At 42.3% G+C, this 121896-nt stretch overlaps 3 protein-coding genes, 2 non-coding genes and 1 pseudogene across 6 annotated transcripts; 3 read left to right on the forward strand and 3 right to left on the reverse strand.

The window, feature by feature from the left end:
- Window positions 1–18981: 18981 nt before the first annotated feature.
- SMC1A (structural maintenance of chromosomes 1A) lies at window positions 18982–85189 on the reverse strand. Its single transcript, XM_075539415.1, has 25 exons — window positions 84985–85189; window positions 68552–68740; window positions 68358–68470; window positions 60909–61112; window positions 60593–60831; window positions 59147–59405; window positions 58915–59055; window positions 58742–58824; window positions 58368–58575; window positions 52644–52829; window positions 52374–52553; window positions 52150–52296; window positions 51916–52053; window positions 50584–50700; window positions 50380–50486; window positions 43764–43905; window positions 35919–36064; window positions 35675–35828; window positions 34601–34711; window positions 26211–26367; window positions 25374–25528; window positions 25109–25260; window positions 22284–22353; window positions 21899–22009; window positions 18982–21476 (listed from the first exon to the last, which is right to left on the reverse strand). The coding sequence occupies exons 1-25, from the start codon at window positions 85091–85093 to the stop codon at window positions 21393–21395; spliced, it is 3702 nt and encodes a 1233-aa protein (XP_075395530.1). The 5' UTR covers window positions 85094–85189; the 3' UTR covers window positions 18982–21392.
- Window positions 54738–55355, forward strand: LOC142434679 (AP-3 complex subunit sigma-1-like; annotated as a pseudogene).
- LOC142435311 (small nucleolar RNA SNORA70) lies at window positions 59787–59920 on the forward strand. The gene has a single exon (XR_012781389.1). It is a non-coding gene; the product is annotated as a small nucleolar RNA SNORA70 (small nucleolar RNA).
- LOC142435469 (small nucleolar RNA SNORA48) lies at window positions 80585–80728 on the reverse strand. Its single transcript, XR_012781519.1, has one exon. It is a non-coding gene; the product is annotated as a small nucleolar RNA SNORA48 (small nucleolar RNA).
- A 207-nt stretch (window positions 85190–85396) lies between the features above and the next one.
- RIBC1 (RIB43A domain with coiled-coils 1) lies at window positions 85397–100782 on the forward strand. Of its 2 annotated transcripts, XM_075539597.1 has the most exons (8): window positions 85397–85599; window positions 85798–85910; window positions 94184–94301; window positions 96538–96619; window positions 96931–97272; window positions 99509–99627; window positions 100024–100418; window positions 100538–100782. In XM_075539597.1, the coding sequence occupies exons 3-8, from the start codon at window positions 94185–94187 to the stop codon at window positions 100617–100619; spliced, it is 1137 nt and encodes a 378-aa protein (XP_075395712.1). In that variant the 5' UTR covers window positions 85397–85599; window positions 85798–85910; window position 94184; the 3' UTR covers window positions 100620–100782. The 2 variants fall into 2 exon arrangements, with proteins under 2 accessions (XP_075395712.1, XP_075395713.1); XM_075539598.1 differs by lacking the exon at window positions 96931–97272 and having other exon boundaries at window positions 85398–85599.
- A 149-nt stretch (window positions 100783–100931) lies between these two features.
- On the reverse strand, window positions 100932–103430 carry HSD17B10 (hydroxysteroid 17-beta dehydrogenase 10). The gene is made up of 6 exons (XM_075539599.1): window positions 103284–103430; window positions 102724–102888; window positions 101925–102089; window positions 101679–101807; window positions 101486–101594; window positions 100932–101258 (listed from the first exon to the last, which is right to left on the reverse strand). Exons 1-6 carry the CDS (start codon window positions 103308–103310, stop codon window positions 101068–101070), a joined length of 786 nt encoding a protein of 261 aa, XP_075395714.1. The 5' UTR covers window positions 103311–103430; the 3' UTR covers window positions 100932–101067.
- Window positions 103431–121896: the final 18466 nt, after the last annotated feature.

Below are 121896 nucleotides of genomic sequence, written 5' to 3' on the forward strand. Positions count from 1 at the left end.
CTGAAGATAAATCACCTGTGTACATCAAAAGAATTCTCCAAGAGAGGAATAAGAGAGCCCACAGACTGGGAAAACATCTTTAGCAATGACACATCAGACAAAGATATTATTACTAAAATCTACAATACTTTTCAACCTTACAATAAAAAAAGAACTCACTGCCAACTAAGGAGGTGGCAGAAATCAAAATGGCCAATAAACATATTTAGAAAATGTTCCCAATCTTTACTCATACGAGAAATACAAATTAAAACAACTCTGAGATAACACCTAATACCCTCAAAGACAGCCCAATTCAAAAAATCAGAAAGCAACAAGTGTTGGAGGGGCTGTGGGGAGACAGGAACTCTCATCCACTGCTGGTGGACCTGTAGGGGTGTTCAGCCATTATGGCAATCAATTTGGTTATATCTAAAATAGATGGAGATTGAGCTACCATACAATCCAGCAATCCCTGTACTGGGCATATACCCAGAAGAGGCAAGAAACAAACCACGGCCAGACATCTGTGTTCCAATGTTCATCCCTGCACAGTTCACAATTAAAAGTTCAACAGACAAATGGATCAAAAAACTGTGGTACATACATACAATGGGCTACTACGCATCCCTAAAATGCAGCAATGAATGCATGAAACACATTGCCACATGGGAAGAACTGGGTGAAATCATGCTAAGTGAAGTAAGTCAAGCACAAAAAGACAAGTTCAACATGAGTCCACTGAGTTAAGCTTAAAAAAATGGGGCATAAGGGAAAAGTTACGATATATATACCTTCCTGGAGTGAGGTCCAGGTACTATGGCAGGGGCCAAAGTCAATCCAGGCATACATATGGCAGCCAAATAGATAAGAGGGGGAAAGAAAGAGGAAAAAGCTACATGGGTAGGGGGTGATCAGGGCACTAATCCACCCAAGGGAGGGTGTTGTTTATATCTCCACAGGAGAGGGAGAGAGAGACCAGGCTTCAACTGGATGTGGCAAAACGTGAATACAACATACTGGCATGTACCAGGGAACCAATAGAGAGGTCTGTAGGGTTGGCCCCAATGCCAATTATGTGGACATCCCTCCTCCCCCCGCCCCCCCGAAGAATTCACTTTAGAGGACAGCACTGGGGCTACAGCTTGGGGAGAGAAGCACGTTGGATTAGGGCACATGGGAGAAACGCAAAGGGATGGAGAAGAAGGAGGGGGCATCCTGGGCCACCAAGCCCTAGGACCGTGTTCCTGTTCGGAGCATACAATGAACAGGAAGGACTGTAAGGCTGGTCCCACCAGATGCTTCTTTCCCCCGCCCCCCCCCCACCGCCCCCACACACACCACTATAATTATCCCAATTTTACTTTGCAAGTCTGGCTAGAACAGCGGATGTACACTGGTACAGATAGGAACTAGAAACACAGGGAATCTGAGTCAGATGATCCCTTCAGGACCAGTGGTATGAGTGGCGATACTGGGAGAGTACAGGGAGGGTGGGTTTGAAAGGGGGAACCAATTACAAGAATCTGCATGTGACCTCCTCCCTGGGGGATGGACAACAGAAAAGTGGGTGAAGGGAGACATCGGACAGGACAAGATATGACAAAATAATAATTTATAAATTATCATAGGGTTCATGAGGGAGTGGGGAGTGAGGAGGGAGGGGGGAAATGAGGAGCTGATGCCAGGGGCTTAAGTGGAGAGCAAATGTTTTGAGAATGATGAAGGCAATGAATGTTCAAATGTGCTTTACATAATTGATGTATGTATGGATTGTAATAAGAGTTGTATGAGCCCCTAATGAAATGATTTTTAAAAGGAGTGAGCACTAGACCAAATTAGAGAAGAAAACAGGAAGTTTCTAGAAAGTGATGAGAATGAGAATACAACATACTAAAACCTATGGGACACAGCAGAGGATGTTTGGTAGCAATAAATGCACATATGAAGAAGGAGCAAAGATTTATGGTCAGTACTCCATCACAAAACTTTCAGCAGTTGGAACAGAGTCAACAGAATAATCCTTCTCATAGCAAAAGTAAAGAAATGAAAACCAGGGCAGAGATAAACGAACGGGAAAACAAGAAAACAATGCAAAAAATTAGCATAATATAAAGCTGGTTCTTCAAAAAGATAAACAAAATCGACAAGCTGTTGGCTAATCTAACCAAAGAAATTAAAGAGTAAACATCAATATCCAGGAGGAGAATGAGACAGGGGAAATTACAACAGATTCTAATAAAATTAAAAGATTACTTGCACAGTACTACAAAGGTCCATACTCCAATTAATTCAACAACTTGCACAAATATTTGGAAGAACAATATATAGACATTAAGAACCTGAACAAACCCATAGCAAAAGAAAAAACAGACAAGGTTAACAAGGAACTACCAACCAAAAAAGTCCTGGCCCAGGTGATTTCACAGAAGAATTCTACAAAGCATTCAGGAAAGAGCTGACACCAATTCTACACAAGCTCTTCCAGAGCATAGAGAAGGACGGTAAGCTACCAAGATCATTTTATGAAGCTAGTATAACACTGATACCAAAACCAGGCAAAAATCCCACAAGAATAGAGAACTACAAGCTAATATCTCTAATGAACATCAGTGAAAACCCCTTAATGAAATTTTGGATAATAGAATACAAAAGTATGTAAAATGAATAATTCATCGTGACCAAGTGAGATTCATATGCAGGATGAACAGATGGTTCAACATCCAAAAATTCATCAAGATTAACCACGACATTGAAAAGAAAAAGGACACGAACCACATGATAGTATCAATAGGTGCACAAAAAGCATTTGACAACATTCAACACCCATTCCTAATTAAGATACTCAAGAAGAAGGCCTTTAAAAAAATCATTTTATTGAGGGCTCACACAATTCTTATCACAATTCATACATACATCCATTGTATGTCAATTATATTTGTACATTTGTTGCCCTCATCATTCTCAAAACATTTGCTTTCTACTTAAGGCCTTGGTATCAGCTCCTCATTTTCCCCTCCCTCCCTGCTCCTCCCTTTCCCCATGAACCCTTGATAATTTATAAATTATTATTAGTTTGTCATATTTTACACTGTCCTATATCTCCCTTCACCCACTTCCATGTTCCGTCCCCCAGGGAGGAGGTTATATGTACATCCTTATAATTGGTTTCCCCCTTCTACCCCACCTTCCCTCCACCCTCCCAGTATTGTCACTCTCAGAAACACTGGATTCCCTGTGTTTCTGGTTCCTATATGTACCAGTGTACATCCTCTGCTCTAGCCATATTTGTAAGGTAGAATTGGGATCATGATAGTGGGGTGTGGGAGGAAGCATTGAGGAAATAGAGGAAAGTTTTATGTTTCACCAGTGCTACACTGCACCCTGACTGGCTCATCTCCTCCCCATGACCCAAGAAGATAGTCTTGGAAGGAAATTACCTCAATATAATTCATTCTCTATATGAAAAACCAACAGCCAGAATTACTTTCAATGGAGAAAAGACAAAAACATTCCCACTGAAAAAGGGGACCAGACAAGGATGCCCTTTGTGCCCACTTTTAATCAACATCATCCCGGAGGATCTAGTTAATAGTGTAAGGCAAAAGAAGGACATTAAAGGTATTATCTGGGAAAAGAAGAAGTGAAACTATCATTATTTTCAGGTGATATGATTCTTTTATTGAGAACCCCAAAGGCTCCACAATAGGAGTGCTGGAAGGGATAGAGAAATATTGTAGAGTTGCAAGATACAAGATTGACAAAGAGAAGTCAAATGGATAGCTATGTACATCAGATGTGATCACAGAAAAAGAAATCAAGAAGGTAATACCCTTCATCATAGCCAAGCATAAATTGAGATATCTAGGGATATACCTAGCCAAAATACCAAAAGATCTGTATGAGGAAAACTATAGAACATTATTACAAGAAACCAAAAGGGACCTTCACAAATGGGAAAATATCCCATGCTCATGGATCAGTAGACTCAATATTATAAGGATGTCAATCCTACCTAAGGCACTATATAGGGTCAAAGCAATCCAATGCAAATACCAGCATCATTTTTTAAACAAAGAAAAACTGACTACCAACTTCATATGGAAAGGGAATAAACCCAGACTTGGCAAAGAACTCCCCAAGAAGAAGAATAAAGTTGGGAGGCTTGCATTCTCTGACTTTAAAACATTATACAGCCACAGTTGTCAAATCAGCATCGTTGTCAAAACCAATGGATAAAACAGAAAATCCAATTGATCTTTGATAAAAATTAAAATGAGAAGCAGATGCCCTTTTTTAAAAATGGTGCTGGGAAAACTGAATATCAACCTGCAGAAGAATGAACCAAGACCCTAACCTCACCCCATACACAAGGACAAATTCAAGATGGATCACAGACCTCAAGGTAAAACCCAAAACCATCAATGAAAAAAAGTAGGGCAAAGATAAGAACCTTAGCACAGGGAATATATGGGCAATCAGCAGTAATGAAGGATACACAGCCAGAGGAAGAGAAAATAGATGTGTGGGGTATACTAAAGATAAAAGACTTCTGTGCATCAAAAGATTTCATCAAGAAAGTAATCAGAGAACCCACAGACTGGGAAAAGATATTTATTAGTGACATATCAGAAACGTCTTATTTCTAAAATATACAGAACATGTGACCTTACATTACGGAAAAAATGAATAGCCCACTGAGGAGGTGAGCAAAAGACTTGAATAGAAGATTCACATAGGAGGAAACCCAAATGGCCACAATAAACATATGAAAAAATGTTCTCCATCATTAGTCATCTGGGAAATGCAAATCAAAACAACCATTCAATACCACCTAACACCCACAAGGAATACCCACATTAAAAAAAAAACAGAAACCAACAAATGTTGGAGAGGGTGTGGTGAAACAGGTCCTCTCATTCACTATTGGTAGTCATGTAGATACATACAGCCACTGTGGAAAGCGATTTGGTGACATCTAAAACAGGTGAAAATCAAGTTACCTCACAACCCAGCAATTCCACTACAGGGCATATACCCAGAAGAAATAAGGAACAGGCCACGACTAAATATCTGTGCGCCAATGTTCATTTCTGCGCAGTTCACGATCACAAAGAATTGGAAACAGCCTAAATTTCTATCAATAGGTAGATGGATTTAAAAACCCTGGTATATATACACAATGAAGTACTACCCATCTATGACAGTTACATAATCTTCTGTCAACTTGAGCGAAGGGGCAGAGTCTATCAATCAGGTAGACTGATTGTGGACATGGCCTTCTCCTGAGGATTCAGAGTGTTTTCCACTCTTCCTCCCTGAAGGTGGGACACACTATCTCTGCTTGATATTCCTGTAGACAAGCCACATTGAGCCATGCTAATGGTAGCCAGAGCCCTGGAGCTGGAGGAGTCATGTGGAGAGCCGCACCACTGATGAGATGCTTCCACAAGAATTTCCACCTATTGTCCTGTGATCTTCCTGCATTCAGCATCATTTCATGTATTGTGGAAGTCTGACAAGGAATTTATAGACTGGTATCGGTATAGGCTAATATCAGACTTATGGACTTGATCTGGACTGGGCTGAGATATTTTCTTAATACACAATTAATCTCTGATATAATGTTCTCTCTTACACATATGTGTATGCCAATGAATTTGTTTCTCTAGTCTACCCAGACTGACACAGCATTCATAAAAAACAGTGATGAAACACTGTGTAAAGAGTTGGAGGATATTATGCTGAATGAAGTTTAGTCAAGCACAAAAGAACGAGTACAACATGAGTCCACTGAGGTAAGTTCAAACAACAGAACGGGCCAGGAGAAGGAAGAGGAAAAAAAGATGCAGATAGCACCTGTGTAAAAAAGACATCTTCCACCCCACTCCACCCCCTCATATGCCTTTACAGCCCACAGGGGATGAGGGGATAAAAAGAAGGCCATGGGAGAGCTGGACACTAATCCACTCAAGGGAAGGGTATTGTTTATGTCTCCATAGGAAAGGGAGAGAGAATAGACCTCATTCAGGTGCGCCAAGCCTTGAGGGCAACATTCCTCCTCAGAAGAGCGTGTTCACAGGGCTGGCCTCAGCTCAGGAAGTGACATCCCCTGTGGGAAACAGAACCAGGAGGAGAGTGTATGAGGACAAACTCAATATTCATGTTAGAGTCTGGGAGGCTGTGTTAGACAGGGTTCTCTAGAGAGATAAAACCAGATTGCTGATAATTATATATATATATATATATATATATATATATATATATATATATATATATATATATATATATATATATATATATATATAAAGATAGAAATATAACACCAAAAAATGAACAGTTAAATTATAAACAGATAGATATATAAGAAATGAACAGTTAAATTATAAAGCAGTACAAATGGCTCAGTGCGACTCACTCCCGTGAGAGTTGGGAGATACTGACAGTCCTTCAAGTCTTGAGGGCCGTCAGGTAGTCCTCTGTAGAGAGAGCGAGGATATCCCAGTAGAGGCAGCAAACAGCAAGGCAGGTCACCAAATGTCAGCCAGGTTACCAACTGTCAGTCCACAGCTCAAGAGATGTAAATTTCAATCGTGTGGTCTTAAAGGGACCTCAACTTACAGCAACACAGGCTAGGTGTCCCACCGGTAGTGTAGCCTGTAAATTGAAGCACAGAACAAGCAAGGCAGCCTCACACTGGTCCTATGACCAAACGGCGAGAGACAAGAAAGGTGAGGCTCACCGAGCCATTTATCTCTCCCCCCCTTCAATTAATCCCCCTTGTGTTTATCAGCCAGGCTGGCACAATAAACTATCTCAGAGACCGAGGCTCCCATGGAGAGAACCTCCATGTTCATGGGTTGGAGATGTGTACCGCTCACATTCTCCTAAATAAAAGTGATTCCCCACCATGTCCCCCCACAATATTGCCAAATCTAAGGTGCTGTTTGCAAACACATGATCAATGACTATACACTAGGAGGTCAACTGTTTGAAAGTTATTTGCCTGAAGATTACCAGCCATCTAAGGCAAATTGACCCTATAGTCCAGAGGTTCTCAACCTGTGGGTCGTGACTCCTTTGGGAGTCAAACAACCCTTTCACAGGAGTCACTGATTCATAACAGTAGCAAAATTACAGTTATGAAGTAGCAAGGAAAATAATTTTATGGTTGAGGGGTTACCACAACATGAGGAACTGTATTAACGGGTCGTGGCATTAGGAAGGTTGAGAACCACTGCTATAGTCTGTCCCATCCTAAGTAGGGCCCACTCCCTTCTGATAAGAATAATGGATTGTTCTTCTGAGGGAGAGCTCAAAGACTCCTAAGGTCAAGGCAACTCAGGGACAACACAGGTTAGTCTGCCATCTTGACTCTAGGGCCTGCCATGTTGTTATGTGTATACCTTCCTGTCACATGTATGCCCCTAGTGCAGTGGTTCTCAACCTTCCTAATGCTGGGATCCTAATGTTGTGGTGATTCCCAACCATAAAATAATTTTCCTTGCTACTTCATAACTGTAATTTTGCTACTGTTATGAATCGTCATGTAAATATGCAGGATGTATTTTCACTATTACAAATTGAACATATTTAAAGCATAGTGATTAATCACAAAAATATGTAATGATGTATTGTGAAATATTTATTTCTAATTGCAAGTCAATGAAATTTTGTCTTGAAGCATGGTGTAGCATGGGTAACAGTCTTAATATAACAACAGTAAACTACATTGTTACATCTTGTGACCGTATGTGTAAAGGCCAGTTTCTTTCTCACCAAATCAGAAATTCTCGGGGCAGTCTTTGCAAGAGCACAACGAGTTCATCATACACAAGTCTACTTTTATATTTAGGCTTGATAATCAACAAGCTGGAAAACCCTGTTTCACCAAAATATGTTGCTGGAAATGGAAGAAGGTGCAACACAGTCTCAGACAGAACAGGATATGACTGCAAACACTTGATCCAGAATTTTGTAACTGGCATTGTAGAGAAATCAGTTCTCGCTGCATTGCTGTTAATAAGTTCAATGAACTCCTCTTGTGCTGTCTCAGGAACATCTTCAACTGTGACTGTGAATGGGATTCTGGCAAGTGCAAATGGGGTGTCAGGTAGGTTTGGAATGTACGATGAAATTTCATCTGCAAGCAGGTGCAAGTGTTCTTTCACAGAAATTATCATGGTAATCCTTTTGTCTGGTTCAATGTCATGTTCCTCAAAGAAAGCAGATAATGTGGGCAACAGGTAAATTTTATTTTCATCCAATTTTTTTTTTTTGCCAAAGCTGAAGTTTCATTTAGAATGATCGGATCTGTTATGACAAATCGAGGCATGTTGCATTTGGTCCTTGCAGTGATAAATTTAACTCATTCAAGATGGCAAAGATGGCAACCAAGTAAGCTATTTTCTGCAGTTCACTTTTATCGTTGAAAAGTGCTTTAAACTGCGGCCTTGCTTTCTGATTAAAAACGTCTTGAGTTCATCACGAAGCTCAAAAACACGTTTTAAAACTTTTCCTCTCGACAACCATCTCACTTCAGTGTGAAATAGCAGGACATTTTTTGGCGGATCCAACTCATTGCACAATTACAAAAACAGTCTACTGTTTAAATTTCTTGCCTTTACAAAATTGACAGAACTTATGATGCTTTTCATTACTCCTTGTAACTCTTGTGGTAGCGCCTTCATTGCTAAAATTTGCCGATGAATCATACAGTGAGTTCCGATACTTTTAGTGACATTCAGTACCAAACGTTGAAATCCAGATTGACATCCTAGCATAGCTGGACCACCATCTGTGCAAACAAATACCACAACACTTTTCCCAAGAGACCCTTAGGCTCTTTCAGAAATGAACCAACTGTGTCAAATACATCACATGCAGTAGTTGTCATTTCAAGAGGTTTGCAAAAAAGAAACTCGTCTTTAAAGTCGCCATTATTAATATACCTCACGTAAACCAGTACCTGTGAACAGTTTGCAACGTCTGTGGATTCATCAAGCTGGATGCTAAATATTGGAAGTGGACCAGATTTAATTTCCTGGATTACCTGATCAAGAACATCAGCAGATGTGTCATCTATTCTTCTGCAGACAGTGTTGTTAGATAAGGAAATTGCACTCAATTTCGTAACAAATTTGTCTCCGATCATAACTAGAACGATGTCTTTGGTCATTGGCAACAGTAAATCCTCAGCAGTGGTGTGAGGTTTCATAGCTCTGGCGATTCTGAGTGCCATCAAATGAGGGCTCAATGGCTGCTATGTTTTGTTTGTGGTACTTGCCACCAGTGTCAAGTATGGCTTTCTTGAGTCCATCAGCTTTGCTTCTCAAATAGGTGGTATCCTTGCCGGCAAAGCTAGGATGCTTGCTATCAAAATGCATTTTAGTTTGTTCAGTTTCCTAGAGTCAGCTGATAAAACTTCACAACAAATAACACATTGCGGCTTCTCAATTCTTGCTATGATTATTGAGGCAAAACCATACTGTAAAAAATTCTTACCATATTTTCTTTTATTAATGTTCTTCTCTACATGATCCATTGTCATGGGATGGTTTGCTAATGGAAATAATATATAGCAATAGCTTTAATAATACAAAATGTGATGCGTGGCATAGTTCTGTCAATACAGTTTATCAAATTTCCTATGATTTACCATTGTTTTTTTCTTTACATACCTGTTACGATCACAAGGGGGCAGTATTCACATCAACCACAGCTGAATATAAAAAGACCAATCAGCATCCAGATTAAGTTCCCATGGTACAAATATTTTTTTGCAGTAGTTGATATTACAGTACATGATTTTACATTTACCCATTAATTATAATTCATGAAGTGTCGTTTTACCTCCAATACTGCTTTCAACATAGCAGCTACTTTCTACACAGTAGCTGCTCTCTACACGTGTGACTGGTCCACATAAGTACATTATGGTGCCAGCCCTGTCACCTACACCTGTATTTGGATGGGGTGTATGTGATGGGGTTGGCATGATGATGTCATCACGCCAGGTGCCCGTATATGGGAGTATCTGTATGTGGGTGGGCCCGCCTGGAGACAGCTAGAGGTGCAGTGTCTTGGTTCCTAAGACAGTCAGAAATATGTGTTTTCCAATGGCCTTAGGGTACCCCTGTGAAAGGGGCATTCAACCCTCAAAGGAGTTGCAACTCAGATTGAAAACCGCTGCCCTAGTGCCTCCCATTCCTATTGTGTGTACACCCCTAGCTCGTCCCCCTCATGTTACATGTATGCCTATTGTACAACCCCCTCCTGTTAGTTATGGGGTTACTTATAATTAGGGGGGCTTGCACGCCCCTAGAGTGTATATAAACTTTGATTGGAAATATGTTCTCTCTGCGTGGACCTAGCGCCTGGAGTCATGTTGGTCCTAGAGGTGAGCACTTGTATGCCTTATCTTGTCTGATGTGTCTTTAATTTTACCCCTCAGTTACACAACTTCCCCTTGGACCTGTTCGATTGTGGGGGCTGGTACCCCACAGTCCCTTCCCTAGATGACAGCACTACAGAGGACAGCACTGAAGATACGGTTTGGGGAGAGCAGCTGGCCTGACCTGCCCACATGGAAGCAAACCAAGAGGGGAGTGCAACAGACCAGCAATGGGAGCAAAACCATGAAGTCCCGAAGGAATCTCAATTGTAGACTTCTGACTCAGGACTGGGGGTGGCAGCACTTGTCACCTCATCTGAACTGGTTGAGGGATATTCACAAAAGGGCCACACTGAAAGTCTAAAGGTGCAATGGTGTGGGGGCTCGAACACTAGACCACTCATCCTTGACTGCCGGAAGAGCAATGTGGTCTTGAAAGCATGCCCCTCGGACACAAATCCTGAGGACTAAAAGTTTATAAGGGTTGTTAGGTAACCGGGTCCTGGGATATGGATCCCTAAAAGAAAAGAGGATTGGGCCTATGGATTATAACAGGACCTGCTGGCTAAGAGGGATCATCTACTCTGGATCAGGACAGTTAGACTTGGAACTACTTGTATGGTCTATCTCCATCCCACCCCCACCCCCGTTAGTCTATCTATATGATAGGCAGGGCAAGCAATCCCAAGGAGACAGCAACGGACTGATGGTTTGTGAGTGGGGTGAGGGGTAGGGAGCATGGAAGAGGAGGAGGAGTGGCAGAAGAGGGGAGTGAGCCAATAATGATAGGGACAGTGGAATAGCAAAGAATCTAGAATTGATGGTAAGGAGGGTGTAGCATTCCTGGCCGTGTTTGATCAGTTAAAATGTATACGAGAATTGCTGAGAGGTGAACGATGGATAAACATGACAGTGGGGCAGGAAGAAAGAAAAAAGAAAAAGAGGCAAGAACAAGAAGGTAAAATTCTATATATAGGTATAAATATAGATATGTAAATATATAAAGATACATATATACATGTAAATATAATAAGAAAGCAGATGGGACTTTGGGCCTCTACTTAAACCCAAGAACAGTTTGTTCTAATAATGTACCAATGTATGATATGATACTTACCTTCCTGATATGATTACTGAAAACAAAATGGGTGAAGAAATCTGATGGTGCCCGGCTATTAAAAATATAGAAAAGCAAGCGGTCATCTAGCAGGGAAGCAACAAAGTCCACATGGAAGAAGCACACCAGCCTGTGTGATCATGAGGTGTTGATGGGTATAGGATGCAGGAACTCAAAATTAAACAATCAAATTGACATGAAAGTGCATAGACAAAGTAGACAACCAAAACCCATCTGTAATTGGACAGTCCCTCACAGAAGGGCTATTCAGAAGGGATGATAATACCCAGGGTGAAGTACAGCATTGATGAAACGCACAACTAACTTATAGTTAGTTAATATTGCCTCCCCTTATTATGCTCATAGTTTTGTCTCATTAATCTTGTGAGATCTGTGTATGTTCATTTGCATATTTAAGGTCATTCGATGCATGAAACCCAACTAGATAAATCCTTCATAAATAGAAATGGGAGTAATGATTCCCTGAGGGTATGGGAAGAGAGGGGGGAAAGGGAAAACCAATAGCAATGATCACTGCTATCGAAGGGAATGAATAACAGAATTGTAGGTAAAGGGATATATTGGATGGTGTAAGATAAGACCAAAAAATAAATTTAAAAATATAACATTTTTTTGTGATTGACTAATTTCACTCAGAATAATGTTTTCAAGTTTAATTGATGTTGTGAAATGGCTCTGCCTATTCAGAAACAGATTATAAAAGTGCATTCTTTTAATACCTTTGGTTGGATACAAACCACCAATCTCTCAGTTAGTACCATCAATGAATCAAAACGACACACTGCAGTTAAATAGAGGAGGAAACATATTTCTAGTCACATTATGGTTAAAAAGACCATGTAGAACTTATATAATTATTAACCAGATGCAGATTTTGTGTTGAGTTTGGCCAATTACTGACAGAAAAATTCATTTGTTTTCCCTCTTTGAAAAATATAACATTTTAATGAACAAAATAAAAGGGTTTGGTGTTGGGGGAAAGATAGGGGAGGAGGAGATAAAGGGAGCTGATAACAAAGAATTCAAGAAGAAAATGTTTTGCAAATGATGGTGGTAGCAATTGTACAGTTATGCTTGATCTAACTGAATTATGGATTCCTCTAATATCTGTAAGAGCTCTCAATAAAATTTATATATATAAAAGAAAATTCTCAACTGAAAAGGAAATATTAAAGACAACAATTTTTATGTCATTTTATTGGGGGCTCTTACACTCTAGTAACAATCCATACATCAATTGTATCAAGCACATTTGTACATATATTGCCATCATCATTTTCAAAACATCTACTTTTGAGTCCTTGATATCAGTTCTTTTTTTTCCTCCCTCCCTTTCTCATGAACCATTGATAAATTATTTTCATATCTTATACCGTCCACTATCTCCCTTCATCCTTGTTGTTCATTCTCCTGGAGGGGTAGGGGTGGTTTTATGTTGATCATTGCAATCAGTCCATAACAAACTTAAAATGGGTCAAAAGGGAGATCAACTGATAAGGTGTCACATTTTAACTTAACTGGCTCTGCAACTTTCCATTGCAAACTGTATGACAGAAAAGTTACTCATATCCCTGGCCCACTGTCAAAGGAGATTCACCAGAGGCATAATCCATGTAGGGGCACTGCAAATTCTGGACTTCCACTGTCATCCAGTCTTCTGCAAACCGGTGGAGCTCTAATAGTATTACTTCCTGTAGATTTGCATTTTATTTACAATCCAAATGACACAGGCTGGTGTGCTTCTTCCAAGTGCTTCTTAGTTGACGTTGACGTCTCACTTAATGGCTTCTTGGTTTAAGACAAGCCTTTAAGACCCCAGGCACTATTCTTTTTGACAGCTGAGAACCATCTGCTTTCTTTATCATACTTTGCTGAAGCAATGATCTCTTCATGAAAGTGAGCATCAAGCAGGGCCATGTCATAAGAACTAATTGTTCTTAGACTACAGTCACAAGTGTTAGTCCAAAATTGATGCACAGATCTATGGTTTATGTGTCTCTGATTCCCTTTAGAGACCTCATTATCGCTTTATGATAGACAACAGAAATAAATGTTATTAATTGTTGAACAGAAAACAGATTTGCTCTGTAAACTTTAAGCCACAATAAAAATGTTCAGCATTCAAAAGGACCACCCACTTTACTAAGATTTTAAAAAGTAGAAGAACACCCAATTTGTAGAAGACTACAGAGGACAGTGGGAGCCCCAAACTCATCTAGTCAGTGGTAACAACTGATAACAAGGGTTGACAGGGGATGCAGGGGTAAGGAGCACTAGACCTGTGATCGCACAACTCATTTTAAAGGCAATTTAACCATAGCAGACGGAAAGTTCTAAAATTGAGATGGTAGTGAATATACAATTCTCCTTGATATGAATGATTGAACTACTGAACTGTATATGTACATTGTGCCAATAAAACTGTAATTCAAAAAAAGTTAAGGCCCAGATTTGTCCCAGTGACAAATCTAGTGTACTGTTTGGGAAACACACTGTCCACAAAATAAATCTGAACTTATTAACCATGGGCTGAAGATCCTCTGCAAATCTGGCTCCTGACTACTTCTCCAGCTTCATTTCCCTCCCCCCAACAAACTTTATGCTTCTAAATTATTTTGCTGTTTCTTAATTTTGTGCATACTGTTTCCACTATTGGAAATTCTTTCCACTTCCTCCCCGCTTAGGCATGTCCTACCAGTCCATCAAGACTCAGTTCAGATGTCACCCTTTAGATTAAAAAATGCATTTCCTGAATCTATTAGATGACCTGCCTTTTCTGTGCTTTTGTCATAGCTTGGACCACATCATGTGCATAACCACAGTATGCTTCACCACTATACTAGTGAGCTCTTCAAAGGTAGAATAAGAGTGAACAACCCAAAAAACCCACTGCCATTGAGTAACTTTAGACTCACACTGACCCTTTATGACAAGGCTCCTTAGGGTTTTTAAAACTGCAAATTTTACAGGAGCAGCCAGCCTCATTTTTCTCCTGCGGTGCAGCTGGTAGATTTGAAATGCCAACCTTGTGGGTGTTGGGGGTTCAAGTAAATGAAGACGTACAATGTACCAAGTCAGATTATGTGAAGTCTTATTATATCAGGCTCGGAGTGCAAGGGGGGCTGTCAAAAAGAACAATCTGCCATGCTGCAGTCCTGATGTTCCTTTGACCAAGATTTCTATATCATTCTGGAGGCAAGCAGGGTACAGAAAGCAGAAGTTACAAACTTAGATATCCACCCCCAAAAAAGAATGCATTTCAGAAGACAGCACTGAAGCTACAGCATGGGGAGAGAGGCACATCTGATCAGAGCACACAGGAGGAACAAAGAGGGAAGAAGAGAGAATGGAACACATCCTGCCCAGCAAGTCTCTAGGATGATATTCCTGCTCAGAGCAGACACTGCACAGAGAGAACCATAGGGCCGGCCCCTCCATGAGACACATCACTCACTGAACCATAGTGCTAAATGGGACAACACTGGAGACTTAGTGCAGGTATCGTGCCTGATCTGACCCCACCACATTGGGGCAAAACACTCAGGGCATGCAACAGAGCAGCAAAACAATGAAGTCCTCAGGGAATACCAAAAATAGACTTTGAGGACAGCGTGGCACCCCTTCAGACTTGATTGGAAAACACTCCTAAAGGTTAAAAAAAATAGACCTGGAACTAGTTATAGGCTTTTCCTTTTTTGTTATTAGCTTTCTTTTTGTTGTTATTTTGCCGGAGGGCTGGGGGGTTGTTGGTTTTGTCTTCGTTGTTTTGTTTGGCTTTGCCTTGTTTTTGCGCTTGTTAATGTCTCTGCATGTCTATCTAGATAAGACAGGCAGGATAAACAATTTGGAGAAGAAAACAACAGGACTGACAGTTGGGGACACGGGAGAAGGGGAGGTGGGAGAAAGGGGGGGTGTCAACCAACTCAGGGACAAGGGAGCAAGTGAACTAAAATCGATGGAGAGAAGGGCATAGGATGTCTAGTGAGAGAAGGGCATATGATGCCTAGTGGGGCTTTATCAAGGGCAATGCAACAGTGAGGAATTACTGAAACCCAAATGAAGGTTGAACATGATAGTGGAACAAGAGGAAAGTAAAAGGAAATAAAGAAAAAAAACTAGGAGGCAAAGGGCAGTTATAGAGGTCTAAATACAGGCATGTACATATGCAAACATTTTTATATATAACAATAGGGAAATATATCTATATACTTATATGTTAGGTATTAAGGTACCAGATGGACATGGATTGACTCAAGTACCCCCTCAACACAAGAAAACTTTGTTCTAATAATGCGGCATTCTATGATGCTCACCTTCCCAACACGATCACTCGAGACAAAATGGGTGCATAAGCAAATGTAGTGAAGAAAACTGACAGTGTCTGGCTATCAAAAGATATAGCATCTGGGGTTTTAAAGGCTTGAAGATAAACAAGGGGCCATCTATCTGAGAAGCAACAAAGCCCATATGGAAGAAGCACACCAGCCTGTGTGATCATGCATCTAAGACCCAAAACAAAATCATACCAATGTGAAGGGTTAGGGGGTGCACAGAGTGGAAACCCAAAGCCCATCTATAGGCAATTAGACATACCTTACAGAAGGGTCACAAGGAAGAGATGAGCCAGTCCGGGTGCAGTATAGCACCAATGAAACATACAACTTTCCTCTAGTTCTTTAATGCTTCCTCTCACCCACTATCATGACCTCCATTCTACCTTACAATTCCAACTAGATCAGAATACGTACACGGGTACAGATAAGAGCTCGCAACAGGGAATCTAGGACCGATAAACCCCTCAGGGCCAACAATGAGAATGGAGATACCAGGAGGGGAAGGGAAGGGAGAAATGGGGAATCAATCACAGGATCTACATATAACCCCCTCCCTGGGGGTCAGACAACAGAAGTGTGAAGAATAATAATTTGAGAGTGGCGATGCCTGGAGGGTGGAGAGAATGTGGGGTAGAAAGGGGGAAGTGATTACAAGAATCTCCGTATAGCCTCCTCCCTGGGGGAGGGACAGCAGAGAAGAGGGCGGGGGGAGACATCAGACAGTGTAACATATGACAAAATAATAATTTTTGAGTTATGAAGGGTTCATGAGGTAGGGGGGAGGGGGTAGGGAGGAGGAAAATGAGGGCTCAAGTGGAAGGCAAATGTTTTGAGAATGATGATGGCAACAAATGTACATATGCACTTTACACAATGAATGTACGTATGGATAGTGATAAGAACTGTACAAGCCCCCAATAAAATGATTAAAAAAGAATAACAATTTATAAATTCAAGAGTTCATGAGAGGCAAAAATGAGGAGCTGATATCAAGGGCTCAAGTAGAAAAAAACGCTTTGGAAATGATAATCGCAAATATGTACAAATGTGCTTGATACAATAGATGAATATATGGACTGTGATAAGAGCTGTAAAAGCCCATGATAAAAGTGTTTAATTAAAAAAAAGAAACAGGAAAAAAAACATTAAGCAAGCGATATTGATAGAAGTAGAAATAAAGTATTTAGGTAAATTTTGCTGGCGCTTTAAGACTCCTCCCTGGGATCTTGTTTCAGCTAAGCGCCCCGTTAAGGGTAAAATAAACACACCTGCCCTGGGAAGACTGAGTTACTGGTCTTCTCTGATACAGAGAGAAATTTAAACAAGAACTGCTAAGGACAGTTACTGGCCGGCATTCCATCTTGATAATACACAGGTGGCAGGTTTGCCAGAGAGATTTTTGTGGACGAAAGGAGGGGGAGGGCTTCCTGGGAGTGAAGGAATTTTGTGATAGTTTTAACTTAACCTTAGGTCAACTAAAAAAATAGTGTGACTTGTGCTTGTGTACTTCAGTGGGTAGCACACCAATGTGTAACCTACTACATCACCAGAGCTGCTTGCCAGAGTGAAGTGCCCTGATGGTAATCTTTTGGAGTACTCTTCAATTCCCTAGACCAAGGCTTCTGATTACCCAAAAGTCAATCTAGTGTCCTCCAACAATCCCAAGGCCTTGCCTAAAAATAGGAGGCAGTGTGGAACACTGGAAAAGTGCTGGGCAAACACTGAGGAGATCTGAGTTTAAGTGTAGACTTTGTCACTAAACCGCAAGTCATCTCACATACCCTCACCACCACCACCCCTGGGCCGCCTTTAGGATTAGTCTCTAAGCAACTTTACAGCAATGTGTTCCTGTAAAGGCATAATGGTTAATTCTTCTGACGCTGTGATTAAAATGTACTGCCACTTACTACCATCAAGTCAACTCCAACTTACAAGGAGCCTAAGGACAGTGACAAACTGTTGGTGCAGGTTTCCAACACTGTAAATCCTTCCAGGAGTCGCCAGTCATCTTGCTACCACGGAAGCACTCTTCTGGCAGTAAGCGCCCCGACATATAGCCCATTATGCCACCAAGGCTCCTATAAGGGGGCTTAGCTGTCCAGATTACTACCTACATTTCCTGAACCAGGTTCCCAAGGAATAGAACCAGAGAAACGAATTTCTTACAAACCTCACATCTACTGAATGTCCAAGTGTGGCTTGGGACTGCTGCCTTTTCATTTTAAGTTTTTTTGAACGACTTTCGAGCCCTGGTGGCATAATGCGCTGCTAACCGCAAGGCCAGCAGTTGAAAACCACCAGCTTCTCCAAGGGAGAAAGATGGGATTTTCTACTCCTGTGACGTTACAGTCTTGGAAACTCAGAGTTAGATAATTCTGCCCTGTTCGCAGGGTTGTTGTGAGTTGGCATCGACTTCATGGCAGTGAGTTTTTGTTTCTTTGGGGGCGGGGGAGAGTAATAAGTTTTTGATGGTACTTTATTTTTTAAATCCTGTGTATTTGTTTTGAAAAAGAAGAAAAACACTCAAAAGGAATTCTGATGTACAACCACAGTTGATAACCATCTATATGCAGTGGAAAAATCACTAGAATGAATTGGGGGGACTTGGGTTCCTATCGAAACCATTGTCTGCTAGCTGGATCACTCGTGCGGATTCATTTCGCCTTTCTAGGCTTGTTCCCATCTGTAAAGTGGAAGCAGGGCATTGGAATTACGCTGCTGGTGAATACTGAAAAGCATAAGACAGACTTCTCCGTAGAAGCAGCGACGGCCAGATTTTTGTCTCTTATACTTTGGACATGCTATCAGGAGAGAAAAGGACATCATGCAGCAAAACAGAGGAGGGCCCTCAACAAGATGGACGGACACAGTGACTGCAGCAATGGGTTCACACAGAAGAACAACTGTGAGGCTGGCGCAGGACTAGGCAGTGTTGTGTTCTGCGCACAGAGTCTTTATGAGTAGGGACGGACTTTTGATGGCAGCTAACAACAACAAAGTGGGGAAGAATAACAACTGCTACCGCTTAAAGATCCAAGCGGTAGCTAAATTACTTTAAGCCTACTTCATTTAATTCTCTCTGCACTCCTGAATGGTAGGCACGTATTACTGTCTCTTCTGGATGAACACAAGACAAATTTAGTTTGTTTTAACAGCTACAGTTTTAATACATATTAGCAAAATCTACATAATTAACACATTAGATCCATAATTTCATGGACATCACTATTTAGGAAGAAATTAACGTAGATAACAATTCCAGACAAAAGATCTCAGAAGAAAAAAACCAGCAAACATCAAAGGAGATCATCTGGAAGTATCCATTAAAAAGCAAAATACAAAACTTCTACAACTCTGCAATTGTGCTCATAGCATCAACCCTAGGTAAACTTTCACACTTTACCACATCTATAAAGATACTCAAGGCAACATAACAGTAAAAACTAAAAGCACTGTTAATGTTCATCACAAAAGAAATAGGTTAGTGAAATGTGGTTCAGTCATACAAGCAATTACAAAGAAGGCAGTTCAACAAGCACAGCTTTCAAAAACATTAAGTCAAAAAAGCAATTTGCAGAACAATTCCATCTATCATTTCATCAAGCACACACAATGTTTTCAATAAATTCACATATGTCCAGGCAGACCTCAGAGATATTACAGACTCAATTCCAGAACACTGCAATAAAGTGAATACCACCATGAGTCATACGACTTAGTTTCCCAGTGCATATAAAAGTCTATTACATGGACAATTATGAAAAAGTTTGCAATAAGAGAATTCCAAGATGGGACACAGACAGATGGAGTGAGCACATGCTACTGGAAAAATGGTGCTAGTACGGTTGCTCAAAGCAGGGTTGCCACAAACCTTCAATTTGTAAAAAACAAACAAAAACAGTAATAGCCACAAAAGCACAATAAAGCAAGGCGTGCCTATATGTAAATTTATTAAAACAAAGGCTAGATGGATGTATAACAATAATAGTTAAGCACGAAGAGGGGGAAGGGATTAGGAGTGGCTGTCAGATCTAATTTCTTAAAAGGAGAATGGAATCAAGCATTAATATGGAATTAAAAGTGTTCATGCATTAGAATTAACTTATAAAGCATACAAATATAGACGGGAATAAGTCAAAGTCTGACAGTGTATGCAAAATGACTAAAGGCTGAACTCACTAATCCTCACAAAAAGATTAGTTCTCAAAAGGAACCTTACTAACATGTTAGAATGGGACAGGGTACAGCTTCTCTCCCCGCTACCTCCTCACAACCCATATTGGGGCTGAGATATTCAATTACCATGCACGGCTAAAGCTATGGTGGGCCTCTTTAGGTCCTTCACTTACTAGGTAAATCCCATTCAGGTATGGGACGTCCGTTCCCCGGCAACCAGGTCATTCCCAAACTCCCAGATTTGGCAGTTCCACCCGTCTCTAACAGCCTAGATCAGAAGCCCTGACAATTCAGGGAGGAAAAGGTTTGTATTCTGAGGGGTCAGCACTTAATGGGCTCCAGGAAGGGATAAGGCTTCCAAGAACTGGATATACATCATTAAACCCTAGGAGGTAGGTAATATTGTTGGTACACTTAGCTGACAAACGACAAACAAAAGTCAAATGCCTTGTTCAGTTAAACTAGGAAATGATTTAAAAATGGATGATCTGTCTTGTGTCCTACTCATCAAATCTACTTCCACTGAGTCCATTCAAACTCAACCTATAGGACAACATCGAACAGCTTAAGGTTTCCGAGATGTAGATCGTTGTGGAAGTAGCCAGCCTCATCTTTCTAAGAGCTGGTGGGTTGGTTTGCAGGCACTGGGTTGTTTAGACCACTGGGCTCTTTGCTCAGCACCAAGTACCTGATAAAATGTCACCAATGTGTCAGGATTCTATTCAAATATGAGCTTCTCTAGGCAGCCGGAAGGTAATCTTCCACTTCTGAAACAGTGCCTTTGCCTAGGACACTCAGCTAGCCAGAGTCATCCATGAGCCTGTTATCACCTCTTAACGAGAAAGCTAGAGACGGCATCTGGTCCAGCTCTGTATTACGAAAAGATAGCTGGACAAATCTGGGTGCTCACCATAGGTCTGACAAATGAGTGAATGAATATATGAATATATGAATGAGGGCAGTTTGGGGTGACTGCCTAAGAATCTTGTACGGTTCTGTGTAACTCTGCATAGCTCTGAGGTACTGTCATCCGAAATGCTCTTAGAATCAAATTCAGCCTAGGCTTCTTATAAAACAGGTCTCCAATATCTTATTATTTTTCAAACACACACATACAGTGTGCAAAGGGACCGTGATTATTATGGCTGCTAGGAGTGGGGGATGGTAAGCAAGGGTGCAGACAAATGGTCAGCACCTCCTTTCCTATAGCTCAGGAACTCTTGGTCCAGGCCTAACATCACCTCTGTTCCCCTCATCAGGCTTGATATAGCCTAAAATTCCCATGACTATGCCAAGCAGGGGAAGGCAGGAAGCCAAAGACAGAAATTGGGAGAGGTGCAGCTGAGGGATCCACACAGAGCAAGAGGGCAGACTATTGCTCATTGGGATTGGGGTTGGCATCTGGGTACTTGGTGAGGTCAAAGGTCAGGACTTTGCTGATCACACAGTCCCCTTGCTGTAGAAGAAAGGAGAAAAAGAAAAAAAAAGAGAGAATTAAGAGGGGTCTAGCACTTTAGGATTGGGGACTTCAAACCCACCCACCCCACTGCATGCATGCCCAAAGCCCAGTAAATGAGTCTTCCTGGATTAGAGAGGATGTGCTTGCTCCTACATGCCCTCTTTGCCTGCCTACCTTCAAACTCACCTTTTCTCTCCTGTCTGGCTGCCTGTCCTATCTACCCTTTCTACATGCAACTGTCCTACCCAGGTGGGCTAGCTAAGCCTCCGGGGCTGAGTTCCAACAAGCCCAGATGGTGGGTCAGGATCTGACTCCTTATGCTCCCCACTTCCCTTACCCCTCCACTTTAGCCTTCCTTTCCTGCCCTCGGGAGTCAGATGGGAGTGGGACTGGCTCCTAAGCTAAGCCTACTTACATACCTCAGGATAGACTCCAATGAGGCTCTCAGCCTTGGTGTAAAACTCCTCCTTGAGAGAGATGACAATGGCTTGGAAGTTGCAAGTCGACTGTTCCTTGATATAATTTGCCACCTGTGGGAGAGGCCACCAAGTAATTTAGCAGGGAAGCCCTAACCTTCCCTAGTCTTCCAGTCAGAACCAGTAGGCAGAAGAGGTGGGGTAAAGGTTGGAAGGTAGGTAAAGAGAGGTTGAGACAAGGTCACAATATGGATGACCCTGGGCCTACCATCCCAGGCACAGAGGGCATGTAGCAAAAGTGATTAGGGTGCACTCAGGAGTTTGCTCCCTGAACCCCAGCCCCAACCTAGCGGCCTCCCTCCTTGGCTCCCACTTTTCTTACACCTACCTTGCCAATGTTGGTGTTATCCAGGGCAGCATCGATTTCATCCAGAACGAAGAAGGGAGCTGGTTTGTAGCTAGGAGGGAACCAGTAAGTGAGCGGACATGAAATCCATGGCAAAGAGGGATGGAACAGCCCCATGTCTCATGAATAAGGCCAGTACCCCCCCTCTATTTCTTCAAAGATTAAAAAATGCAAGTTCCAATGTTGCCCAAGTCCCTAAAGGCCAATGAATCAACTGAGTCCTCCTGGAAACCCAGCTCTGTGCTCAAGGATCCTGTAGAAGAACCGGTCCTCTCAGAGAGCTTCTAGGCAGGTTAGGGAATAGAAACTTTCCTAGGTTCTGGCCAGAATGACTAAGCTGCTTAGATAATCGTCCAGTCTTTCCCACTCCCCCACGCTGTCAGATTTCCCTGCCTTGATGTCTACTGGAACTCTCTGGACAATTTCTATTCTACCTTTATATTTCTTGCTCTTGAAAACATTTCTTGGCCCATACACATCCTACCCCACACTGGATTGTCTCTCTGCTATACATCCACAGCACCATGCCTCACCTTAATAATAATTAGCACATTATCACACACCTTCCTGATGCCAAAACCCTTTCATACAGTCTCTTATGTTGTAGTGACCACCCCCAACCATAAAATTATTTTCGTTGATACTTCATCACTGTCATTTTGCTACTGTTATGAATCAGGTGGCCCCTGTGAGAGGATAGTTTGACCCCCAAAGGGGTTGCAACCCACAGGTTGAGAACTGCTGCCCTAGACAGTGAACTTCTCTAAGACAGAGGCCATGCCCAACTCATCTGCCCCCAACCCCTCCACAAAAACGACTGGGGCACAGCAGTCCTCAAGAAATTTTTGCTGCTTGAGAATTATACTCTTTTAAGAACCATATACATGGAATCAAACTGACAACATAGCTCTAGATATTATAAAGGAACCTTAGGGGGCAGCGAGTTTTTGTTAATGTAGAAAGTACAACTCAGAAGAGGAGAGCAAGAATGAGTGCACAGCTCAAAGAATGTAATCACAGTACTGAATTGTACATGTAGAAATGACTGAATGGTTCTGGCATTTGAACTCAGTCCTGTGGCTCCAACTCCAGCCACGTGCTGAACAGGTCAGTAAGTTGGTCAGTAACACTATGGAGGTACGCACTGCGTGGACTAACCAACCATCCGAGATCAACAGGGTAGCATTTGTCTGGGGATAAAATTCAGAAGGCAGGAAGGGTTATGAAGGAAAGGAATGAAACAGGGTAAGTGGAATCAGTGAAGTCACAGTGTGGGGATTGCAATCTACGACATAAAATAGGACCTATATGAATTCTTTAATGGAAAACTGATTTGTTCTATAAACCTTCACCCAATTCACAATAAAAAAAACCAGAAATGGTTGAATGGGTACATGCTTTCTGTGTATATTCTCAACAACAAAATTTAAATGTTTTAAATAAGACCCTATAGGAAAAATAGAAAAGTATTTCCTGAATGATGATGCATAATCAAGCACTAAATTGTGTGAGTCAGTCTTGAGTACTATGGGCATTCAGGAGGTAGCCAGGGGATGCCACAACAATCAAAGAGGGCTTTCTAAAGAGGGGAGGAGTAAGATAATGAGAAGGGTTAGAAAGCGACAGTCCTCAGGACCAATAATGAAAGTAGTGATGCCAGGAGGGTAGGGAGAGAAGTGTGGGGGTAGGAAGGGAATCACAATGATGAACATATTCACCACCACCCCTCACAGGGGGATGAATAACAGAAAAGTGGGTGAAGGGAGACAGCAGATGACGTAAGATACATCATAAGATACATTTATAATTTATCAAGGGTTCATGAGGGAGGGAGAAAAAAGAAACTGGCACCAAGGGCTCAAGTAGAAAGAAAATATTTTGAAAATGATGATGCAATATACGTACAAAAGTGCTTCACATAATGGATGGATGGTGATAAGAGGTATAAGAGCCCCCAATAAAATGATTTTTAAGAGAGAGAGAGGGGAAGATGGAATAGAAACAAGAAACATAGGAAGGAAATGTGATAGGTGGTGTTACGCTTAAGGAATTATAATAAATTAAACAAAAATAAACTAAAGGTGGTCTGATGCTGCATTCTTCCTCTGTAAGACCAAAGGTGTCATGTATTGGTGGGTGAGTAGAGGAAGAAAACTAGACTTGGCGTTAAATCCTGGAGCTTCTATTTATTTGCCTATGTGAACTGGAGTAAGTCATTTATACATTCTAGGCCAGCAGTTCTCAACCTGTGGGTCGCGACCCCTTTGGGGCCCCAATTCATAACAGCAGCAAAATTAGTTATGAAGTAGCAGTGAACATAGTTTTATGGTTGGGGGGGGGTCACCACAACACGAGGAACTGTATTAAAGGGTCGCGACATTAGGAAAGTTGAGAACCGCTGCTCTAGGCCTTTAATTGCCCACCTAGAAAGCATAGAAAATTCCTGCTTCATAAGATCATTAACTGATCACTAGGAAAATATGATCATTTTCTAGTGATTTTCACTAGGAAGATCACTAATAAAACTCAAGTAAACGTCCAAAAGTGATACTCAAGTTAGATTTGCCTTATTAGGTAGCACCATGTGAGTAAGCAAAAAACCTGGAGGCTGAAGATATGCAGGATCTAGTAAGGACATGCTACATGGATACGCTGCATGGGAGGGACAAGTCTGGGAAAACCAAACTGAGATACACTGGTTCGACTAGAACAGTTCCACCTCCAAAGACCTCGCCCTGTCATTGTGCTCCTGAACTGTATTGGTCTAGTTCCATCTCTGGACCAACGGCTCTGTGGAACAGCCTCACCTGTGGATGGCGAACAGCAGAGCCAGAGCCGCTACTGTTTTCTCTCCCCCCGACAGGTTGTCCATGGGCCGGAAGCGTTTGCCAGGAGCTACGCAGTTATAGTTGATGCCATCCAAGTAGGGTTCCTCGGGGTTCTCGGGGCCCAGGAATGCCTAAGAGGAAGGCAGATGACTCAGGATCTGGATCTAGGTCTGGATACGCATGGGAACAGGAAGTACAGAGGAAAGGACCAATAGCAGGAATTGATTAAAGGGTTCCAACCTACCTGGGCACTGCTGTTGCGGGACAGGGCCTTATAAATCTCATCAATGTTGGTCGCCACAGATTCAAAACAAGCATTGAAACGGTCAAAGCGTTCCTTCTTGATCTGTTCAAATGCCTGCTTGGCCTTCTTAGCTCGCTTTCGGGCTGCCTCAAACTCTGCCACAAGTAAAAGACAGCAGATGCCTTCAGTGCCCTGGCTCTGACAGGGCTGGGAACAGCCTGGCAATGATCAGTGACCATTTACAGACGAGGTACTTTTCACTGAGAGACAGAAATGCCTCCAGACTCTGCAACCAATGGGACGGGACCCCACAGAGCAGTGCTTCTCAACCTCCCTAATGCCGTGACCCTTTCACACAGTTCCTCATGTGGTGGCGACCCCCAACCAGAACACTATTTTCCTTGCTACTTCAGAACTGTCATTTTGCTACTTTCATGACTCTGGCGACCACTGTGAAAGGGTCGCTCGACTCCCAAGTGGGTCGTGACTCACAGGTTGAGGACTGCCGCACCAGAGGAAGAAACCTGCTTGAAGCAACATAAACATGGATTCCTCTCTGGGCTCTACCAACAACCAGCTCTGCCACCTTGGACACACTTCATTTTCCCTCACTGAACTCTGTAAAACAGGTGTGATGATGACCCTACTGTTCAACGCTCTCTAAAGTTTTTAAAGAAAGCATATAAAAATAGGAGCTGCTGTAATGGACAAGGGGGCTTCAAGAGCTCATGGAAAAATGACATAAAAAGATAATGGAATTTTTCTACGAACTTTAAAAAAGATACCTATCAGGAGAGACTCCTACCTTCATTTCAAGGCCCAAAGGGAGAATCTTACCATCTGAGGTCTCCTGGAATTTGTCACGGACACTTTCCAGCTTTTCCATGGCCTTCATGTTGGGGGCAGCAATACGCTGGAGTACGCTCTGCTGCTCATTTAGTTTCTGCTGTAGTGTGTTCATCTCCTGCTTGATCTCTTCCTCAGCCTGGGCATCCTATAAGGCCCAGTCCCAGCACAATCAAGAAGGGTCAGATTCGGCCCTGGACACATGCTCCCATGCAGAAAGTAGGTTCTTCCTCTCCAGTTCAGCTCCTCCCCCACCAGCTCCTGCCTACAGGAACCATTTCCAATATCCTTGGAAATTACATGCTAGTGGTGCCCTTGCTCTAAGCCCTGCCAACATCTGTCTCTCAGGAGGTAGTGCCCCTTCCTGGCTCACGGTCCACGCCATGAGCCGGCATCACCCCAAGGTGTGACCTAGAGGCTCTCACCCAAGCTGCTCTTCACTCCACTTAAGCATTACACTGACAAAGACAACTTACATTTTCAGTTCAGAACACTGCCGATGAACAAATTCTTTGTGAGTTTGGTTTGAGATTTATGAATATTTTATATGCATGTCTGACTGTGCCTTTTGTTATAAATAAATATTTATTGCATGCCTACTAAGGGCTCTTTATATGTTATAATACGAGAGCTCCTGAGTCTAACAGAGGAGTGCTTATAAAGAGTCAGAATTAATGCTAAAATTTTTAAAAGCAGAAAAAGTTGGGTCAGCACACAAGAAAGAGACCGAACTAGGCTCCGGTGCCACAGAAAGCTTCCAGAAACATGTCTGTGCTAAAGCCCACAGGAGAGAAGAAACCGGGTTCATGCAGAAGGAAATATTGCAGTCAAATATTAGAGGGTTTTGTTTCATTCAAGGAATTTAGAAAGCCAATCAGGAAGATGCAGCTTTCTACTCCCATAAAAAGTTACAGTCTCAGAAACTCACAGCAATTCCACCCTATCCTATAGGGTCATTATGAGTCAGCATCCACACAATGGCAGTGACTTTTTGTTTTTTATTTTAAATCGTTTTATTAGGAGCTGATATAACTCTTATCCGATCCATACATACATCAATTGTATAAAGCACATTTGTACATTCATTGCCCTCATCACTGAAAACATTTGCTCTTCCACCTAAGGCCCTGGCAACAGCTCATTTTTTGCCCTCCCTCCCTGCTCCCCCTTCCCTCATGAACCCTTGATTATTTTGTCATATCTTGCCCTGTCCGACATCTCCCCTCACCCACTCTTCTGTTGTCCGTCCCCCAGGAAGGAGGTCACATGTAGATCCTTGTAATCAGTTCCCCCTTTCCAACCCACCGTCCCAGTATTGCCACTCACACCACTGGTCCTGAGGAGATCACCTGCCCTGGATTCCCTGTTTCCAGTTCAATCTGTACCAGTGTACATTCTCTGGTCTAGCCAGATTTGTAAGGTAGAATTTGGATCATGATAGTGGGAGAGGAGGAAGCATTTAGGAACTAGAGGAAAGTTGTATGTTTCATCGTTGCTACATCGCACCCTGACTGGCTCGTCTCTTCCCCGAGACCACTCTGTAAGGGGATATCCGGTGACCTACAAATGGGCGTTGGGTCTCCACTCTGCACCCCCCCCCATTTACTATGATATGATTTTTTGTACTAATGATGCCTGATAACTGATCCCTTCGACACCTCGTGATCACACAGGCTGGTGTGCTTCTTCCATGTGGACTTTGTTGCTTCTGAGCTAAATGGCTGCTTGTTTGTTTACCTTCAAGCCTTTAAGGCCCTAGACGCTATATCTTTTGATAGCTGGGCACCATCAGCTTTCTTCAGCACATTTACTTATTCACCCGCTTTGTCTTCAGCGGTTGTGTCAGGAAGGTGGGCTTTTTGGTTTAATGGCTAATGATCTGAAGCATTTCTTCAGGTGTTGTTGACTACCTGAATGTCTTCTTAGGTGGTCTATTAATGTGTTCTGCATATTTTTAAAATTAGATTGTTTATGTTGTTGAGATTCATATATATATATTTTAGGTGAGATATATAAGGTACAAAAAAGTATGCTACCTTTTATCTAAGAAACGAGTGGCTGTGAGCCCCCATTAAATGACTTAAAAAATGAGTGGCAAGAATATATTTTTAGAACCACATGAAAATGTTACGATTATAAAATAAAATGTGACCATATTTTGAAAAGTTAGTGGCCAACAGAATATTCGCAAAATTTCAAAGAATTACGCTAAAAAATGCTTACTAATCACAAATGTTAAAATGTTGATTTAGATGCCAAAGATCTGGCAAAGAATACTTTAACAAATGGATCAAATTAAGCATCGATACTAATAGGACTCCTGGTCTGCTGCAATATGAAGTAAAGACATTAGCAATGAAGTAATAAAATGTTCTTAGCCCCAACTATTTAACTTCAATCTATCAGGTATCTAGTCTATACCAAACTTTCCATTTAAAGAAAAATTAAAACACCCCTGTAAAAAACTCCAACATACCCACAATTATGACCTTCTACAAGGAAACTCAAATGGATTCATCAGATGATCAATGTCATGGGGAAAAAAGTGAATGGGATTATTCTATATAGAAAGAAATTAAACCAAATAGTAAAAGCAATACTTGAATCTTGATTGAATTACAGTCTTAAAACATTATAAAAAACACTTTAGGAGCAAATAGGAAATTTATATATGCCTAGTTATTTGGTATTGTTATTAATTTTCTTGGATGCAATACTGAATTATGGTTATATAAAATCCCTTGGTCCTAGCATGTTTTAGTGTCTGGGGTCTTAAAGGCTTGAAGGTAAACAAGCAGCCATCTAGCTGAAAAGCAACAAAGTCCACATGGAAGAAGCACATCAGCTTGTGCGATCACGGAGGTGCCGAAGGGATCAGGTATCAGGCATCATCAGAACAGAAAATCATATCATTGCGAATGACGGGGAGTACAGAGTGGAGACCCAAAGCCCATCTGTAGGCACCTAGACATCCCCTTAACAGAAGGGTCACGGGAAGGAGACTAGCCAGTCAGGGTGCAGTACAGCACCGATGAAACATATGACTTTCCTCTAGTTCTTTAATGCTTCCTCCTCACACTATCATGAGCCCAATTCTACGATACAAATCTGGCTAGACCAGAGGATGTACATTGGTAGAGATCAGAGCTGGAAACACAGGGAATCCAGGACAGATAAATCCCACAGGACCAATAATGAGAGTAGCAATACCAGGAAGGAAAGGGGAAAGTGGGGGAGAAAGGGGGAACCGATCACAATGATCTACATAGAACCCCCTCCCTGGGGGATGGACAACAGAAAAAAGCAGGTGATGAGAGACATCGGTCAGTGTAAGACATGACAAAATAATAATTTATAAATTATCAATGGTTCATGAGGGAGGGAGGGTGAGGGAAGGAGGAAGGGATGGGGAAAAATGAGGAGCTGATACCAATGGCTCAAGTAGAAAGAAATGTTTTAAGAATGATGATGGCCACACAATGGATGGATGGATGGATTGTGATAAGACTTAATGAGCCCCCAATAAAATAAGTTTTAAAAACTTCATGAAACGCTAATAGAGAACTTTATAAAAGATGGATCAGGCTAACAACATACACATACATAGTAAACATTGTTTTTGGTTTTCCTAACTTTCTATTGTGTAAATTCTTAAAAATACATAAAAGTACATAGAAGAAAAATCTGAGCTCCCCATTGCTGTTGAGTTGATTCCAATTCATAGTAACCCTATAGGATAGAGTAGAACAATCCCATGGGGCTTCCAAAAGCAAACTACCACATCTTTCTCCCACATAATGGATGGTAAGTTCAAACCGTTGACCTCTAAGTGAACAGCCAAGTACTGACCCACTGGACTATCAGGGCTAATATGTACCCATTAGCCAGCTTCAATGATCAATTAAAGGCTAATGCTATGCCATCTAAACTTTCCAACCCCCCCCCCCACTGAATTACACTTAAAGCAAATCCCAGACATTATCACTTCATTTGTAAATATTTCATATTTCTTTCTCAAAGAGGTTTTCACATCATTGGTTAATATTGCTTATAGTTATTGTGTTAGATGGTCTGCTGCTGTAGGGCACTACCCTGTATACTGCAGAACACTTAGCAACATCCATGGTCTCTATCCACTAGGTGCCACTATTAAAACCCACCCCAATAGTGACAACCAAAATGGTCTCCAAGAAAACCCTACCAAACGCACTGCAATTGGGTCAATGACAACTCATAGTGGCCTTATAGAAAAGGGTAGAACTGTCCTGGTGGGTTTCCGAGACTAACTTTACAGCAACAGAAAGCCCCGTGGAGTAGCTATTGGTTTCAAACTGCTAACCTAAGGCCACTAGGGCTCCATAAGAAATTTGCCCTTTCACCCTGAGAATCAAAGGACCAAACCAAAAAACTCACTACCAACAAGCTGATTCTAACTCACAGTGACCTCAAAGGACAGAGTAGAACTGCCTCTTTGGGTTTCTTCAACTTGAAATCGGGGATGAGGCAACTTTGTTTTTCTTCCAAGGGCCACTTGGGTATTTACAACATCATCTGCAGGCCACACAAAATTATCAACTTAATATTTAGCCTGCTATATATGGTCTTAAGCATTTAAAATGCTTCTCTTCGGTGAAGTGTATGATGTTAGCTGGTATTGATGATTTTGAGGACCTTATATACCTCACAGGCCTGACATTCCCCACCCCTGCTTCAAATCTTTATTTGATTCCCACGGAACCACTGGTAGATTTGAACGCTCACCCTGTAGTTAGTCACTCGTTGCATGCTGCACTATTCCAATCAGAGCTGACAACAGTTCCTTTGTATGGAAAACTATGGGGTTAGTGTTCAAACTGTCCTGGTTGCTTTAAGAAAAAAAAATTGTTTTAAGTTTTTTTACTATCAGGATCCATTCAAGTGCCTACATTGAAACTAAGTTTTACTTAGTTTATAGGTTCCATCTCTTTTTTATTTCCTCATAATGGATTCAAATGAGGCCTACGCATTACAATTAGCTAATTTGTCTCTCAGTTTATAACAGTGTTTCCCAAAGAGAGGACATCACCCCCTGTGGGCTACTGGAACAATCCAAACACAAAACGCACTGCCATTGAGTTGATCCATAGTGATTCTATAGGGCAAAGTAGAACTGCTCCTGGGGATTTCTGAGACTCTAACTCTTTATGGGAGAGGCCTCATTTTACTCCCATGCAGCAGGTGGTGCTGGTTTTGAGCTGCTGACCATGTCGTTAGCAGCCAATGCATAATACACTACACTGGGCTCCTCTGGAACAATGAGGGTGGTGGTGTTGACAGCTCCTCTGGGACTATGGGGTGGTGGGGGTGGTGTGTGCACACTGCATTCAAACCCATATCCTGAATTACAGATTACAGTATTAAAGTTTTTAATTACCAAGAGTTGCTGAGTAATTTTTTTTTCTGAAAAGGTGGTGGTAGGTCAAATATGTTTGGAAACCTATGGCTTGAAACAATCCCTCCTCCTCCTTTATTTTTTCCTGCCCATTTATTTATAAAAAGAAATCGGGTATTTTATTCTTTAGTTTCCCACAGTTGAATTTGACTAACAGTAACCCTGCGTCTTTATTTAACAAACTCTTCTGGCACAAGTGTTTCTCATAGCCAGTGGATCTAGACCAAGGGTTGGCAAACTGCAGCTCGCCAGCCATTTTTAGCTCTTTTGATATGTATATGTGTCTCTGAAGTTCATGTATAAAATTTTGAAAGAACATTATTCAGGTAATGGTGATTTAATTTATAAAAAATATACTGATGAAAAAATATGTATATATATTGATGACTCTCAAGTAACTTTTAAATTGTTGTGAGGGAAAGAACTGGCCCTTCCATCTCAAAAGTCTGTCAACCCCTGATCTCCATACTTGATCACATTCATGTTTGAATTTTTGTCACGAACATTTTATAAGTACTATTGAACACTGAATGATTTGACCAGTGCAAAGGAATACAACTGCGCATCATTTGTCCAGGGATGTAACGCAAAAGGAAAGTCACAAGCACAAAGCACCACCCATGACACATTCTTAGAAAAAATAATGAACCTAAATCCAAGCAAACCCTAAACTAACAACTTACAGAAAATACAGGGGACCCAAGAACATGCTAAAAACCAAAGATGTGATCAGAAAACTGTACATGTCAAATGTCAGAATTTCTTAAATAAATGAAAACAAACAATAAAGAGGGTGAGGGGCATGTCACAGACTAGTAGAGATATATCAACCCGTTGTAACACATGAGCCTAAACTGACGCCCAATTTAAACATAGAAAGCTTTTAAGTATTTATGGGACTCTCATGGAAACCTAAGCACTTGCTGATTACCGGACATTGTGGAGTTTTATTACATTTTTTGAGATGTGATATTGTGGCAGTGCTGTTTTGTTTTCAAGTCCTTATAATCTAGTTCATAGGCACCCAAACTAATTTGGCCCTCTTTTCAGGAAAAAAACCACCACCACCAAAAAAAGCTCAGTACCTACGCCTTGTCAATGTGCTCTAACCCACAGCCCAGGATAAACTGTAGGTGTTTGCTGTTGCAGACCGCCCCCCCCCCGCCCCCGCCACACACACACCAGATAGGTAGTAGTGCCATCCACTTTAGGAGCCACTGTTCTAGATGCTGAGGTAATTATAAACAATATCTGGAGTGACTCTATAAGGGTCCACTAGGGATAAACGAGTCTTAGAAGCAAATCACCATCTGTCGCTAACTATGAGATTTAAGTGACGGGTAGCTGGGCTCGGGTTCCTATCATCCTCTCTACCATTTGAAACATCCATAATGAAAATGCTTACAAATATTACATCCCCCTGACTATAATGGTGAAGTATGAATCATAAAGCACTGGAGTTTAGAAAGTTCCTACAGTATAAAAGGAACCCTGGGATAGGGCAGAGGTTGTACACTGGTACATATGAGGGCTGGAGGCACAGGGAATCCAGGGTGGATGATACCTTCAGGACCAAGGGTGTGAGGGGCGATGCTGGGAGAGTGTAGGGTGAGTGGGTTGGAAAGGGGGAACTGATTACAGGGATCCACATGTGACCTCCTCCCTGGGAGAGGGACAGCAGAGAAGGTGGGGAAGGGAGACTCCGGATAGAGCAAGATAAGACAAAATAACAATGTATAAATAACAAAGGGCACATGAGGGAGGGGGGAGCGGGGAGGGAGGGGAAAAAAAAGAGGACCTGATGCAAAGGGCTTAAGTGGAGAGCAAATGCTTTGAGAATGATTGGGGCAGGGAATGTATGGCTGTGCTTTATACAATTGATGTATGTATATGTATGGATTGTGATAAGAGTTGTATGAGTCCCTAATAAAATGTAAAAAAAGAAAAGGAAAAAAAAAAGAAAATGATTAGGGCAAAGAATGTACAGATGTGGTTTATACAATTGATGTATGTATATGTATGGACTGTGATAAGAGTTGTATGAACCCCTAATAAAACGTTTATAACAAACAAAAAAAAAAAGGAACCCTGGTGGCGTAGTAGTTACGCATCGGGCTGCTAACCACAAGTTCAGCAGTTTGAAACCAACAGCAACTCCTCAGGAGAGAGACGGGCCTTTCTACTGCAGTAAAGAGCCTTAGAAACTCACAGGAGCCGTTCTACCCTACTCTATTGGGGCACTATGAGTCGGAATCAACTCTATGGCAGTGAAGAGCTTTTTTTCCTGCAGTATACCCCTACGTGAAGGATGAAAGTGGCCCCAAACAAAAAACTGGTGGAAACAGAAGAAAAAGCAGCTTTCAGTAGAGTTCAAGTCACCATGCCCTGACAAGTAAGTGAATTTGTGATGTGAGAGGAATTAAGGATGGTGGTCAGATTTCTGGCTCAAGCTTGAGGGTTGTACTGAGAGGTGGATTTGGGGAAGCTGATTAAGGCTGCAGGTATCTATGGAGGTACCGCGCATAACACAGATGGTAGCTTAAGCCAAGAGACTGAGAGAAAGATCAGGATGAGAGAATTCCAAAAACGAGAGTTTCTAGGACAGAGCCCTGCGAAAAGTTTGAAGTCTCATTTTTTCAATTTATAGACCCGCGTTCTCTCCCTATGTATGCATCCAGACTAAGACAAGTACATACTTAGAGAGAGAAAAGGGCCAGAGACAGAAGCAAATGGTAGTGAAGGTGGAAGATGTGCCTATGTCTTTATGTATAAAATGGAGAGCACCCTAGGTCAAAAGTCAACCCTCCCTTACCAGCTCTCCCCATTTTACATTCTTGGTCTCTGTAGGGTCCAGAGGGGCTGACCCTCTATAACTACGGCTTGGACCATAACTATCCAACCCCCACTCCTCTCACCCCCCCCACTCCCCACCCCCATGACTGATCCTTACCTTCAGATCCTCACACAGATCGCCATAGTCAATCTCGATGAGGGCCTCTCGTGCGTAGATACTGGAAGTTCTCTGGGAACCACTCACTGAATCCTCCCCCTGGGAGCTACCCTGCAATGGTGAGAGGGAGATTCTAATGGAGCAGACTGCCATGAGAGTGACCCTCTGTGGGAGGGAGCCTGAGATTTCCGTTGTAGCCTTCTACACCTCTGAGAAAGCACCTGGTAAGAAAACAGTACGGCAAATGGAACAACAGCTTTAAAGATTCAAAACCGGGTTCTGGCGGTAACAGTATGATCAGGGAAGCCACACTCTCTGATCCCAAGTGTCTTCGCCTGTTTGGTAGGGTTATAGTTAAGATTAGACTAATGATGTCACGTACTATTGTGATGTCTGGCACATTTCTGGTGTTTAAAATGTTTTATTGAATTGAAATGAAATGTTATTTGGGAGGAAGGGAAGGAGGAAGACCAGGGATACTAAGATATATGACCAGGTCTACGATGAATATATATAATCCTCCCCTCAGTTATCATTCCCTGGGCCCTCACTACCAATGTTCACTTCCAATGGAGTCCATGTCTCAACTCCCCTATTAGCGTTCCACTCTTTCAGAAAGCTAAGCTTTCTTTACTCTGCACTTCTGATGGCCCCTACCCCACCCTCTTGGCCAACTTCCCTCCCTGCGACTATCATCTCTCTGGTCCCCAAAGCTTCCTGGTTTCCTTTGCTCTTACTCTTGGCTAATGTCTCTCAGTTCTCAATCTGACACCTATTACTATTATCTATCACCCAGTAGAGTTAGCACAGTTCAAGTCTCTAAAATTAATGGATGACTTCATCCTCTGGCTTACATCCTTTACCACCTGCTGGCATACCCTACCCCCAATTCAAGTTCCCTCTTACACCAGACCTATTCCTTTTCATATCATCTGCCTCCTACCACCTCACCTTCATTGCCCTGCATCTGTCCTATATCCCTTCACCAACTCCTGCCTATAACCATTCTATCACTTACCATCCCTGGTTAATATTTTTTTGCAGCCCACGCCCACCATCAGCAAAAATTCTTACCTCTTCCTGACTAATATCATCCATGGTCCCCTTAGACAGTGGCAACTTGATATCCTGCATCTTGCAGGCCTGTAGCAGGTTGTGGCGGTCACTGCGCTTCTGTTCAAGCTTGGTCTCAATGGCTGTCACCTCCTTCTGTAAGTGAGTCATTTCCCTAAGAAGGTTCAGGGAGCTAAGTAAGACCCAAGTCCGGCAACTTGCCTGTTCTACTTACTTCGCATGCTCTGAATCTGAACTCACTCACTTGTTGGCTCCGCCCAGTTTCTTACGAATCTCCTCCATCTCATGATTTTTATCATTCACCTCTGATTTCTTGGCCAGGTGCTGGTTCTTCAGGTCTTGTAGCTGGGCCATAGTCTCATCTATGATCTTCATGTGTCTTTGCTCCTCCTGGTCCCAGCAAGGAAACAGAACAGAGGTGAAACATGTGGTATGAGTTGGGGGTGCCAGCCCCCCACTACTAATCCTGGATTCAGTAAGCACAGTTGTACGGGTGAGATATATAAATATTATATTAAAGTCATCGAGAGCATGAAAGATAGAAGAGATATTGCAATAATGGGGTCACACACTTCATGGTAGTATTGCTCACCTCAGCCCCACTTGGTGGTCCACGTGGAGAGAGGGGGAAGGGAAGGAGGACAAGGGGAAAGGGAAACAGGGAGGAGAGGGAACCTAGGAGAGAGGGGGGTAGAGACCAGCCAGAGAGGCCTCTATTGCTAACCCAGGCTTATATAGCTTTGGGGGACGTGCAGGCCCACTAATTACAGGTAAAGAAATACATCGCAGGAAGGGGTTGCACTATAGGTTATAGAGCAATGAGAGGGGGAGGTCTATTCTAGGGACATACACGCAATAGGAAGAGGAGGGATTGGGGTATACATGTGACAAGATGGGCGGATCCTATATTTAGGATGGCAGCTTAACTTTGACCTGGTTCTCTGGATCTCCATAGGAACCATTATCAGTAGGGTGGTAAACCCTACCTACAGGGACCAAATCAATGACTGCAGGCGTCCATTGTCCTTAACAGCAGGGAGTGGGGCCCACTGCAGGGAGGATGCCTGTGAGCATCTGACCTCTCCCCACAGAATTTCCCAATTTACCTTAGGATCTTCTCTCCTGATACTACCCTTTATAACTAGCAGTTTGTTGGGGCCACTCTTCAATGAACTCTGCTTCCACAACCTCCCTATTACCGGTCAAGATGCGTATCTTTTCCAAACTATTCGGTTGCCTCCCCTACACCTATTCCATTTATACAAGATACCCACTGTTCCAAGTATATAAAATATATAAAGTGTGTGTGGGAGGTGGGGGAGGGAATCACTCTAAATCCCACCAATGACCAATGGACATTTTAGCACAGTTCTTCCCCACGTTATTTATAGACCATTTTACATAACTGAAGCTAGATTGTAACAAAATCTAAATTCTGACAATGTTATTTTTGAACATATTTCCACATACTGCCTATCATAAGCCATATTAACATTTATGTTCTTAAGCAAGCACACATAAACAATACTGTATATCCGCCATGAGAACATATCAGAGCGCACCAGCTGTGTGATCCAAAGATGACAATAAGAAAATCCAAGTATGACGAAAGGAAAAGTATCAGAGTAAAAATTGTCAACACCCAATTAGCAGCAGGCTATGAAGGACAGAGGTCAAAATCTATCTGCAGACTAGGGAGTCAGATTAAGCCTCTGGCAGAGGCCCTCTAGCCACAGGCAAGGCAAGGCTTTACTATTGGACTGAGATTGTTATAAACTTGATTATGATGAATTGAACTGACCTTCCTCTTGACCCAACCTAAATCTGCTCTAAGCTCAAGTATTTCTCACTTGTTCCACAAAAGAAATAGCTTACCTGACATTTTAAATATTGATGGTGGTCTTTTCTTTCTTATTCATTATTTGTATTTTTATCTTTATATTATCATTTTTTCTTCTTGCCGTTTTGTTTGTTGTTGTTTCTGTTAGGTTTCCCAGTTTGTGAAACACAGAAAGAGTAGATGCAAAGAGACAATAACTGATGCATCAGGGATGTGGACACAGGGTGGAAGTTGGGGAGGGTGAGAGGACTTGGGGAGCAAACAATATATACAAGGGGGGGAGCAGTAGAACTGATTGTGATAATGTATATCAACTCATTTAAAAAGTGATTTAACCATAGAAGTATATGATATGTGAATACTGTATCAAGAAAAGTACTTTTAAAAAAACACCCAAAGTTTGACCAATGGCTCCCATGGGTGAAGGCTAAAGAGCTGTTGTTTAGGGAACATTGAGTTTATGTCATTGATGGTGGAATCATTTGGAGAAGGATATCAATAATGGTTGTACAACCCGAAGAGTTGGCAGTGAATCATACATGTAGAAGTTGTGGAATTGGAGAATGTTTTACTGTGTATGTTTTTGCCACAATTAGTAAGAAAAATAATTACATGAATAACAATGATACAAGGAAGAAAATGTTCTAGAATTGAATGTAGTGATAATTTTATAACTCTTCATGATATAATTAAATTATTGAATTGTACGACATGTGGATGAAGTGGTAAGGAAACTGTTTTAAAGAAAGATACAAACAAACCTAGGTTTACTTCTGCAAAGAGATTAAGAGACTACAAGTGAGTGGTCAATGATCTTTCAAAAGAAGGCGTTTTGTTCTCGTTTTAATCCTAAGAAGTCACATAAATGGGATGGATGGATGTGCAAGTTACTCTAAAATAGTTCATTGAAAGTGTCAACATACCTAGAGAATGAAAATGCAAATATGGCTAAATGATGATTGCTGAACCTTTATGACAGATATATATGGGAGTTCTTTGAAAAGTCTAACAAAGATCTTATTCTGTATCATCTAGATCAGGGGGGTCAGACTCAATTTAAACATGGGTCATTTGGTGCAACAGGCAAGGTTCACGCAGGCCACATCACATTTACAAATTTTGTTAAATTTATATTTTGAAGTGAGGTTTCAGGAATATGGATAGGATAATTAAAACACAAATACAATTGTCTTTATTTAAATATTTATTGTATTTAATGTATTTATAAAACTAAAATTATTCTTCTTTACCCGAAACTTGCCAGCGCTTTCCTCCTGCTAGTTTTTACTTACCTCTTATGTTGTGAACGGAAAATATAACAAAGTAACTAATTAAAAAAAACAAAATGTTTGACAGTTGACAAACGTGATAGCTTCCCTCTAAAAATGTTAACTAGTGCTGTCACTAGGTGTTGATTCATAACAGCACAAACCAGAGTGCTCTTTTTGCTACTGGGATCTGTTTAAACACGTGACACTGAGCGTGGCAGACATATCGCTTCCAAGCGTCGCTGGAACTGAGTCAGCGCGTTTATACACGTCCACAGGCCCCCAGGAAAGGCACTGGGCCGCGCGTATAATCGTCTTCAGTAGTTAAAGGGTTAACGAGGGAATTGTGCGTACGGTATTGCCTCGATCTCCCCTAGCACTGCTTTCTTCATAACAATTTTTTCTATTTTCATTTTATTTCAAAGCATTGCAGGCCACAAAAAAGTATCTCGGGGGCCACATGCAGCCCGCAGGCCACCAGTTTGACACCCCTAATCTAGATGTTCAACTAGTCCTACCTTAGGATTTTACTACCCAACATCTACTCAGTACGGGAGATTTGTGATAACAAAGTACAACTTTACTAGCCAAAGGGTAGTAAAACAAATAAGAAAACCAAACAGATAAGCAAACAAACATTAAATAGGAACACATAAAAATCAAGTGGTACATTCAAACTAAGTGATGACGAATCCATTTCAGGCGATGCTGTAAGAATCAAAAGCTTCCGATCATAATGATCGACAAACAACCACACCCTCCCGCCTCCAGGGGGAAGAACAAAGGAAACCATGGGGAAAGGGGTGTAAAATATGAAAACAATAATTTATCACCAAGGGGTCACCAAGGTGGAGGGGGGGGAGAGGAGCTGATACCAAAGGCTCCACAGAAAGTAACTATCTGGAAAAGAATGATGGCAACACATGTACAGATATGCCTGATACAATTGACATATGGATTATAATAAGCATTGTAAGAGCCCTCAATAAAATTATATAAGAAAGAACCAAAGGTTTCACATTAATTTAGAGAGAAAAAGTGTGGGAGAACTGAATCATCAAATAACAAACAGTCAGGGAGGCAATAGAGAGGTCTGAGGGGCTGGCCCCAATTCCAACTATGTGGACAGCCCCCAACTCCCCGCAGAATTCACTTCAGAGGACAGCACTGAAGTTCCAGCTCAGGGAGAGGGACATGTCTGATCAGAGCACACAGGAGCAAATGAAGGGGGAGCAAGGGAGTGTAACATCCTGGCCCAGCAATCACTAAATATGATATTCCTGCTCAGAGCAGCCAAAGCACAATGAGGATCAGAGGGCCAGCCCCACTACAAGACACGATGTCCATCACGGACCCATAGTGCTACAGGGACAACACGGAAGACACGGTATGGGAACTGTACCCACTCTGACCCTACCACACTGAGGTGAAGCACTAAGGGTATGCAATAGAACAGCAAGGGGAACAGAGCAACGAAGTCCCCAGGGGATGCCAAAAATAAACTTTGAGGCCTGGGCATGGCACCCCATCAGACTCACTGGAAAACATTCCTAAAGGTCAACAAACAGACCTTGAACTATTTACAGGCTCTTTTTTTGTCATTGGTTGGTTTGTTGTTGTTTTCTTTTGTTGCTATGTTTTGCTCTGTCTTGGTTTTTGTGCATGTTATTATCTCTACAGGTCTATCTAGATAAGACAGGCAGGATAAACAATCTGGAGGAGAAAACAACCAAAACCATGACAGTTCCAGGGGACATGGGAGAGGGGGAAGCGGGGGAAAGGAAGTGGGTGTTAACAAACACAGGGACAAGGAAACAACAAGTGATCCAAAATTGACAGTAAGGAGGGCATAAGAGGCCTGGTAGGGCTTGATCAAGGGTAATGTAACCGAGAGGAATTACTGAAACCCAAATGAAGGCTGAAAATGATAGTGAGACAACAGGAAAGTAAATGGAAATAGAGGAAAGAACTAGGAGGCAAAAAGCATTTATAGAGGTCTAAATACAGGCATGTACATGTGTGTGTGTGTGTGTGTGTGTGTGTGTGTATGATGGGGAAATAGATCTATGTGCATATATCTAAAGGTTTAGCATTAAGGTAGCAGATGGACATTGGGCCTTTGCTCAAGTACTCCCTCAATGCAAGAACACTTTGTTCTATTAAACAGGCATTCCATGAGGCTCATCTTCCTGACAGGATAGCTGAAGACAAAGCGGTGCATAAGCAAGTGTGGTACAGAAAGCTGATGGTGCCCGGCTATCAAAAGATATAGCATCTGGGGTCTTAAAGGCTTGACAATAAACCAGTGGCCATCTAACTGAGAAACAACAAAGCCAACATGGAAGAAGCACACCAACCTGTGAGATCATGAGGCATCAAAGACCAAAAAAAAAAAATCATAGCATTGTGAATGAGTGCAGAGTGAGGACCCAGGGTCCATCTGTGGGCAATTGGACATCCCTTTGCAGAAGGGTCGCAGGGAGGAGACGAGCCAGAGGGTATAATGTAGCAATGATGAAACATACAACTTTCCTCTAGTTCTTTAATGCTTCCTTCCCCACTATCATGATCCCAATTCTACCTTACAAATCCAGCTAGACCATACCAGAGTATGCAATCCCCTCCCTGGGAGACGGACAACAGAAAAGTGGGTGAAGAGAGACATCATCGGTCAGTGTAAGAAATGAAAAAATAATAATAATTTATAAATTATCAAGGGTGAGCGGAGGAAGGAAGTAAGACCGGGGGGGGGGTGGGGGGGGAATAAGGAGCTGATACTAAGGGCTCAAGTAGAAAGAAAATGTTTTGAGAATGAGGATGGTAACTAATGTACAAATGTGCTTGACCCGATGGATGGATGGATTGTGGTAAGAGTTGTACGAGCCCCCGATAAAATGAATTAAAAAAATAAAAGTCATGTTTAAAAACATAGAATGAGAACCGAGGTAACTTGGCAAAACAACAACAACAATTCCCCAAGCATTTCCTCTGTCAGTTTCCACAAACACACTGATATTTGGCTGATATGTAGAGGTGGTATGAGTTATGTGTGAATTCTGTTCTTAGGTTCATCTTGAAAGTCTTATGTTGTAAACATCATCTGAAGTACATACAAAAGCACCTTTTCCCCTAAAAGGATTTATTTATCCTAAGTCCTGGTGATATAAAATGGCAATATGCTCTGATACTGTTTTTTTATTTAAAAAGAACCATTTCTCTACTTTCCTATTCCAACAATGTACTTTTTAGAAATTTTTGAATAAAAATGGAAATGAGGCATTAACAAAAATAAATAACACAGCGCTATAGGTTCACTACACTAAAAGTAATGGATATGTAACAGTAAATAGCATAGACACTGTGGAGAGTGATGTGGTTTCAGCAAAACAATATCATCTCTTAAAGTGATTTAACAGTGTAGGGCAATTTGAATTTTGTTAGTTTTGCAAATATCGAATTAGGAAGCTCTTGCCCTTCTGGTTGTGTATAGTATATATATTTGTATATGTTTAAGTAACATTAAATTGTTTTTGAGCCAACACCGAGAATCTTAGGGAAAACTTTTTCTTTAAAAGGGGGCAGTATATAAAGTTGTAAGATCACGAAATTACACAAATACGCATATGAATTTATCAAAATTTACTAAATCCTTAATTCCAAAAGGGTATTGGTATTTTTCCACTTTAGAACGAAATAATGCTTGCAATAAGCATCAATTTCTGTGCACAAAGCTTTCCATTATTCTGGATTATTTCATAAGGTATAATGGAAGTAGAAGGTATAAATGTATTCTGAATACAGTATTATCTTGGTTGTCGAGCTTGATTCATCCAAATTCATGTTTAAACACTGAAATGTTCAAGAACTGAACATACTTTTCCCATGAAAAATAATGGAAAACCAAATAATTGGTTCTGATGCCCCCAAATTATACTTATAAATTAATTTTTCCAGGGCTTTTAATCACTATGGAGGCGTTTAGCTTTCTCACGCATCACTGCCTCAGATACCTTATCACCACCAAGTTATTTCTGTTTTATCCAAATTAACTATAAGTTTTCTTTTTTTTAACGGTAAGTTTTCATCCTGTCCTATAGTCTGGAATCTTTGTTTCTTAGTTAACAATTCACACCTTTTGCTACATTAGCTGCTCAATCGTCTTTTTTTCCCCCTTAAAATGTTGACAATGTCAACTTAGCCATGTTGTATTCAGCTACCAAATCACAAAAGTAACCTGATTCAAATTTATCAGTGACTTCTTTCTTTAACTATCCTCTAAGCTTTACTGCTGGTATCACTAACTTTCTTTGGAGCCATGGTTGCAATATATATTTTTAAATGATAGTATATTATGCAAATCAAGTACCAAAAATGCACAATGCCAAATGTTTTTATGCACTAACACAAGCACTACATATTGTATGAACAAGAGCAGTGCTTAGACTAAAGCTTGGCCCCTTTGTGGCTGAGGCTGGATGTGACGTGTGACTCACTTTCAGCCCATACAAGTTTTTCAAGTTAGATTTTCAGTTCAACTATCCAGCAGTTATGAACACCTAGCAGATTTTTTCGAACCTCGCTGTTCAAGTAATGGAGCTTGGAGCCGTTGGACAACTGAGGATCACTGTACTCTAGACAAATTGTGCTATAATGCTTAAGAGTATGGGTCTCACACCCTAGGACCAATAGTGAGAATGTTTTAATTTTAGTTAAACTACTATGATAGGAAACAAATTACATTGGATTGTTGCCTTAATTTGAATATCTTTGATTGATTTTAATAAATTATTTATGTGTTTATAGGCCATTTGAATATTTTCTTGAACTGTTTGTGGCATTAAATCATTTTCCCCCTTATTTGAGTCTTAATATGTTTCTTACAAATTTAGATTCCTAAATTATTGATATCAGCCTTCTATCAATCATTCTTCTTCCAATATTTCCTCCCAATGTTTAAACTTATTATCTTTTCCTTCCTTACCTTCTTGAGCTTTTCTATCTCATTTTCATCCTTTTTCACTGTCTGCTCCCACATGTGCACTTTATCTTGGTCTTCTTTCAGTTGATTCTTTTCAAAATCCAACTGGATACCCAAACGAGTCTTCTGATTCTCAAATTCCAGACTGCAGAGAAAAAAGGGAAGTTGGTAATTAAATTTGACTGTATACTTTCTCAGGCTCAAGGACACAAATTACAGCTGAATGCTAAGTACCACTCAGTTCATCCACTCATATCTGCTGTAGTTATGTACGGTTAATTCAAACTCATAGCAAACCTATACTCTGGAGCCAAACTCCCCCAATGGTTTTTTTAGGCTATCATCTTTATGGGAAGAAATTGCCAAGATTATCACCCCTACCCTCAAGTAGTTTGAATGCTGAACACTTAACCCATTGCCCCACCAAAGACCCATAGTTACTACTAAATGTCAGTCACTGCTCAGCTCATTCACCCCAATGGTCCCATAAAACCCTCCCCTCAAGGTAGGAAGTTAGGTTCCTCAGCACAGCCCTATAGTTATGGTGCAAGGCTAAGGAGATTAGACTAAATCTCATTTATTCCCCTTGAATGCCAGAGCCCACCCAAGTTCCTAGGAGGAGACACAAAATGAATCCACCAGCTATTCCTATTTACTGAGCTTCCACGAACCTGACATACATTATCTCTAATCCTCACAACAGTACATGTGAATATTATTATCCGAATTTTAAAACGAGAAAACTTAGGTCATGAAGTAAGGGACCTTGCCCAAGGCCAAAAGCTAGCAATTTGTCCATGTGACATTGAAAACCAGGTCTAACATTAGAATTTGGACTCTTTTTCCCTATACTACCATTGCAATATAATTCTGCCATTGAATACTGTAACCTCCAACAAGTTAAAATTATATCGTTCAAAAAAAAATTATATCGTTCATGCCTCGGTTTAGTCATTTATAAAATAAATGATGTCATTTTATAAATGATGACAGATTATATAACCTCCTCCCTGGGGGACGGACAAAAGAAACGTGGGTGAAGGGAGATGTCCGACAGTGTAAGATATGACAAAATAATAACTTATAAATTATCAAGGGTTCATGCGGGAGGGGGGGAGGGAGGGGGGAATATGAGGACCTGATGCCAGGGGCTCAAGTGGAGAGCAAATGTTTTGGAGAATGATGAGGGCAATGAACATACACAATTGATGTATGTATGGATTGTGTTTAGAGTTGTATGAGTTCCTAAAAGTGATTTTTAAAAAAAGAGAGGAAGAAGAAAAAAAGGACAATCTATTTAGAAATTTAGTAAGTCAAATTGTTGAGCAATGATCTGAAATATAACCCCCCACCAATTCACAATAAGGTTTTATTATTGAAAGAACCATATACATGGGATCAAAGTGAAAAGAGCAACTAGGGAGATTAAACAGAAACTTTCGGGGCAGTAAGGAGGTTAAGAATGTAATCAATATCACTAAATTATCCATGTAGAAACAGTTGGAATGGTGTATGCTTTGTTGTAGATTCCCTTAAAGCAACAACAAAATACTGGGTTCCTGCTATCACCCTCCTCCCCTCTCTTGAAAAACTCAGTATATGAGAATATAAAACTAGCAAATAGAGGCTAAGTAGAGCTAAGTAGAGGTAATTTCCAGCTGCTTGCTCCCACCGTGCCCCATATTGTGTGAGAGTTGCTGCAGATGTCGTGCTAGCAGGCTTAAACCCATTAGTCACTATAATCCAAATAGAATGTAATTAACTCCATAATTTAGAGCGATGCAATTTTGAGTTTAGCCTCTTAAATGTGACTAAGGCCTTCTGTGATTTGGCCCCTGTTGACCTGCCCACCGCCCCCACCTTTCTCCTGGCCAGTTTTCATGTTCCAGACATTTATATCTACTTATTTTCCAGATCAAGGCATATTCTCTCACACCTCCAAATATGCTGTTTTGATAACCTAAAAATCCCTTCTTCTGTCTAGTTTCTAGTGCCACTATTGTGTTTCTCTTTTTGGGGACTTTTGGTATAAAGTTAGCGCAATCATCTCTCGTAGTTCATAACACAGTTATCTGTGAAAGTCTCTTCCTTTTCCCCTGTGTTTAAATCCCTGATTCACTTTCCATTAACTCTCCTACTATGAACAATACTCTTAATTGACATTTATATACATGTACAAGGTAAATCAAAAAGCATTGCTACAAAATCAAAGAAAGCTTCATGAAACCAAAAGATCACAACATATCCTCCATCTAAGTCTATGTACTTTTTGCTAGAGATCACTTTATTAAGCCTGAAGCAGGACAAATAGAAGAAAAAGATCATCATCCTGGAAGGAGAGAAGCCATGAGCAAGATGCCAGAATGGAAAGCAATTAATTCGTAACTATCAAGCTAACTATAAACATGGAAAACAAGAACATCTCAACACCAGATCGATCCGTCACTTTGCTGGTAAGACTATAGAAATGGACTATACAATTGCAGATTTACAGGATTACTTCTGGGGCCTAAACTATCCCACCATGAGTCAAATCCACGCTTGAATAATATCCACCAACTTTCCAACCTTTAGATAACATGCATCTGTAAATCACAAAGGACACTCCAAGTTCCTTCCCTGAAGGCAAGGTTCCCTTTCCTAGTGTAGCCTGTGGGGTTGCAATATACTTTTAATTATACACTTTGCCTGAAAGCAAAGCTGCCAAATTACTCATTAGCGGTCAGAACTCCAGGGGAGTCTAAACTTATGCCAAGAGACTCAAAATAGAGTTAAGTCTTGTGTTAGACAGGATTCTCTAGAGATAAAACCAGATTGCTGATAATTTATATATATATATACATATATATCTCACAAGAAATGAACTACTAAATTATATACAGATAGATAGATATATAATACAAGAAATGAACAGTTAAATTATAAAGCAGTACAAATGGCTCAGTGCAACTCACTCCCGTCAGAGAGTTGTGAGACACTGGCAGTCCTTCAAGTCTTGAGGGCCGCCAGGTAGTCCTCTGTAGAGAGAGAGCTAAGCTACCCCAGCACAGGCAGCAAACAGCAAGGCAGGTCACCAACCGTCAGCCAGGTCACTGTCAGTCCCCAGCTCCAGAGATGTACATTCCAATTCTCTGGCGAGGCAAGTCTTAAAGGGACCTCAAATTACAGCAACACAGTCCACTGGTTAGGTGTCCCACAGTTAGCGTAGCTTGCAAATTGAGACACAGAACAAGCAAGGCAGCCGCACACTGGTCCGATGATCAAAGAGCGAGAGACAAGAAAAGTGAGGCTCACCGAGCCATTTATCTCTCCACCCTTCAATTAATCCCACATGTGTTTATCGGCCAGGCTGGCACAATAAACTATCTCAGGTCTCCCATTTAAACGCATAGCCTTCAAAACCAGGTGCTTCAAATAAATATATTCATTTCTAAAGGCAGTGTTTTCATCTCTTTAACCCTTTCCCTTTCCCACCTGTCTGTCAGATTGCCTACTGTGGTGGCTTACATGTTGCTGTGATGCTGGAAGCTATGTCACAGGTATTTCAAATGCCAGCAGGGTCACCCAAAATGAACAGCTTTCAGCAGAACTTCCCAACTAAGAACGGACTACAAAGAAGAAATAGATTATCTACTTCTGAGGAATTAGCTACTGGAAACTTTATGAGTAGCAGCAAAATACTGTTAGAGATCGGGCCAGAAGAGGAGACCCTAAGGTCAGAAGGCAGTCAAAATATGACTGAGGAAGAACTGCCATCTCAAAGTAAAGTAGACCATAAAGACATAAATAAAGTACTGCCTTTAAAAGAAAGATATGAAAAATCATAATAATTTATAGTTTATTAAGGGTTCACGAGGGTGGGAGGGTAAGGAGGGAGGGAAACAAGAGGAGCTGATATCAAGGGCTCAAGTAGAAAGAAAATACTTTGAAAATGACGATGGCAACATCCTTAACACAATGGATGGATGGTTTGTTATAAGACCTGTAAGAGTCCCCAATAAAATGCTTTTTAAAAAAAAAAAAGAAAATGATGATGCCAACATATGTACAAATGTGCTTGTTACAATTTATGTACGGATTGTTATGAGCGGTAAAAGTCCCCAATAAAATTATTAAATTTTAAAAAATCTCTGTATTGAGAGCTGAATGAAGGTCAAACATGATAGTGGGTCAGGAGGAAAGTAAGGAACTGGAGGAAAGAAAAAGGAGGCAAAAGACATTTATAGAGGTATAAACATAGGCATGAAGATATGACAAAATAATCATTTATAAATTATCAAGGGTTGATGAGGGAGAGGGGTGCGGGGACGGAGGGGGCAAAATGAGGAGCTGATGCCAGGGGCTTAAGTGGAGAGCAAATGTTTTGAGAATGATGAGGGCAACGAATGTACAAATGTGCTTGACACAGTTGATGTATGCATGGAATGTGATAAGAGTTGCATGTGCCCCTAATAAAACGATTTAAAAAGTTTTTTAAATAAAGGGGTTAAAAAAAGTTGTACGAGCCCCCAATAAAATGATTTTTAAAAAAAACATAGGCATGTACATATGTAAATATATTCATATATAACACTAGGGATATAGGTCTATGTACATATATATATATATATATATATATATATGGTATGTATTAAGGTAGCAGACGGACGGACATTGGACCTCCACTCAAGTACTCCCTCAATATAAGAACATTTTGTTCTAATAACCTGGCATTCTGTAATACTTACCTTCCCGACACAATTGCTGAAGACAAAAATGGGTGCATAAGCTAATATGGTAAAGAAAGCTGATGGTGCCTGGTTATCAAAAGATATAATGTCTGGGATCTTAAGGGTTTGAAGTTAAACAAGTGGCCCTCTAGCAGGGAAGCAACAAAGCCCACATGGAAGAAGCACACCAACCCGTATGATCACAAGGTGTTGATGAGATTGGTTATCAGGCATCAGAAGACCCAAAACAACCATTTTGATGCGAATGAGGAGGGTCGGTATGGAGACCCAACGTCCATCTGTAGACAATTGGACATCCCCTCACAGAAGAGTCACAAGAATGGGACAAAAGTATAGCACTGACAAAACACACACCTTTCCTCTGGTTCTTTAATGCTCTACCCCCCAACCTCGCCCCCTACTATCAATGACCCCAGTTCTATCTTTCAAATCTGACCCAACCAGGGCATGTACACTGGTACAGATGAGAGCTCTTGACACACAGAATCCAGGACAGATAGACCCCTCAGGAACAATAATGAGAGTAACAATACCATGAGGGTAGGGGGAAGGTGGAGGGAGAAAGGGGGAACCAATTGTAATGATGGACATACAACTATCCACCTGTCTAGGGGGATGAATAACAGAAACATTGGTGAAGGGAGACAGCGGATAGTGTAAAGCAGTGGTTCTCAACTTTCCTGATGCCGGAATCCTTTAATACAGTCCCTCATGTTGTGGTGAGCCCTAACCAAAAAATTATTTTCACTGCTACTTCATAACTGTAATTGTGCTACTGTTATGAATCGGGCAACCCCTGAGAAATGGTCATCTTACCCCCAAAGGGGTCACAACCTACAGGTTGAGAACCGCTGGAATAAACTAACAAAATAATAATTAATAAATTAACAAGGGTTCATGAGGGTGGGAGGAAGGGGTAAAAAGAGGAGTTGATACCAAGGGTTCAAGTAGAAATAAAATATTTTAGAAACGATGATGGCAACATGTGTACAAATGAGCTCGACACAATTGACACACGGATTGTGATAACAGCTGTTTGAGTTCCCAATAAAATGACTTATTAAGTGTTTTATGTCTGTATTTTGTTACCTCAATAACATCAATCACACTGTTCTGAAATTGTTGACTTACTAGTCTCCCCCAGTATTCTACAACCTTTCTGAAGACAGGAATAGTCTCTGATGCAATTCTTTACTCCTTGAAACTGGCTGAGGGACAGAAATGATTTTTGTACTGTATTGGTGAAAGGCTAGATGAACGATTTGCTGTGTAAGGCATAGGGTCCAGAGAGCAACCTCTTTGAGAGTAGAGACTGTGTCATGTTTCATCTCTTTCTACCTTTCCCCAGCCCTGTCAATACCCACCACAGGACAACCTGGCACAAAGTAGGTACTCAAGGTTTGTTGAATGGATGAATAAACTAAAACTGGGAAGAATGAAGAAATTGCTTTGCTCTTTTTCAACCACGGTCTTTCCACCCCAACATTTTTCATCAGGATACTAACAATAATAACAGCTAACAATTATTGTTCTTTAGTATGTGCTAAGTATTATACCAAATACTTTAGAAGGATTATTTCATCTGATCCTTGCAACAATGCCATGTTACAGATACATTATCCTATTTTCCAGATATAGAAACTGAGGCTTAAAGATGCCAAAGCTAATGAGTTGTGGAGGTCAAGATTTTAACACAGGTACTGCTGGGACGCTTGCGTGCTATGCCACAGTGCCTCCCTGTAATCTGTTATTTAAAGCCGACTTCCATTAAACTCCCACAGTTCAAAGACTGGTCCCACCTTTATTATGATATCTGACTTACAGGGATAGCAAGCTGCAGAGAGGTTCAAAACATCTTTGTCTTCCCTTCTACCCACATTTCCACCTACCGCTTCTTGGCAATTTCATTCTGTCGCTTCACTTTCTCTTCCTCAAACTCCCGGATGTTGCGCACACCAATCTCCCGACAAAACTCTTCAAATACTTCATCTTCTACCTGAAAGGAGAAGCGAGAGGATAGAGGCCTTTTTGGTCAGGGTCCTGCTTCCAGGTCCAGTCCTGCCCTGAAGCCCATGGCTCACCCCACTACCAACCTGATTCATCTTCTCTTTCAAATCTTTCATTTCTCTTTCTCGACTCTGGATGATCCTTTTGATATCATTGATGCGAGGCCCAAAGTTGGCTAGTTCACTCTCCAGCTTGGACTTTTCCTGCAAGAAATAGAGTTGAAAAGGAAAAATATACCAAGTTCCTTGGAGGAAAAGGACTACCCTGACTGCGCTGGTCTCATAAGTTAGGAAGAGAATCGGAATTTAGCGCTATTGCCCTAGTAAGTCAGCCAGCATCTCTCCCTTGAACAATCACCTAACTTCCTCCCTGGCCTCCAGTTTGGTTAGATCTAATCCACAGGGTTGAGAACACAGTGAACACCCTTATCTACAATCCTGGGGCCAGATGTTTTAAAATTCAGACTTTCAAATTTTAGCAAAGGGTACAACAATATAGATGATATAATACCTCCAAATTGGTCCTGGGAAGCACTCCCATAATCATTAAGTGGATTAAGCTAACAAATATCTTCACATCTATTCAGTTTAGGTTTTTGCCCATTTACACACACACACGCACACACCATAAAAACCACGTTTGTTCTGAGAGCTTTCTAAACATTGAATGTTGGACAGGAGATTGCTGACCTATACTTATTGAGCTAAGGAGCCCTGGTGGTGCAGTGGGAAAGCACTCAGCTGCCAACTGAAAGGATGGCTACTATTCAACCCACCAGCTGTTCTGTGAGAGAAAGATATGACAGTCTGCTTCTGTAAAGACTGGAGACTTACAAACTTGTTAAACTCTCTGGGCAGTTCTACTGTCTTGAGTAGAAATCAACTCAACATCAGTGTCTGACTTTTGGTAGCTGTTCTATGAGTAGACAGTTGATAATGTTTATGCCAACCGCAACAATGCTCTTACCTATTTCCCTTTTCTATTTTGTTTTTCTCCAAAATACTATCTTCTGATATACGATGGCATTTATCTAATTTCCTTCCATGTAAATATAAACTCTATGAGAGTTAAGATTTTTTTTGTCTACTGTATTCACTGTGATATCCCTCATACATACAATAGTCCCCTCATCTAATTGGATTTAAATGCCTGTAATTGACTTTCAGAAGAAACACTAATATTTGAGGCATCATGCTAATAATAGCACCTAATATTTACTGAAAAATTACTGTGTCAGAAACCAGTCTAAACGCTGTATGTGTTTTACAACAATCCAGTGAAGCAGGTATTCTACACATGACACATAGCTCCCTGGATCAGAGCAGAAGAGAGTGGGAAAAGTTCTTGCCCCATGAAGGAACTAAGACCAGGAATGTGAGGATGACTTTTGGAAGATAGGGATGGGAACCAGACTGCACCTGTAGATTCAGGGCTAGATGTCTTGTCTTTGTCTGTTCTAGGTCACTCTGTGAGTACTTCAGCCGCATCTGTAGTCCATGGGCCTGAGACTGCACCTGACGCAGTTCGGCCTCTTTCCGCTTTGCTTTCATCTGCTCCTGATGGGAACACAAAAGAAGGGATCAGCTGTAAGCAGTGGGCAAACCTGGGCTTAGAAACCTCCACTCAGAGAGAGAGCACTGACTATGGCTTACTTTCAGCTCCTCGGTCAATCGCTCCTTCTTCTCTTTCAACTTGTCTACTGCTTTCTCATCCCAGCGTCTTGCCTTGGCCTTCAGGTCACTGGCCCCACCAGATATTACTCCAGACTTCTGGAACAGGGTCCCATCTAATGCCACTGTCTACATACAATATAGAGAAAAGAGTTCAATTGGAATACTGAGTCTATCCAACTCCTGTCTAGCAAGGGAATCCATACCTTGTGGCGCTGGTGGCCTCCAAACGCAATGCGGCGGGCATCCTCCACATTGTCACAGACAAGGGCATTGCCACAAGCATACTGCAAGGCCTTTTTGATGTGAGGTGGCTCATAGCGGATCACATCAATCACAAGTTTGGCCCCCTTGAGTTCCCTGAGTTTCTCATCTGTAGGTTTGACCTGGGATAAGAAGTTTAGTAAATAACAGAATACAGAAAGATTGAAGGAAGAGACCCCTCACACTCCCGACTCCATCTCCACAAGCCCTACCTCCAGGTAGTCAAGAGGCAAGAAGGTCTCAGGCTCTCCACGCTGCTCCTTAATATACTGGATGCAATCCCGGCCTGTCTTCTCGGAGTCCACAATAATGGCATCCATATTCTTGCCCAAAACCTTGGTGACAGCAATCTGATACTTCTTCTGTGTAGGCTGACAGAGGTCAATGAGGCGACCATACTGAATAAAGTAAGAAGGGGAAATTGAGGCATAAGGCTTTTAGAAGCTGATTCAGAAATCACAACTCCGTAAGAGGTACTGGCTATATAATCTGTGCCGAGATTGCAATGGATGAAAAGCCTGCTAGAGCTCCAAAGGAACAACTGAAAACGGTCTACCGTTATGTCTAAATCCAAAATCATCTTTCCAAATCTTTTCCCATGCTACATACCACTGCCACCCCAGCCACTATATTAGACATCTTAAAAACGTTCTCTCAAATTCTCACAAAATATATCTTTTACCATTTCACTCCTCTCACCTCCACAAACCAACTATGGTTCTCTAAGAACTATCATCAAATTAAGAGCAGGGACTGAGAAGAATTTATCCTAAATTACCTATACAGCCTGATCACCAAATATTCTTTGGAATCAAGTTGAAATGAAGTCAGAAGTAGAATTATAGCAACCCAAGGATGATATCCCGGGAACCTGCAATCTCCAGAGTTGGAGAGTGCAAAAGGTCTGCTGAAATCTAGGATGGCCCTAGAACCTTATTTTACTCTACATTCTCCCTCGAAGTAAAAATCAGCCTCCAATAAAACCTTTCTTTTGGGTCCTAAAACTTCCATGAAGGGTAACAGTTTATCAATAACAGCTCCCATTTACCAAACATTTACACTACTTTACGCTTTCACCATACAAGGTTAAGTCAAAAAGTATTGCTACAAAATGATAGAAACCTTTATGAACAATGCAAAGTCCTTGCTACCCTCAAAGAATGAGCAGATGCATTGTCATAATGGGGGGGGGGGGAGAAACGCTGACACACAACTTTCCTGGCCTTTGCTTCACTAAAAGTTTTTTCAATTTCCATAAAACTTCAAAATAAAAAAGAACTTCAAAATACGCCCCAATGATCATCCTGTGTCCTCTGAGACAAATCTATCACATATCCTTTTTCAAAAAATGAAGTAAGATATACCATATATAAAAACCAGTTAATAACAATATATAATTGATCAAGGATTCACAAGGGTGGGGGAAGGAGAGTAAAAAAGAGGAGCTGATACCAAGGACTCGAGTAGAAAATATTTTGGAAATGATGGCAACAAATGTACAAATATGCTTGACACAATCCATGTATGGAATGTTATAAGAACTGTAAGAGCCCCCAATAAAATGATTTAAAAAAAATAAAATAAACACCAGTTCAAGATGAAACAAAGGCCTAAATGTAAAACAAAACAAAACCAAAAAAAACAGCAAGGCATCAAAGAATAGAGACAGTTAGAAGCTGTAACTTATGGCATAAAGAGACTATCAAACCTAATAAGAAAAGCACAAGAAACAGAAGATAAACTAAGTAACTCAGACCTTTTAAAACTTAAATACCTATGTGTATCAGAAGACTTCTTCAAGAGTAAGAGAACCTACATATTGGGAAAAATATTTGGCAATGACACATCCTATCAGGGATTATTCTCAAAATTTCACAGGAAACACCTTAACCAAAAAACTCTCAACAATCCAATTAAAAACTAGGCAGAGATCATAAACAGACACTTCACTAAAGAAGACATTTTAGGCAGCCAGCAAACAAATGAAGAAATGCCAGCAACCATTAGCCATTAGAGAGATGCATCAAAACAACAATGACATTATCATTTCACCCCAACAATACCACAATGGTAAGGAGAAATGGGAAATATGATCCACTGCTGTAAAATGGTGCAATCACTGTGGGAGTCAAAATTTTCTCTGAGATCACTTGTGCTGGAAAACCACCACCAAGTCAATGAGGACACTCAAGCAGTTCTACAAAAAGGCATATGTGGAAGGAACTCCGGCAGGATCCCGAGGCTAGGCTCGCGCGCCCGCCCCGAACCTCGCTCCCTAGTGCCCACCCGGGCGGCCCGGCCCCGCCATGATCAAGGCTATCCTCATCTTCAACAGCCACGGCTCTCCCAGTTCGACCAGCCCTACAGTGAAGATACATACACAACAACAAGTCATCAGGGAGACATTCCATGTGGTATCTAAGAAAGATGAAAATGTTTGTAATTTCCTAGAAGGAGGACTGTTAATAGGAGGATCTGACAACAAACGAACATATAGACATTGTGCAACATTATATTTCGTCTTCTGTGTGGATTCTTCAGAAAGTGAACTGGGCATTTTAGATCTAATTCCAGTATTCGGGGAAACATTAGACAAGTGTTTTGAAAATGTCTGTGAGCTGGATTTAATTTTCCATGTAGATAAGGCTCACAATATTCATGCAGAAATGGTGATAGGGGGAATGGTACTGGAGACCAACATGAATGAGAGGGTTACACAAATTGATGCACAAAATAAACTGGAGAAATCTGAGGCTGGCTTAGCAGGAGCTCCAGCCCGTGCGGTATCAGCTGTAAAGAATATGAATCTTCCTGAGATCCCAAGAAATATTAACATTGGTGACATCAGTATAAAAGTGCCAAACCTTCTGGAGGAAAAACAACGGGACCGACAATTCCAGGGGGACTTGAGGTGGAGGGAGTAGGGGGGTAGGAAAGTGGTAACAAACACAGGGACAAGGGAACAACATGGGACCCAAAATGGTAGAGGGGGGAGTGGCAGGCCTGGTGGGGAATGATCAAGGGTAAGGTTGCTTAGAGAAGAGGTATAGCTGTAGCCCAGGTAGGGACAGAGCATGGTAGTGGGGCAGGAGGAAAGTCAAGGGAGATGGAGGAAGGAGCTGGGAGTCAAGGGGCATTTATGGAGGTCTAGACAAAGACATGTACATGCAAATATATATAGGAGGATGGGGAAATAGATCTATGTGTCTACATTTATAGGTTTAGTATTAAGGTGGCGGAAGGACCTTGGGCTTCTACTCAAGCACTCCCTCAATGCATGAATACTTTCTTTTATTAAATTGGCACTCTATGATGCTCACTCTCCCGACACAACTGCTGACGCCAAAGTGGGTGAACAAGTAAATGTGGTGAAGAAAGCTGATGGTGCCCGGCTATCAAAAGAGACAGTGACTGGGGCCTTAAAGGCTTGAAGATAAACAAGCGGGCATCTAGCTCAGAAGCAACAAAGCCCACATGGAAGAACACACCAACCTGTGTGTTCACGTGGTCCCAAGGGGATCAGTTATCAGGCATCAAAGAACAAAAAATCATATCATTGGCTGTATAACTCTATGATACGATCGCCGAAGACAAACAGGTGCATAAGCAAATGTGGCGAAGCTGATGGTGCCCGGCTATCAAAAGAGATAGTGTCTGGGGTCTTAAAGACTTGAAGGCGAACAAGCGGCCATCTAGCACAGAAGCAATAAAGCCCACATGGAAGAAGCACACCAGCCGGTGCGATCACAAGGTGCCAAAGGGACCAGGTATAAGGCATCATGCAAAAAAAAGAAAATATATATATATATATGTTTGTGTGTGTGTGTGTATACACCATAGTGAATGAAGGGGGAAGTGCAGAGTGGAGACCCGAGGCCCAAGTGTCGACCACTGGAGATCCCCTCATAGAGGGGTTTAGGAGAGGAGATGGGTTAGTCAGGGTGCGATGTAGTACCAATGAAGAACACAGCTTTCCCCCAGATCCTGGATGCTTCCTCCCCCCAACTACCATGATCCAAATTCTACCTTCCAGGACTGGATAGGGCAGAGGTTGTACACTGGTGCATATGGGAGCTGGAGGCACAGGGAATCCAGGGTGGACGATACCTTCAGGACCAGGGGTGTGAGGGGCAATGCTGGGAGAGTGGAGGGTGAGTGGGTTGGAAAGGGGGACCTGATTACAAGGATCCACATGTGACCTCCTCCCTGGGAGATGGACAGCAGAGAAGGGGGGGAAGGGAGACTCCGGATAGGGCAAGATATGACAAAATAACAATCTGTGGATTATCACGGGCTCATGAGGGAGGGGAAAAAAAAGAGGACCTGATGCAGAGGGCTTAAGTGGAGAGCAAATGCTTTGAGAGTGATTAGGGCAAAGAATGTAGGGATGTGCTTTACACAATTGATGTATGTATATGTGTGGATTGTGGTAAGAGTTGTATGAGCCCCTAATAAAATGTAAAAAAAGAAAATGATTAGGGCAAAGAATGTACAGATGTGCTTTATACAATTGATGTATGTATATGCATGGATTGTGATAAGAGTTGTATGAGCCCCTAATAAAATGTTTATAAAAAAAAAAGAAAGTAAATACCTAGAAAATAATGTTGGTAACATATGTACAAATATGCGTGATATAATTTATGTATGATTGGTTATAAAAGCTGTAATAGCCCCAATAAAATGATCCTTTAATAAAAAATTAAAACTGAAAAAAAAGTGCCAAACCTGCCATCTTTTAAATAAAAAAATTAAAAGGCTCCTCCCAGGTAAAATCCTGGGGGGAAATCAGCCAAGTTTACCATGCATGCAGTTGTTTACCAAAAATAGTGGAGAGTCTTAACTTTTGTTCTTAGATTTAAGTCAAGGTACTGTACAGAAGTTGTACAAAATCAGTATGTGAAATTCAACGCTGCTTTTCTTGCTTCCTGATTTTAAAGAAATTGAATAGTTTTTGTGTGTTTTTGTTGTTTTTCCTTTTCTAAACTGCATTCCTATGCCCACCTAAAGGCATGCCTCTATGTATTGGCTATTACAGTATTTTGCAAAGTGTTTGAGATATTTCCCTAATTATGTACAACCCCAAATGTTGGTGTTTTGTAGCATTCCTTAACTCTTCTGCTATTCGCCATCATTGTGATTTAAAGAACCGGGTATGTATTGCATGAAAACATTGTGACCTCTATTGTTAGTTTAAGCAAACTCCAAGGTAACTGGACTATAAAGCACCTTTCTGGTTGCCTGATATCTACTTTAGCAATAATTTTTATGCTCTTCTGATTCAACAAAGTAAATAAAAGTATATTTTATCACTGTTAAAAAAAGGCATACATGGTGCAGTATCGAGGCCTCCTACCAGTAGCCATGTGAGTTATCTTGAAGTCTTCAAGCCAGAATCAAACTTAAAGATGATTACAACCTCATGAAAAGCCCTGAGCCAGAATCAAAGAGCTATGTCAGTCTCAGACTGCTGGCCTTCGGAAACGATGAGATAATAAATGCTTGTTATTTATACTACTTAAAAAAAGAAAATGGCCTGGCTGACACATGCCAATAGAACACATACAGAAGATTCCATACATAGTACTCTCTGGATATAAAGGTCCCAAACCTACTTCCTGGCCCTATGGTCCCTTGGCCCCTCTTCCTTTCAAAGTCTTTTGCACCTCCTATGGAGAAGTAGGCACAGCAAGACAAATCTTTAGGAAGACACAATTGATGTGAAGAAAAGAACATGTTTTAGAATTTGAACTGGGTTTTAAATGAAGCTCTTCCACTTGTAAATTGTGTTGCTTTGAGTTAAGTAATTTAATCTTTCTCAGCCTCAATGTGAAAAATGGGTTAGTAACCGTACCCTCACAGGGTTGCTCAGCAAACTATTTAACAGTAATTGTAAGCACATGTGCTCAGCAAATGAGTTCCCTTTTCATTCTTACCACAGAGCCAGGGTAAAGGCGCTTGATGCTTTCCATAATCTCTGCCTTTCGCTGTTGGCGGCTACTCTCCTGGCGGTCAATGCGGGCATCCCCTAGCTGTTCCATCACCTGGTTTAGCTCCTTATTGATCTCATCAATTCGTCGTTTGGCCATTTCCACTTCCTCTGTCAGTTCCCCTTCTAGTTTCTTTTGCTCCTCTAGGGATTGCCTATGAAGAATGGAAACAACAGGGGGTACCCTGGCTGGCCAGAAGTTCTTGGCTGGGAGAGACTCTGGTATGGTTTGGAAGAGACAGGTATGGTCAAAAGAATAAGCTTTGGGGGAAAAAAAAGAATAAGCTTGGAAATGTGGGGGAAGGTGAGAGAGTCACATACTTGCTTGTGGTAATGTATTCCTCTAGTTTCTCAATCCGCTTCTGATTCTCTTCAATCTCTCGAAGCTTTTGCTTGATTTTGGCCTGAAAGAGGGAGACATCTACTCTATCACCAGGAACTGAGCAAGTTAACTCCCTTCGCATGTCATTCCTAATCTTATAACTTATACCCACCTCTGTCTCAACTTTTTTCCGTTCTTCCAGATCTAGTCGGTCCTGGTCAGCTTTCTGATCTCGATTGAACTTCTCCAGCTCCTGGGCCAGGGTAGCTGCTCTCTTGCTGGCTTCCTCTTTCAACCGATGGTACTTCTTCACCTGTGTTAGGGACAAGGAAGGAGGGTTTTGATGAACAAGTCAGTCCATATCAGCTAGCAATCTACTCCCTAAAGTCTGTCTCATGGCTTACCTGGTTCTCCTCCAGGGTCAAGTCCCTGCCCTGACTCTGACTCTCCTCTTCCATCCGTTCTTCAAATTCTTGCCGGGCTTTCTCTACTGACAGCATCTCCTTCTCTAGCTCATCCATGTCACCTTTACGCTTCTTGTAGTGCTTTTGAGCATTCTGCAAGGACTTTTTGGCTGCTTCCAGCTTCTTGATTTTGTGAGAGGTATTTTCCTTGGCTTTGATGTACTGAGGCCGCTTCTGGTTCAACTCTGAGTCCTTCTCCCTTTTGTCCGAGAAGAAAACCAGTGAGGACTTTAGTAAAAGGAAGGGTACCTAGGCTTTTTACTCATACAAAGCAAGCCCAAGCTGCCCGCCAGCCTCAAGAAATTGCCTAAAAGACCAAGTGCCTGATGTCCCACAGACACAACGGGGCAATCTGATCACTTCCTGGACCCTCAACCTTTGGCAGGCTAGGCCCTTCATTAACAATTCCCATTATCTGTGCTAACTTACTTGTCCCATTCTGATCTAAATCTTTTCAAATCCTGGTCCTTTAAATTTTCCAACTCTTCTAGGAAGGTCTGCCTGACCACTCCAGTGGCCAGTTCTCCTCTACCCTGGCTCTCATTCAGCAAGGCCACAACCTCTTTCAAACTCTCCCTCTTTGCAGCCAATTCAGCAGACCACCCTCCTCCTCGTGGGGGCCAGAGTGCAATGGCTGCAAACAGCAAGCCTCCTCGGTAGTGTATGCAGCCTGTTGCTATGTATGGGCTGCCCTAAGGGACCTTGGAGACTACCTTTGCTGCTTTCCAATGGCTCTGGCCTGGCTAACTTCTGCTCTCCCTAAGCTAGGCTCCAAGCTGGGATGCAAAGTGCTCTGGGGAAATCCCACGGCACACTGGCTAAGTCCACATTGGCCAGGACATCGTGTCCATTCACACAAAGCTTCAAAACACGGAGCATGTGATCGAGGCCTGATGCAGGGCCAACTTCAAGTTCCCTGGGCACCAGAAGATCCAAGAAGTGGAGCTTCACCCAGTTTAATGTGGATAAGTTAGAGGACACGGTGGCTGAGAAGTGCCTCATCCCAGAGAGGCGTGGAGTCAAACACATCCCTAACCATGGCCCCTTGGACAAGTGGTGGGCCTGCATTCATGAAGGCCTCGGTAGCTCTGTGTCCTGCCTCACCCGTGCCCACCAAATAAAAACTCAGTTTCCTGACTCAAAAAAAAAACAAAAAACCCATCTCTCCTTCTCCTGAGGACCTATTACACCAAGTCTGTATACATAATTACTACCTAACAAAAATGCAAACTAAGAAGTATGCCCAGTTCTGGGCAAAGCAAGTCAAAGGAAAGATAAACTAGTATGAGCACTGGACTCAAGTCTCAGAGGAGTCCTAGGCAATAGCACAGCCTCTTGGTTCCCCCAAATTACAAGCCTGCTTGTCATTCCAAGCCTGCTTCTTACTTGATCTCCTTCTCAATCTGCTGCTGCTCCCGCATCATTTTGCCCAGTTCCTTCTTCTTCTCCTTCAGCTCATCTTCTACCTTGTCCATACGTTTCTTGTCCTTCTCGATTTCCTTATTCTTAGAGGCCAATTCTTTGTTGAGCTTCTCAATTTCTACTTCATTGTGGTAAAGTTTAAAGAGCTGCAGCTGGACCTGCGCTCGCACCACCTCATCCTTCAGGCGCTGGTAACGGTCAGCCTGCACAAGAAAGAGGTTCATAAGTAAGCTGGTTCCATCCTGGCCCATCAGAACCAAGAGGTAGCCTGGTCACTTACCTCTTCCTTCTCCTGTTTGGCCTCCTTGCGTTCTGCTGCAATATTTTTCTTACGATGGTAATTAAACTGAGTATCCTCTTCAGCTTTCACCATTTCCTTCTTTCGCTTGTCATACTCCTGGGCCAATTCTCCAGAGCGACTGATCTCCTCAAATAGAGCTGTCCTCTCTTTAGGGTTCTTCATGGCAATAGACTCCACAGCACCCTGGTAAAGATCAAAACACAGCCATCTAAGACTATAGCCAGTTGTTCCTTGTCATAGCCTGGATAAAAAAGTGGGCAAGAACCTAATATGTTTCCCATGCTTAGGAGTTCAAGTTTAATCCTGTGGCTACTACTGCACAAATCACAATGCCTTTAGTATGCATCAGAGTGACTTGGAGAGCCTGGTAAAACACAAAGTGCTGTGCGTCTTTAAAACTTAGCCTCGAAGATGCAGGCAGCTGGGTGGGGACAGACTAAACCCAAGGATGTGCGTGTCATTCCAGCACAAAGATGGGGAAAGTAGGCGGAGGGAGAAGAGGAAAATGGCGGCACTGGGAGAACAGGGCACTAATCCACCCTAGGGGAGGGTATTGTTTCTGTCTCCACAGAAATGGGAGTGAGTCGAGGTGCCAAGGGACCAGGTATAAGGCATCATGCAAAAAAAAGATGTAAGTGTGTGTATGTATGTGTATGTATGTGTATATATGTGTATATGTATATATGTATGTGTATATATGTATATATATACCATATTAAATGAAGGGGGGAAGTGCAGAGTGGAGACCCAAGGCTCAAGTGTCGGCCAATGGAGATCCCCTCATGGAGGGGTTTGGGAGAGGAGATGGGTTAATTAGGGTGTGAGGTAGTACCGATGAAGAACACAGCTTTCCCCCGGATCCTGGATGCTTCCTCCCCCCAACTACCATGATCCGAATTCTACCTTGCAGGGCTGGATAGGACAGAGGCTGTACACTGGTACATATGAGGGCTGGAGGTACAGGGAATCCGGGGTGGATGATACCTTCAGGATCAAGGGTGTGAGGGACGATGCTGGGAGAGTGGAGGGTGAGTGGGTTGGAAAGGGGGAACTGATTACAAGGATCCACATGTGACCTCTTCCCTGGGAGAGGGACAGCAGAGAAGGGGGGAAGGGAGACTCCGGATGGGGCAAGATATGACAAAGTGGCGATGTATAAATTACCAAGGGCACATGAGGGAGGGGGGAAAGGGGAGGGAGGGGAAAAAAAAAAGAGGACCTGATGCAAGGGGCTTAAGTGGAGAGCAAATGCCTTGAGAATGATTGGGGCAGGGAATGTATGGATGTGCTTTATACAATTGATGTATGTATATGTATGGATGGTGATAAGAGTTGTATGAGTCCCTAATAAAATGTAAAAAAAGAAAAGAGGAGAAAAAAATGATTAGGGCAAAGACTGTATAGATGTGCTTTATACAATTGATGTATGTATATGTATGAACTGTGATAAGAATTGTATGAGCCCCAATAAATTGTTTTAAAAAATTGTATGAGCCCCAATAAATTGTTTTAAAAAATTGTATGAGCCCCAATAAATTGTTTTAAAAAAAAGGAAAAAAAAAAGATAAATAACCGGTGTTACTATAAAAAAAAAAGAAAAGAAAAGAAATGGGAGTGAGTGCAGGCCCCATCACAGGGCACCAACCCTTGAGGGCAACCTAACCACATGGAGCAACTCATCAACAAGGAGGTCTACAGGGCCGGCCGCAGAGTCAAACGGACCCCCTCCCCAGACGTATGTGCTACAGAGGACAACACTAAACCTACAGGCTGGGGAGAGGAACGGCCTGCCACGCCTACATAGAAACAAACCAAGAAGGAAAGAGAGTGAGGGACTAGACCCCATACTGGCACTGGATGATATCCCTGCACAGAGCTGCTAAATCAAAGAGAGGACCATAGGGCCAACAACAGCTCGAGACATGATGTCCCCTCGCTGGAGCACACGACAATAGAAGACAATACTGGGGACACACGGTGGGAAGTAAGTCCAGTCTGACGTCCCCACAGTGGGGCGAACCAACAAGAGAACATAACAGATCAGAAAAGGGAGCAAAGCAAAACCACAAAGCCCCCCGAGACCACCCAAAATAGAATCCAGGCTAAGAGGGGCAGTTCCCAGAACTCTGTAGGGCTGGTCGGGAGAGTCATAAAAGTCAGCAGACAGACCTGGAATTATGTATACTTTTTCAATTGTTTTGGGGGGGGTTTGCCCCTTTTTATTCAGTCTTTTGTTTCTTTTTTGTTTTGTCTCCATTACTTTGGTTTTGCCCCCGTTATTGTTGTTTTGCCTACCTATATAAGATAGGCATGGGAAGCAAGCCTGAGGAGAATGCAACAGGACCAATAGTTCCGGAGGAACTTGGTGGAAGGAGGCAGCAGGGGAAAGGAGAGGTGAGCAAACAAATCCATAGACTGGGGAACAAGTAGGGAGTTAAAATCAACAATGAGGATGATGTAGAGACCCCAGTGGTGTTGGAGCAACAGCAATCTAGCTGAGAGGAATTGCTAAGAGGCAGAAGAAGGGCGACTGTGATGGGGCAGGAGGAAGGTAAAAGGAAACAGAGGAAATATCTAGGAAGCAAAGCTATGGATAGAGGTATAAATATCAGTGTGCACTTATGTACACATATTAATTCATAAAAATAGAGGTATTGGCATATGTACATATATTTATATGGCAATGATACATTGAGGAAGTTGATGGACTTTGGGCCTCTGTTCAAGCCCTCTCTCAACACAAGAACTCTTTGTTCTAACAATCTGGCATTCTGTGAGGCTCATCCTACCAACAGGATTGCTGAAAACAAAATGGGTACATAAGCAAATGTGCTAAAGAAAGCTGATGGTGCCCGGCTATCAAAAGATATAGCATCTGGGGTGTTAAAGGCTTGAAGTTAAACAAGCAGCCATCTGGCAGAGAAGCAACAAGTCCACATGAAGGAAGCAAACCAGCCTGTGCGATAATGGGGTGTCAACGGGATCAGTTAACAGACATCAGAAGACCCAAAACAACTAAAAAACATGTTGAGAACAATGGAGGTCAGAGCAGAAACCCAAAGCCTCTGCTTGTAGACAATCCCCTGACAGAATGATCACAAGGAAAGGATGAGTCAACCGGGGCACAGGATAGCACCAATGAAACACACACGATTCCTCTGGTTATTTGAGGCTTCTTCATTCCCACTATCATGACCTCTGTCCTGTCTTTCAGTTCTGGCTAGACCAGAGCCTGTACACTGATACAGATAAGAGCTCATGACCCATGGAATCCAGGTCAGATAAACTCCTCAGGAATAGAAATGGGAGTATCAATACCAGGAAGGTGGGAAGGAGAAACCGACTGCCATGATCTACATCCAATACCATCACCGCCACCACCCACCCCACGAAGGGGATGAGGAACAGAAAGGTGGGTGAATGGAGACAGTGATTGGTGTAAGATATGAAAATAATTATACTTTATCAAGTGGGTCACAAGGGTGGGAGTAGAGGGAGGAAAAAAAGAGGAGCTGATACCAAAGATTCAAATAAAAAGTAAATGTTTACAAAATAATGATGGCAACATATGTACAATTATGCTAGATAAAATTGATGTATGGATTGTTATAAGAACTTTAACAGCCCCCAATAAAATGATCTTTTAAAAAATTAACAATTACATTAAAATAAAGACAAATATAAGGGGAACATTCCTGGGGTGAAGACCAGGTAGTATGGCAGAGGCCAGACCAAATCCAGGGATACATTTGGTAGCTAACTAAAAAGGAGGGGAGGGGAAAGAAAAAAAAAGGAATGGGTAGTGGGGAAACAGGGCACTAACCCACCCAAGGGGAGGGTATTTTTTATATCTCCACGGGAAAAGAGGGATGAGACTTCAACCCGGTGCTCCAGGATGTGAACGCAACATGCCGGCATGGAGTAAGGAACCAGTGGAGAGGTCTGGGGGGCCAACCCCAATCCCAACTACGTGGGTACCCACCCCTCCCCCCAGAAGAATTTATTTCAGAGGACAGCACTGAAGCTGCAGTTCAGGGAGAGGGACATGTCTGATCAGAGCACATGGGAGCAAATGAAGGGGGGGGAAGAGAGAGAGAGTGGAGCACATCCTTGCCCACCAAGCCTTGACAACGATATTCCCACTCAGAGCAGCCAATCCACAAAGAAGATCATATGAGACACAGACATCCCTCACCGACCCATAGCCCTACAGGGAACAACACTGGTGACACAGTGTGGAAATTGCGCCCAATCTGATCCCGCCACAGCAAGGCAAAACACTAAGGGCGTGCAACAGAACAGCAAGAGGAACAGAGCAACGAAGTCCACAGGGAATCCTAAAAATAGACTTTGGGGCCAGGGCTTGGCACTCCATCAGACTCGACCAGAAAACACTCCTACAGGTCAACGAACAGTCCTTGAACTAACTACAGACCTTTTGTTTCTTTTTTTGTGTGCCATTGCTTTTTGTTGTTGTTGTTTGGTTTTTTTGCTTTGTTTTGCTCTGTCTTGTTTTGTGCATGTTATTATCTCCGCAGGTCTGTCTAAATAAGATAGGCCCGATGAAAAATGTGGAGGAGAAAACAATGGGACCAACGGTTCCAGGGGGACATTGGGAGAGGGGGAGGTAGAGGGAAAGGAAGTGGTGTTAAAAAACCAAGGGTCAGGGAGCAACTAGTGATCCAAATCGGTGGTGAGGAGGGTGTAGGAGGCCTGGTAGGATGTGATCAAGGGTGATGTAACCAAAAGGAATTACTGAAACCTAAATGAAGGCTGAACATGATAGTGAGAAATGAGGAAAGTAAAAGGAAATAGAGGCAAGACCTAGGACGCAAAGGGCATTTATAGAGGTCTAAATACAGGCAAATACATATGTAAATATATTTTATATATGAGAATGGGGAAATAGATCTATGTGTATATATTTATAGGTTTAGTATTAAGGTAGCAGAAGGACACTGGGCCTCCACTCAAGTACTCCCTCAATGCAAGAATACTTTCTTCTATTAAATTGGCATTCTATGATCCTCATCTTACCGACACACCGCTAAAGACAAATGTGGTGAAGAAAGCTGATGGTGCCCAGCTATCAAAAGATATAGTATCTGGGGTCTTAAAGGCTTGAAGGTAAACAAGCGGCCAGCTAGCTCAGAAGCAACAAAGCCTACATGGAAGAAACACACCAGCCTGTGCGATCACAAGGTGTCAAAGGGATCAGGTATCAGGCATCAAAGAACAAAAAATCATATCATTGTGAATGCGGGGGGTGGGAGTGAAGACCCAAAACCCATCTGTAGGTAACTGGACATCCCCTTAAGGAAGGGTCTCAGGGAGGAGATGAGCCAGTCAGGGTGCAGTGTAGCAATGATGAAACATACAACTTTCCTCTAGTTACTAAATGCCCCCCCCCATATCATGATCCTTATTCTGTACTACAAACCTGGCTAGACCCAAGAATGTACACTGGTACAGATAGGAACTGGAAACACAGGGAATTCAGGATGGATGATCCCTTCAGGACCAGTGGTGAGAGTGGCGATACCAGGAAGGTGGCAGGAGGGGTGGGGTGGAACCAATTACAGGAATCTACATATAACTTACTTCCTGGGGGATGGACACAGAAATGTGGGTGAAGGGAGACACTGGACAGTGTAAGCTATGACAAAATAATAATTTATAAATTATCAACGGTTCATGAGGGAAGGGGGAGTGGGGAGTGAGGGGGAACAATGAGGAGCTGATGCCCGGGCCGTAAGTGGAGAGCAAATGTTTTGAGAATGACGAGGGCAATGAATGTACAAATATGCTTTATACAATTGATGTATTATTGATTGTGATAAGAATTGTATGAGCCCCTAATAAAATGATTTTTAAAAATAAAAATAAAGTAAAAAATTTTTTTTAATAAAGTAACAAATAATCATTAAAATGCCTTTGAGGAGAAATGGGAGAAAGACAAATTTGGTCTTCATAAGATGAGCCTCACCTAGAGACTGAATTTGAAAAGGCTAGAGAGGGGTCAGGAACACAGCGAGGAAGCTAAGCTGGTACATTAATTGAAGAGAGAAATGATACAGCCTAAGTGGGAACAGACCCAGTGGAAACAGACCAAACCAAATCAACCCAAAAACTCATTGCCATCAAGTCAAAACTGATTTACAGTGATCCACAAAGTGGAGTAGAACTGTCCAACAGGGTTTCCATAGCTATAAATCTTTATGAAAGCAAACTGCCACATCTTTCTCCCATAGAGTGCGTGTCGTTTCAAACCATAGTTGAGTACTGTAACCATTAAACAATCAGGGCTCCTTAGGAACAGGACCAACCTTCCTAATCAAATCAATTTCAACTACTAGTGACCCTATATAGTGCTTCTGACACTAAATCTTTCGAAGAGCAGACAGCCTCGTCTTTCTACCACAAAGTGGCTGGTGGGTTTGAAATGTCAACCTTATGGGTAGCAGCCTGATGCTTTGCCCACAGCACCAGCAGTGCTCCTTTGGGAACAAGGCAGGGGCTGGCTGCAAAAAAAAAAAAAAAAGAAATCATATAATTGCTTAAAATGCCCACTTGGCTCCAAAACTATTGCCCTGAGATAATCTTTAAGATTTAAACTAAAAATATACCCTCAATTCTTAAAACCAGACTACAGTTTAGTTTAACTAGTAAAGAAAACTTGCCTTGAGCATTATGTTCTTTTATGATCTATGTGGGATCAAAAAGAACTCTGGTGGCATAGTAGTTATGGGTTGGACTGCTAACTGCAAGGTCAGCAGTTTAAAACCACCAGCAGCTCTTTGGGAGAAAGAAGGGGCTTTCTACTCCTGTACAGATTTACAGTATCTATCAGAAACTCAGAGGCAGTTCTACACTGTCCTATAGGGTTGCTGGCAGTAAGTTTGGTTGGTAAGTGGGAACAAACAGACAGCTGCAAAGATTAGATAGGAACAAATAGGGGTCTTACTGGGGGCAGTGAGTATGTTAATAGATGAGGAAATCATTTTATTGGGGCTCGTACAACTCTTATCACAATCCATACATGCATCCATTGTGTCAAGCACATTTGTACATTCGTTGCCATCATCATTCTCAAAACATTTGCTTTCTACTTGAGCCCTTAATATCAGCTCCTCATTTTCCCCCTCTCTCCCCATTCCCAACCTCCCTTATGAATCCTTGATAATTTATAATTATTATTTTTTCATATCTTACACTCTCCGGCATTCTCCCTTCACCTACTTTTCTCTTGTCCATCCCCCAGAGAGGGGTTATAGTTATATCCCCCCGTTTCTACCCCTCCTTCCCTCCACCCTCCAGAAATTGCCACTCTCAGCACTGGTCCTGAAGGCACCATCTGTCCTGGATTCAGGTGTTATGTTTTGTTATGTATATTCATTCTCAACAACAAAGCTTTTTTTAAATGCCTACCTGAAAGACGAGGAAGTTACGAGCTTTGATGAGGATGCCCAACTTCTCCAATTCCTCACTGTACTCATGTAGCTGGACCACTTTGTTGTTGATTTTATATTCAGAAGAACCCCCTGTAAAACAAGACATAAACCAACTGAGGGGCAGGCCTCATTCCAGGACCTAAGGAGAGCCTTCCCACTAGCCTCACTCACCAACAATGACACGGGCAAAGGTGCGGTCCTCAGCACCTTCCTCAGAATAGACCATGCTGACAAAAGCCCGGTTAGCAGCTGGCTTGCCTACAGGAGCTCCATGGATCAGATCTCGCAGAGTCTTTACTCGCAGATTGCTGGTCTTTTCACCGAGCACAAAGCTGATGGCATCCATGAGATTTGACTTACCTAAGGCAAGAAGAGACAAAGCAGAAAGGCAAGTCAGGGAGAATGGAAGGTAAGAGGAAAAGCAGAAGGCAAGAGTAATAGGAAGGTCTCCTTAGCATTCAAACTAATGGGAGGCTAGAATATCCCTTTTCTCCCCATGAAGTCTTGGCCCAAACAAAGCTCTGGGTCAAAGAATTAGAAACAACAGTCCTCTTTGGTGAGTAAAAGAGAGAAAATAAATCAATGCTTAAGAGATGCTAAGTTTCTGTTAAGGGTGATGGTGAAATCTGTTAATGGACAGTGGTGAGAGCTGACTGACATAATGAACATAATTAATATTCCTTTGCTGTTATTATTTACAGCAGTCAGAAACTGGAAACCTAAGGTATATTCACAGAATGGACTGTTCTACAACATTTAATGACAAAGGGAAATGCCTGTGATAGGTGAAACAAGCAAGACACAGAATTCAATATATAGTTTGATCTCAAACATGTTAAGCAAAAAGGCATCACGAGGGTGGGAGTGGGGGGGGGAAGCTGATACCAAGGGCTCAAATATAAAGTAAATGTTTAGAAAACAATGATGACAGGGAATCTAGGACAGAGGGTGGGAGAGAGAAAGAGAAATGAGGAGCTGATACCAAGGGTTCAAATAGGAAGAAAATGTTTTGAAAATGATGATGGCAATATATGTACCAATTTGCTTGACAAAATGGATAGATGGATGAATTGTGATAAAAGCTGTATGGGTCCCCAATAAAATGATTAAAAAAAGAAAATAATGATGGCAACATATGTACAAATTTGCTTGACACAATGGATGGATGGATGAATTGTGATAAAAGCTGTATGGGTCCCCAATAAAATGATAAAAAAAGAAAATAATGATGGCAACATGTACAAATATGCTTGATACAATTGATTTTGTATTATTATAAGAGCTGAAGGGGAAGAAACAGAGAACCTATCCCAATGATTGACCTACAACCTTACTCCCACCCGGGGGACGAACAACAGAAACCTGGGTGAAGGGAGAGAGCAGATGGTTTAAGATATGAAAACAATTATAATTTATCAAGGGATCACAAGGGTGGGAGTGGGAGGAAGGAGGAAAAAGATCAGGAGGTGATACCAAGGCCTCAAGTAGAAAGAAAATGTTTTGGAGACGATGATGGCAACCTATGTACAAATGTTCTTGATACAATGGATGTACAGATTGTCACACGATTTATAAGAGCCCCCCAATAAAGTGATTAAAATTTAAAAAAGAAAAAAGGCATATACTTCTAGTCTGAGGCAATAATAATATATGCAGACAGCATCATCTATGAAGTATCTTACCAAATGATTAACTTGAATCTAAACAAAACAAAATATACCTTTCAGTTTATAGAGGTACAGAAAATGACAAATAACACGATGAAACATTTAAACAAATACAGAATGTGAAAAGTTCTGCAAGACAACGGCTCCAATTAAAAAAAAAAATCAATGCCCCCAAAAGGTTGCAAGAACCATTCTAGAACACAAGAGATAACTGAGATAAAACCAAATACCATGCATGAACTTTGACTGAACCCTGGTTCCAAAAAGCTATTTGGGGGAGCAATTAAGAAATGTTTGACTCCAACAAACAGTCCTTGAACTAACTACAAGCTTTTCTTTCTTGTTGTGTTTTGTTTTTTGTCATTGGTTTGTTGTTGTTGGCTTGTTTTATATTGTTGCTCGGTTATACTCTGTCTTCTTCTTGTGCATGTTATTATCTCTGAAGGTCTGTGTCAATAAGATAGGCTGGATGAACAATCTGGAAGAGAAAACAATGGGACCAACAGTTCCGGGGGAACATGGGAGATGGGGAGGTGGGGGAAAAGGTTAACAAACCCAGGGACAAGGGAACAACAAAAGAGCCAAATTGGTGATGAGAAGGGTGTAGGAGGCCTGGGGTAATATAACCAAGAGGGATTACTGAAACCCAAATGAAGACTGAGCATGATAGTGGGACAAAAGGAAAGTCAAAGAAAATAGAGGAAAGAGTTTGGGAGGTAAAGGGCATTTATACAGGTCTAGAAAAATACATGTAAATATATTTATATATGACAATGGGGAAATAGATCTATGTGCATATATTAATAAGGTTTAGTATTAAGGTAGCAGAAGGATATTCGCCCTTCACTTAAGTACTCCCTCAATGCAAGCATACTTTCTTCTATTAAATTGGCATTCTATGATCCTCACCTTCCTGACACAATCACTGAAGACAAAGTGGGTGCATAAGCAAATGTGGCAAAGAAAGCTGATGGTGCCCGGCTATCAAAAGATCTAGTGTCTGGTGTCTTAAAGGCTCGAAGGTAAACAAGCGGCCATCTACCTGAGAAGCACCAAACCCCACATGGAAGAAGCAAACCAGCCTGTGCGATCACGAGGTGTCGAAGTTATCAGGTATCAGGCATCAAAGAACAAAAAAATCATATCATTGTGAATGAGGGAGGGAGTGCGGAGTGGAGAACCAAAGCCCATTTGTAGGCCTCTGGACATCCCCTTACAGAAGGGTCTCTGGGAAGAGACAAGTCAGTCAGGGTGCAATGTAGCAACGATGAAAAAAAAAATACAACTTTCCTCTAGTTCCTAAACTCTTCCTCCCACCTCACCCCACCCCAACCCCACTATCATGATCCCAATTCTACCTTACAAATCTGGCTAGACCAGGGGATGTACACTGGTAGATAGGAACTGGAAACACAGGGAATCCAGGGCAGATGATCCCTTCAGGACCCGTAATGTGAGGGGTGATACTGGGAGGGTTGTGGGAGGGTGGGTGGGAAATGGGGATCCGATTACAAGGATCTACATATAACTTCCTCCCTGGGGGACGGACAACAGAAAAGTGGGTGAAGGGAGATGTCGGACAGGGAAAGATATGCCAAAGTAATAATTTATAAATTATCAAGGGTTCATGAGGGAGGAGGGAGCAGGAAGGGAGGGGTAAAAATGAGGACCTGATGCCAGGGGCTTAGGTAGAGAGCAAATGTTTTGAGAATGATGAGAGCAATGAATGTGCTTTACACAATTGATGTATATATGGATTGTGCTAAGGGTTTTATAAGCTCCTAATAAACGATGTAAAAAATGCTTGACTAAATTAATCAATGGCAAGAGGAAATTCATTTCCTTATATATGAAAGATGCAGTAATTTTTAAAAGGATAATTTTAAGGTAGGAATGTTGAAGCACTTAGGAGTAAAATGGTATTAGGTTTGCAATTGACAGTCTAATGATTAATAGATGTGTATGCTTAAAATTTTTTCACTATAAAAACTTGGGGAGAAAAGAAAGTATACGCAAGCAAATGAAAATGTGAACAGTATGAGTTGTTTCCAGGAAGGAAACTAGGTAGCTGCAGTCAAGGAACAGAAGGAGGGAGTTACTGATTTTTACTATACATTTTGGAAATTTAAAAATTGTATAGTATACTATGTGGATGTATTAGCAATACAAATGAATATTTTTAACATTAAGACTGGCTATCTAATGACAGACACTATCAATGCATAGCAATTATGCATTGAGCTGCTAATCACAAATCAGTCCGAAACCACAAGCCAGCTCCACAGGGAAGACTTCTACTCTGTGAAGATTTTCAGGCTTGGAGACACGTTGGGGCAGTTCTATCTGGTCCTACAGGGTCCCTATGAGTCAGCACTAACTTGATGGTAACAGAAGTGATGGCCCAGGGGGATAATTAATATTCTCTAACCAAATGACAATGTCTGTAAGGTGAACCAGTCATATATAAATCATAGATGTATGAATGGATTTGGGGCTTGCACTTAATTCTAGTCCCAATCTAAGAACAATTAGTTCTTAAGACATGGCCTGCTTGACCTCACGGAAGATATGGATGCTATAGCAAAGTGTGGTAAAGAAACTAGATGGTACCCAACTATCAGAAAGAATAGCATCTGGCATCTTAAAGGCTTATTTTCTAACAAGCAGCCATCTAAGTAAGGTGTCAACGAAGTCCCCATAGAAGAAGCACATCAGCATGTATGATCCAAGGTTTATAATAAAATCCAAACCTGGAAAAGGGAATGGCATTAGAGGTTAAATTCTTTTTTTTAATTTAATCATTTTATTTGGAGGCTCTTACAGCTCTTATAACCATACATACATAGTGTCAAGCACATTTGTACATGTTGCCATCATCATTTTCAAAACATTTTCTATTTGAGCCCTTGGTATGAGGTCATTTTTCCTCCCCCACTCTCCCTCCCTCTTGAACCCTTAATAATTTATAAATTATTATTTTCATACTTTACACCTACCGGTCTCTCCCTTCAGCCACATTTCTGTTGCTCGTCTCCCTGGGTGTGTGTGTTATACACTAATCATTGTGATCGGTTCCCCCTTTCTCCCACTTTTCCCCTACACTCATCACTGCTCTCATTGGTCCTGTGGGGTTTATCTGTCCTGGATTCCCTGTGTTGCAAGCTCTTATCTGTACCAAGGTAATGCTCTGGTCTATCTGGATTTGTTTGGTAAAACAAATGGTAGTGGTGGGGAGAGGAAGCATTAAAGAACTAGAGAAAAGTTGTATGTTTTATCAGTGCAGAGCTTAAATTCTGAACATATGATTTATAGAAGGTTACGGATGACAGTGGAAGCCCCAAATCCATTTGCAGGGCCCACACATGGACTCAACCTCTGGTGAATGCCCTCCAATCATAGTTGAGGGTTGTGAATAGCCCTGTTATCAGACAGAGAGCATTGTAAAGTTGATTATAGCAGACATAGGTCAAAATACACTATCTTATAATCTGATCTCCCTTTTGACCCATTTTTAAAGCTGTTTCAGTTGTTTGTTTTTTAAGGTGATGGGGAAATGCATGTGCATTTAGCCCCTGGTGAATCCCTCTGACCATTGACCAGGGATGTGAATGGCCTTGCTAACATGCAAAATGTACTGGAATGCAGACTGTTGCAGATGCAATCAGGTTAAAATTTACCCCTCTATTATTCGATTTCCCTTTTGATCCATTTAAATTTGTTCTTTTAATATTTTCTGCTTTCTTTTCAATTCAGGCTTTGTTTTATTTTGTTATTCTTGTTAGTTTTGTTTGTTTTTTAATGTTTTCCTGTATATGAAATCCAGGTTAAGTAAATCTATATGGAGATAGTAACTGAATTGATGGTTCCTTGGGGATATGTCAGGGCTAATAAAAGTCAAGTTCAAGAATGAATAGAATTGATGAGGGTAACCAATGTGCACGTGTTTTATACAATTGATGTATGTATAGATTGTGAAAAGAGTTGTATGAGCCCCTAATAAAGTGAGTTTAAAAAAAGAATGAATAAAATGTTCTAAAAGTATGGTAATGACTATACAACTCATCTTGATGTGACAGGGCTGCTGAATTGTATGATATGTGAATTATATGCCCATAAAACTGGTGAAATTAAAAAAAAGACTGGCTATCAATACAAATTCACTCAATGGTCTTGACCAAAGAAAAGCCTGATAATCTGCTTCTATAAAGATTGTTGTTGTTGGGTGCCATGCAGCTGCTTCTGCCTCATAATGAGCCCAAGTGAGACTAGAACTATCCCATAAGGGGTTTCATGGTTGCAGCCTTTAAAAAGGAGCCCTGAGAGGACCTGATGCAAAGGGCTTAAGTGGAGAGCAAATGCTTTGAGAATGATTGGGGCGGGGAATGTATGGATGTGCTTTATACAATTGATGTATGTATATGTATGGACTGTGATAAGAGTTGTATGAGCCCCTAATAAAACGTTTAAAAAAATAAAATAAAAAGGAGCCCTGGTAAGGCAGTGCTTATGCACTGGGCTGCTAACCTCAAGGTCATTAGTTTGAAACTACCAACTGCTCCAAGGGAGAAAGGCTTTCTATTCCCAGGAAGAGTTAGACTCTTGGAAAGCCACAAGGACAGTCCTAACCTGTCCTATAGGGTCATTATGCATTGGAATCAACTTGATGGCAGTGAGTTTGGTTTGGGGCTTTAATCTTTTAAAAAATCATTTATTGGGGGCTCATACAACTCTTATCACAATCCACACATACATCAATTGTATAAAGCACATTTGTACATTCGTTACCATCATCATTCTCAAAACATTTGCTCTCCACATAAGCCTGTGGCATCAGCTCACTTTTCCCCCTCCCTCCCCCCTCATGAACACTTGATAATTTATAAGTTATTATTTTGTCAAATCTTAAACTATCTGACATCTCCCTTCACCCAGTCCGACATCTTCCTTCACCCACATTTCTGTGTCCGTCCCCCAACGAGGTTACATGTAGATCCCTGTTATCACTTTCCCCTCTCTACCCCACCCTCCCGGTATTGCCACTCTCACCACTGGTACTAAAAGGATCATCCGTCCTGGATTCCCTGTGTTTCCAGTTCCTATCTGTACCAGTGTACATCCTCTGGTCTAGCCAGATTTGTAAGGTAGAATTGGGATCATGATAGTGGGGTTGGGGTGGGGTGGGAGGAAGAGTTTAGGAACTAGAGGAAAGTTGTATTTTTTTTCATCGTTGCTACATCGCACCCTGACTTGTCTCCTCCCAGAGACCCTTCTGTAAGGGGATGTCCAATGGCCTACAGATGGGCTTTAGGTCCCCACTCCACACTCCCCGTCATTCACAATGATATGATTTTTGTTCTTTGATGCCTGATAACTGATCCCTTCAAAACCTCGTGAATGCACAGGCTGGTTTGTTTCTTCCATGTGGGGTTTGTTGCTTCTCAGGTAGATGGCTGCTTGTTTACCTTCAAACCTTTAAGAACCCAGACCCTACATCTTTTGATAGCTGGGCACCATCAGATTTCTTCACCACATTAGCTTATGCACCCACTTTGTCTTCAGCGATCGTGTCGGGAAGGTGACCTTCATAGAATTCCAGTCTAATAGAACAAAGTATTCTTGCATTGAGGGAGTACTTGAGGGGACGCTCAATGTCCATCTGCTACCTTAATACTAAACCTATAAATATATGCACATAAATCTATTTCCCCATCCTCATATATAAATATACTTACGTATGTACATGCCTTTTTATTTAGACCTCTCTAAATGTCCTTTGCCTCCTAGCTCTTTCCTCTATTTCCTCTGACTTTCCTCTTGTCCCACTATCATGCTCAACCTTCATTTGGGTTTCAGTAATTCCTCTCGGTTACATTCCCCTTGGTCATGCCCTACCAGGCCTCCTACACCCTCCTCTCCATCGATTTGGATCACTTGTTGTTTCCTGTCCCTGAGCTTGTTAACACCACTTCCTTTCCCCCCACTTTCCCCTCTCCCATGTCCCCCTGGAACTGTCGGTCCCGTTGTTCTCTCCTCCAGATTGTTCATCCAGCCTATCTTACTGAGACAGACCTGTGGAAATAATAACATGCACAAAAACAAGACAGAGCAAAACCAAGCAACAAAAGAAAACAAAACAAAAGCAACAACAAAAAGCCAATGACAAAACAAAAAACCCCACAACAACCAAAAAAGAAAAACTTGTAGTTAGTTCAAGGACTGTTTCTTGGCCTTTAGGAGTACTTTCCGGTAGAGTCTGATGGGATGCCAGGCCCTGGTCTCAAAGTCTACTTTTGGTATTTCCTGGGGACTTCGTTGCTCTGTTCCCCTTACTGTTCTGTTGCACGCCCTTTGTGTTTTGCCTCGGTGTGGTGCAATCAGATCGGGCGCAATTCCCACACTGTGTCTCCAGTGTCATCCCCTGTGGGGCTATGGGTCAGTGAGGGACGTCCAAGTCTCACTGTGGGGCTGCCCATATGGTCTTCTATATGGATTGGCAGCTCTGAGTGGGAATATCGTTGTCAAGGTTTGGTGGGCAAGGATGTGCTCCACTCTCTCTCTCTCTTCCTCCCCCTTCATTTGCTTCTGTGTGCTCTGATCAGACAGATCCCTCTCCCAATGCTGCAGATTCAGTGCTGTCCTCTGAAATAAATTCCTCTGCGGGGAGGGGCAGGTGTCCACATAGTTGGGATTGGGGCGGGCCCCTCAGACCTCTCGCTGGTTCCCTACTCCACGCCAGTGGTGTTTTTAATCTTTATAGAAGCAAATCAGGTCTTTCTCCCACAGGTTTGATGTGCATGGGGAGGATTATCTCTCGAAATTCTACCTCATGATATTTCCCAAACATGCTACATGATTTTAACTGAAGACCTAAATTCCAACACTTTTTAATACCCAAACCTAACCGATTAGCAGTGAGCCAATTCCAACTCAAAGCTACCCTATAGGATTTCCTAGGCTGTATATTTTTTTCAGAAGCAAACTGCCTCCCAAGGAGCATCTGGTAGATTCCAACAGTCAACTGTGCAATTAACAATTGAGCACTTAATTACTATGCTACTGGGTTCCTAACACCATTTACCAAGTCATAAAAATGGTAACCTAGGGACTTCCATGGAACGAATACCAAACGCTTGAAAGTACAGACTAAAACAGAGAAACCTGTACAGCAGGTGTTCACTCAGCCAAACACCGTCCATGACATCACCAGATGAGCAGATGAAATGTGGAAGCCCTGGAAGCGCTGCACTGTTCATCATCAGGTCAGAGGTCTAACCCCCCGTCACTCTGACAGCCTCAGGATCACTACACAAAGTCGCTCAATGGCAGTAGGGTGGGGTAGATATGTAAAATGGAATACTATTCTGCCAATAAAAGAAACATGCCACATGCCACCGAATGAAAACTGAAGACATTATGCAAAGCAAAATAAAACAATCATCAAAAGACAAATATATATGAGGGGGCATTTTAAAGTTAATGGGAAAATTCCATTATCTTTTAATTCCATTTTCCACAAATTTTTTGAAGTTCTTTCATGTGACTTCTTATTCAAGCAGACGAGAAAAGGCAAATGTACAGGGACCAAAATTTATGAGTAGTTACCAGAGGCAGGCGGGAGGGGGATGAAGGGCACTTAAAAGTGATGGTAAAATCACATTGATTAAATATAGGGTTGATCCATTGATCTGTTAAATGTTTCAATAAGTTGTACACCTGTAAAAAGCTGAAATGGCAAGAGCTGTGTGACATGTTTATGGGTGGTGGGAGAGTGGGTATTAAGGTTACTTACATACAATCAAATACTTCATGGGATTTGGTTCCTTGATTTGGAGATTTAGGGTCATGGTTTCCAGGAATCGATAATTGTGTTTAGTGCTTCTATTCTACCTTCTAGCTTATTATATAGAACCTGGGGTCTTAAAACTACCAAACCAAAAGACCATACCCACTACCATTGAGTGTATTTCTACTCATAGTGATCCTACATAGAATTTCCAATCTTTACAGGAGCACAAAGTCTCATCTTTCTCACACGGATCTGAACCACAAACTTCGTAGTTAGTAGCCCAAAGCCTACTGAACAGAGCCATCAGATCTCCTTCAAGAACACAGTTGGTCTCTATTTGCCTGCAGCAAAAGAGGACGACAGAGAACCTAGATTAAGAGGAGGATATGGAGAATGCAACATACCAGTATGAAGCAGGGAACCAATAGAGGTCTGAGGGTCCAGGTCCAATCCTAAGTGTGGACAGCCCCCCTCCCCGCAGAAGAATTCACTTCAAAGGACAGCACTGACGCTACAGCTCAGGGAGAGAGACATGTCTGATCAGAACACACAGGAGCATATGAAGGGAGAGGAAGAGAGAGGGTAACACATCCTGGCCCACCAATCCCTAAGGATGATATTCCTGCTCAGAGCAGCCAGAGCACAATGTCCAGGGGGACATGGGAGAGGGGGAAGCAGAGGAAAGGTGTTAACAAACCCAGGGACAAGGGAACAACAAGTGATCCCCAAATCGATGCCAAGGAGGTTATAGGAGGCCTGGTAGGGCTTGATCAAGGGCAATGGAACTGAGAGGAATTACTGACACCCTAATGAAAGCTGAACATGATAGTGGGACAAGAGGAAAGACAAAGGAAATAGAGAAAGAACTAGGAAGCAAAAGGCATTTATAAAAGTCTAAATACAGGCATGTACATATGTAAATATATTTATAAACGACAATGGGGAAATAGATCTATGTGCATATAAGGTAGCGGATGGACTTTGGGCCTCCACTCAAGTATGCCCTCAATACAAGAACACTTTGTTCTATTAAACTGGCATTCCATTGATGCTCACCTTCCCAACATGATCGCTGAAGACAAAGAGGGTGCATAAACGAATGTGGTGAAGAAAGCTGATGGTGTCTGGCTATTAAAAGATATAGCATCTAGGGTCTTAAAGGCTTGAAAATAAACAAGAGGCCATCTAACTGAGAAGCAACAAAGCCCACATGGAAGAAATACACCAGCCTGTGTGATCACAAGGTGTCGATAATATCAGGTATCAGGCATCAAAGAACGTAAAATCAAATCATTGTGAATGAGGGGGAGTGTGAAGTGGAGACCTAAAGCCCATCTGTAGACAACTGGACATACCCTTACAGAAGGGTTGCGGGAAGGAGATGAGCCAGTCAGGGTGCAGTATAGCACCGACGAAACATACAACTTTCCTCTAGTTCTGTAATGCTCTCTTTCCCCCCACCCCCCATCATGATCCCAAATCTACCTTACAAATCTGGCTAGACAAGAGGATGTACACAGGTACAGATCAGAGCTGAAAACACAGGGAATCCAGGACAGATAAACACCTCAGGACCAATAATAAGAGTAGCCATACCAGGAGGGTAAGGGGAAGGTGGGAGAGAAACGGGGAACCGGTCACAATGATCTTACATATAACCCTCTCCCTGGGGGACAGACAACAGAAAAGTGGGTGAAGGGAGACATCGGTCAGTGTAAGACATGACAGAATTATAAAAATAATTTATAAATTATCAAGGTCTCAGGAGGGAGGGAGGGGGGAAAAAAGAGGAGCTGATATCAAGGGCTCAAGTAGAAAGATGATGTTTTGAGAATGATGATGGCAACAAACGTGCAAATGTGCTTGACACGATAGAGGAGTACGGATTGTGATGAGTTGTACGACCACCCAATAAAATGATTTAAAATACAAAAGAGGAGGATATGGAAGTGTGGACAACTGTTCTCTTCGCCATGAGACTGTAAGAACTGGAATCTGCCTATATTTTATAGAAGAATCGTTGACCAAAAGGGGAAAAAAAATAAAAGACAAGGATATCAAATTATCCTGGAATCTTTATTTTCTGGAGTTCTGAAACCTGGAACTGTTTGCCCTGAGACCAAAAACATCACCTACAGTCCTCTTAAACCCCAAGAATAGTTTCACTTTACTAGTAAAGAATGTCAGCCTCGAGAATTATGCTCCTTTAAAAACTATTTACATAGGATCAAATTGACTCAAAAGATAAAATAGGAACCTTAAAAAAAAATTAAATTAAAAAAAATAGGAACCTTAAGGGGCAGTGACTTTTTATTAATGGGGGAAGAAAACAGAATAGTACAACAAGAATGTTTGCACAACTTAAAGAAAGCAATCAATGTCATTGACCTATACATGTAGTACATGCACTGTTAAACTGGTATACATTTTGCTAGGTATAGGTACACTGGCGCTATAGAGGATGATGTAATGGGTCTCTAACTGCCAAGTCAGCAACTGAAACCTGCAGTGGATTCACAGCAGAAAGATGAGGTTCTCTTAAGATTTATAGCCTTAGAAACTCAGAGGCAGTTCTACCCTACCCCACAGAGTCACTAGAACTCAACTACAGTTAGTTTGGGTTTTGCACTGCGTATATTCTCAAGAACAAAATATTTTTTTAAAAAAGAGCTTAAGCTCTCCTACTCCTAGGTATGTTCCCTAGAGAATAGGACAGATACAAATAGACATCTACATACTTATGTTTTTTTTTAATGTGCCCTAGGCATGAAACAGCTCTGGCCACGATCTAGGCATCAAGCTAGGATGAACAAAGGGCTGCCAGTCTGCTCTGCCCTTGACTCATATAAGAGCACCACCACCAATCAGGTGTCTCTTTGCCCATAGCCAGGGGTTCATACTTATGTTTACTGCATCACTGTTAACAATAGCAAAGAGATGGAAGCAACCTAATATATGGATAAGCAAAATGTGTTATACACACACAATGGGATACTATGCAGCCATACAGAATGCTATGTTCTCCATCTGAAGCTATAGGACATTGAGGAAAGAGTGTGACAAGCCAGCAGGCCCTCCACAGAAATGAGAGGAGACACTTACTGGAAAATCAAGTCTTAACCAAGGGAGGGGGGGGCATCTACATTTCAGAGGAGGCAGTGATGTTTCTGTTGGTGGGTATGGTGGGTAAATGGGGAGGAGCAACCTCACATCAGGAATGTTTTGCTAAACAATAATTGTTGGGAACCCAAAGGGACAATAAACACACTGTTATTGCTTCATGGATAACCCAGCGGCTACACCAGGACTTCACAGAGGTGTGGCCAGAGAGACCCATCAGAATGAACTGAACCCTGCTTCAAAGGTACCTGCACCCTTGGACTGAAGCCTGGGGTACTTTGATGAACAAGGAAGCAGAGAGTGGCCACCTTAAGACCTGTAGAAGTGGTGGTCATTGGACCTGGGTGGGAACCCCTGGTTGGGTGGGTGTCCAATGGAAAGGGACCCAGAATCACCATATGTCCTCGCAGTGACATGACAGGTTTTGATCTGTTGGGTAGGGATTTGAACTTTGAAGAACTGATCCAGGATGCTTCCCCCTGGCACCAACCCCCATTCTTAGGGTAAGCAGAGCTCAATCAAATGGGAGATCAAACTGTAGGGCCATCAACTCATGGGTTGCAGCTCACAGTGGAACTGTACTTGCATAGACTTCTCATACCTACAGAGTTCAGAGTGACATGCCATCAGAAAAATTGATATTTCACCCCAGGGGAATGATATTATACCCCAGAGCATGGGTCCCCAAACTTTTTAAACAGGGGGCCAGTTCACTGTGCCTCAGACCCATTGGAGGGCTGGACTATAGTTTTTCAAAAAACTATGAAAACATTCCTATGCACACTGCACATATCTTATTTTGAAATAAAAAAACAAAATGGGGCAAAAACTCCCGGCAGGCCGGATAAATCTCCTCAGCGGGCCGCATGTGGCCCACAGGCCGTAGATTGAGGACCCCTGCCCCAGAGGGATGATTGACAATGTTTTACTTTTCTGTTTCTATGGGTTTTTGTTTTCTTGCCCGTAGTTTACTTGTTTTTGTTTGTCTTTTGTTGTCTACTAGTTGGTTTGTGGCTGTTGGAGTAGTTGGGCTTCACTATTACTTTCCAGAGATGATAAAAACATCCACAACTAAGCACATTTGTAATCAACAATCATTCAATATTGTAAAAAATTTCCTAATTATAAATTTGACATAGGTGGTAGGATTACAAAGATAAGATAACGAACATGAAATACTTCAAGGAATGTCATCTTAGGGACATTCACAGATAGATCTGTGATGAAGATTCAAAAACATATACTATGACAAAGAAATAGAAGGAAAAACTAGGAGGCAAAGGGCAGTTATAGAGATCTAAACACAGGCATATACAGATGTAAATATATTTATATATGACGAGGGGGAAATAAATCTATGTACATATATTGTATAGGTTTAGTATTAAGGAAACAAATGGACAGTACTCCCTCAACACAAGAACACTTTGTTCTAACAATCGGCAGTCTGAGATGCTCACCTTCCTGGCACGATCACTGAATACAACGGAAGCACAAGCAAATGTGAAGAAAGCTGACGGTGCTCAGCTATCAAAATATATAGCATCTGAGGTCTTTAAGGCCTGAAGATATAAACAAGCAGCCATCTAGCTGAGAAATAACAAAACCCACATGGAAGAAGCACACCAACCTGTCCTGACTCAATCACTGAGGACGAGCAGGTGCATAAGCAAATGTGAAGAAAGGTGATGGCACCCGGCTTTCAAAAGATATAGTGCCTGGTGTCTTAAAGGCCTGAAGATAAACAGGCAGCCATCTAGCAACGAAACAACAAAGCCCACATGGAAGAAGCACACCAGCCTACCCCAACAGGATCGCTGAAGACGAAGTGGTGAAAAGCAAATGCGGTAAAGAAAGCTGATGGTGCCCGGCTGTCAAAAGATATAGACTGTGGGGTCCTATGGGCTGGAAGATAAACAAGTGGCCATCTAACTGAGAAACAATACAGTCCAAATGGAAGAAGAACACCAGCCTGTGAGATCACAAGGCATCAAAGGGATCAAGTATCAGGCATCAAAGACCCCCCCCAAAAAAATCATAGCATTGTGAATGAAGGGGGAGAGTGCAGAGTAGGAACCCTGGGCCCATGAGTGGGTAATTGGACATCCCCTTGCAGAAGGGCCGTAGGGAGGAGACGAGCAGTCAGGATGCAGTGTAGCAATGATGGAACATACAATTTTCCTCTAGTTCTTGAATGCTTCCTCCTCCTCTCACCCCCCTCCCGCCACTACCTTAATCGCAATTCTACCTTATAAATCCAGCTGGAACGAAGGATGTACACTGGTACAGATAGGAACTGGAAACACAGGGACTCCAGGACAGATGAACCCCTCAGGACCAGTGGTAAGTGGCGATACCATGAGGGTGGAGGGAAGGTGAGGGAGAAAGGGGGAACAGATTACAAGGATCTACATATAACCTCCTCCCTGGGGGACGGACAGTGGAGAAGTGAATGGAGACGACGGATGGTATAAGATATGACAAAATAATAATTTATAAATTATCGAGGGTTCATGAGGGAGGGAGGAGTGGGGAAGGAGGGGAAAAAATGAGGAGCTGATACCAGGGGCTCAAGTAGAGTGCAGATGTTTTGAGAATGGTGAGGGAAACAAAAGTAGGAGAGTGCTTGACACAGTGGATGTGTGTATGGAGTGTGATAAAAGAGTTGTACGAGCCCCCAATAAAATGATTTGAATTAAAAAAAAACATATACTATGAAAACAAGACCATAGAAAAACAAATGTTTTCTGTTTGGGGGAGTCGGTTTTGGAAAATAAATGTTAATATGTACCGCTTATGTGCCAGAGAGGACAAGCAATGCATTGACTGAGGACAACCAAGAAATGCCTTGTGGAGATGAACCTTAAAGACTGTGGGATATGGAGTGAATGGCCTTTCCTGACCAGTTTATGTATAAATCTGTCAATGTAGAGGGAGTGAAATGTCAATAGGTACATTCTGGGCTCTTTTCATCGAGATCACAGGTGAAACCTCTAGGCCACTGTTTCAAGGGGGAAACATGATTTTGGCCCCAAGTGGACATGCAGTAACCCTTGAAGGCCTTTTGAGTTGACACACTTGGGAGAGCAGGGGTGCTACTGTCATCTACTGGGTATGAGGCAAGGATGCTGCCAAAAAATCCTTCAATGCCTAAGTACCGGTACTTTAGCAGCAAGGGCAACCTTTCAGGTTAGGAAATGTTGAAGCTGAAGTATCTCTGGACTGGAAAACAGAATTTCAAATGGATACTTTGGGAAATAGTGGAAATAATTTATGATGTTCTATTTCCCTTATAGCATTTTCTTCTTTATTAAATTATTTTCTCTTTATTAATGTCTTTTCCACTGAAATTAAAGCTCCCCGAAAATATAGGCTTGGCTTATTCTATTTCACAGCAGCTCGAACAGCTCCTGATAACAGTAAGCATTCAATGAGCATTTGGTGGGCGTGCCCCAGCTTTTGTTAGTGTCAGGAAAGACGAAAGTTTGAGGCAACCTTAGTCTGAAGTGTGGGGAGGGAGGCGGGGAGAGAGGAGAGGTATTAAGATCCCCAAGAATCCTGGAGAGTACAATGCTGAATCAGAAATTCAAGAGAGGAAGTGTAAAAACGAGGGGAATTGGAGAGTACCAATGGAAGGCCAGAGAGAGGGTTGAGGTGTACCCTTTGGGACCAGGGGCTAAGGGTGGGATATCAGTCATTCAGTCACCCCACATCTTTCAGAAAGGTCAAGTAGGGGCAGGGAAGATTTGGCAAGATGTAAAACTAGCAGCCTACTAGGACATGCCACTTTTGACGGAAGGGGGTGGCGGGAGGAAGCAAGGAAAAGCACAAAGTGCTGACAGCTGATACCTGGGGAAGATTCGAGAAAGATAACCGGAATTGAGGCAGTAGATACGGGCAAACTTCTTCAAATTGGGCAAAAGCACTTTAGGGTTCACTACGTTTCAAGTGGCATGGGCTGGGTTGCACTACTCTGGCGTCGGATAGGGGAGGCCGGGACGCGTGCAGGCCCGCGGCCAGGTTTATCTCACCAGAGCCATTAGGTCCAATAATGGCCGTGAACCTCTGAAACGGTCCGATGATCTGTCGCCCCTTGTACGACTTAAAATTCTCGATCTCAATCAATTTCAGGAAACCCATGGCAGAAGCGTCAGCGGCGGCAGCAAAGCCAGAAGAAATCAGAGAGGCTGCGTTTTCCGCCCAGGAACCGGGAAGCCCGCGCGAGAAAAACCGCAATGCAAGCCGGGCGGATGGCAAGCCTCGCGAGAATGAGTCAAGGCTGATGAAATTTCCGAGGCTGATGAAACTTCCGGTTTCCGTAACGGTGGGAACCAGAGGCGGGGCCTTTGGTTGGCGTGGATGTTTTGTTGATCCGTTGCCAAGGGGCAGGATTACGACAGGCTTTTAAGCCCCACCCTCCATTCTTGTTACTTGGGCAACACAAACCACTGTTTTAGGCTGACACATCCTTCAGAAGACCTTGCTGGGAGGAGTCCTAGCAGCGTTTAGGGATACTGTAGGCCTTCTGGCAGGACGAAAACGCAAGCTTTCTGAAATTCGCAAATAGCAGCAGGGTTAGGTCCTGCAAGAAGAAATGGGAACTAGGTGTTGGCTTTAGCCTGATCACTTGGAAGGCTCAGAGCAAGGTTGGGAATGATCATGACACTGGGAGATGGGAAGGAGGGACAGACAAGACGATTTGTTGTCACATGAACTCAGAGCTTGTCATGCAGGGGTGAGGGGCGATTTGAAGAGGTTGGAATGTAACGGGGAGGTTACAAGTGACAAGGGTATGGACTGGGGACCCTCTAGCCTGATATTCTATCTCCTCTCCTATCCTCCAGAGTTTCGAGACTGCCACTATAGCCCAAGAACCGATTTGGACCTAAACCACTTGGGCACTTGATTCCAGACCCAACCCTGAGAGCTCCAAAACTTGGACTTCTTGATGAGAAAGGTATTTTGTGTACCCCAGGAGTCAGAGTACTTAAGTCAATGCTCCCCACCATATTTCCTCCCTACCCCCATCTCTTGTCATTGCCTTCCCTCCTCTTCTGCCGAATCTCTTGCTTCTCATCTTACTCTACCCTCTTTTCTCTATCCTGTGCCCCTGTTCCTTCCCCTCCTCTGCGCCCTACCTTTTCTATTCCTCTTCTCCGTCCCTTTCCCCCTACCCTTTCCTTATACCGGATAATTGATAGTCCAAGAAGTCTATATCTATTGAATCTTCACTTCTCAGTGTCCTTAACCTCCCAGTCCCAGAGCTGTCCCCTTCTATGAAGCCCCAGGTAACTCTATGCTCCTCAAGCCTGATTGAGAGAGGCCCCAGCCTGTCCTTTTACCTCCAGTTGCTACCTCCTATCCTATATCAGGAGCCCTGGTAGCATAGTGGGTTGTGTGTTGAGCTGCTAACCATAAAGTCAACAGTTCTAACCTACCAGATACTCCAAGGGGGACGGATGAGGCTCTCTGCAACTTTGAAGATGTACAGCCTTGGAAACCCAAAAGAGCAGTTCTACTCTGTCCTGTAGGGTTACTATGAATCAGAATTGATGTGTGATAGCAGTGAGTATCTTTCTATATCAGCCATCAAAAATGTTAATATGAATGTATCATCTCCTCACTTAACGCCCTTCAATAGTTTCCTCATCAGGCAAAAACCTACAGAGGCCTTAGCCTGGTATTCAAGTAACATCTTACTCTCTTACTTTTTCTGAAATTACAAGTGATGACTTTTGAGTTGGACTTTGGAGGATGACTAGAAGCTTACCAAGTGGACAGAGACAGATGAGGGGAGTGTAGCATTCCAGACACATGATATAGGGCATGCAAATATGTATATGAGAGAGGTGGGGAGGGAGGGGGGAAATGAGCATCAGATATTAAGGGCTCAAGTAGAAGGCAAATGTTTTGAGAATGATGATGCAAACAAATGTGCACGTGTTCTTGACACAATGGATGGGTGTATGGATTGTGATACGAATTGTACGAGCCCCCAGTAAAATGATTTTTTTAAAAGGCAAGATAACGAACACTTAGGAGTGGTGGGCCGCATCGGCTCTGTCGCAAATTCTCACCTCTGCTGTTGAAGCATGAAAGTGGACATAAGCAATCTGTAAACAGATGGCCACGTTGCAATAAAACTTTATTTACAAAAATGAAAATAAAACAAAACCAAATATGTATATGAGAGATCATGAAGCAGTACTTAGTTGTGTGCCTCGAAATGAGGTTTTAGATTTTCTTGTGTCCTTCAAAATGACCTAGTTTGTCTTCCCCACTAAGTATGTCTCCTAGGAGAAAGCCTAGGATCTAAGAACGGCTGGACAAGGCAGAGATAATTACTGATTATGACAGTAGATGAAATAGGTAGACTGGGCTTGGCATGAAGAGTGTTCAGTGACTGTCACAGCCATTCGTGTTACTATTAAATATTTTTAAAAGGTGTCACAAGGCTGAGAAGCATGCTAAATACTGTAAATAAGTCCAGGAAACTAAGAAAGCATGGTTGACAGGATTTAGTAGAGGAACCATAAATGAAGCTGAAATTGGAGAAACAGGATCAGGCTGAGGGGATAACATGACCAAAGGACAGAAACATCTTAATTCATAGCAAACTATAGTTCCATATTTAAAATGAAATGAACATGGAGGAAGCATTAAATGAGACCCCTCCCTCTTACCATGACAACATATAATTCCAAATGGACTAAAACATAAATGAGAAAAGATCTTAGCAATATTAGAGGAAAATGTCTTTAAGACAACAGGGTAAGGTGTGATTTCTCAAATAATAAAAACTAAGGAACCAAGGTAGTATAACAAGTGCTCAACTCAGGGAGGGAGGGGGACGGGGGAGAAAAAGGGAAACCGAGCTGATTCCAGGAACCCAAGTGGAAGGTGAATTCTGAGAATGACAAGGGCAACGAATGTATAAGGGTGCTTTGCTCTACTGATGTATGTACGGATTGTGATAAGAGCCTTATGAGCCCCGATAAAAAGATTTTTTTTTAAAAAGTGCTCAACTGCTAACCAAAAGATTGGTGGTTCGAACCAACCATCTGCTCCATAAGAGAAAAGATCCAGCAACCCGCTCCTTTATGGAAAAGTTCTATTCTGTCATATAAGTGTTGCTGTGACGACAGACAGCATGCAATAACAACTTAAAGGACAAGATTGGAAGTTGGACTACATTCATATTCATCAAAATAAGCCATAAAGATAGTGGAAAGATCAGCAAGTGCAAACAGGAAGCATCTCTAGCTTCTGGGAAGGGTTCCCAAGTATTTGTTTTATTGTGTTTCATAACTTAAATATGTATGTTAACCATATTCTTTGTACATACCAATTGCTACCATAAAGTGATTATATAATAATAAAGTAAAACAAGTTACACATCTGGAGAAGATGCTTGTCACACAAATTAAGAAATGACTGGTGGGCAGAGCATGTAAGGAACTCTTTTTTTTTTTAACAATTTATTGGGGCTCATACAAATCTTACCACAGTTCATACATATACATACATCAATTGTATAAAGCACATCTGTACAGTCTTTGCCCTAATCATTTTTTTCTCTTTTCTTTTTTTACATTTTATTAGGGACTCATACAAATCTTATCACCATCCATACATATACATTCATCAATTGTATAAAGCACATCCATACATTCCCTGCCCCAATCATTCTCAAGGCATTTGCTCTCCACTTAAGCCCCTTGCATCAGGTCCTCTTTTTTTCCCCACCCTCCCCTCTCCCCCCTCCCTCATGTGCCCTTGGTAATTTATACATCGTTATTTTGTCATATCTTGCCCTATCCGGAGTCTCCCTTCCCCCCTTCTCTGCTGTCCCTCTCCCAGGGAAGAGGTCACATGTGGATCCTTGTAATCAGTTCCCCCTTTCCAACCCACTCACCCTCCACTCGCCCAGCATCGTCCCTCACACCCTTGGTCCTGAAGGTATCATCCACCCTGGATTCCCTGTGCCTCCAGCCCTCATATGTACCAGTGTACAGCCTCTGTCCTATCCAGCCCTGCAAGGTAGAATTTGGATCATGGTAGTTGGGGGGAGGAAGCATCCAGGATCTGGGGGAAAGCTGTGTTTTTCATCAGTACTACCTCTCACCCTAATTAACCCATCTCCTCTCCTAAACCCCTCTATGAGGGGATCTTCAGTGGCCGACACTTGGGCCTTGGGAATCCACTCTGTACTTCCCCCTTCATTTAATATGGTATATATATACATATACACATATATACACACACTTATATCTTTTTTTTTTGCATGATGCCTTATACCTGGTCCCTTGGCACCTCGTGATCGCACTGGCCGGTGTGCTTCTTCCATGTGGGCTTATTTGCTTCTGAGCTAGATGGCCGCTTGTTCACCTTCAAGCCTTTAAGACCCCAGACACTATCTCTTTTGATAGCCGGGCGCCATCAGCTTTCTTCACCACATTTGCTTATGCACCCATTTGTCTTCAGCGATCCTATCATGGAGGTGTGCAGTCTATGATATGATTTTTTGTTCTTTGATGCCTGGTAACTGATCCCTTTGGGACCACTCGATCACACAGGCTGGTGTGTTCTTCCATGTGGACTTTGTTGCTTCTGAGCTAGATGGCCACTTGTTTATCTTCAAGCCTTTAAGACCCCAGTCACTATCTCTTTTGATAGCCGGGCACCATCAGCTTTCTTCACATTTACTTGTTCACCCACTTTGGCTCCAGCCGTTGTGCCGGGAGAGTGAGCATCATAGAGTTCCAATTTAATAAAAGAAGGTATTCATACATTGAGGGAGTGTTTGAGTAGAGGCCCAAGGTCCTTCCGCCACCTTAATACTTGATCTATAAATATAGACACATAGATCTATTTCCCCATCCTCCTATATATATTTGCATGTACATGTCTTTGTCTAGACCTCCATGAATGCCCTTTGACTCCTAGCTCTTTCCTCCATCTCCCTTGACTTTCCTCCTGCCCTACTACCATGCTTCGTCGCCACCTGGGCTAGAGTATACCTCTTCTCTAAGCTACCTTACCCTTGATCATTTCCCACCAGGCCTGTCACTCCCCCTTCTCTACCATTTTGAGTCCCATGTTTTTCCCTTGTCCCTGGGTTTGTTAACACCATTTCCTTACCCCCCCACCCCCCCACCCCAAGTCCCCCCGGAACTGTCGGTCCCGTTGTTTTTCCTCCAGATAGTTCATCCAGCCTGTCCTCTTCAGACAGACCTGTGGAGACACTAACATGCACGAAAACAAGACAGAGGAAAACAAAGCAACAGTATACAACCAGACAAAAAAAACAACAAAAACAAACCACTGACAAAGAACAGAACAAAACAGTTCACAAGAGAAAAGCTTGTAGTTAGTTCAGGGATCGTTTGCTGGCCCTTAGGAGCGTTTTCAGTCCAGTCTGTTGGGGCACCACGCCCTGGCCCTAAAGTCCACTTTCAGCATTCCCTGGGGACCTTGCCACTCCATTCCCTTGCTGTTCCGCTGCACTCCCCCAGTGATTTGCCTCGGTGTGGTGGGATCAGGTCAGGTGCAATTCCCACACTGTGTCTCCGGTGCTGTCCCCTGTATCGCCCTTAGTTACTGATTGGCATCATTTCTCATAGTGGGGCCAGCCATGTTGTTCTCTCTGTGGACTGGCTGCTCTACTCAGGAACATCATCATCACGGCCTGGTGGGCCAGGCTGTGCTCCACTCTCTCCTCCTGCCCCTTCATCTTCTCCCGTGTGCTCTGATCAGATATGTTCATCTCCCGGAGCTGCAGAGTCAATGTCGTCCTTTGGAACAAATTCTTTTCGGGGGAGGAGCAGGAATCCACTTAATTTATGGTGCTGGGGCCAGCCTCCCAGACCTCTCCACTGGTTCCCTACTCCACGCCGGGATATTGCATTGACACCTTGCGACACTGGGTTGAAGTCTGGTCCCACTTTCCCTGTGGAGATATAAACAATACCCTCCCCTTGGGTGGATTAATTCCCCATGACCCCACTACCCTTTTCTTCCTTGTATTCATCCTTTTGTTTTCCTTTCCCCACCGTAAGGAACTCTTAAAATTGTTTTTTTAAATATTTTATTGGAGACTCGTAGAACTCTTATCACAATTCATCCATCCATCCATTGTATCAAGCACATTTGTGCATTTCTTGCCACCATCATTTTCAAAGCATTTTCTTTCTTGAGATTTTTGTTTTGTTCCATGATGTCTCCCAGTTACTTAGTAGGCACACCCCAAATATTGTTAAACAATGGAATGTATATTGAATGAAAAAAATATTCAGAAAAAACACAATATTTTGTGAAGTTGAAAAACAAGAAAACTTAAAATACTGTTCAGTGAATCATGTACACATACAATATTTTTATGCATTATAATAAGGGTATGGTAACACATTTTAGAGAGTGGTTACTTCTTGGGTAAGGATGAGAGAAAAAATGGGATATTATTAAGTTGGGGAAGTGATTCTTGTTTTATCATGACTTCATATTTGTTTAAAAATTGTGACAACAAATGAGAGCTAGCCGTAAGAATTGAGGACAGCATTCTATGTAGAAAGGCCCTGCATTCCAAAGAGTTTTTATGTTTGAGGACTTGATGGGAGTCCAGTGCACCTGGAGCATGATAAGCATGGGCGTGATAAGAGTTGAACTGGGGAGGTATACAAGAACTAGATCTTGCAAGCCCATGGTAAGGAACTTAGACCTAAGTGCAGTGGGAAGCCATGGGAGAATTTTAAGGTGAGAAACATGATCAAATCTGAAGATGTTTTCATTTTTCTTTGGCTTTGACTGGTAGTGTTGTCAGGTAAGTGTTGGACTGATAACACAGAAAAATTTAAGCCCTATACACTGTCATCTGAGAGGATAAGTGATAAAAAAAATAAAGAGGGAGAATTTATTTCAGAAAAATTATTCTGATTTCTGTGGAATAAGTGAACTATAGAGGACAACAGAGCAAGCTGGAAGACCAATGTGTAGACTCTGGCAGTCACCCAAGAACACAATGATGGCGGTTTACACCAGGGTGGGAGCCATCACAAACAAACTGGGAATATACATTGAAAGAGTAAGAGAAAAGGTTGAAGGATGCCTCACAGGCTTTTGACAACTTGGTGAATGATGGTATCATTTACTGAGATGGATAAAACTGAGTAGAGCATAAATAAGAAAGGGAAAAGTGTTACAGATGAGTTTGAGGCTAGAAAGTGAAGAGACAGATCATGAAGAACCTAAATCTAGCAGAGGAGTTTGGACCTTGTAGGCTATGGGTAACCCCACGCCTTAAAAAAAACAAAACTATTTTTGACATAGCCCTGCTCGATACTCACCTTCATGAGATGATCAGTGAAGATAAGGGTGCTACAGCAAATGCGAACAAAGTAGATGGTGCCTGGCTATCTATCGAAATAGTGTCTGGGGTCTTAAAGGCTTGTATTCAAGCAAGCAGCCATCGAGCACGGAATCAACTAAGTCCACATAGAAGCAGCACATCAGCTTGTGTGATCTAAAGATGACAATTACAAAATTCAAATATGGTGAAAAGTACAGAGCTAAAATTAATACCCAATTTTTAAAAGGTTATGGAGCACAGTGGGAGCCCCAAACCTCTCTGCAAAGTATATAATCCGACTGAGCTGCTGGCATATTCGCTATAGCCAAAGGCAAGGCTGAACAGCCCCACTAGCAGGCAGAGACCATTGGACTCTTGATTATGCTGGATCGAACTCGATATTTGGCCAACCTCCCTATAGACACGACCTGGATTTGTACTGGTGCAAGCATCTCTTAGTTGGTCTGTGACAGAAATTCCTTCCCTGGCTTTTTGAATGTTAATGGAGGATTTCTCCCACTGACATTATTTGGGCTTTTGTCTTTATATTAATGGGATCTTATCCTTTTTTCATTTTCTGTGGGGTTTCCCAACTGTGAAGTATAGGAGTGGATGTATAATGACAACTGATACAAATGTCATTGGGAGAAAAAAAGGAAAACAAGCTGATTCCAGGAACCAAAGTGAAAGGCAAATTTTGAGAATGACGAGGGCAACGGATGTATAAGGGTGCTTTACTCAATTGATGTATGTATGGATTGTGATAAGAGTTGTATGAGCCCCAATAAAAAGATTTATTAAATTTTAAAAATTATGTAAAAAACAAATGTTAAAAAAAATGTTATAGGGAATACAGGGGTGAGGGGTGGACAACAGGGAGGGGAAGGGAAGGGGATTTCAGGAGTAAATAAGGAAGGTGGGGAGGGAGCACTAGAACAGATCATGATTGCACAACTGTTTAAAAGCAGTTCAACCATGGATGGGGGAAGCAATGCTCTAAGATAGATGTCGTGGTGACTGTATAATTCCCCTTGGTATGATTGAATGGTTGAACTATTCAATTATATGATATGTAAATTATGTACCAATAAAACTCTTGGGGGGAAAATTGTTGAGTCAATTCTGAATCATGGCAACCCTAGGTGTTTCAGAATAGACTGCAGTGTATAGAATTTTCAACAACTTTAATTTTATGGAAGTAGATTGCCAGGTATTTCTTTCAAGCTACTGCTGAGTTGAATCAAAATTTGTTTTTGAAGCTGCTTCTAAATATTTTAAACAGAAATGTCATGGTAATATTTGTTTTCTGAAAGATCACTATGGTAGACAAAATAATAATTTATAAATTATCAAGGGTTCATGAGGTAGGGAGGGGGGAGGAGGAGAAAAACTGAGGAGCTGAGACCAAAGGCTCAAGTAGAAAGCAAATGTTTTGAAAACGATGATGGCAAATGTACAGATGTGCTTTACACAATTGATGTATGTATGGATTGTGATAAGAGTTGTATGAGGCCCTAATAAAACAATTTTAAAAAGAAATGTACAAGCCCCAATAAAATGATTTTTAAAATACCTAGGTCTAAATACTAAAAAAAAAAAGAAAAGAAAGATCACTGTGGTAGCCAGTGCAGAGAAAGAACTAGCAAGTCTAAGTGTACAGCAAGGAAGGCCAGTGAGGCTCCTGAGGATGTTATGTTGCATCAAATTTTGAGGCTTGCACTAAGGAGGTGACAACAGAGCTGGAGGACACAGATAATGCGATATATTAGGAATTAAGATCAATAGGAATAAATGCCAGTGGGGTATTATGGGAGGAAAGAAAAGAGAGAGGCATAGTCATGGATGATGGTCTTTACTGATTAAGCATTGTTTCACCCTTGTTCCAGGATGTATAAAGTAGATTTGTCATCCGATTCCAAAGCGTTGGCAGCCATTGAGGCTAGACAAAATCGCGAAAAGGAACGACAGAACCGATTCTTCAATGTGCGGACCAGAGTCATGGGGGTAAGTGGGCAGCAGGGACTTTCTCAGGGCTATGGACATTGTTAGGATGGCGCAGGACCATACAATATTTCCTTCTGTTGTGTATAGGATCACTGTGGGTCAGAACCAACTCAATGGCACCTAACAACATAGGCCTGCAAGGGAGAAAGAGGAAGCTCTCTATTCCAAGAAAAGTTATTCTCGAAAACTCACAGGAGCAGGTCTACCCTGTCCTATAGGGTCACTGTGATTTGGCATCGACTCTGATGGCAGTGAGATTTGGGGTTTATGGACCTGGAGAGGAATATAGCAGTGCCCATTATAACATTTCAATAGGCCCTAAAGCTGGAAAGGAGAGTCGAAAGTACCTATCCTGCAGGACTGGGAAAGACCTGGAAAGGGGTTATGGAGGATGCTGGGAAAGAGACTGAGAAGAGCCAATGACAACTAACTCTTCTTGGATCACCTGTTCTCAAAATACAGGCAACCTTGAGTCAAGAGGTCTAAAGAAAAATTTGACCGGGAGGGTGGAGGGAAGATGGGGTAGAAAGAGGGAATTAATTACAAGGATCTACATATAACCCCCTCCCTGGGGGACGGACAACAGAAAAGTGGGTGAAGGGAGATGTTGGACAGTGTAAGACATGACGAAATAATAATTTATAAATTATCAAGGGTTCATGAGGGAGAGGGGAGCGAGGAAGAAGGGGAAAAATGAGGGGCTGATGCCAGGGGCTCAAGTAGAAGGCAAATGTTTTGAGAATGATGATGGCAACAACTGTACAAATGTGCTTGACACAATGGATGTATGTATGGATTGTGATGAGTCGTATGAACCCCCAATAAAATGATAAAAAAAATATTTGTTCTTGTATACACTTAAACAACCTCTGGAGGGCTATACAAGGATACCGTTTTATTGCTTTTCATTTTCTTGCACTTGACAGAGTATATTTTTTACAACTTAAATTTTTTTGGCAAACCTGCATTGAGCAAGTCTATTGGTGCCATTTCTCCAACAACATATGCTCACTTTGTGTCACATTTTGATAATTCTTATACTTTAAGCTTCATAATGTACACATAGCAGACTACAGTTTAAACAACTTTTGTATGCACTGAAAAATCAAAACTTTGTGACTTGCTTTATTGTGAAAGGAGCCCTGGGGCCTGGTGGTTACAGAAGAGGCTGTGAGCCACAAGGTCAGCAGTTCCAAACCACCAGCCAGCTCTCTAGGAGAGTCAGGGCTTTCTACTCCCATAAAGTGAGTCTTGGAAACTAAGGAGAGTTCTTCACGGTCCTATAGGATCGCTATGAATCAGCAGCAACTCAGTGGCAGCAAGTTTTGTTATTGCTTTATTGTAATACTTGCTTTATTTCAGTGATCTGGAACAGAACCCACAAGATCTCTAAGGTAATCAGATTGAGAGACAGAAATGGGAGGAACACTTACTCTTTGTTAAACTGTATTCCCTTTTGTACTATTTTGGAGGGTTTTTTAATGAATTCCAATGAAAATAAAGAGAAGATATTGATCAGGAAAAAATGAAGAGAAAAAGATCAATAGTTGGGTGAATAGAGGTGGATACACGATATTCTGGAAGACACCAAATCTCTATTCAAGGACCAGGCTTATTACATGTATCTTCTCTGAGCGCCGGGGTCCTTCTCTGTTAAATGAGGCTGAATAAAGTTTTTGAGGAAATGATAACATACAGTAGCAACTGACACAAGTAATGAGCTTAGAAATCGGTGGTCTGATTCCTCATAGCCTTCTCTGTATCAACTGCTGTACTGGGTCGTGAGTATAAAACCCAGGCTGCCTTTTTAAAAGCTCAGTCTATTTTAGGAAATAATAGATATAGACAGATTTCAATATATTGTAGACAGTGTGTGGAATCAGCACCAACCAGCGGAGTCAAGAAGGTGACGCCTAAGCTGGTCTTAAGGAAAGAAAGAGTCTCAGGTGAAGAAAAAAATAGCCTGTCAAAGGTCTATAAGTTTAAACAGCCTAAGATATGCAGAGAATTGTAAGCCGAGCTACTAAAGGTAGTGTCATACTGGTCCATGAGAAAATAGTACTAAGAGATGAGACAGGAGGAGTGGGGGACTTAGAAAGCTATGCTCAGTCACTGAAACTTTAGCCAGTACATACTGGAAATCTATAGCATTTGGGGATAAATTATAAGCTGTTTATGTGAACCAAAGGCCCCCGATGGACCCCTATCCTTACTTAGTTCATTTCTTTGGAACCAGGTGGATGTCGAAGCACTAAACAGCCAAGTTGCAGAACGAAAACTTCGAGAGACAACAGAGCGGAGCAGGGATGCCGCTTATGGTAAAGAAAAAGGCCAGAACATATGTACAAATGTGATTGACACAATGGATGAATAGATGGATGGTGATATGAGCTGTGTAATCCCTCAACAAAATGATTTTTTTTAAAAAGAAGAGGCCAGGGGCCAGAGTAGGGGCAGAAAAATGAGACAAGGGACTCAGTAGGCTGAAGTAGGACAGCGCTGGCTCTGAGTGGGGTCTAAGGGACAGGGATAGTTGGGTAATCAAATGGGCCTTGGGAGCACAGGCCATACTAGGCGGGCTCTGTCCCTCCTGTGGTGCCTTCACGATGATCTTCTTCCCCACCTCCAGGTGCCAACCAGGTACAGTATGATCTAGTAGCCCAAATGCTAGAGAAGGAACAGGCAGAAAGGAAACGTCGGTTGGCCAAGAAAATCCAGGACTTTCGTGAACAGAAACAGCAGCTCAAGAACAGATGTGAATTTGACCTTTGGGATCCAAATGGACTTAAGGAGCTTCCCAGCCACCTTTGTGACAGTGATCCCCCCTCTGGCCCAGCCAGCCTCCAGTGCCTCTCTGGGAAGAATCTGGACAGGGCTGCATACTTGAGAATGCAGCAGGAGCAGTTCAGATACAGCCTGGAAAGGCAGCTGCAGGAACAACAACAAGCCAGATTTAATGAGATGTATGCAGGTAAGCAGCCAGGCCCTCTAGACTCAGAGACCTGGGGCTTGGTGGAAAGTTGACTTAAGCCAGGTATAGTATCCAGACCAGAGGTACATTGGGGAAGTCCAATTCTCCATGGAATTGATGTTGAAAGGTTAGATTAGGCAGACTGACTTCCTTCGGTCTGACAGTAGCCACGGTTCCCTTATTAGTCATTACTTAGAGGCAATACCTAATTAATGACTCTGCCATGTACTGGTTGATTTGAGCAAATTTATTTTCTTCTCTGGACTTCAGTTTCCTCATCTTTAAGACAAGGACAATCCATATTACATAGGGTTTTTGTGAGAATGAAATGAGATGTATGGAAGTAAAGTACAAGCTGCCACACTGTTCTCCCTACCCTGCAAATTCATTTCAGTTGCCCTCAGCCTTCATTCTGGACTCAAACACCATGCCACTTACCCCTTCTGTGCTAAGGATTCTCTAGTTGCAGATTCAAATATCTATATTCCTGCTGACTACCTCCAACTGAACAGGTCCTAAACAAATCATCAGTTTTCCCAAACCTGCTTTTCATTTTGTATTCTTCTGGTGGTGACCATATCATTCGAGCCAGAAAACTGGGAAACATCCCTAAATCTTTTCTCTCTACTACCTCACCCAACCCAACAAGTACTGTTAATATAAATTCCTATACATTTCCCCTCCAACTTTTCTATCTCCGAATCCTCCCACCAGACTTACTATAGTAGTCTTCAGGGTGGATTCTCTGCCCCCAGGTCTCCCCACAGCAAGCTTTCTAGAATATAAATCTTATCATGTCACCCCCCCCAGCCCCTTAAATCCTTCCATGTTCCCTACCAGCTTGTCATGTCTCTGACCCTTAATACGGGCCCTGCAAACCTCTAAAACCAAACTCACTGCCATCAAGTTAATTTCACTCATAGCAACCCCATAGGACAGGGTTTCTGAGACTATAACTCTTTATGGGAGTAGAAAGCTGCATTTTTCTCCCGGGGAGTGCCTAGTGGTTTCAACCCAGTCCAAGGTGTAACCACTATGCCACCAGGGCTTCAGAAACAGCAGACTAAAATGTTTAGAAAATGATGATGGCAACATAGGTACAAATATGCTTCAGATAATTGATGTTTGAAATGTTATAAGAGCAAATAAATAAATTAATTAATTAATCAATCAATAAAGCTGTAAGAGCCCCGAAGAAAATGATTAAAAATAAAACAGCAGACTATTCGTACTTTAAGATATACACTACACTGTTTCTTCATTTCTTTCATTCATCTGACAAGTATTTATTGCGAACCTACTTACTATGTGCCAGGCTCTGGTTTAAATACTGGGGCATAGCAGCAACGAGCCAAAAAACTCTGTCCTTACAAAGATTGCCTTCTAATGAAACAAACAATAGATCAAATATTTTAGTAAAACAGTGTATTAGATAGCGATAAATGCGAAGGAGAAAAATCCCAAGGATAACTCTTGGAGAGTAGGCAGGCTGCATTTTTCGGTTCGGCAACAAGAAGTAAGAAGAAAACAAGAAAGTAAAAGGAGCCAAGAATAACATCTGTTACTCATCCAAAGCATGCTCTAGGGCCAGCAGTGACCAGAGGCTGGAATGAAACATTTCAATACTTTTGTTCATGCTTGGAATGCCCTGTGCTTTTTGCCTATATACAAAAACATAACTCTTTCTGCAAGCCTTCCTCCTACCCACCACCCAAAGCACTGAAAATTCCTTTTACATCTTCCTCACTAACCTGAGAGCTGAGGAAAGGATCTGATTTAGTGGTGTCCTTGGAGACCAATACATGTAGACAGAGGCTTCTCACTGCCGTCACGTAGATTCTCACTCATAGCAATCCTATAGGACAGAGTAGAACTGCCTCTGGATTTCTGACACTATAAATCTTACAAAAATAGAAAGCCTCATCCTTCTCCTGAGTAGCTGGTGATTTCAAATGGCTGATACTGTAGTTATTAGCAACCCAATGCATAACCCACTATGAACCCACTCTTAAGGTACATGACCCATCTTTGGGGTACATCTTTCAGCTAGTCTTTTGAACATTTGCTGCTACCACTTTGGCTACCCTTAATCCCCCAATGTAGCTTCTTCCATATCCCAACTCAAGATATTACCTACCTCCTAAACTTGCATATATACATATACACAAAACTTGTTGAACAAATGAGGGACCAGAAATGGAGGCCAGTTTTGTACTCAGACCACATTTCTTTGTAGATATGCTTAATGACCAGCTGTGCCTCGACATGGATATGCGGGCCACCCACCTGGCCAACTTGGAAAAGTCCTGTCACATGGCCATGATGTCTGCCATAGCCAACGTCAACAAAGCCCAGGTATGGCCTGAGCCATCAAGTGCACTATGTTCCCCTCAGTCCCCTGAACAGTGTCCTGGGGAAGCTTAACCATATTTTTCCTTACCTCTACCTAAGGATTCCTTCCTTCACTTCAAGGTTCCCTTAAGGCAGATGATACCTCTCCCTACCTCCAGACTCAGGATGACTTGAGAAAAGAGTGCTTACCTTCCCACCCCAGCCTCTTAATCTAAGGGATTCCTAAGGACAGAGAAGTTCTCCCTGCCTATTCACCCTTCCCCCACCTTAAGGGTCATTACGAGGTATCTGCTCCTTCTCTGAGATACAGGGCAAGATCATATAACCATCCTGTCCCCACACCTGGAAGTTTCGTGAAGTTGGCTACTCCAATGCTAACATTTATGGGGACCCCACCAGGTAACGGAGCTGGCTGAGTGGCAGCACTGTGAATATCAGCGTCAGCAGGCAGCCAACTTTATGGATATCCAAAACCAGATTACAAGCGACCTGCTGACTGAGAACCCCCAAGTTGCCCAAAACCCTAATGCTCCCCATCGGGTCCTGCCCTATTGCTGGAAGGGAATGACTCCAGAGCAGCGAGCTGCCATCAGGAAAGTCCAAGAAGTGCAGCGCTGTGAAAAGAAGGCACAGCACCAGGCCAAGAAAGCCCTGGATGAGGAACGGAATAGCCAGACCACATACTTGGCCCAGGCAATGCTAGAGCTGGAACAGCAAGAGAGGGAACTGTGTACCGAATTCCGGAGGGGGCTGGGCTCCTTCAACCAGCAACTGGCTAAGGAGCAAAAAGAAGGGTGAGTACTAGGCGATGGTGGTGGGGAGGGATGTTGGAAGTCAGGGAAGGTGAGGAGGGATGCTGAGAAGGAGAAAGAGAAAGGACATCAACTGAATGCACACTGGACTTCTTTTACAGGCAGAATTACCTGAATTCAATAATCTACACCAATCAACCTACATCCCAGTATCATCTACAGTTCAATACCAGCAGTCGCTGAGCTCAGAATGGTCTTCACCCTGTCTCCATCAAGCTCGTAGAGGCTATGAGGAAAAGAGGAAAAGACTGCTTACCCCCACCCTCAATCCAGTCCCCAATAGGAAGTAACTGAACCAGTACCACTACCTTCTTCCCCCAGTAATAAAGTTATTCGCTGAAATCAAGACTGTTGTTTTAAGACACAAAAAGTATGAAGTACTGCCATTCCCATCCAACCCCAGGGCTCTGAACAATCAACCTTGTCAGAGCCTTCACACATTTGCCTTGTTTCCCCATACCAGTCCCCCAAGCGCATAGTGCTGCCCACTCCCTCTGACAAATGCAAACTTTATTAGGCACAGAGTGACATGTAGGCAAAGTTACACAATAGCCACTGGGATTCCTCTCAAAGTGGACGCCAGCATTCCAAAGGAATGGCAAAGGGGGGGTGTGTTCTCTGCCATCTCCTTTCAGGGCTGCATTCGGATGGCACCATCTAGTCGAATGACTTCTCCATTGAGAAATGGGTTCTCAATTATGGCCTGGACCAGATGAGCATACTCAGTAGGGTCGCCCAGTCGGCTGGGGAAGGGCACCTGGCTGGCCAAGAAGTTGCGCACCTTGTCTGGGAGGCTAGTCAGCAGTGGAGTGCCAAACAGACCTGGATAAAACAACCAAAGTCAGAGACCCACACTTGTTTTCATATTTTCTTGCCCTTCCTTCCTTACCTCAGTCATACTTCTTGGTGCATCCCTAGGGTCCAGAGATGGAAGGCTTCTGCTATTTCGGTAGTGCTTTCCCACCTAACCTCCCACCCCCCGCTACCTCTGCCCACAGGACCCCCCCTGCCCCCAAATCTCAGGTGTGGCATGGAAAGGGTATATCTACCTGGAGCAATGGTCATCACCCGTATGCCTATGGGAGCCAGATCCCGAGCAATAGGCAGTGTCATGCCTACTATGCCCCCCTTAGAAGCAGCGTATGCAGCCTGTCCAACCTGGAGAAGGAAGAGTGGAGGTAAAAGGTGGCAGGACCCCAACACATCACTGAGGAGGCACAAACCTTGTTCTTGCTTACAGACCTGGCCATCAAAGGCTGCGACACTAGCAGTATTGATGATGACTCCACGTTGGCCTCCTTGGTCTGGTTCATTCTGGCCCATTTCTTGGGCCACTAGGCGGATCATATTGAAGGTACCTATGAGGTTTACCTGGAAGACATGCATGATGTAAGACCTGAGGCAGTGGCAGTCTTCTGTACCCTCAAAGTTTTGGGGTAACCACAGCCAGATACCTCTTCCCACCCAAGGTGAGCTTTAAGGTCTTACACTGAGAACTTGTTGGAAGTCCTCCAAGCTATGGACCTGGGCCCTCTTTAAGTTGTATGTTTTGATGGCCACGGCAATGCCTGCACAGTTGACTGCAACATCCACACGGCCAAACTTTGCTTTTGCTACAGCCAGGGCTGCTTGCACGTCCTTCTCTGAGGTCACCTTGAAAGGGAGAAGTGGACATGGTATTGCCTATATCTGCACACTACTAAACCTGGGAGAATGGAGGCCCAGAATTGTATAAACTAGGGAAAACCCAAGAGGAAGTTACAGTGGAACTTGGGAGAGGAAGAAGAGGGTTAAGGTGAAAATTTTAAGTCCTCTAGGGCAGTGCTTCAAAAGACGTTTCAAATCTACATTATCGATAAATTCAGATACCACTGGGGATTCCCAATTGCTATAGACTGAAGCACTAATAAATCCTTGCTTTAAAAATTACTGATATGAAGATAAATTAGCTTTCCCATGTGCCGACCTGCTGAGATGACTTAAGCACACTTTAGTTTCTATAGCTTCAAAAAAAATTAACTACATCTAATGTAAAATTACAAGGCTCAACATGTATTTCACACACATCCGCCCTTCGGGAAATTCTGCAGGATCCAATCCTCATCCCCATTCTTGTGAATTCGAGATTTCTATATTTCACAATGCTTGAAGGTTCAGGTCCAAAGGGACAAGGGCATGGGCTCATTGCACACACAGACGGTACTCTTAGAGGGAGGGAGTCACAGGTTCTCAAGCCCATGTTGTTGAGCTCCTGCACCTCTTGGAGAGGAGGGGTGTCCCCACTTACATCGACAGGGGCGAAGACACAGCTCTTCCCTAATTTCTTGGCCTGGGCCTCTCCATCCGAGTTGGGCAGGTCCAGAAGCACAGCAGAGGCTCCCTGGCCCACCAGTCGCATCGCCGTGGCTAAGCCTAGACCCGAGGCTCCTCCAGTTATCACTGAAACCAGGCCCTGTTAGGAGCTTCAGTCAGCAGCGGCTAAACCAGCACAGATCACTGCCACGCATACAAGCTTGCCTTTCTCCTGACTTGGGGGGGAGGAAGGGGAGGGGTAGTGGGTACAAGGCGGCTTCTGCTTCCTCCCACAGTGTGACCGAGTATGCTGCCTCCCCTCGGCAGACAGGACCTCTGAGTAATTCACCGGCAGACAACCCACCCAGTCACCCGATACACGTGTCTTAAATTGTTGACCTTCACCGCCAACCGCCGCCAAAATCAGACCCAAGCAAAGCATGACTCATGATTCTTTCTCATCACCGATCCCTCCCCAAAACTCCCCCCCTGCCGACCCAGATACACGGCTGCGCCGTCCCAGCCACGCAAAAGGCAGGAGAGAACTGATTCTACCTTCACACTCCGACACGCAGCAGACATTTTGCTCAAAGCCTTCTCACAAGCCGCTCTGCTCTGGCGCTCGCTGATTGGCCAAGGTGGAGTCGCAGGGCAGGGCCGAGAAGGCGGGCGGGCAAACGTGCGCGCCGCGAGAGGTCAGGGGCAGGCCCTGCTGGGTTTACCCCCTGGAGTGTGAATCAGGGACAAGGTGTCCTTGGAGAATTATTTCACCGGAGAAAAGAAGCCCGTGGTGATAGCGTTCTCTATCTACACCCACCGCGTTTGGGCAGCTGCCAACTCCGCTGGGGAGGGACGTACTAACAAGGCCTTTTCTCTGCAGAAAAAGCCATCATCCCTGTACAAACATATCTGAGACGCCTATTTTCCAGACTCTGTGCTGGGTACTTGGAATACCTAGAGGAATTAAATAATAAGATGTCTGTGGTGTTCTGGAGGAATAAAAAGACCTCCATGAAAATATAATTTATAAAAAAAATGTTAAAGAATATATAATTTATATAAATACATTTATTTGTTTACAAAAAGTTTGATGATCTACTTCTAAAAATCAGCCAGTGAAAACTTTATGCATCTACAACAGCCTTATCCCCTTGCAGCTAACCTTGTGCATAACCTTGCAGCTAACAACAGCAACAAAATTATTCCAATTTGAATGTGACCATGAGTCAATTCTGACTCATGGAAACCCTATGTATGCAAAAAACAACTTCTCCAGGGGGGTTTCAAGGTTATAATCTTTAGAAAGCAGGTCACTGGGCCTTACTTCAGTGACAATTCTGGGTAGGTTTGACCTAGCCTGAACTAGTCCGGGACTTAGCCATTTTTGTGCCACTCAAAGAGGCTGAAGCTGTTCTAATCCTCGGTATTTAAAATTTTTAATTTAATAATTAGTTTACTTTTAACAAGTTCATCAACATACAATTCACATATCATGCATTTCAATAGTTCAATCTATGATCATAAGAGTTGTGCAACCATCACTGCATCAATTCCAAGACGTGTCTTCTACTTTGCAGTCATTGTTGTCAGCTCCCCATTTCCTGCCAGCCTCCCTATCAGGTCCCTTTGAAGCTACTGATCCAGTTGTTGTCTCTAGGTTTACCTAACCTGAGTTTCATATACCAAAAATGCCACAAAAATTAAGACTGAATACAAACAGATACCCTAATTACAATGAAGCTATAAAACCATTTAATAAACAACAAAGCAGAAAACATTAAAAGTTACGGTAATTATATATTGGGTCAAGAGGGAGTTCACTGACAAGGTGTCACATTTTGACCTAAATCAAATTGCAGTCATCCACCCTGCAATGTCTGGTACCAAGACCTTTCGCATCTCTGGTCCACAGTCAGGGAGGTCTCACTGATGACTTAATCTGCATAGGAGGATCCTGCAAATTGGTCTTGGACTCTTACTGTTATCCACAGCCTTATGTAAATTGGGTGTTCAGAATTTAAATTCTAATGCCATTCCATCCTCTGGGTTTGGATTTTATTGTTTGTAATTCTTGGATCACAGATGCTGATGTGCTTCCTTTATGTGGACTTAGCTGACACCGCATTTAGATGGCCACTTGTTTTTTGTTGTTCGTTTGTTTTTTTAAGTATCACTTTATTGGGAGGCTTCTACAAATCTTATGACAATCCATCATTCAATCGTATCAAGCACATTTGTACATTTGTTGCCATCAACATTTCCAAAACATTTTCTTTCTACTTGAGCCCTTAGTATCAGCTCCTCGTTTTGCCCCTCCCTCCCCCAACCTGCTCCTTGTTTTAAGACATGCTTAATACCCTAGATGCTATTCTTTCTGATGGTCAGGCACCATCTGCTTCCTTCACGACGCTTTGTTGTAGCACCTGTATCTTCAGTGAACATTTCATATGGATAGACATTGAGCAGGTCCATGTCATAAGATCTAATGGTTCTTAGATTGGGGGCTATGATTAAGTGTGAGCTCAAAATCCATTCATCCAGCTATAGGTTATGTATATTGTTGATTCACTTTAAATCCATCATTATTATTATATTGAAGGGCTTTATAAATGATCTCCATGGGGCATATGGTAGTTCTGTTGATATTATCACTAATTTAGGCACTGGTAATGAATTTCAAACATGGTCAAGGAAAAGAAAGTATAATACATGGTTAAGACAGTTTTTTAGATTGTTTATTTGTACAGATTAACAACTTAGGTGACTGGACATTATATATACTTACAATAAGGATTGGAGAGAGGGCAAAACATGAGATTTTCTATTCCCATGAACACTTGTAGTCTCAGAAACCCACAGGAGCAGATCTAACCTGCCCTAGAGGGTCACTATGAGTCAGAATTGACTCATTGGCAGAGAATTTGGTTTTGGTTTGGTCAAGGTCACATCATTGTCCTTGTTATCTCCTGGAATACCCCAACACACATGCACACCCAGCATCCACACGACACCATCTCTTACTCTGAGCTTGTTCTTATAAGTTTTCCCAGTCCTCCTCCCCTCCACCACTTTTTTCCTATCTCTGAAACCTAATTTTTTGTTGGCCTTTTCATTTTCTTCTAGGCTAGCAGCTTCTGTCTACTATTCTTAACTTTTTTCTCTGGCCAGCATAGACCCTCTCCCATGCTTCCTCTCTATTCTTTATTCTCACTGGTATCCTTAACTCTTTTGCCCCTTGGCAAACATGGGAGCCAGAAGACCTGTGTTTGGATCTCAACATCATCATTTACTAGCTGATGTCCTTGGACAAAGTACTTAACTGATGTGCATCAATTTTCTCTCCTATAAAATGGATGTAATCTAAGCACCTACTTTACAGTAATGACTATTCTATAAACCTAAATCAAATTCACTACCATCAAATTGATTAAGTTTTTGTTGTCTCAGCAGATACTCTTTTTTGTTTTTGTCAGTGCTAGAAATATATCTATCATACTTTTGCCAATTCAACATTTTACAGGTGTACAACTTATTAACAGCAGCTAAAATAGTTGGCTGTACAACCCTAGCCTTAATCAATGTGAATTTTCTACTACTATAAACTGAAATTCAATATACCCATCCTGCTTTATAGATATCATTTCCAAAGGCCAGGTCATTATGTGAAAATTAGTATTATGCCAAAATGGAGGGGACACATATTGGATTGCTGAATTGTGCTCCCTAAAATATGTTTCCACTTGACTGGACCGTTATATAATGATATAATGTGGCAGTTGTATAATGAAGCAATCACGCCCATGATATGATCTAATGAAACAGTTCTCAACCTTTGGGTCTCGACCCCCTCACAGGGGTTGCGTAAGACCATTGGAAAACACATAAATATTTCACAATATGTAATTACATATTGTTTTGTGATTAATCACTATGCCTTTTTTTTATTAGAGCACCACCACTAATCAGGTGTCTCTTTGCCCATAGCCAAGGGATCACTATGCTTTAGTTATGTTTAATTATGTTCAATTTGTAACAATGATGATACATCCTGCATATCAGATATTTACGTGATGATTCATAGCAGTAGCAAAATTACAGTTATGAAGTAGCAACGTAAATAATTTTATGGTTGGGGGTCACCACCACATGAGGAACTGTATGAAAAGGTCTCGGCATTAGGAAGGTTGAGAACCACTGATCCAATGTGATCAATCCTGATCCAATGTGATCAATCCTGATCCAACATAAGAGGATTAATATGGGATGTTGATGTTAAGTATCTTCTAGTGGGCTCGAACTCAGCAACATCACAACGAAAAAAGAAAAAAACAACAGCAAAACACTGTCCAGTCCTGTGGCATCCTCACAATTGCTGCTATTTTGAGCCTATTGTTAGAGCCACTACGTCAATCCTTCTCACTGAGGGTCTTTCTCTTTTCCCTTTTGTTCACTACTTTTTTTTCTTGACGTATAATTCATATCATATAATTCAATCATATTAAGAGAAGTTGTGCAATCATAACCACAATCCATTTTAGAACATTTTCTTTCTTCTTATAGTTATTGTTGTTAACTCCCCCTTTCCCCATAACCTCCCCTGCTATATCCCTCTATGAAAAATAAAACAAACTCACTGCCATCAAGTCATTGCTGACTCATAGTAACCCTTTTGTGGGTTTCTGAGACTGTAACTGTTTATGGGAATGGAAAGCCCAGTTTTTCTCCAGAGGAGCTGCTAGTGGTTTCAAACTGCTGACAATGTGGATCGCAGCCCAATGCATAACCACTACTCCACCAGGGCTCCTCTCTAATTACTGTCGCTTTACATTTTCCAATCCTGGAGTTCATATACAGAAAAAAATACAAAACAAAATCAAGAAGTATACAAACAAAAACCAATGTGGTAGTTACATAATCTGTCTGTCAACTTGCAAAGGGCTGGAGTCTAGACTGTCAATCAGGTCATAGCTAGACCAATCTGGTCTGGCTAGACCAGAGGATGTACACTGGTACAGATGGGAACTGGAAACACGGGGAATCCAGGACAGATGATCCCTGAAGGATCAATGCTGAGAGTGTTGATAGTAGGAGGGTGCAGGGAGGGTGGTGTGGAAAGGGGGGACTGATTACAAGGATCTACATATAACCTCCTCCCTGGGGAATGGACAACAGAAAAGTCAGTGAAGGGAGACGTCAGGCAGTGTAAAATGTGACAAAGTAATGATAGTTTGTAAATTATCAAGGGTTCATGAAGGAGAGGGAAGCGGGGAGGGAGGGGAGAAATGAGGAACTTATACCGGGGACTCAAGTGGAGAGCAAATGTTTTGAGAATGATGATGGCAACAGATGTACAAATGTGCTTGACACATGGATGTGTGTATGGATTGTGATAAGAGTTGTACGAGCCCCCAATAAAAATGATTAAAATTTTTAAAGAAGATGTTCCTTTGAAATTCCTATACATAGTTTGCTCACATTGCTCAAGGAAGGAAGCATAAATGGTTTCACAGGGTCTTGTATTGTGGTAGAATCTTTGGTATCCTGTCCAGCAAGTACACCCAATGCAATTGCTGCATTGTACACACAGCTCTTTGAGATTCCATTGAATTCACCAGGGGAATGAGCCCATGTCAGGAGACTAATCCATAGCTTGGCTTTAAACCAACCAGCCCACAGTGGGAAGCTGAGTTTTGGGTTGATCCTCCTGTTTCAGATGCTAAAGCTGCAAAGTATGTGAACGCTGGGCTGATATGGCAGCTGCTCTACCGGCTCAGCATCTTCCACTTATTAGTCATTCAAAATCTTCAGTCTCACCCTGGGGTTTCAGGTTTCTCTTTTCTCTATATTGCTTTGAATAACTCCAATGGTTTTTAACTGGTCCAAACACACCATATGGCAGTCACATAATCAATCTATTGTCAACTTGAGGAAAGGGTGAGTCCTGTCAATCAAGTCGAAGCCAATGAGGCCTGTGGGCATGGCCTTCTCCTGAGGATTCTGGCAACTCCTATCTTCCTCCCAGGAGGCAGGAAACACACTCTCTCTGCTTCATCTTCCTGATGACAAGCCAGATAGAGCTACGCTGATGGAGTCAGAGCTGTCGAGCTGGAGGAGTCACGTGGAGACCCACACCAGCACTGAAATGCTTCCACCGTCAAAGGCGATTAAAACAATAGGAAAGAAAGAAAAGATCAAAATGGATATCAGAAGAAACTCTGAGGGTCAGTCCCAATCCCAACTACTACGTGGACACCTGCCCCTTCCCCCAGAATAATTTATTTCAAAGGACAGCATTGAATCTGCAGCTCTGGGAAAGGGACATATCTGATCAGAGCACATGGGAGCAGATGAAGGGGGAGGAGGAGAGAGTGGAGCACATCCTGGCCCACCAGGCCTTGAGGAGGATGTTCCCAATTAGAGCAGCCAGTCCACAGAGAGGACCACATGGCTAGCCCCACTATGAGACATGATGCCGCTCACTGACCCATAGTCCTACAGGGGACAACACCGGAGACGGTGTGGGAATTGTGGCCGATCTGATCCCGCCACACTGAGGCAAAACACTAAGGGGGTGCAACAGAACAGCAAGGAAAAGGAGCGGTGAGGTCGCCAGGGACTGTTGAAGGTGGACTTTGGGACCAGGGCGTGGTGCCCCAATAGACTGGACTGGAAAACATTCCTAAAGGCCAACAAATAGTCCTTGAACTAACTACAAACTTTTCTTTCTTGTTGTGGTTTGTTTGTTTTTCTGTCATTGTTTTGCTGTTGTTGTGTTGTTGTATATTGTTGCTTGGTTTTGCTTTGTCTTGTTTTTGTGCATGTTATTATCTCCGCATCTGTCTAAATAAGATAGGCTGAATGAACAATCTGGAGCAGACCGACAGTTCCGGGGGGACATGGGAAAGGAGGAGGTGGAGGGAAAGGTAGCGGTGTTAACAAACCCAGGGACAAGGGAACAACAAGTGACCCAAATCGGTGGTGAGGAGGGTGTAGGAGGCCTGGTAGGGCGTGATCAAGGATAATGTAACCAAGAGGAATTACTGAAACCCAAATGAAGACTGAGCGTGATAGTGGGACAAGAGGAAAGCGAAAGGAAATAGAGGAAAGAGCTAGGAGGCAAAGGGCATTTTATAGAGGTCTAAATAAAGGCAAGTACATATGCAAATATAATTATACATGAGGATGGGGAAATAGATCTATGTGTCTATATTTATAGGTTTAGTATTAAGGTAGCAGAAGGACAGTGGGCCTCCACTCAAGTAGTCCCTCAATGCAAGAATACTTTCTTCTGTTAAATTGGCATTCTATGATCCTCACCTTCCCGACACAACCGCTAAAGACAAAGTGGGTGAATAAGCAAATGTGGTGAAGAAAGCTGATGGTGCCCGGCTATCAAATGATATAGCGTCTGGGGTCTTAAAGGCTTGAAGGTGAACCAGCAACCATCTAGCTGAGAAGCAACAAAGCCCACATGGAAGAAGCACACCAGCCTGTGGATCATGAGGTGCTGAAGGGATCAGTTATTAGGCATCAAAGAACAAAAAATCATATCACTGTGTGCTCACCTCCATGATACAATGACTGAAGACAAATGGGTGCATAAGCAAATGTGGCGAAGAAAGCTGATGGTGCCCGGCTATCAAAAGATATAGTGTCTGGTGTCTTAAAGGCTTGAAGGTAAACAAGTGACCATCTAGCTCAGAAGCAACAAAGCCCACATGGAAGAAGCACACCAGCCTGCGCAATCATGAGGTGTCAAAGGGATCAGGTATCAGGAATCATCAGAACAAAAAATCTTATCACAGTGATTGAGGGGTGGGGGAAATGCTGAGTGGAGACCCAAAGCCCATGTGTAGGTCACTGGACATCCCCTTACAGAAGGGTCTCTGGGAGGAGACGAGCTAGTCAGGGTGTGATGTAGCAATGATGAAAAATACAACTATACTCTAGTTCCTAAATGCTTCCTCCTCCCCCACAATCTTGATCCCAACTCTACCTTACAAATCTGGCTAAACCAGAGGATGTACACTGGTACAGATAGGAACTGGAAATGCAGGGAATCCAGGGCAAACGATCCCTTCAGGACCAGTAGTGAGAGTGGCGATACCAGGGGAGTGCAAGGAGGGAGGTTTGGAAAGAGGGAACGGATTACAAGGATCTACATGTGACCTCCCCCCTGGGGGACCGACAACAGAAAAGTAGGTGAAGGGAGACATTATATAGGGCAAGATATGACAAAATAATAATTTATAAATTATCAAGGGTTCATGAGAGAGGGGGGAGCTGGGAGGGAGGGGCAAAAATGAGGAGCTGATGTCAGTGGCTAAGGTAGAGAGCAAATGTTTTGAGAATAACGAGGGCAGTGAATGTACAGATTTGCTTTACACAATTGATGTATGTATGGATTGTGATTAGAGTTATATGAGCCCTTAGTACAACCATTAAGAAAAAGAATAGAAAAAAATGAAGAGACTCTGAAACTTGCTCTTAATCATAGAGTAGTGTAGTAGTTACTTACTATGTTGTCAATTTCAGACTTAAGATCGAAGGGTAGAGTTTAGCTTGTTAATCAGGTCTCAGCTTGATGACCTCATTTCGAGGTGCTAAGGAGATAAATAGCTCGCTGGAGACGGGACACACACACACACACACACACTCCCTGTGTGAGATATCCATGTCAAGAAGACACATGGGGCTATGCTAGAGCCCAGGATCTGAAGGAACCACGTGGAGACCCTTGCCAGCACTGAGATGCTTCTACTGTCACTGGATCCACAAGAATTTCCACCCACTGGCCTGTGATCTTCCTGCATTTGGCATCACTGCATGTGTTTCATGAGTCTGAAGAGGACTTTATAAATTGGTATCGGACATATGGGCTAATACTGGACTTATGGACTTGATCTGACTGGGCTGGGATGTTTTCTCCATATTCAATTGCTCTTGTATATTAAGCTCTTTTTTATACACGTATGTGTATCTATGAATTTGTTTCTCTAGTCAACCCAGACTGAGACAAGTAGCTGAAGCAAATGGAAGAAAGGATGATGTCAAAGAGCTGAATAGAAAATTTCAGGGAAGGGAGCACTAGAACTGATTGTGCTTATGTATATACAACTCATTTTTAAACCGATTTAATCATGGAACTGTATGATAAGTGGCTACAATATATAGAAAACCATGAAAAAAAAAAGAAAGAAAAAAGCAAACTTGACCAATGGTTACCATAGATGAAGGGGAAAGGGTTGTTACCGAGGGGGCATTGAGTTTATGTCAGTGGTGGTGGAATAATTTGGAAAAGGATATCAATAATGGTTGTACAACATGAAGAGTATAATGAATGGCACTGAATTATACAAGTAGAAATTGTGGAATTGGAGAATGTTCTGTATACTTTTGCCACAATTAGAAAAAATACATGAATAACAATGACTATAAGGAAGAGGAAAAAGTTCTAGAATTGACTATGATGACAATTGTATAACTCTTCTTGCTATGATTGAATTATTGAATCGTATGACATGTGTATGAAGTGACAATAAATGTGTTCAAAAAAAGAACACCCTCAGTATATCTGAAACTGAACGAACTCAAGAAAAAAAAATTCAAGCCTTGCATTACAATTTTGAAATATTCTATTGACACAATATTGAATGATGCACAAAGCATCAAGACAAAATGGAAAGAGTCAGACAGTGTACCAAAAATAACTAGATCACAATTCACCATTTCAGGAGGTAGCATATGAACAAGAACCAATGATACTGAAGGAAGAAGTTCAAATTGCATTGAATATATTAGCCAAAGACAAGGCTCCAGGAATTGATGGCCTACCAATTGAAATGTTTCAGAAAGCTGAACTACTACTTACTCATCTATGACAGGATATTTGGATGACCGTTACTTTATCAACTCACTGGAAAAGGCCCATATTTGTGCCCATTCCAACGAAAATTGACTCAACACAAGTCTCAAACTATAGAATGATGTCACTTATATCACCTGCAAGCAAAATTTTCCTTAAGATCATCTAACAATGACTGTAGCAGTACATTGACAGAGAATTGCCAGATGTTCAGGTTGGATTCAGAAAAGGATGTGGAACAAGGCATGTCATTGCTGATGTTAGATGGATCTTGGCTGAAAGCAGAAAATAGCAGAAAGATGTTTACTTATGTTTCATTGACTACACAAAGGCATTTGACTGTGTGGACCTTAATAAACTGTAGATAACCTTGCAAAGAATGGGAATTCTAGAACCCTTCATTGTGCTCCTGAGGACCTTGTACATGGTTCAAGAGGTAGTTGTGCAAATAGAACCAGTGTGACAATTACATAAACCAGTGTCAATTTGGGACTTGAAAGGATTAAGAGTAAAGGGGCGGAGTCTAGTCTGTCAATCAGGTTATAGCCAATGAGCCCTTTGTGTGGGCATAGCCTTCCCCTGAGGATTCTGGGAATTCCTGAATTTCCTCCTTGGAGGCGGGAGAGACTCTCTCTGCTCACGCCCTGAGAGATGCTCTACAGACAAGACCACATGGCACTACACTGATAGACCCCATGCCCCTGGAACTGGAGGAGCCACATAGAGACCCCTGCCAGTGCTGAGATGCTTCTACCGCAACTGGATCCACAAGACTTTGCACCCACTGGCCTGTGATTGTCCTGCATTCAGTGTCATTGCATGTGTTTCATGAGTCTGAAGAGGACTTTATAGATTGTTATTGGACATATGGGTTAATATTGGATTTATAGACTTTATCTGGATAGGCTGGGGTGTTTTCTCAATCTTCAACTGTTCTAGTCTATAAGGCTCTTTCTTATATACATACGTGTGTCTATGAATTTGTTTCTCTAGTCCACCCAGACTAACACAACTAGTGAATACTACATAATTTAAAATCAGGAAAGGTGTGCATCAGCTATATATGAAAAAGAATGTAGCATCAGGTATGGAGGAAGGCTTATTAACAACATACAATAGGCAATGATACAACCTTTCTTGAAGAAAGTGAGGAAGACTTGAATCACTTGCTGATGAAGATCAAAGTTTGTAGCCTTCAGTATATATCACAACTCCATGCAGAGAGGACAAAAATCGGCACAACATGGTAACATGATACATGGAAAAAAGGTTGAAGTTATCAGGGATTTTGTCTTGTTTGGATCCACAATCAATGTTCATGGAAGGAGCAGTCAAGAGATAAAAAAGACACTTTGTATTAGATAAATATGCTGCACAAGACCTATTAATAATATTGAAAGGCAAGGATGTTACTTTGCGGACTAAAGTGCACCTGACCCAAGCCATGGTACTTTTAGTTGCCTCATATATATGTGAAAGGCATTGAATAAAGAAGACCAAAGAAGAATGGATAGATTTGAATTTTGGTGCTGGAGAAGAGTATTGAATATACCATGGAAGGCTAAAAGGACAAATTGATCTGTCTTGGAAGAAGTAAGACCAGAGTGCTCCTTAGAGGCTTGGATGACAAGACTTGGTCTTACATATTTGGATATGTTGTCAGGAAAGACCAGTCCCTGGAGAAGGACATCATGTTTAGTAAAATGGGGGAGGGGAGAAAAAGAGAAAGGTCCTCGATGAGATGGTGGGTTAAGCACCCATGGGTTTAGGCATAGGAACAATTGTAAGGAAGGCACAGGACCTTGAAGTGTTTCATTCTGATGTGTACAGGGTCTCAGTGGGTTGGAGTCAATTCAGTTACACCTAACAGCAACAAGCCAGCTTTTTAGACTACAATATGTGAATTGTTGACTTGTACAAATTAAAAGCTTAAGTAACTGGACATTATTTACACAAAAATTGGGGCCTAGGGATAGGGTAAAACTTTCCATAACATTCATTCACAAAGGCAGAACAATGTCTGGTAGACTAACATATATCATAAAAAAGCAGAGAGCATTAAAATAGTAAATATAGAATAGTTACTGGCATACATTGGGAACCCTCATAAGAAGAGATCTGAACAAAAGTCCAACTTTGGGACAGCAGTCATTTGCTTCCTCTCACACTATAGGGCTTCTATCTTAAGCCCAAGAGAGTATTTCAGTTTCTTACTTCTGTTACAGGTGAGTGTAAGGTAAAACCCACTTTGCTTAGTGGGGCTTCCAAATTGGCTCCTCTGGTGTCTGTAAAGAATGTTGTTGTGGGGGAAAGGAGGGCCCCCAACAAATCATCACTGGTCCAATAGGCTCACTTGTATGGTGATAAAATTATAGTGAAGTCATAGAGAGCATGAGAGATAGAAGAGAGATTGAAGTAATGGAGTCAGACACAATTCATGGTAGCATGCTCACCTAAGTACTTGATGGTCCTCATGGGGAGACCTTCAAGAGTGAGAGCCCGTCCAACTTTATTGATAACCAAGGCTTATCATTACTTAGGGCGCTGTGATTACACATCACAGGAAGGGGCAGTACAATAGGTATACACATCATAGGAAGGGGATGTATGATAGGCATAAGCATAACAGGAAGGGGATGAGCTAGGGGTGTGCACATAGGAATGGGAGGGACTAGAGGTATACATGTGACAAGATGGGCGGACCCTAGATTCATGATGGCAGCCTAACCTTGGTCACCCTTGGGTGGGCTTGACCTCTCAGAGGTCTCCTACAAGGAAACAGACAACTACTATCCTTAACAGTAGGGATTGGGCCCTACTTATTGTGGAATAAACAGTGGTGTCTGCTTGCTCTAGATGGCGGATAACCCTTAGGGAGAATAACCCCTGACCTACTTCTGTTGACCTCCAAGTGTATAGTCATTTGCCATGTGTAGCAAGCAGCTAAATTTGGGATTCATTTGGGGGAGACAACTTGGGGGAAATCTTTCTGTTTCCCACATGTTGTGCCCTTCGAAAGGGCAGAGTCTAAATCTGAGCTTTCTAAATAGCACACGGTCTGGATAGAAACTAGGTTAAAAAATGTCCAATTGAGATCATGATATCAGGTGTATTTCTCCCCTTGGGATCTATATAAGTAATGGTAAGTGTTTTTCCCAATGGCAGGTTTCCCCACCCAGTTTATCCACCAACAGAAGTGTAATCTCGGAGACAAGCATGTCTCCCCATCCCCCACCCTGTACCTCTTTACTGGGTTTGTTAGGTAGCTTAGCCTAGGGAATTGGGAAGTCCATTTACGCATGCCCAGGAGAGCCAGCAAAGGACAAAAGTTGGATTTTCCCGCCGGTAGGCTCGGATGGGCGTTACACCTGGAGCAGCCCACCTGGGCCGGGTGATTGCAATTCAGCCAATGGGATCGACCTGGGGTCGTTCACCACATCTCCCCCGGGAACCCTTGAAAAGGCAGGGACCGGAAGGGAGAGGAGCTCTTGGGCTCTTGGTCTCTTGGTCTTGTCTTGCTTGGGTGGTCTGGTGGTCTTCGTGGGAGTAGAGAGATCCTTGCGTGTTCCGGAGCAGTCTCTGCCAGGTCGCATGGTCAAAGGAATCCTATGGGTGCCGCGTAAAACCTGATGCTTCTTTGAACTTTCATTAAATTCACTTGGATCACGAGCCCGGCTTCGGCGTGAAATCTTTCTTGTGAGGAGCCAAGGACCGAGGCTGAGATTTAGGTCGGAGAGAGAAACCTAACAGGTTCACTAGTCACTCTTTTTTTTTTCCTTTTTTAAGACCATTTTATTGGGGGCTCTTACAGCTCTTATAACAATCCATACAACAATATTTGTACATATGTACAAATATGCACCATCATTTTCTACACATTTACTTTCTATTTGAGCCCTTGGTATCAACTACTCTTTTTTCCCTCTCTCCCCCCTTTCCGCCCTCGTGACCCCCTTGATAAATTATAAATTATTATTTTCACAACTTACACCAACTGCTGTCTCCCTTCACCCATATTTCTGTGGTTCATCCTCACTGTGGGGGAAGAGGTGTGTGTTATGCGTCCATCATTGAGATCTGTTCCCCCTTCCTCCTCCACCCCTCTTCTTCCCCTACCTTCCCCCTACACCTCCTACTCACTCTTATAGAAGTGTCTGTTGATTTGGACTGACCATAAAACAAAATTAACAAGGCAAGAACTGATTGGTCTTCTCCCTCACCTCCCATCCTGAGAAACTGACCCTAGCTGAAGTGAGGCCTTCTCTCTCAAAGTGGTTTTGAAGATGTATAATTAAGTCTGTGGTATATGGTTTATGGACACTAGACAGTCTCACTAGCTCTGCCAGAGGGGCCGGATTAGGAAATTGTGTGACCTGAGAACAGAAACCTGCCTTTGTCTTGGTGTTTATCTTTATAGTAGTAGACTTATACATACTTGTCCTTTTGTGATTGACTAGTTTCACTCAGCATAATGGTTTCCAGGTCCATCCATGTCATGAGATATTTTGTGGTTTTCTCAGTCTTTTTTAGTGATGTATAGTATTCCATTGGGGGTATGTACCAGAGCTGCTTTATCCATTCTTCTACTGATGGGCATATAGCTATTTCCAGATTCTTGCTATTGTGAACTGTGATACAATGAACATGGGATAGCATATGTCTGCTTATGTTTTGTCTCTTACTTCTTTGGGGTACATGCCAAGCAAAGATATTATTGGGTTATATGGTATTTCTAGTCCCAATTGTTTTAGGTAGCACCATATTGCTTTCAACGATGGTTGTACAGGTTTACAGGCCCACTAGCAGTGTATAAAAGTTCCAATCTCTTCACACCCTCCCCATCACTTGTTGCTTTGTATTTTTGAATTGGGCTATCATTGTGGGTATAAGGTGATATTTCATCATTGTTTTGATTTGCATCTCCCAGATGGGCGTGATAGGGAGCATCTTTTTGAATGTATTTGTTAGCTATTTGGGGAAATGCTCTTTTAAAATCAGACTAATATGAAATTGCAGTAGAGATAAGAGACAGATTCAAGAACAGGATGGCAGAGGTGGGGAATAGATTAAATGATGCTGGATCCACTCTGCAAGAAGCAAATATTAGGGTAATGCTTAAGTGCATTGCTTTCATTCTTAACTCCAGATCAGATTATGAGCCATCAAGAAAGTAGCTGCCATGTTTGAGATTGTTCAAGAGAAGAGCCCCATATCTGCCACTGAAGTTAAAGGTATACTTTCTAAAACTGATCATTTTCTATGTTGAGGTATCTGAGAGTCGGAGGTTAATAGAAATACAAAGGCTTAAAAGGCACTTCAAAGCAGCAGGGATTAATCTGGAAGAATCCAAACATTGAGCAGCCCTAGACCTTTTGACATTTATAGCTGAATGGTGTAAGGTTTATTTGGGCACGAAACAGAACCAGAGATCCAATTAACAAAGTTTTAGAAGCAGGCTTTATTGAGAAGCTTGCGGGTGGGCTCAGCAGCTCAGGGCATTGAGTTAAGGAAACCGCGCAATGGGAAACTTTAGCTGTGTTTTTATACCGCCCCCCCCTTCTGGCAGGCACAGGAGGGGGGATGTGCCTACACAAGGGATTGTAAAAAAGGGAGGCAGTCATTAAATTTTCCGGGAATTGGGTGGGAGTTGAGCAAACTAGCTGAGCAAGCATCCTGTTAGTAAGAGCATGCACTTTTGGACATTTGTGGTTTACCGAAGGGAGGGGGAGGTCGGTGAGGGGTGAGTTTCAAGAACTAACATGGAAGCGCCTGATTCAAAATGGAGTTTCTTGTGCCAAGGTCATACAAATGGGACTTTATTGAATCTCATACAACCTTTTCACTATGCCTAAAATTATTTCTAAACCATTTCTCTGTCAGTTTTTTATACTGTCCAGGTTTGTGTGTTCCTGGAAGCCAGGTCACCAATATTTCAAATGCCAACAGGGTCACCCAAAGTGAATAGGTTTCACTGGAACGTTCAAACTAAAAACAGACAATGAAGAAGATCTCGGCTCCCCACTTTGGAGGAAGAAGCCACTGAAAACCTCATGAATAGCTTGGAAACATAATCAGATACTGAAAACCTAAGGAATGGAATCAGAACACTGTCAGAGATAGTGCCAGAGGATGAGCCCCTTGCGTCTGAGGGCACTTGAAATATGACTAACAAGGAGCTGATTTCTCAGAGTTGAGTCAACCATGGTGATATGAGTCGGGTAAAGCTGGTGGGGGCAGAGTTTTCCGGATCTTCATTTGCTGATGGAGCACAACTCAAGGGAAGGAGAAACAGCTACAACAATTGGCTAATGGTCAGAACTTAGAATGAGCAAAAATACGAATCTAGGAAAATCGGAATTGGTCAAAATGAAATAAAGATGGATATAAAAGTAGATATAAAGATTGATATCCCAGGCATTAGTGAGTTGAAATGGATGGTTCTTGGGCATTTTGAATCATAAAATTATAGGATTTACTATGCCTGGAATAACACAAGCAAAAGGAGTTGCACGGCATTCATTGTCAGAAAGGGCCTTGCAAAATCAGTCATGAAGTACAATGCTGCCTGTGATAAGATTATGTGTCTCTTCACTTCCAAGGGCATCCAATCAATATAGCTGTTCTTCAAGTTTATGCACCAGTCACAAAGGCTAGTGAAGAAATCAAAGAGTTCTACCAACATCTTCAGTTTGAAATCAATCAAACATGCCATCAAGATGAATTGATAATTTTTGTCAATTGCAATGGAAAAGCTGGAATCAAAGAACAGTAGTTGAAAATATGGTCTTGGTGATCAAATTAAACTAGAGATGACATCTCAGAATGTTGCAAGAGCAATGACTTTTTCAGAGTCCATATCCTTTTTCAACAACATGAAAGGCAACTATATACATGGACTTCCCCAGATGGAATACACAGAAATCAAATTGACTACATCTGTTGAAAGACACCCTGGAGAAACTCAATATCAGTAGCTAAAAACAGACCAAGGGCTGACTGTGGAACAGACCATCAACTGTTCATACATAAGTTTAGGTTGTAGCCAAAGAGAATTGAAACAAAATTGTTAGGCAGAGAGGGCAGGGATGGGATGCCCATTAACGCATGCCCAGAGAGCCAAGCACGAGAACAAAGGGCAGCACACTGCACATGCTCAAAGGCCTAGGCTTTCCCGCCGGTGGGCATGGGTGGGCATTAAGCCTGGATAGGCCCACCTGGGCCAGGTGAATTCAATTCAGCCAATGGGGTCAATCTGGGGTCATCCACCACACCTCCCCGTGGAATCCTTGGAAAGGCAGGAGCCGAGAGTCGGGAGGAGGAGAACTTGAGAAAACGTGGGAGAGTTCTAACAGAGAGTCGCGGGAAAAGAGCTCTTTGCGTGACGCCGAGCAACCTCTGCCCGGCCAAGCTGCATGGTCGGGAGGAACCCTATGGGTGCCACATAAAACCTGGAACTTCTTCTAACTCTCATTAAACTCACTGTGATCATGAGCCAGGCTTCGGTGTGAATTCTTTCTCGCATGGAGCCAAGGACTGAAGTACAACTCTATCGCCAGGGAGAGTTAATAAAATCACAAGAGCCAGAATATGACCTTGAATCTATCCCACCTGAATTTTGAGAACCTCTCCAGAATAAGATTTGACACATTGAGCACTAATGATAGAAGATCTGCTGAAGGAGGATATCAAGATCACCATGCACAAAGAAACAAAATGTCATTAAAATGACAGGAAAGAAAGAATAGATCAAAGTATATGCCAGAAGAGACTGAAATTTGATCTTCATAGTAGAGTAGTTGAAGTTAATTGAAGAAATGATGGTCAAAGAGCTCAATGGAAAAATTTTAAAGGCTGGCCCCACTATGAGACATGATGCCCCTCAGTGACTAAGGGCGATACAGGGGACTGCACCGGAGACACAGCGTGGGAATTGCACCTGACCTGATCCCACCACACCGAGGCAAATCACTGGGGGAGTGCAGTGGAACAGCAAGAGAATGGAGTGGCAAGGTCCCCAGGGAATGCTGAAAGTGGACTTTGGGGCCAGGGCGTGGTGCCCCAACAAGACTGGACTGGAAAACGTTCCTAAGGGCCAGCAAACAATCCCTGAACTAACTACAAGCTTTTTTCTTGTGAACTGTTTTGTTCTGTTCTTTGTCAGTGGTTTGTTTTTGTTGTCTGGTTGTATACTGTTGCTTTGTTTTCCTCTGTCTTGTTTTCGTGCATGTTAGTGTCTCCACAGGTCTGTCTGAATAGGACAGGCTGGATGAACTATCTGGAGGAAAAACAACGGGACCGACAGTTCCGGGGGGACTTTGGGAGGGGGGTAGGGGGGGGTAAGGAAGTGGTGTTAACAAACACAGGGACAAGGGAAAAACATGGGACCCCAAATGGTAGAGAGGGGGGAGTGGGAGGCCTGGTGGGAAATGATCAAGGGTAAGGTTGCTTAGAGAAGAGGTATACTCTAGCCCAGGTGGTGACGAAGCATGGTAGTAGGGCAGGTGGAAAGTCAAGGGAGATGGAGGAAAGAGCTAGGAGTCAAAGGGCATTTATGGAGGTCTAGACAAAGACATGTACATGCAAATATATATAGGAGGATGGGGAAATAGATCTATGTGTCTATATTTATAGGTCAAGTATTAAGGTGGCTGAAGGACCTTGGGCCTCTACTCAAACACTCCCTCAATGCATGAATACCTTCTTTTATTAAATTGGAACTCTATGATGCTCACTCTCCTGGCACAACGGCTGGAGCCAAAGTGGGTGAACACGTAAATGTAAAGAAAGCTGATGGTGCCCGGCTATCAAAAGAGATAGTGACTGGGGTCTTAAAGGCTTGAAGATAAACAAGTGGCCATCTAGCTCAGAAGCAACAAAATCCACATGGAAGAACACACCAGCCAGTGTGATCAAGTGGTCCCGAAGGGATCAGTTACCAGGCATCAAAGAACAAAAAATCATATCATTGACTGCACACCTCCATGATAGGATCGCTGAAGACAAATGGGTGCATAAGCAAATGTAGTGAAGAAAGCTGATGGTGTCCGGCTATCAAAAGAGATAGTGTCTGGGGTCTTAAAGGCTTGAAGGTGAACAAGTGGCCATCTAGCTCAGAAGCAACAAAGCCCACATGGAAGAAGCACACTGGCCAGTGCGATCACGAGGTGCCAAGGGACCAGGTATAAGGCATCATGCAAAAAAATATATATATGTGTGTGTGTATGTATGTGTATATGTGTGTATATGTATATATATACCATATTAAATGAAGGAGGAAGTGCAGAGTGGAGACCCAAGGCCCAA

Source organism: Tenrec ecaudatus, chromosome X, assembly GCF_050624435.1.
Source record: "Tenrec ecaudatus isolate mTenEca1 chromosome X, mTenEca1.hap1, whole genome shotgun sequence".
In the NCBI taxonomy this organism is placed as follows: domain Eukaryota; kingdom Metazoa; phylum Chordata; class Mammalia; order Afrosoricida; family Tenrecidae; genus Tenrec; species Tenrec ecaudatus.

Bases quoted from the DNA above. Each gene is read 5' to 3' on its own strand.
- SMC1A (XM_075539415.1), bottom strand. From the start codon at position 85,093: ATGGGTTTCCTGAAATTGATTGAGATCGAGAATTTTAAGTCGTACAAG. The intron at 35,829-35,918 runs GTGAGTGAGTTC...GAACCTTCTTAG, and splicing joins AAACTGGGCGGAGCCAACAA to GGAAATGACTCACTTACAGA. The intron at 25,529-26,210 runs GTAAGATTCTCC...TACTTGTGGCAG, and splicing joins ATTCCAGGAGACCTCAGATG to AGTTTGAGGCAGCCCGAAAG.
- RIBC1 (XM_075539597.1), top strand. From the start codon at position 94,185: ATGTATAAAGTAGATTTGTCATCCGATTCCAAAGCGTTGGCAGCCATT. The intron at 96,620-96,930 runs GTAAAGAAAAAG...CCCCACCTCCAG, and splicing joins GAGCAGGGATGCCGCTTATG to GTGCCAACCAGGTACAGTAT. The intron at 97,273-99,508 runs GTAAGCAGCCAG...ATTTCTTTGTAG, and splicing joins ATTTAATGAGATGTATGCAG to ATATGCTTAATGACCAGCTG.
- HSD17B10 (XM_075539599.1), bottom strand. From the start codon at position 103,310: ATGTCTGCTGCGTGTCGGAGTGTGAAG. The intron at 102,889-103,283 runs GTAGAATCAGTT...AGCTCCTAACAG, and splicing joins CTGCGTGTCGGAGTGTGAAG to GGCCTGGTTTCAGTGATAAC. The intron at 102,090-102,723 runs GTAAGTGGGGAC...CTCCCTTTCAAG, and splicing joins GTGTCTTCGCCCCTGTCGAT to GTGACCTCAGAGAAGGACGT.